A 143732-nucleotide genomic window follows, 5' to 3' on the forward strand; every position below is an offset into this window, starting at 1 on the left:
AAGTCTAAATCCGAGCTCAATCAGATTGTGCTAAGTCTGGACGAGCCCAAACTGCAAATTGGGTCAAATCCAAACCAAATTAGGCCCAAATTGATTTGGGTCCGAACCCAGTTGAGTGGAGTTAATCCCAGCAGGCCCAATTAATACTAAATTAGGCCCAGTAAATTGACAGAGGACCCAATTGGCTAGAAAAGGTTGGACCCAATTATAAACGAGGCCCAATCCTTCAATTAAAAACCCAATCAACCCATGTGGGCCCAATCTGGTTTTAAACTGAGCCCCAAAGGCTCTAAATTGGGTAAATTGGACTTGGTTAGATCCTTGGATGGGATCCAAGCAAGTAAGTTCATAGTATGATGAACTAAGAGATTTTATAATAAATAAATGGGGAATAATGTAAACCCTATGATGTTGTTTTAGGTGATTAAGGATTTGTCACCTGGACTTGAGCAATTTGGAAAGCGAATTGAGGTAAGTAATCTGTCTTAATCCTATCGTAGATCTTGTATTACGTTTTATAAGATGAACCAGTGTTTTTCATACAATTTGAATTGTATGCATGATTAGTGAAGAATGTAAGTAACCTGTCCTAATCCTGTTATGGATCATGTTATGTTATTAATGTTTCCTAAGCATTTATTTTAAGTATATATGTTTCATACATGATATGTTACAATGCATAAGTAACTTTAATGATCCCAGAAGCTATGGCTATGTATGCAACATGATGATACTGATATTATAATCATGCATGTAAGTTTATAAAGTCTTAGCTAGCCCAGAGGCACTATAATGGGCTCAAAGATGCTACTGAGAATGACTGAGCCGCCAGTGGCTGAATAGTAACTGAGCTGCCCCGCCAGTGGCTGAATAGTAACTGAGCTGCCCCGCCAGTGGCTGAATAGTAACTGAGCCTGCCCCGCCAGTGGCTGAATTGGAATTGGGCCTGCCCCGCCAGTGGCTGAATAGTAACTGAGCTTGCCCCGCCAGTGGCTGAATAGTAACTGAGCTGGCCCCGCCAGTGGCCGAGTCTGACTTCGCAGTAGCATCCGAGAGTAAAAGGACCACGGCATGCCGGGGGGGCACGGTTTCATATGCATATAATATGAAAATTTTGTGATTTGCACTACTGCTTTGTTTAAATTGCATACTTATTATGCCAGGATGATTATTAGATAAACATGCACGTCAGCTTCTCAAAACTCTGATTTACATGTTTAGTCTACTGGTTGATCCGGTAGGATTATGCAGGATTACTTACTGAGCCGTGTAGCTCACATCTGTTTATGTTTCGTTTTCTTTCAGATCCTCACCAGTGATCGCCATCAGATATGTTTTTATTTTGTTACAGAGCTTCGTATTTTTGGAGAAGCTTATATACTTCTGTACATTGAATAGCATAGAAGTTCTGTATTTTTGGTTTCAAACTTGAAGGTTGTACTGCAAACTTTTAATATATATATAAGGATGAATCCTTTTTGGCTACCTGTTACCCCTGTATGAGGCTGCGTGCTACTGTGGGCGATAGTCGGCAATAGCACGGCCGTGTCACGGATCCGGATCCGGGGCGTGACATCTACCAAGTTCGCTTGCGTAAGATGTGATAGTATATGCTCTAATGAATCTGATGCCTCTATCTCCTCTCTTCATTCATCTCCCAGTGCTCTACATATAATATATGGATATGAAGTTGTCTCGCTGGTTATAAAACTCTAAATCACATACCAAATGTTCACCCGAGATTGCATGCACTAGATGAAATTCATATCCTGGGTTCCTTCATTGATTCTGAGAAATGAATTTGAGACCAAGCTTCCATGCTTGCTAGTGGAAAATCCTGTGGAGAATATCCAAGGGGGATTCTCACTTAGGTTGTACTGTAGCCAAGCATTAAGGTTTTATCCGTGATCTGCTTTTTTCTCATTCCTTGATGAGTCACACTCATTCACAAGTTGGGGGTGGCAAAGATATGAGAGAGAGATCATCAGGTGATGATCCTGTCCACCTATGGCATGTTCGCAAAATAATATTTTCCATAAAAAAATGGCCACACATTAAATGTATCCTTTTCCATCCATTCTGGAAATTAAACAGAGAGATGAAAATTATTCCATTAAACAAACAGACCAAGATTATTCCAACCTGGAAAGCCAATTATCTACTCCTTGGAGCACGAATCCTTTAGAAACAGGTTAGCTCCGCTATGAAGTGGAAGCAAAGTTTCAATTACAGGTTTAGAATCACATGAATAGAGCTCACTATTAGTTCTACAAGATTGATACGAAGCTTGTAGGTTGAACAGATATCGGTTCAATTCCCTGTTGGTCTTTCTCGAAGACTTCTTTAATGACGAAAGCTTGAGGAACAGTTTAAGATCCTCTCTGACATAGCCTTCTTGACCCTGGAAGGCCCTCTTCTGGTGGTATTCTGGCTAACAAGCCAACTTTCAGGCCAAGTCCATTTGCTGCTCGCTTTTTCAGGTTTTTACTTCACATCTGTCTGCTAATTCAGTGACATATCTAGGTCGGAACAGCGTCAGACTTGTGCTAGACCATGCAAGATATGAATTGAAACTCCAGAGCTAAAGTTGGATAGGTTCAAATGAAGATTAAGACCATGACAAGCCTCCCAATGTCCTATATGCTAGTACAAGATCAACAAAATAGATGCTGTTTGACCACAACAAACTGAACCCGAGCAGATATAGTTTAATAATTGCAGAGTTAGGATTTGGCAGTGTATCTTGAATAGGATAAGGTGTGAGAGAAAGGTGGTAAACTTTTGGATATCTAAAAACAAAGTAAAATAAAATAAAAGATTATATGAGTAACAAGCTGGTAGGTACCAAAAGTAACTCAGAAGATTTCATTATGATGATGAATATTCAGAATGTTGTTGACTAATCATACAACCCAAAGAGAAAAATGTCTCTCATTTAGTCATGGTGACATTGATGAGAAAAAATGAGATTCCTCACAGCTATTCAAATAATTAAGTTGCTATGATTTAGAATGAGTGGGCTCGATCTCTTACAGTTCCCGACCTGCATTTAAGACACCACTTCTCCAAACCTAACCTGCTTAATATGCACTCCAGCTTTTCAGTACACAAGCATTTTTATGCAAGCTTTAGAAAAGATAGATTTTTGAAGATTTTTAAAGAAAAAAAGGTGGTCAAGTACACGAGGCTCCCGCCACTGCAGGGCCTCGCGAGAGTCGGGCAGCTCAAAGATTTTCAGCCAAAACAATATTGACCTCATTTATGATAAAAATGTATCTGGCTTCGGCAAACGTTTCGGTAATTTGTTCCAATTCATCAGACAGACAGAATTTTCTTATTTCAAAAACTATAGACATCTTTTGCCTTGCCAACATCATTGTTGCTGAACAGCTGCATACCTATTCTTTTTAGCTCATATTATGCAAACACATTTTAAGCCATTAAAATAAATTGACAATCTGCAGATGTTTGCATTGAGATGACTTAAATCCAACTGGAATCAAGCCAAAGCACCAGTTGAAAAGCGGGATCGGCATGCCCATGCATTGGGTCTTCATGGAACTGGTCCATGTGACAAAAGGAGTTAACATAAGGAAAAAGTTTGCAATCTCATGTTCACTTGTGACAGCAATGCATAAAAGCAATATTCTGCAATTTCTATAGGTTCACACATTTGGCGCAAGATGCATGAGAACTTTTAATGGGCTGGAAAAGGGTTGAGCAGAGAGTAGCACCTTCCATGTAACAGACTAGACCAGACGGTCTAGAGATCAAATCAAGTGGAACTTGCCAATAATAACAAACTGAACATGGACCCAACCCTAGCACAAGAGAAAGGATATCTATTGGAGCAACAATTAAGGACACTACAAAAACAAACAAATGAACACTCACTTTGAAGGACAATGCTACAGGATGCTGCTTGGTCACACAAATAGTTCCCTCTGGGGCATCAGGCGATTCAAATTCATGGTTGAAATTAACAAAGGCATGGTCACATCACAATGTGCCATGCCAGTGCCACTCGGCACAAACACATTTCATCTGATTAAGAAGCAACCCATCACTTTTCGAGTTTGAATTCGAAGTCATGAAATAAATAGTTCGTGCGCTTGGTGATATGACAGAACATTTGTGATGCAGGAGCAGGAGCCCGAGAAAAGAGAGAACAAAGATCAGCCCTTCCGTCCGAGTCCACCACATAAACCCCACCCCGGACTGCGTCAATTTGCCTAGAAAAGCTCTACATCTTCTTCCTTTTGGTGGGATGGCCAAATTAGATAAGGCTAGCACCAAGTCACTAATCAAGTAAAACTAGTTACGCACATCACCAACTTTAGTCTTCCTCAAGCCCTATCAATGGCTACCAAGCACTGGTTGCAAGGTTTCAACTCATCATGCTGATATCTCTCCATGAAATGATAAATTATATATTGCAGATTTATATTTCATAATTGTGTTATATATTAATGTTCCATTAGCTATCTTATCATATTGGGAAAAACTACAGAACCTTAACAAGGTGTCTTAGATGAAGTAAGTAGGGAAATAAAGAAAACTAACAAGGTATCCAAGATTAAAACAAAAAGTTCAAGATTTCACCACATCCACTCATTATCTTCTAACATAATGTACTCTAGACGGAAAGATGAGAACTTGGGGAAAATTACCTGAATCTGAGTCAATTACTCAAAAGGAATAAATCTAGAAGAACTTATACCATAAAATGTCATCTAAATGGAAAGATTACGACTTGGGAGAGGATTACCCGCTTCTGAGAATCCCCAAATCCAACTCCGGCAGGAACACCCAAATCCAATCCAGATTCCAGAGTCTCACAGCTACCCTAGCTTGATCGCCCTCCAAACACGCGCAGAGGAGCTTCGCCCCGGGCCAGAGGCCTCCATGGACACGGGGGTGATGAAGACGGAGAGGGAGATGGCGAGGTAGGATTAGGGCTTCCAGGATCGGCTCTACTCTTCCGAAAGAGTGGGAAGGAGAAATCATTCCCATTTGATTGAGAAAGAATTATTTTACGATCCAAAATTACTCTTTTGATTACTTACCGCTCCCTGATTTGTTGATTCCTATAAAGTATAAAGTACCACAGTGCGGCCACGTATAAAGTACGTTCACTATAAAATTATTAATTATTTGAGTTGAGTCCTTAACGGCCCCTCAGGTATTGCATTATGCGGAGACTGCCGTCGTTTTTTGCGATGTCAACAGGAAATTCATCTGTACAGGTGCAAATGGGCTCGACAGGTCACAAGCTAATTAAGCTCAGCTCTATTATTATTGAGCTTAAGTTAAGCTCAAATAATTTGAACAACTTTTTAAGTCAAACTCGAGTAATAAAATATTTAGCTTGTAGGCTCACAAATCTAATCAAATATATATATTCGATAATATTATTTTATTATTTAAAAATATATATTTTATTATTTTAATATTTTAAAATATAATATTTATATATTTTAAATTTTATTTAAATTTTAACTATATTTTTTGATTATGACCGAGGCTCAAACTCGAGCTCATGTCAAGCCAATTTCGAGTAATATTTTTTTTATTAAGTCGAGTTTGATGTTGGATATTTTTGATGTAAAGTTAGAGATTGGATATTAAGGCTCGATATGATCTCGAGTCGAGTTGAACTCGAGCTTCTAGCTAGCTACTCAACTTGACTTTAGCTACCGAACGAATAATCTGATAGAAAATATCTACAGCTCTCTAAATAGATTCCATACTATGTATGAATTCCTGAATTACTAAACTGCAGTTGTTATATAAAAATTGGTTTAGAAAAAAATATCTGTAAGTCACCGGGAAGATTACCTATTACTTATCAATGCTGATCCTGAGTCAATTTCCTTTAAAGACTGCCTAATAGCTGCAAACTTCATAAAGAAATTTATTCAAAGTAATTTATTTACAAGTCCTTAAGGAGTCTGTGAATTACTTTTTGGTCAGATTTATTAGTGTCATGTCATGTCATGCCGGAGACTGCATGTGTGTGCAGTCCTTAATACAAATATGGTCGGAAAAATTTAACTAGAGGTCCCTTAAAAGGTGTACCAAGTTCCTTGCAATACATGTGTCATGAAATTCCCATGGATGACAAAGATTGTCTGCAGCTTTGTGCCGCATTCAGTGTGCATTCAAAATACTTGCCGTTCAAAGAGTAGCTTACCCTATTATCTGCTGTTAGAAATACTTGTTAATCCAGATTAGTGATTAGGAGAGCGAGTTTATGAGTAAAGAAGTAGGGAGATTGAGTTGCAATGCCACAGAAGCAGACTGCAAAGAGTGCATTACCACCCCGGAGAGGAGCCGGGCACTGAACAGAAATCAATTTCACTGATATCTTTCTTCCAAACCTTGTGAGGTAATGGAGAAAAGGCATAAGTTGGGACCAGGAAACCTATGTGCTTGATTTATTGCCTCACCTGAAATTCGGGCCGCCAAAAAACAACAAACATCTGTATTAAAACTTCTAATTGACCTTTTGGTAACTTTACAAAAGGAGAATTTTGAAGCCCCTCTACAATTCCAACATAATAGCTTCATGAGGAAGGTAATGAAGGAGGAGAGGAAGGCCAGTCATAAGTTGTATCATAGAGTTTAATGTATTATAGAAATGTAATTGGAGGTCAGTGGGAAGGATTTTAAGGTGGCAGTGGTAGAGGAAGCATAATTTTAAGAACTTGAGATTTAATTGTAGGGGAAGGATTATGGATACCAATGAAAAAGCCCTCAATTTTGGTGCACTTAGATTGACATGGCTTTATAAGCCAGAAATTTGGGCTCCACTAATATGGTGCGATTAATGTTAGAAAACATCCCTTCAAGGGCTAGTTTGGTTAGGGTTAATCTTGGCATAGAAAAAAAAATCTCATATTAGATTATCATATTTGGTACAAAAAAAAGGATAGGAGAGAATGTAAAAAAAATTCTGGATCTCATACTTATTTGACCAAAAGAATGTAAAACAAATACCACAACAAGGGTGGCATTTTTTACCATGCCATATTTCCAAGTAGAGATAACATGAAATTATCATTATTTGATGAAAATACACCCCACTTATATTATTTTCATAATATATTATTTATATTATATAATTTATATAATTTATTATTTAAACATATATATGATATTTATATTTTATTTATATATTAAAATATATTATGTTAATATTAATATATAATTATTAATTATTAGACTAGTAAATGATTAAATATTATATTAATTTATTAATCTATTTATTATCTTTAATACATTTATTAATTAGTTATTATAATTAATCTAATACGTTTATTTATTACAATTATTATATTAAAATATTAATAATAATATTTATAGATTAAAATATGATTAATATATTAACATATTTGCTAATAAATATTAATCACTAATAAATAAATAATATTTATTAATTATTAAGAAAGCAACATGGAATGTATTGATAGTTAATATATTTATTTATAAATATATTTATAAATTTTATATTAATATATCTATTAATATTTCAAAAAAAAATAATTCAGTGAAATGTAACCTCTTCCATAATTTGCAAAAGGTTAGTTATAATAAAGAATGAAAGAAAGAAACAAATCAATGAATTGTAACTTCTTTCTTAATTTACAAAAGGCTACTCATAATAGAGAATGAAAAAAGTAGAAACAAATCAATGAATCGAAACATCTTCCCTAATTTGCAAAACGATTACTTATATCCTCTCTCTCTTTAGATGTGTTATCCAACTCATCTTGACAACCATGGGCAAGGTCACCCCTCACCTCATCTTCACTCTCACTCTTCTCTTAATTACCTTGCCGGTGAGAAGTGGTACTCCAAAAAAAATAAATCAATGAATTGAAATGTCTTCCTTAATTTTCAAAAGGATTATTTATAATAGAGAATGAAAAAATGAAACAAATAAATAAATTGTAACTTCTTCCTATATTTGCGAAAGGTTATATATAATAGCGAATGAAAAAAACAAACAAACAATGAATCTAAACTTCTTCCTTAATTTGCAAAATGATTACATATACCCTCTCTCCCTCTCTGGATGTGTTATCCACCACATCTTGACAACCATGGGCAAGGTCACCCCTCACCTCGTCTTCACTCTCGTTCTTCTCTTAATTATCTTGCCCGTGAGAGGTGATCCTCCTTTAAATCACAGTCAGTCCTTTCTATTTTTTTCTTACTCGCTAACTCACTAATCTTTTACAACCCACATGCAAAGCAGGAGATGTTGCTGCCTTCGAGCCGCAACCGAGAATCAAATATCTACCGCCCGGCATGGTCAAGGGCGATGCCAAATCTCAATGCGGAACGTGCAAGTGTTGCGCTACCAACAACCCCAATAACTGTTCAAATATGCAGTGCTGCTATCACGTCGAATGCAGCTATGTCGGCCAGCCTGACGTCGAATGCAACATGGTGATCGACGCCTGCAACTGTAACTCATGCGGTTGATCCTTCTAAATACATTAGGTTAGAATAAATTTAGTAATTGAATAAATTGAGTAACTGGCACGGGCGAACATGTTTGAGCGTGCTGATTGGATTCTCCTGCGGTACATGTTTTGGAATTGCAATTTAATAAAGCATAGCTACCTTAAGTTTTCGCTCTTCCTATTAGCCTTCTTTACACCAAGGTTCCTGTTATGTTCTTGATTGAATTCTAAGGAATATACACGCATGGGTGGCTCGCATTTTTGTCAAAGAAAGTAGAAAAATTTGTCTAGGGAGATCATATTTCATGTGCAATCTAGAGAGATTAGAAAGGGAGAAGGAGATGAAGAAATATTTACAACATTTGCAATGAAATTTCATAGATTGGCTCCCTATTTTTTAATCTACGCAGCAGATCTATATTTGATACACTATTCTACAAGCAGATATTCAACTTTTGGATTTCAAAAAATTATTTTGGAAGGTAATTCTGAAGTAGATCATGCATGATTGGTTGGCCAATCCTTGAATGTGATCCCCATATCAATACAGCTTCAAACATAAAGATCTAGAGGCTATGATAAAAGAATTAGGTGAAATGGAGTAAGGCAATCTTAAAGTACATGCAAGACACAACAATTTTATTAGTAAAATTTCTATAGAGACTGCAAATTTTGTTAGGATTGTCAAAATCTCTGAAACCACCGGTCGGGACTCAGGAGAGAATTCAGAGGCGTCCGAATATGTGAAGTTGAGCTTCTTTCTTTTATAATTTGTCTGATGATGACGATCAGGTCTATATGAATATTCTATCACTCATTCTGTGGCTCTTGTGACATCATGAGCATTTTGTAGTGAACTAGCTAGCTCTACTATGATGATGCAATTGTTGATGTCATTTCTCTTGCCACCAACTATCTTTCTAAGGTGAAATTTTTAGTCGGACTAGGTCCACAAATTCAACGTCGAGTTGGCAAGCCATTCCAACTGTGAGGCAGTATACACAAACGCGGTGTATATCGCGCTCTTTTTCTTTTTGTTTGTCTTTGTTCATGTTGCTTTGTGCATGTCCTTGTGAAATAATCATAGGAAGCGTATTATTTCAGTATATATTCAGTAAAATACCTGGCATAATCGGGTTATACGTGGCAGGTTCCAACAAAGAAATAAGGTGAACTCTTTCATTCCAATAAAAGCTAGCGACTAATGAGATAAACTCCGTTAGCTTCTATTGCATAAAGAGAGAGAGAGAGAGAGAGAGAGAGAGAGAGAGAGAGAGCTTCTATTCTTTTAATTCGATAAAGTGATTGATATGTAGCTATATATGAATCTTTTATCAAAAGATGTTTCATAGCGTGTTCTTAATGTTAGATGCATAATGTGAGAAAATCTTTCTTTCTCAAAAATATTTCTTAAATTAACTTTTCCATTAAGAGGAAAAGAAAAAGGAGGAATTATGATTTAATGTGCCTTCAACTAGACCATTATTTTGATTCTAACTGTTCATTGTGTTTCTTTTTTAGTTTTTTTCCCCTCAAACTGATAGTTGTAAGAGTATGAATCCATGGGGTGAACGGCAACCGACGAATGTGGTGGGCTCTCTCACCGTTTTTGAATCAGAGACACAGAGAGAGAGAGTGAGAGAGAGAGAGAAAGCAGCATGCGGATGAGTGGGGTAAGCTGGCCTTAAGCCAAAATATTATGTAGACTAATGCCGAGAGTGGAAATTGGTTCATGACTAATTGGGTTGGTAAGACTAAGGGAAGTCTGGATCATTTTTAACAAATCTCTTATCAATTTTCTGAAACTATATTATCTAGAAAAGTAAAATAGACTTTTATTTTTGATGAATACAATAAGTTCCTTAATACGTAATTAAAATATGATTAGTACACATTCATTAAATATATAGTTGAAGAATGTATGGGATCTTAAGGTGCGCTTAGCAACATTTTCACAATTCTTATGAGTCAACCAAATAATTTTGGTCCAAGTAATTTCATGCATGGAAGCAATCTCGGATGAGAATTATCAAAATCTCTTGATCTTCTTTTCTTTATATTATAATTTATATATGTATAATTAATTTAAACATATTTATTGACTCATATAAATATATTTCGATATTCGAAATAGCCCACGTTGATAGCCTTCATATAAATTGACCATAAATGACATAAATGGACCAATAAGAAGGCTATTACTAAAATTATTTATTTAAAGGTATTGTACGAAATTTAGCAATATTCCTATATAAGACAAAGTAATTTTTTAGTGCTATTTTCCACGGTAATTTTTCCACGATAAAGTTTGTTTGCCCCTATAATTATTGTTTCAAATAAATAATTTTTAAAAATTATTAGATTATCCCGTAATTTGACATACTCTAACCAAACGAACCATAAGAATAAGTTAGCCATTATTACCTCTGCAAGTGACTCTTAGTCATGCCTCCAGATAAGGTGGCAGATAGCTAAAAGGTTGCAATGTTGCACACTGTCATCCAGTTCAGCCATCATTACCTGTACTTGATGAACTAATGGTCTACCTAGTTAGTAACAGTCTTGAATTTACATGCACAAGCACAGGCCAAATATAGACCAATTCCAGAGTAAGGCAGTTCGATCTTCTTCTGAATTCAATTTGGCCAGTAGTTCAGGATCGGATCTCAAATCTCGACATGATCCTTCACTGAGGTCAGATCTGGTTCTTGCAGCACTTGGCCTAATACAAAACTGCAGAACCATCTGATTAGACCTTATCATGAATAATAGATCAAATTCAACTATATATCCATTCTCTCTCTCTCTCTCTATACACACACACACACACACACACACTATATATCAAAGGTTTTAGCTTAGATAATAGCTAAAACAGCTTTATTTAATTTCCTGTCAATCAGAGATGAGTTTCTAAGCAGGAATCCTATCAAATCAGAAGGATATCACAGTTATTCAGAGAGAAAACAACTCAATAATGCACTTCCCTCAATGCTTCATCGTCACCGAAGTAAGGATGTTGTCTTTCTTACTTGATAGAACATCAATGCACAGTTATGTACGTTCTGAATGCCTCAATTAGACATGCACTCCTCCCCCCAAAGAAAATTCAGTATATGCTTAGAGGTGGAATTCACATTTCCTCTCGGTAGGAAAAAAAAAGAAGAAGATGAAGAAGAAGAAGAAGAAAGCCTTCCCCAGTATGATCATAGATTTCCGTTCCTTCTAGCTGAAGTCAATGCAAAAGGAAACAATCTTGCAGAAGGAAAAGCATAAAGATATCATCAGTCATATTATGCATGAAGAGAAAATTAATAATAATAAAAGTGTAGCTTTCAAGCAAGCATACTTACCAAGTACATTGTTAGTAAAAAGTTCTGTACAGATTGACGGTGATAGTTTCTTCAGATTCACACGTACATTTCCTATAGCAGTCGTTCTTTCTTCTCAAAGGTCAGCACCTGAGTCATGGTGGACAACCAGATCAGCATCATCTAGAAAGAATTTCTCTTATGATGATTGTAACTTGTAAGAGTAGGAGGAGAGAAAAAAAAAAAGGGAGATAAATGAGGAATGCAATGGTTATGGCCTTTGATTGTCCCCAAGCATCAATAAGCAAAAGGATCGGCCAGGAGTACTATCTTCTCACTAACTTTTTCTATGTTTAAATCCATCCAACAAGCTATTTATGAGCTATTTTGTTGATCCTGTTATAATCCATAAAACCTTAAGAATATTCGATTGCCGGTTACCAAATATCAACCTTAAGTCAACATACTACAAATTAGTGTTATCTGCTTATGCAACATTGGGCTTGAGGGATCTAACTTAAACCTAAAAGGCCAATTAGCTATTACGAAAACTTACCTGATTGATGATCTTAAAAAGACTTTGACATGCTATTGCCTTTTATACATGATGCAGGATAAACAAGATTTAACAACCTGACATGGGGCCAAATTTAAACTTAGAAGCCGCATATGGTGTGGTAAAGATCATAATAGCACAATATTGTACTATATTCCAAGCATATATCTTTGTCATACATGTACATCAATGTGGAAGTGTTTTAAGTATGAAGCATAAATTTTCAGGTCTGAGTTAAATTTTTAAAAAAAAGGGACGCACTCACTTCATTAGGAAAAGAAGCTGTTACTTGGAGGTAAGAGCTCTTCCACACCAACTTTCATGTTGGGGACAGACAAACCCTTCTTCAAACTGCTATCAGGCATGCCTACCTCCACTCTGAAAACCGCACACACTGGGCGATGATCAGAAAATCTCGACTCACCGCGGATGTAAGACAACTGCACCAGCCCATCACCATGCCATAGTATGCGATCACACCTGAATTTATCCAGTGCGATACTTGTTAAGTGGTACTTGATACATTTCCCTGTTTACTTAGGAAAGCTTAGTACTAATTGAATTGCCTCAATACTTAAAAATATTATGTCAATGTTAACTGATACCAAATCATATAATGTATCCCGCGAAACAAGTGATCAACTATGAAGGCTATGTTTGATGAGATTATGTTTAATGAACAATTTTTAGCAGCATTATGATATTTAAGAATTAAAACAGATATTTCATTGGTTAAAAAAGTAAATTTGTTTATATGTGGCCAAAGGCTTGATCCTTTGCTAAGTATTATTACCAATGGAGCGACTCCATTTGCTTCTCAAAAAGACAAGCATCAGAACACAGTGTCTTGCATACCATGCTGGTGTTCTTCTTTTCTTCTTTGATGTTACAGTCTCCCCAGCATAAGCATCTGAATTATTGGAGTATTTGTATGTTGGAGCAAAATAGATTTTCCCTTCATTCCACCCCTTGAACACTCGTCCTGCTTCTCTTTCAATTTTCAGCTATCAAACAACAAAGCAGATAGAAGAAATTATAATATTTAGAGTTCTATAGATATTGGAGAGAAGTATCAAAACTCTACAAGATGTGTTTTAATTCACAGAAGAAAGAAAATCATCTTAGAAAGAACTCAACAATGAACAAGACTTCATTGGTCTAAGCATTCATTCATTTCTGACTTCGGCTACAACCCGGAAAATCCCCTTTCAAGAGTATTTACCTGATCCTTCTCAAGAAGAGCATCCCAATTGTTGTCTTCAAGAAGCTTCCTGGTCTCAGAGTAGCTCAAGGCAATTCTGTAATTCAAATCCCCTAACCATATGACCCGGCTGAGTCATAGGAAAGAGAAGAGGAAGGAAGGGAGGAAATCAGTTTCAGCTTCCAATCTAGCTTTTTTACATATGACTAGTACAACTATGGAGGGGAAATATTACTCATGTTCAAGAATTCTCTGAGGAATTCTTCGACTACTACTTCTGCATATCTTTCGGAAATGTGTGTTCTTTAATATCTCCATAACATCGGAGTTTCTCCTGAGCTCATCCCCTTCTTTCTCCCCAGAAGCCAAGTGACTGCAAACAAAACAGAAGCTTGTCTGATGCAAAGACATGCTCACTGATATACATCCCTGCAGCCAAAACAGTATATCGCTTGATCAGAAACTTGTCAAAGAGAAGGAAAAGAAAAGAAAGAAGAAGTGGAACAAGAAGAAGAAGAAGGGAAGGTGAGAGGCATATAACAAGGCATGGCTAACTCGAATCTCACCTTGTTACCAAGATAGCCCATGATTCCACGCCCAACACAAGAGAGTCTCATATGTCCTATATGTTCGACTAGTTCTCTTCTCACCCAAACAGTGACGAAGATCCCTACCATCTGCTTGCTAGCTATGAGGATATACTGCAGTTGCTTGTCTGCAGTGGAGACTGCAGCAGCTAAATCTGTGGCTGCAAAACTGCGTGATACCTCCTCTTCCTCATCCGAGGAGTCATCATCATCACTAATATAAGCTGTGGGGCATCTGAAACAGGAGTCTCGGCAGTACTTCCCTACCACCGCCTCCGGTGGGCAGTTGCAGGTCTTTAGCCGTCTTCCCTGCTCTGTCGTGCTAGTTTTGCTGAAAGATACTGATGAACCACTGGTATTCTTGAGATCTCTAGAAACAGAAGAATTTAAACTAGAAGCTTGAGAAGAGGAGTTAGTGAATGGAGATGGGGTATGCGGGTAACCATCAGCATCAGCCTCTGCCGGTCTGTTCAATGCTTGGTTGATTAGAGCTAACCATTTCTCTGCTGGCTGGTTATCTTCTATAACAAGCACATTTCCAGCATTCAGAGGGACTATTTCCTGAAAACTAATAACATCATGGAAGAAAAGAAGTGAAACAGAAGGGTTAGATAAAATGCAACGGAGACTAGGCTGCAATCTATAAACATGAAGAACAATAAAAACAAGGAAATCTATAATATGCAGATCATCGAGAAATATTCATAAACCTTTAGTAATGAAAAAAATTAGATCATAAAACAGAAAATAAAAAAAAAAATATTTATTTACAAAAAAATATTGATAGGGAAGTGGTTTAAAATTATAGCTGAGGATAGGAGACATGCTTCGAAATATGTATATCAAGAAATTAGTCATCAGAGATTCACAAGTTTGTACTAGGATACGTACCCTAGCACATACATATCTGAATGATCATCAGCAGGAATAAAATCATTAAGGTTTAGCCCACTATGAGGTGGTTTTCCTCCAACATTCCATGTGGCAACAGATACCCTACAGCGAGCAGGATGAAGGTGGAAGGACAGAATATAAGTAAGAAAACGGCTGCAGAACATAAAACCAGAAGAAACTGATAAAATAGAGTGTACCTGAAGGCCTGGGTATTTACAGTGTCTTGTAAGGAGGACGAGAATTCGTTGAAACTTAAGCCCCCAAGCCTTGAATTAGAGTCTGTTTCTTCAAATTGGAATATAAAGAAATGAAGTTAAAAGGCCATGACAAAGCTTATGAGATGTGGTATGTGAAGAGAAACTAGAAAATAAAGAACTAAGAAACTAAAAGAGATACCAGAAAAGCTTTTCCTGAGAGCAGGAGACGCACTTGTTGGGAAAGATGGGCACTCTCCACAATCAACTGCTATTTGTAAGGGCACAGTTAGCTATAACTAGAGAAGAAACAGTTAAGTAAGAATGTGAAAAATAATGATAATACCTCTTAGCATATTACCAAGAATAATATTAAATGTGAGATTTGCTAAACCAGGATGCTTGAGTCTGAAATTTAAGGACCAAAAGAGTAACCATGAACAAATATTAAGGATGAGCTAAAGATTTTATATTTCTCAGTTTCTCCTACTATCCCCTGCTTTATAGTTCTATCTTTTCCAAATTGGATTTTCTTCTTAACTTTCCTCAGCAGTTTTCCATGGTCAAATGTGCTAAAATATCTAAATTTTGGAAGCATTTACCTATTGAACATACATTTCCACCAAAAAGATAATTGCAGACTTAAGTAAATGCAATGATTTTCTCATTAGAATCGCCCAAAGAGATATCTATGTTTTCATTTCATGGACATTAGACCTGTCAATCTGAACAAAAGATAAATAGCGCATTTGAATTGAATAATAATGTTGGGTTTACAAGAACAAATAGGAGTTTCTCTAGTAAGTAAAAATTTATCAAAAGTCTAAATTAGCAAGATAAGTATTCTACGCGGCCCATGAATCCCTCCATGGTTAAGATAAAGATTCTCAATCTCTCTCTGGGTTTTGTTATCTTTCAGTTTACTCCTTGAATGTCCATCTCAAGTCTCAACAGCCTTTTGTATGTTATTATCTACTCTCTGATATAAAAGAGGGATCACCGCAGAAGTTACTTCTCTTTTCTTGTAAAGGAACAAGAGGAAAAAAGCCCACCTATAGGTGGCATTCAGATGGAGTTCCCTCAGAGCAGAAAGTGTCAATTATATTTTATTTTTCAATTCCATTCATCACTAACTATAGCTTTAAATTTTTAAAACTTCACTTTCTTCTTTTCTAGAATGACAGTGCTTCCTTGGGTTTTGCCAAAATTATGGAAGAAACTTGAATGCCCAACATGCCTCCTTCTAAAGAAGAAAATTGCTGTTGCCGAAATAAGAGAGAGATTTTGTCTCCTTACTTCTAATAACGATGAACTTATCAACATACAAAACATGAAAAAGTATAAAACTTTAAGTCTGTAAGAACATACCAGAGGCGTTGAATGAGAGCTCCCTTCTCTTTGATGCTTTCATCTCCCACATCCCACAGATTTTCGGGAAAAAAGACTGCAACGCCTACCAATTAGAATTTAATAAATTGATCTCTCGTACCTCGAAAGAGAAATAATACTTGATTAACCTATAAGTTACAATCAAAAGATTAACCTACATTCTTACTCCAAACCAATTCCTTGAAAGATAGCATTAAGTTTGTAAAGTTGACCACATGAGCCAGTAAACACATACCTTTTTTCCTTTGCCATTTCCAAGGTTCATTTGTGCAACACCTGTGTCTCCTTCCTCTTGCTGATACTGATTCAGAATCTACAGTCTCCCCCTCAATCGATTCTCCTAGACTGGTAACTGTACAGAACAAACTGCGAAATGTTATTTAAACACCCAATCAAATTGCTTAGAATTTAGATGAAGTATAGCAATAGATAGTTGCTGACAGAAACCTCAAGGTAGCTATTTCTCTTCCTGCGAATCCGAAAATGACCTATTCAGATAACCTCACCATGGAATCAATTCTAAACTACAATGACAGATAGCGGCAGACTCAAACACGGATGAAAGGTGGTTATCATCCCGAAAGCATCTTCAAACCGTCTGAAAAAAATAATAAAGTGCTCGATAACTTATTCCGAAAGCCAATGCAATGCAATCATGCAACCAAATAACAATAACAAAAAGAGAGCATGAAATTGCATGTCAAAATAAACCCCAAGTCCAGAGACATTCTGCAACAAATTCGTATAGTATAACAAAACAAAAAGATCCATTAGCCCAAGCCCCCACCACCCCTGTTTGCTCCAGAAACTTGAACCGAGATTTCATTTTTGGGAGGAATCAATTGCCACAGAAAGCCTGAAGTATTTTATTCAAGAGAAACAGATTACAGGACCAAGACTTCATTTTTAGAAGAATAAAACACTCGTTGCCTTCATCACATAGCCCAGAAACAAGTCAAAACAAATTTCCGTTGCATAATAAAACGAAAAAACGATGCACCCAAGCCCCCACTACCCCTGTAGATCTCATAACTTGAACCAAGATTTCATTTTCAGAGAGTATAACATTCCTTGCCTTCAAATTTTTAGCCCAGAGACAGACCAAAACAAACTTCCATTACATAACAGAGCAAAATCCAACAACCGAAATGCCCACCCGCTCATATTGCATCCTGGTCTCGTCTAAAAAGCTCGACCTTAGAAGAGATAAACTTACCCTGTCTTCCTTTATCCCAGAAACGACCTCCAAATCCACTCCGATGGGGCCAAACCAAAGCCCCACCAATCCAAAACGTCTTAGATCACTTGCTTCAGCCTCCAGCCACTCCGAATTGAACAGTAGATCAACAAAAAAATGGTCACTTGGACTCTTTGGAAACGACTACAGAATGATCCAAATAGCAGAGCGGAAGGCCCGAATGGTCTCGCCCCGGGGCATTGGAGACGGCGACCTCCGCCTCGGGACGGTCGCCGACTCTCTGGCGACGCGGGGGAGGAGACGTGGCCGGCTGTGGTTCGCCCGAGGACGCAGTCAAACCGGGGGTCTTCGAGGAATATAGCGTGGGGAACGCCGTACACGCTGTCGTCTCCCGTTTGTTCCTGTTCCGCTTCTCCTCCCCCAACTCCAATGGCTTCCTATATTCTATAATCCCTGATCTGGATATCGCTAGGTGAGCTTGTCATCGTCTGGATGCTGATAAATGAAACCGGTATTTTAATAGCTGCACTCCATGTTATTTTATTTGGAGATAACTGGCTGCCGGTCTCTTGGCACGACGATTTGATGTTTAATCCCTACTGACTGACAGTTTATTTCCTGCCAAACTAGGTCTGAAAATAGGCTCGAGCCGGTCCGAGGCTCATTAGGCCAGGCCGACTTCAAGCTAGGCGCAAAAAAATTTAGACGAAGTTTAGACTTAAGTATAAAACCTATTTATTTTTTCGGGCCAAGCTCGGGTATGTTATTAGCCTGGCTTGAATCCGGCCTAATCCCAAACAAGATCCAAAACCGAGCCCAAATTTAAATCCGAATCAATTTGTTCTTGTGTGTGGTTATTTAGAGAGAATAATGAAAAAGTAATGGACAAATTAAAATGAGTTTACTGAGAATAACGTATCATATATCATTATGTTATACGAGAGAACCCAATTTTTAGATAGCTCATTTACTTATAAAGCAATATTATGAGATATTAAACTTCAGTCAAGTTTGGGCCAAATCTTAATTTTGGCCTAAACGGATAATTCGGGCAGGCCCAATCGGATACAGGTCGGCCCAATTGGATTCAGGTCGTGCTTGTGTTTAAGCTCGGGCTGGGTTGGGTCTAAATTATCCAAAAAATTTCGAGCCTAAGCTTGGGCTAAAGCTTGGAAAAAAAAATTGGACGAGGTTTGAATAGAGGCATAGCCCGGCCCGTTCCACTTCTAGCCCTATGCCCTACACAATTACAACTAACCATGTACAAACAAATAATGTGTAGAAATAATATAACTATATAAAAAGACATTACAAGTGTGTGTAAGAACTAGTTTAAGTGTGTATATGATATAAGTTTAATTGTATGCGAAACCCATATAAGTATGGAATGCTAAAAATCAAATGCTAATGGTCAAAGGATTGGGTGTTAAATGGCGATAAGAAAAAGAACCAAGTGTTAAGTTTGCTTTTTATTTTTTGGAAACAAGAAAAGTGTATAATAAGAACAGTGAACTTCAAGCTTAAAGATGGTCGTTAAAAAAAAAGTTCAAGCTTAGTGTACTTTTATCCATAAAAATATTGAGATGAATACATGAGGATTGAATGCTAGAAATGAATTATGACAACTTTTTACTTAAAAGATTTATATTTAGCATAAGCATTTCTAATCCTACTAACCATTACTTATACCTGCTTTTTAACATCTTATATGGTTGCAAAATATGTTTATTTCAAAATAAAATTAAAGCGGGGTAAAAAGATTGGGTTGAAAAATAAAACAACAATGAGAAGTAAAGATACTATATCATTTTCTTTCTATTCTATTTTGAGAAAATAAGTTAGTAAAACAGCTGAGAAAGCTTTGCTCAATCATAAATACAAGAAAGTATGGTTGTTTTTTAAATCTCAAATTATCCTTGGACATGCCTTTCCTCTGCTTGCATAAAATACTAGTATTTTGTGGAATAGAATGGAGTAAACTTGCAAAATAAAATATTCCTCAACTAATTCAGCTTATCCTGGCCTAGGGGCACTTTGGCATAGCTAGAACTTATTCCCATTTTATTCCCAAACTGTCATTTTAGTTTGGGGATAGAAGGGGTGCATGCCATGAAAAATGTGAGGTGGGTTTAGGAGAGTTGGGCTGCGGTAATAAGGTAAGCGTGCTGGCGTGGAGAAGTGGTGAGCCCCCACGAGTTGTCTCGACGACGGAGCCCAGCAGAAGATATTTTACGGCTAGAAATTTAGTTACGAGGTTTCTTCCCTTTTGATGCGAACTTTCTAAATTCCCGATGACGTTGTACCCGAGGAACTCTACTTCCTGAATTTGTCCCTATGGTTCTCAGCCTCATTGGGGAAACGTTAGGGGTGAAATGGTCAATTCAAGCAGTCATGAGGAACCCAGGATAGGGAACAGCAGAATTTTGCCAATAGAAACATGACACGTTGCTTATCGACAACTGGGAGGAACAAGGACCGCACTAAATCGGGGCACGTGTCGGGTGGCTGCCCTGCAGGACGCGGTCCCCACGTTCTTGGAGGTCCCAAGAATGGTTTATCGGTTTTCCTTTTTTTTTTCTTTTTTCGAGAAAATACACGTCTTTATGATTAGACGGTGAAATGACTATTCTGTCCTTGTCTCTCCTGGATAGGTTGAGTTTTTTTGTTTAAACTAATTTATGAGGTAAATCTACTACAAAATAAAATTTGTCATCAAGTTCAAGTTCTCTCCAACTCATATCTAAATTAGGGGAGTTTAACTCGTCTATCAGTAGTGCAATTGTAATGACTAATCTAGAAGTGCGGAGCGCCATCTTGCCGATCATCATCTATGGTTGGAGAATTAATCTTTAAATTTATGTAAAAGATCTCAACTCATAAAATAATAGCAATAAAGAAGGCAATGCGGAATATTTCCGCACAATATATCCTTGCCATATCTGTTTTGAAAAGCATATAGTCTTACTGCAATTGTGCATCATGACACCATGAAATTTATGTCTTAGTGCATTACCCCTATAAAAAAGGGTGATATAGAATGGAGAAGTGCAATGAATATCAAACAGTTGTAATTTTCTTAACTAACTATAGGAATAACAAGATAAAAGCCAATAAAAGGGTGAAGGGCTCAAAGAGGATTCATTGTATAAAAAATGCTATTAATTAGGTGGCCATAAGCATGCGAGGAGTATCAAAAGGTTAGTTACTATGTGCATATCCGATTACTAGCGAGGGTAATTTTTGAAGTGACATGGCAGAAAAGTTTAATATCCCCACCTCCCTTTTTATCTTACACATAGCACATCCAGAAAAGAAAAAAAAAGGAGATCAAAAAAAAGAAAAGAAAGGGATAAACACAACTTGGAAGATAAAGTAAGATAAACTTCTCTGAAAAAGGAAAAAAAAAGGGAACAAAAATGGAATCCACTACTCCAGCAAAAGTCATTAGAATCAATGATATCTCTTACTTGGTATGGACTTATATTAAAAGCATCATAACATGCATTGAGCATGGGTCCCTTGTAGAGCATCTTGGCTAGAAAAGTTTAGATTTCATTTTCTAAAAGGTCATAAAACAATTCCTTTGGAGTCTAGGAAGGTTGATCGCATTAACTCTTGTGACACAAAAATAATCTACTTCGTTAGCACAAGCTCAATAACAAATTCCACCACAAGTACATTACGAAGGTCCCAATCATACACCATGATTGATGAAAATATTGTGTGTCTTGTGTGTGCTCTAAGTACATACATAGGGATAGAGGTTTGATTAATTTAGATTGAATAATATCTAAGGGAGAAAACATTAAATAAAAAAGCAGCAAAACTGATGGCCAATAAATAATCTCAAGTGAATCCAAATACATGAAGGTTATCGTGATAAACAAATTTTGATACCTCGCACAAAGTGACCCTTGAAAAGTGAATGGGAAAGGTATCATCATATCACGACCAGTCACTGAGCTTAGATTTCATTCAAAACCAAAACTCTAATGAACGTACAGTAATTGGTATTTTCTGAACTTAAAACTGGCCTAATATATCAAATTAACCATGTACTGATGGAAGCACTAAAGCACATATCCGTGCCAGATAATCATGTTCTCTTATTTCTTTCTTTGGTTGAATCACTGAAACATTGGGAAGTGTTTAATTACTCACATCCATGAAAGGTGAATGAAGAGTAGAGCCTGCATTTCTACAGGAATAGCGCATCAATTTCAACATATACCACCATTTAGAAAAATCTAATTTGTAACTATCAAATGATTAAGAGTGAGGCAAATTGGTGCTATATTCTAGTTGTTGCACTCATCTTCCACTATGAGGAGGTTCTGTATTTATTTCATTTAATTTACTCGGGATTAAGTACTAGACTTATCCAAAATAATCAGTCATTCTCAATGATTCAAATTAACCCGGAAATTGAAAAACCATCACTAGTTCCAATTCTTGACAACCAAACATGACCTAAGTGTATATGGTAATTCTTCCATTATTTTTAAGAAATGATTAACTGCTTTCCAAATATCATTCTCAAAGTATTAGCAACAACAAGTAGTGAGATGTATGTTTAGGTTCCAGTATCAAATTATCAATCCTATGGCCAAACAAAACGAGTACATTTTTCTTGAAAGCTAGGATGGGAGGAAGTTCGGCTGAAATCAAGGTGACGGCAAGACTCGAACTGAGGTCACTGGTCTCAGCTAACAATGATCATCAACTACACTAGTTCAAACCCTCCAAAGAAGATTTCATGTATTCCAAACATTGACTAAGTTCTTGATAATTTTTTTGAGATAAATCGATATTTAACTAGTCCATCAAGTTTCAAATATACGTTTCAATTGAACGCCTGTAAGCAACGGCTCGGCTTATGGTGTCATTTTGAAGAATGTTTCAGAAATGACATACATTTTGATTGGGTAAATAAAAACATTCCATCATTTATAGCACCTAACCAGAAAGCCTCTTTCTAAACAACAAAATGGGTGAATCATTTGAATCAAGTGACAAATTACATGCTGGAAATGCCTTGATATCTCTTACCTTTTATCCCCTCCTTTATTTTGCATGTCTCTTAAAGTTTGGACACTGGACAACTAGTCAGGCTGCATTTTCGCGCAAATTTTTCAAGTAGACTCCTAAACTGACCTTTGCACCTAAAACAAATCAAATGGTTCTCCAGAGAAGAGTATACCAGCCCATATATGCCCCTCAAATCTCATCAAAGTCTCCAACTCATTGTGATTTGCAAACTAAAGTCTTGAATGCTCATCAGCAATACACTTAGCGAGGTCACTTTTAGAAGCCATGGAGGAGACAAAAGTGTGCACCCATCAAGTTCTCACTGCTGACTTTCACATGATTATGGCTCTGTGGACAACATTATGTACTCTTTTATGAAAGCTACTACTCGCTACTATATTGATGAGAAATTCTTTGTTCCCATGAAGCTTCTCATAAGGTTTTGAACTTGCTACGTATTTGGGGATTCTCCTTCCTCCATTCTCGACCCTTCTGTGAGGAATTCATCCCAAAAGTCCTTTCTAGTAAACCCGGGGACCCCTTGGCCTTTTTTGACGTGTGAGGGACAAGATGAGCGTAAGAAAAGACAGCAGCTGGAGAACGATATAGATTTTAGCACAGTTGGATATGAGCTTTTGTGAGGCCACAAATGATGGTCCGGCGTTGCAGTCAAAACACTACTACATAATTTTAAAAAAATAAAACTAAAATAAGTTTTGAAAAAAAAAATTAAAATGTTTTTATTTTATTATTTCATTTCTTTCTTCTTCTAAGGTGGTGGATTTCCTTGACTTTGACTTGAATCCGAAAGCAGACTCCCCCAGTTCACATCTCCTGGGAGTCAAGATCGTACCATCCAACACCCCCACTCCCGCTCCTTTTTTTGTGGGACCCACAACGATATGTAAGGTTCTAATTTATCTCCTTTCCGGAACCCCGGTTAATAAAACAGCTCCGGCGTCGCACCGGAACGCAGAAATAAATCATTCTATCTCCTTTCAAGCGATAAAAAAAAATAACGGGGAACAAGACTGCTATTTCTTATACTATTTTGGGTTTTTCTCATAAATATTCTTCTAAAAATTTAAATTTTCGTAAATGTCATATTAAAATTATATTTATTTATGTATCATCATAAAACACTATTTTTTTTGTATAAATGCTCCTAATATGACAGTTCTTCTAACATCATTAATAAAAACAATATTTATTTTAATTAATAATAAAATAGAATTGTGAAATTACTTATTGGTCTCCATTGCGGTATTTTAATTTGAAACCGTTAATTTTTTAAGGGCATTAGATGGCGTGGATATATATGCAAAAAAAAAAGTAGAACATCAAAACAAGTATTTTACAGAGATATACATGTAAATATAAATTTTGGAAGGATATTTATGCAAAGTTCGATATTTAGGAGTATATTCATGCAAAGAAACCCTACTATTTAATATTATTATATTTTATTAAAAAATATTTTGAAATTTTAGGGAGAAAATTAAAGGGCTTTTGCTTGTCGTGGCCGTTAGTGGAAACTTAACGCTCTCAAAACGGAGGTCGGTCCCCAAAACCCATCCCCAGGAATTCAAGAAGAGAATTTATTTTTTAAAAAGGAAATTTTTATTCACAAAAAAAAGGAATTTTTTTGAAAAAACAAACCGTGAGAATGGGAAAGAAGTCATACTGCCGTGTAACGTCGACGAGATTGCGAATCTCCGCGGTCGATTCAGTATACTTGATCCTTGGAGACCACTCCACGGTCTTCGAACCGAGATCTCTCTCGCCTCCCGTTCTGAGTCTTCGGCGACGGAGGCTTCCCGGCTATCAGATGCGCGCAGGCGGCGGGCCGCCGGCGATCAGTCTCGGCGAGACGGTGTTCTTCTTGGAGGCTGGAGGTGGATTGGAGCCGAGAGCTTCGTGCCCGCAGGGATATTTTACCGGCGGAAATGAAGAGAGAGAGAGAGAGAGAGAGAGAGAGAGAGACGTGGATTTCGGTGCAGGCGCGGCGGATATGTATGGAGTTAACGGTGTATTCTCATTATTGACGCGAATACCCCTACATCTTGTAGATATTGACAAGTTTATAACGTTTTGGATGGAAGAGATGAAGGTTATTTTTGGGATCAGGTTAGTTGACCTTTTGGCCCAAAAGACGGAAGCGGCCCTCGGTTTATTCGGCCTACGATGCGGAGACGGGTATCTTTATAACGTAATTAAGATATGACGACGTGGCACGCTGTTACCATATCTCGTGCCGTGTGATTATGACTTATGAGTACAGCAGGACCCCGCACGTGCTGGATCTTTTTTGGAGCTCCGGTCGAGATGTACGCATAGAAGTGTATGTGTGAGAAATTTCGATTTGAGCGACAGATATGGTATCCGTATAGATAGTTTCCTGGGAGTCATCTGAATCTGGTGTCCGGCGGTTGGATCCGGGCACTGAAGCGGAGAGAGCTCTCCTCGATCCAGAGAAAGGGGAACGCTGTCCAAGGATCCGAATCTGGAATCCCTGAAAAACGGTATCCTTTTGGTGTTATCATCAAAAAGCTATCCCTTTGGCGTATTTTTGATGTTTTAGATTTTTTTTAAAAAAAATAGTACTAATTGTCCAACATAATAATTTTTTTTTATTAAGACGAATGATTCATACAATTTTAATACGAATACATCCAATAAAATTAGAAAATAATGAGTCTCGAAGCGCTCTATGCAACTATCTTTTTCCAACCCATAGGATACATCCATAGTGATTGGCCACATGCGTGTTTAGTCTGAAAAGTCACACCGCCACTGATTATAGTCCGAATATTCAAATATGATTTAATCATTCAATAAAAAAAATTCTGAAAAAAGATACTAGAAAGAAAATATCTAGACCCACTGAAGCGGTTTCACAGTTCGGAATAACATCTCTACTATGCATTGCATCAATCTTATGACCAATCCATGGGCATATGTCACTGCTCAAATTTCTGTTCCATTGTGTTAATTCCTCGAAACTTGTGCATATAATTGGTTTATTTGAAATTTTCAATACCTCAGGGCAATAAATTAGCAAGAATTTGTGACCCTATGATTAGTTCCTTCAGTGATCCCACGTCAGGCTAATAATTTAGTGGATGGACCCACAAAGCCTGGCGGCCCACAGTTTATATGAAGATACCTCTGCAACCGAACTAAATACTTGAATCTGACCAAATCTATTACAAGAAATCCCATATTTGTCCGTTGGATTGCTGTACCACCCTTGCCGGCATCGGTGGGCCTGCGCTACCACAACTCGCGGCTCCGTTCTTTCCGTGGTCCATCAATTGAGACCACCGTAAGTAATCCGGTGGTCCTGAGGCCCTATCACCGTCGGATGGACATCTGGCCACGTTCCCGACATTCGAGGCAGGAAGCTATACGTCCACGCAGCACGTGCGGAGCCACGGGTTTCACGTGAACGGGGGATCGAACGTGCGGTGGTGTGGGAGGGACACATCCGGCGGTGACGACCGTTGGCGTTTCGTTTTTGGCCGTTGGAGGAAAGATTTGGTGATCCAGACTTGCGCTCACGAGGGGAAATATTTTGAATTATTGGTTGGTCAGGGGTCTAAATTTGTCAACAGGGACAACTTTGGTGTCCTCGTCCACAAATGATAGGATAATCTTGATCTCTAAACAACCAATCAGGATTATCTTCATCTCTAAACAACCAATCATCAAAATGATGTGGTGCACATTTAGCTAGCTGGGCCAATTCTGTTTTGGCCTCAGTTGAATTGGCCTCAGCTTTGACACAACTAAACTCAAACAGAGCTCTAATCCAATAGAATCCTGACTTAGAACCCAATTCAAACAATCTGAATCCAGCCTGACTCCATGACACCTTAACCGGAGCGCAATTGAAATTAGGGTGGGTTGGATGGCATCAAGTAGGATAAGGGAACTTATTAGAATAGAGTGTGATCTCATGAAATCTTTATGGATAATGCGAATTTATTCTTTGATCAGAATCTTATCTGCAAATGTTACTAAGATTACTCAAATCATATCAGGATTTTACTTTTGAAGTATACTGACAAGGGATCAACCTTCAGCCCAAAACCTGACCCAACCATATGCAACTTGATGTCTGGTAACCAAAATCCAGCCCAACTAAAAGAAGTATTTGGAAGCATACGACCTGGTTTTGTGAGGCCATTTGGTTAACCCACCTCAAGTTTTGTCGCAGGCCACGTTGTAGAAAGGTTGAAGAAAGTTCAGACAAGGATGCCCATGGCCCAATATAATTTAGCTGAAGCCCAGTTAACATTAAATCAATTATGGTTTGGCTGTTTCTATAGGGTTGGATTGAAAATTGTGTAGGGTTTGTGAATTGGGCCATCTGTTTAAGTATGACCATGTATCAACAAAACTCCACTCGACCTAAATTCTCTGGGAAGAAAAAAATATCTTCATAGAATTTCTTTTTTCTTTCCCTTCCTACATCCTAGAGGCAAGGATGTTGGCTAGGTTTGAATAGTCTCTTAAAAAATAAGAGCTAGATGGGCCCACAAGCTTATTTCCTACAGAATTTTGAGCCCAATCTATAGGAATATCCAAATAGTACCTTAGGTGGATTGACCCAAACTTAGCCCGAGAGTAACCCAAGATGAGCTACGAGTAAAATAATTTTTGTTGTTTTCATCCGAAAGAACTAGTAGTTTCCTTCAATTCTTCTATGACAACATATGCAGGTAAGCTTGGATGGATAAAGCCTAAAGTTGATGGCTCTTTCCACCCTGAGTAAGTTAAGGCAGGAGTTGGTTATATCCTAAGATCTGATTCAGGTAATGTTGTTTCGCAAGCTTAAGGGCTAAATCAAAGGTGAATCCAAACACAAACCATTTTGCAATGTGTCATTTTTTCATAATCAATCAAACTTGCCAAAACTATTTTTTTAGGCATCATATTTTTTTAAATTATTTTTTTAAAAAAATATTCTGGTGAGAAAATATTTTTCTGTGAACCAAGTGTCTTGAAGGGTCTCTTAAAACTGAACGTAAGACTTAAAATAATTTGGTACAAACTGGAGCCACTTCCTTTCACCCTTCTTACTCCAATAAACTTTGAAAGAGCACAAAGGCCCAATCTCCTTTCATGCCACTTCTCACATTACTGAACCATCTCCAACTCTTCAGTTCCAAAATTTTATTCCATGCCATATCTTTACAAGAGCAACCATTGCAGGCTTTTCCACTCCCCAGTCACCAATAGGACTCCCCCATCAGTATCTCACCCCTGTGAACTCCTAGAAGAAGAATGTGTTGCCTCTTTGATCCAAAAATGCCCGGATATGAGAACCCTCCGCCAAATCCACGCTCACTTCGTCAAATCCCCCGCCAATTCCTCCTCCTTCTACGCCCTCTCCAAGATCCTCGCTTTCTGCGCCCTCTCCCCCTCCGGCGACCTCGCCTACGCCCGTCGCCTGTTCGCCCAAATTCCCCACCCAAACGTCTTCTCCTGGAACTCTATGATCCGGGGGTCCTCCCAGCTCCCCCATCCCTCCAAAGAACCCATCTTTCTCTACAAACAAATGCTCCAGAAAGGCTTTGCTCTCCCCAATAGCTTCACCCTCGCCTTCGTTCTGAAAGCTTGCTCGCTTATCTCGGCTTTCCTCGAAGGCCGCCAAATCCATTGCCATGCGTTTAAACACGGGCTTTATTCGAGCCCGTTTGTTCAGACTGGATTGTTGAATTTTTATGCGAAATGTGAAGAGCTTGTTGCCGCAAGATTGATTTTTGATGAAATCCCTGATAAGAATTTGATCGCTTGGAGCGCGATGATTGGTGGGTACGCGAGGTTGGGGTTGGTGAATGCGGCATTGGAGTTGTTCCGGGAGATGCAGGGGGCGGGGATCAGTCCGGATGAGGTGACAATGGTCAGTGTGATTCAAGCTTGTGCCAAGGCGGGGGCGCTGGATTTAGGGAAGTGGGTGCATGCTTTTATCGACAGGAATGGAATCAAAGCTGATCTTGAGCTGAAAACTGCGCTAATTGATATGTATGCCAAGTGCGGGGAAATAGACAGGGCAAGGAAGGTGTTTGATAGGATGGAGGTGAGGGATACGAAGGCTTGGAGCTCAATGATTGTTGGCCTGGCGATACATGGACTTGTAAAAGATGCTTTGGAGCTTTTCTCAAGAATGTTAGAGTCCAAGGTACTGGGATACGATCTATGCACAATGGACAGTTATGTGAAATGACTTTAGCATTAAATGGCACACAAATACATTCTTTGCAGCCATGGAGATGAATAAGTAGTGACTGGAAATAGCACTAAAGTCCATAGCTATGTCAAAAAATGGATGCGCCCACCTTTATGAGTGCCATCCAAGATAGAATGACATTGTACCTCTTTATTATTATTCCTCATGTTACTTTCTGCTGAATACCCCGTAATGCAACTCCATAACTTCCCACTATTTTATGTACTTTGCAGTAGTTTAACTAATGAAACAAGCGTATTGCTACTTCCATTCAGCAATAATAGATACATTGCTGCAATAATGGATTTGGGTATTTGAATGTATATTGGAAAGAATTTGCTTTCAGTTAGAACCAACTGCATGCTTGAAATGAGCATCCTATCTTATTACATCCGATATACTTGATAGATATTACTGATGGTAGTTTCCACCAGTGAAATGTGAATTAATTGTACACAGAATTGACATATGAAACATTTTTCATATATTATATTTTATGAGCATTCGTGTTTCTGCAAGCTTGCCAACATGTGGGTTTGCTGATATGCATGAACTAAAAGTTTTGCTGATGAAATGTACATTTTTTTTGGTGGAACTTTCTTTTGACAATTCTTCCATCAATTTTCAGGTGAGGCCTAACCATGTGACCTTTATTGGTGTTTTATCTGCATGCGCTCATAGTGGATTAGTAAGTGATGGTCGGCGATTTTGGTCTATCATGCATGAGTTGGGCATTGAACCCATGATGGAGCATTATGGATGCATGGTTGATCTACTGTGTAGATCTGGCCTTTTTGAAGAAGCTTATTCATTTGTAAATACCATGCCTATCATGCCGAATTCCGTAATCTGGAGGACACTTCTGGTAGGATGCAAGAGTAATGGAAGTCTTGATAAAGCAGAGCTTGTTGCAAAGCAACTTCTTGAGTTAGAGCCACTTAGTGCAGAGAATTATGTCCTAGTATCTAACCTTTATGCATCCAGCTCTCAGTGGGAAAAGGTGAGCTACATGAGGAAAAAGATGAAGGACAATGGTGTTAAGGTTGTCCCTGGCTGCAGTTCTATTGAAGTTGATGGTTTCTTACATGAGTTTGTGGTGGGTGATGAGTCGCATCCAGAGATCAAGGAGATAAGGAAGGTACTGAGAGAGATAACTGAGCGGGTTCGACTTGCTGGCCATGAGCCATGGACTTCAGCGGTCTTGCATGATGTTGGTGAAGAGGAGAAAGAAGTCGCTCTGTGCGAGCACAGTGAGAGGTTAGCCATTGCTTTTGGATTGTTGAAAACTAAGGCACCTGTTCCGATCCGGGTGGTGAAGAACTTGAGGGTTTGCAGTGATTGCCATGAGGTGACAAAGATAATAAGCAAGGCATATAACAGAGAGATTATTGTAAGGGATCGTGTTCGATTTCATCGTTTTGTCAATGGAGTTTGTTCTTGCAATGACTTCTGGTGATTGCTTGTTAGATAGATTTCTGCATTCTAAGTGCAAAAGAAAGATCATGCTTATTGTAAACTCTTGAAAGTTGACCAACCATCAGTGGACATTCAGCTAACCCCCTCTTCTTTGTATATGGGGAAAAGGCTCATGCTTGTTCATTTAATAAAGCATATTGAAGAAAAACTGGAGAAAGAAGCTCAGTTGTCCTGATCAACTAATATGATACGTACTAAATCTTGAGAAAGAAATGGAAAGAGAGTTACAATGGACCCTTGTCATAGATGTCAATTGGTTTTACAAGAGCTACATTTCTGCTAGAGGTCTAACCTGGATGGGACACCTGAAGGTAAGAATCATGCATGCATCAATATTTTTACTTGATGAAGGAAGCTTTCCTGCAAATATTATAGTTTTTCTATAACAAGCTGTCATTTTTGAGATATCCTAATCCAAGGGTTTTAGGAGCTGTATTTACAATTTTACATTTGAGAATATTGATAAACAAATTACACAATATATTCTTTATGCAGCCATTGCATGCTGTTGCTAGAATCAACTAATCAAGTATCAAACTATTGTATATAATGATTGTGCTAGTTAGTTCTTGGCATGGTAGGCATACTGTACTGTACCGAGTGACCATTTTTCACATTCCACATGAAAAGATTCAGGATTCTCTAGAAAGCGTGCACATGTTGTATGATAAATGCCATGCAAACCTATACCTCTTAACATTTAGCTAGTTGTTAATTGCTTTGTGGCTCGGGAAAAAACTCTAACTTGAACAGGACATAATTTATGACCCATCTAAGCTTGTAGCATCCTAAGGCATGAACGTTTGCTCTGTTCGTCTAAGAGTTTCTAAATAAAGCATAAAATGGCATGAGGAAGCATCAAACCACTCAAAATAGTGAGATAACGTATTAATTAGTCTGGTCAATAGAATTCTAGTTCTTACATGGATGACCTTATATGGTAGGTGCTAAGTACCAGTCTGTATCATAATCTATGGATCTCAGCATCATTTCGATTCTTCACCTGCATGGAACATACCGTAGAGTATCATATTGGTAGAACTTGATTCCTTAGTTATTTCCTCATAAAATAAAGGAAAGAATCTGATTCCTTAGCTTGTGGCCAATTTAAAACCTTAGTAAACCCTTTAATAGAATGCGAAAGGGACATGAACAGAAAAAAGAAAGCTGATGATTTGTTCCTATAAACATGTCTTCTTGGGATGTGGAATTTTTTTCAATTCTTAATTGTGGAAATATATTGTAGGTTCCAGCCAATAGTATACATTATCTCTTTGTTCTTTTTTTTTTCTTTTTTTTTTAAGATCTTATATAATATGAGAGGACCTACTGTAATGCCTTAATTTTACCCTCTTGTTTTTCTAGGTGCCCTTGGAGGAACAATCATTTAAGCAGTTGGCTTCTTTATGCATGTGAGGAGGTTTTATTTCAAGAGCATGAGCTTTTGGTGGAAATTTTATTGGGTCTATTTTCCCCCCTCTATCCATGATAAGGTGAGAGTACTCATGTAAAACCCAATCTATCCCTCGAAGTTAAACCCTCTCTCCTTCCCTGATTTTTTTCAATTTCATTTTAGGTATGGTATCTGCTGGCAGCTTTTTCAGATGTAACGGAGATTAGTCTCCTCTATTTAGTTAATTTTCCCTTTTGTTGGGGTTTTCATTGGCTTCTGTCCCCCGTGCTTGTGCATGGTTGAATACTTGCACCATCTTTGCTGATCTCTCTCTCTCTCTCTCTCTCTCTCTCTCTCTCTCTGCGTGTGTGGCTTTTTATGCTTTCAAGTCTCAAATTGCTGCATTTTGATCTAGGAAAACATAGGGATTTTTTAATAAACGGTTATTATGGCTACACCATGAGGGAAATATCTGAAATTAGTATTAGCAGGATATGAGCTCATCAGAAACATTTTCTGTGCCAAGTGAAAGCAGATGCAAGCTTTCAATTATAATTTAGATAGCAGCATGGCATCAGCTGTCTGAAACGATCACATCATAAATGGCATTAGAGCATCAGAATACGAGAGTCGCGTTCCATAGATAACTAATATTTCTTTAGTGATATAAAAAGATGGAGGTAGTAAGCTGGTCCTCTGCATATCTTGTGCATTCCGAAGATAACCAGAACCTTATAGAGAAGCAGAAAGATTCAAGGGCATTTGGGGCCTCCTCTCTTTGTCTTCCAGTTGTTGTAACATGGGCAAACCTCCTTGTGGGCATAGGTCCCAGGGGGAACACACCTGCACTTGAAACAACACTTCTGGCAGAAGAACATGCATGGCTTCTTATATGCAGTCTTGGAGCACCTAAATTGACAGGCATCAGGGCACTCTGCAAAATCCCATCCAAGAAATTATAAATGTATGCAGATCATCAGCTTCATATAGACATATGTTCATGCGCAGACATGCATGCGCGCGCGCAGTCACAGACACAGACAAGAGCTCACATATAAATGTATCTATATAAACAGACACACTAAACAGCAAATGTTAATGGCCACTTTCAAATGAGTGGAATACACTTTGATGACAGCATCTGGGTTGCTCAGTGGTCATTCGCCTAATGAAGACTGATATGTAGAAAGATTTGCAAGAAAACGAGTTTTGTTGTTTCTTCTTCAAAATTTTCATGTTAAAGTTTTGCTGCCGTCTCTGTCAAGTATTATCGAATTACAAGAAATTTAAGAAGTCCAAAAGCTTGGAAGTTGTCAGGCAAGGAGGTTAATCTCACTGCTGTAGAGATTACTTGTACTGACCTTAAAGGAAGGATGGTTCATTTATAATTCTTGTTATGCAGCGGTTGTCTATTATCATTAAGACTGTTTTGGAACTGGAATCTTATAATAAGATAGCTCTTACATGATAAAGGTTGCAACATGTCTCCAGCAACTTTTTAAAATATCTAATACTTGAACTGATAGTGGAATATTCAAGTCTAATGAAGGTTTTCAGAAGTAACTATTTGAATTTATTTGAAATATCTAACACTAAGTACAGATCCAGTACCTGTATAGATCTAAGGTTAGATCCAATAAGATTTGGTTCTAGATCTGGAAATATTATGCTGGTCTGAACCCAGCTCTCAAGATGTTCTCAACGCGCTCCACCGTTTACTGAGCCCAACTAGCCTAAGATTTGCGCAGATCCAAAACAACCATAGGAAACTACTAATTGCGCGATCTGAAACCCACCCGGACCACCACTCTCAAATCATAATCAGACAATGCAGCCTAATCTTAAACTAAAGCACAACAGTTCATAAGATGAAAGTGCCGCATTTACAACCCATATAATTCTAGTGAAGCAATTATTTGAAACAATAATAGAAAAGAAAAAGAAGCCAAGTGATTTATAACCATACCTCCCTCAGAAAACCCAGAATGCTTATGATGCTCCTGCCAAATAAATTCGGAAAAAAAAAAAAGCAAGAGTCAGCCTGGACCTTTCTATCCTGCTACATTGCTGTGAAAATGAAGGATGAGAACTTGTTTTGATTCTTTAATGTTCTCCAACCTTTCTTGCAACCAAACTCAGCCCAGTATCTTCACCAAATACGTCCTAAAATATGAAAATGCGTCAGAAAGGGGGAGAAAACATCTTACAATAGACAGCTTTGCGAGCTTTTTAAGTGATAACCCTTTTGAGGAAGTGAAAAATGAGGGGAAAGGGAAGAGAAGGACCTTGGTTGAGACTGCCATTGCAGCACAGCAAAGGAGGAGGAGCAAGAAGAGAAGAGCATGAGTAGATCTCCCCATTTGCAGGATGACGCCGAGACTGCAAGAATCCGATGCTGCTGTGCGGCTGCCACCCCAATTTATAGTTGCGAGTTGGGGACGGTTAATTAAAAGCTACCACCGCATTTACCGCGCACCGACACCCTCATAAATGCCTTTTAGCTTTTACTTTATACGGACGGGGGTGGCCTTGGATGAGATCCAAGCCGGGTCCCCTTGTCAGTCTGGATGTTTTAACTTTACGACGTCGAATTCAAAGCTTCAGAGGAGGTTTTCACACCTGCCACGCGGTTTTGTGGCCTGTACATTTGTACTCTGTGTGAGTTCCTGACTGTATTTTGTACAGGTTTAATCTCTGACTGCTATCCTTGCTCCATTTGCTACGTCATCTGATCAATTTACGAGCAAATTTTACTCAAGTTTGTCATCTTGGGGGATCCAGAAATGATGCTATCAAAATTTCGACTCCATGATTCGCAGACGCGGATCATGATCAATCAATGGTTTTACTCAAAAGACCATGACAGTCCAAGATTATTTTTTTTTGGTTATAATTGCAGTCCAATATCTTTGCGGGACATAACATTGCACCCTACTCTATGTTATCATGCTTGAGAACTTTATTATTTAATCCATCTCGGTCGGCGTTCCAAAACGTTCTCCAATATTGGGGTGATGATGGAACTTAATTGGTCTATATATCCTTTTTCATGCCTAGGAATCAGAGCTATAGAGTTTTTTCACAAGCACTACACCATCGGCATAAGGATCCAAAGGCAGATCTGAAGGACTGCATCAGTTTTTTCGTGTTGTAACATGCGAGTTCACACAATCAATCTGGGAAAAAATTTGGAGTCTGGTATCCATGCAGCCTATACCCAACACAATCGAGGGGATATGGAGCGACTGGAGACAAACCATTAAGGAAAAGAGTCAAAAATAGGATGGGACTTCCTGCTAACCACAACATGCTGGAGTACGTGGAAAAAAATGGAATAATAAGATATTCAAGCTAAAGCTACTAATGAGATGCAGAAGCAATGCGTTTTTTTCTCCTGAGAAGATTGAACATCCTACCATAAGGGAAAATACCAGATTGGTTCAGCAAATGTTCCAGTTTGAGAGAAACAGAAGGATTGGGTTAAACTTAACGAACAACTCATCTTTAGATAACAGGATAAAGTAAATTAGGAGCTAATCACAACTTACCCTCGATCACAGCACATTCTGTTTATCTGGTTTTTGTAATTACCGATCATGTGCGAGTCCATACAACGTGCAAAACACGACAAAATCTAACGTACAGACCCTCCCGTTCAGGTACAGGCAATGTCCCACCAATCACCATTACCAAAAAAAGTTGGCACGACACTAATTTATTTAAGAAAAAAAAGTTGATCAGAAGAACACCTATTTAATCATTTTGATAGTCTACTTAAAAATATTTTGATACAACTCGGTATGGTTCAAGGCGTTTCCAATTTAACCATGGGCCCGAGGACTCGACCGTGCTCGATGTGCCCACCTCCCGAGCGCCAACCATGTCAGCCACCCATCCGGTGAAGCATAAATCAACCTCGCATCAGAACAAAAAATCTACTCCTTCCAGCTCCTCTCCGGGTCACCAACGGGAGACGGCCAGCAAAGAATTGTTCCAATTGGCATGAATTATTAAAACAACAGACTGCTCTCAATAATTAAATCGATTGTCTTCAGTTCTATGAGGACAGACAAACAAGAGAATCACTGTCGATGGTGCATATTATCAACCAACAAACAGAGAATTCAGCTCTGGATGTCCAAGAAAGATGAATCAAACAACTATTCTGCATGCCGGCAGTCGTGATCTTTATTCATAAGCAAAGAAAAGCGTTGCTTCACGGTCTAAAAGTTTCCACTCACTCAGGATGCGTTGGCAACTGGAAAATGGTCTGCAGAAAGTGAATCCATGCAGAAGTTGCTTCCACACTTCAATTCTTGGGTCCTAACTGCAAAGTCCAGGACCTCCCCATCGGACCGACCACGATCATTTATTGTGGATCTATCATCAACCACTCGGAACCTGAAAAGAGGAGACAATTTATGAATAGGAGGACAGCAACAATATCCATGCATGGTTCTGATCCCATGGTAGCATAAAAAGAGATCTAACAAGCAGACTTCATGAGAAAGAGGACCTCAAGATTCGACGATTGATTGAATTGCTAGCACTTCTCCTGTAAGCATGTTTAAGGTCACCACCGCTCCCTCGAGAGGACTTGCTCCTGGTATGCTTGTGCTTGTAATAATCCCTTTTTATGGACTCGGAATGATGGCGATGACCCTTTACTGTGTGTGACTCAGATGTTGAGGGTGGGTCATAGACATCTGGCGCCCACTTCAGGCTCAACTTTATCTTCGGGAGCAGCCCCTCTTGTTTACGACTTCCTTTCATGGCAGACACCAACTTTGCAGTAGTCTGTTAGGAGACAGGACAGACAAATCATTGTTAACTTACAGTACATTGTCAGAGACAATCGTAAAGTTTTGCTGCTCTTCTATCCCTGAGCTGTGAGATACATGAGTATTGCGTATAGCCTTAGCGACATGGAGAAACAAATGATAGTATTCATGAAAACAGTTGCATGCTTTTATAACATATGCTTGGTAATGTTTCACTCTTTCACCAAACATGCATATTATTAGAGGCAATTAGATCTCATATAAAATTTGCCTTTTCGTTACTAAATCCCATGGGCATTGGACAAAGTGCTAGGTGCTACAAACTAATGCCAATGTTGCTTTGTCACATGTTTTATGATGATAGGTGAAATGTACCTATGTCGTAATCAGTTCTACAGAAGAGCTATTCACCTGATAGTATATCCCTTCTCAATTTTTCTCTCAATAAAAGAAAGGGTGGCTTTGCCTCTTTTCTCATCAAAAAAGAAAAAATGCTAAATTTGTGATATACTACTGGTCATTTAGATAATAAACAAAAAAGAGATTGTATAACATGTGAAAGAGACAAAGTTTTAGCAGGCAAATGACAAATAATACAGAAAATATTGGAAGAAACAAAGTAAAATTGTACAGTTAGATATACAATCTGTCAGCTCAAAATTTGCCAACTAATTTCTCCTATTGTTCTTTGAAATAATCTCTGACTATCAAAATAGCCCGAACCTAGAATATTTCATGGATCAGTGTCAAGTACATGGCACGCCATGTTGATCAACAGATCTCCTGTGAAGGTTCACTTCACGAAGCAACCATGACTGACTCTTTTATCCAATGCCTAAAAAACGAAGGGAAAATCATGCCATTTGAAACTTGCGAGTCATGCTTTTTTCATAGCTTGTGGTAGTGATTCTAGCTCATTCAGAACATAAACAAATAAGCATTTATATATGATACAAAATTCAAAATGGTGGAAGGACACCATCAAGGTCTTTCAAGAAAATGAGAAAAAGAACAGAGAGCACAAGAGTAAACAATAAATCATGGAAAGGTTTCTTGTTATCTTAGTCAATTCCTACTGTTGTTTGTTCTTAATGACCAATGACTGCTTTGCAATATCCTATTCTTTTTTAAATGAAAAGCATATTATACAGATCTTGCAAAGCTTGCAATGTGCATGATATTAACTTTCCTTAGTTCCTTAATTTTGGAATGCATAATTCATGGACAACATTGTCCACTAAAATATCGTATGGCTTAAAATTTCACATACTGAAGACTTCATAGACAAGAAAACTTATATAACATCGAGATACTAGTAAAACATGGTGCCACCAGAACAATTTATGAGCATCATAAAAATTCAGCTTCAGTTGTGCAAATACTTTTCAAAACAAGGTTACAGCGTCCAAAGTTCCAAAAATACAGCATGGAATTTCATCAATCAACATCTTAGGAAACATGTTGTAGACACAGACAAAAACACAGGACAATCAGGTAATTCTAGGAACAAAATGACAAAAGACATCTAAAATTGAGAAAAATGCACACGATTTATATAACATCCAAAATGATACATCAACATTAAAATGGATCTCCATACAATGAACTGTCATCTTTGTGTGTGTAAAGGCACCAGTTCAACCACATGAAGCTAGGCACTGCAGCTTAATTACCCAAGCAGGACCACATAAGCACCTATTAAGAAACATGTGACATCAATTCTTCCTAAGCAAATTAAACCTTCAAAATAAATGACAAAAAAATTATGGTTTATCATACTTTATGAGCATAGATATTATTGTATTATAACCTTCAATTTGATGCTTGTTGATGGCCTGGACACACGGAAACATGGTAATTGCAAGGCAGGTTCTAGATAGCTCAACCTGACAAACCTCATGTCATCAGATTGACAGAAGAGGCATAACTACATTCACAAAATGAACAATCCAAATTTTGACAGGGAACTATCATGGGTAATAATATAATACTCAAGCAACATAAGAAAGCATTGGCAAATTTGCATAGTGTAACAGGTACAATTCACATAAATCAAAAGTGGTTAGTCATGTCACATGAATATTCTGCTATCATAAATATCAAAACTACAATGATAGAAGTCCCAAAATTCAGATTATGCATGTTAAATCATTCAACATTATTTTTTATATTAAACATCAACAACTAAATTATGTTTATTAATTATATAAACAGGTCAACAATAAAATATATCCCCGGTGGTAAAGGTTGCAGCTTAAGATGCAAAAAAATGGAATGCATTACATTAAGTATGCTCCAAAAACATCATCTTAACTGGCAATAATATACTATTATAAAAAAAAAGTGATTTGCAGGCAGTAAATCGAAGGAATTAAAAATACACAATTTAAAATATTCACTGAAACTCAGACAACAAAAATAGAACAACAGTAAAGAGTGGTCATTACACATTTTGCATTTAACGTAAGTGTTACAATCTGATTGATGTAGACACAACTTATCAGACAATTTTCAGTATATTAATCTCAATGTAAATTAAGTGATCAGCAACTACACTGACACCCAATATACCCTAACATAATTATGCTAAGCATCTTCCCATAATTTAAATAACACCTACTTTCACAAGTTAAATGCATACAGAAATGCAGAACTTACAGGCTTAGAAGAACCCTCAATATGCACTACTGTTCTTGATGATCCCTCTCCTACATCTATGTCTAAAGGACGTGATTGCAACATCTCTAACTCTGAGAATAACATTGTTTCACATTTGCTTAAACCTTTTAACATATTTGTATCAACAGAGAGAGAGTGCATTTCAGTGTCAGTGCAGAACTCATCCTGATTTAACATGACATTACTGTTATCCAAACACTCATGGCTCTCACGAATATGCAGGACTTCATTAAAAGTGACTCCAAGTTCTTGAATGCTCAAATCACCATTCTCAGTTATAGAGGAAATATCAATGTCCTCCAAAGACATTCCCTTCACATTCTTTTCCATAATACCATAAGTACGCTGGTCTTGTTCCATGCATGATTGCTTATAGTTAGCACTGAAGAAAGATAATTTGCAGCCAGCATCATCAGAAGTTGGACTTGCACAAGGTGTGGATCTTCCCATCCAGGGATTGCTGTGATGAAATCTGACAGGAGTCCATGTTAGAAAAAGTAATTTTATTTCATACTACACTAAATAGACATGAACGAAAATAACGTTCTTATAACTCATTCTCATAATGGTAATGGCTGACTTATTGTGATAAAAAAAAAATAACAACAAGCTTATCAGAAGACCATCAAATCCTTATTAAACATTAAGGAAATAACTGGGTGGCATGTAAACGCCTGAACTGCCAATATTATAAAGCATGCCAAATTCCCTGTACTTTTCTTGGCAAATAACAGAAGAAGTCAGAAAAGTCACTATAGAAAAGGCTTGCATTAATAGAGCGGAGTACCTGCAAGCCTATAGATGAGCTTCATACATGATGTCTTCTTGATACGTAGAACATAATTGTATGGTAATGTACTTCAAAGAAGGAAAAGGTAAATTACTTGATAGATACTTTTCTCATTCTTAGGTCTTCCAATTCTTATTATGTATTATGTGCACAGCACCCAGTTATGGTCCCAGAAATTAGGGACCTTGGGAAGGACAAATTGGGGATAGACCTAATCTTTGGAATTTTTTTCGCACAAAGTAAATGCCCCAACGCTCAAGCCCGTGATGTATGCATAAGATATCACAAAGAGAAATGAGAAGCAGAACAAAAAATGGAAGCTGCCAATAGTAACTTATTATTCAACTAAGCTAAAACTAAAGCTTGATAGAACTCCTTCTGCATTATATTTTGCCTCACTAATACAAAAATATCTAATTTCAACGCATTATTTTATTAAACTACTGAACAGTACTAAGTTGTTTCATGCACTGATTTTGTTATCCATGATATCTTCATTAATCTAGATAGCATAATTCTTGAAATATTTGAGCCAAAAGATGGAAATATAACTCATTTTAAGTAATAGTTCATGATACATGTTTCAATTTTTGAAGATTGTAATTGCTAGAGCATTTAACCAATGTACAGAACTACAACTTCTAGAAGTATCTGAAATACATCAGTAACTTATAGAGCAAATGCATACCCTGAGATAATCAAGCACATTTCAGGAACCTTAGTTATGCATACTGCTGTTAGAGCGACTAGCAGATGCAAGTTCTCCTTTTCTAATTCTTGTTCTAAAGTTACATGCAGTTGCAGATTCAGAAAACTACTCAAATGCTGCGGCTTTACTTATACATACATACATACATATATATCTATATGTATCTATACATACATATGTATGTATGTACACATGCGCACACACAGATATATATATATATGTGTGTGTGTGTGTAGATATATGTGTATGTGTGTGTGTGTATACAGATATATACATATATAGATACATATATACACTCACACATACATAGATATATATACACTCACACATATACACGTATACATATACATATGTATGTATACATACATACATATATATATACACACACACACACACACGTATACATATACATATGTATGTATACATATATATACACATATACATATACATATACATATGTATGTATATATATATACACACATATGTATATGTATATGTGTGTGTGTGTGTATAGACATACATATGTATATGTATATGTGTGTGTGTGTGTATATACACACACACACATATACATATACATATGTATACACACACACACACACACATATGTATATGTATGTGTGTGTGTGTGTATATATATACATATGTATATGTATATGTGTATATGTGTGTGTGTGTGTGCATACATATGTATATGTATATGTGTATATATACATAGATATATGTACATACATACATACATTATACACACACACACACACATACATACATTATATATATATATGAACATATGTATATATATATGTACATACATACATAATATATACAGTATATATACATGGCAAATGGCAACCATTGTTATGTTGTTTGATCCCAACAATCAACCTCAAATTGCTAACCTCAGATTGCACAAAGACCTTGTCAGCTAATAAACCCTATGACAGATCAGAAAAACATTCAACTCAGATCTAGTTATCATTGATTTGAAGCAAACCTTTGGCGCTGGGCTTACTTAGAGCATGTCCTAAAACATTGTTTGACAAGAATACACATCGGTGCATTTTCATATCATCAGAAAATGCTATGAGACAGAAAATCATTCTCCAACGGAGAAAAAGGAATGATTTTTCTTCCTAGGATTCTATTTAGAATTGTAAGCTAGGCCAAATAAAGGCAAGCAACTGAGCTATTACCTCAACCGAGAACGCTGTAATCTCCGCGAACAACAGCAAATAACGCAAAAGCTCCTGACTCCTCTAATCCAAAGCCCAAACCCAAGGAAACAACCCCGGCGTTCCCCGAGGAGCACACTCAGATTCAGATGCAAATTCCAAGAATAAGGCGAATTGCTGACAAACCCAGAAACGGAGAAGAAGAAGAAGAAGAAGGACGAACAAGACGACGAAGAAAGCAAGGAGAAATCCCAAAGGAGTGAAGGACGAGGGTGAGATCTACCCTTGGGGACCTAATGTTAGAGATTACCACGACGATTCCACTTCTCCAACTGTTTCAGACGATGGGAACAACTACTAGAACCGCCATGGAACGAGGTCTGGGAGGAGATCGTGGCTGCCGCGCCCGCCGCTCGCCTGTGGAAGAATTCCCCGAGCACCGAAGGCATCGTCGATGCTCTTCAAATCCAACAACCACACCCTAATCCCCAGCACCGCGAAAACCGAATCAAGAACAACAAATCTTCGAATGAATCGATCGGCTTCAACGTCAGCCCATCAGAAGCGGGAGATATCAGAGGGGAATCGGATCGCGAGACCTCGAAATCGGGCGAACAGGAGAGAGAGGGTCGGTGTGGGTATAAATAAATAGGGGAGGTGGTAAGGAGAGCCGCAAGGGCGTGAAGTTTCCTGGAACGCGACGTGGCGTGATCTTGTTTTCCACCCTGATCTAGAATTGCGGCCGCACACAGAAAAGCGGAACCGGCCCACGGATTTCGCATCCGAAACGGGTAGCCCGGGCCACATCAGCGCATAATTCTCGTTGCTATCTAACTATGGGAATCCATCTGTTACCCTGGATTTGATATTTCGCTGGTTTTGACTCGCTTTTAAAGAAACTACAAACCAAGAAGGCATGAGGTTGATGTTTGCCGCCCCACCAAAAGTTACTGACTTGATTAAGGAACCATGGTCATAGAATTCCAAACATGCACTTCTAAGCCCCTCCCATGTATGTATGATGTGTATATGTATGTATTTACATATACATATATATACATATATATATATACACACACACACATGCACATACATAGAGAGAGACTAAGATGCTTTCTAGTAAAATTTAATAATACAACTTTAAAAATAAAAAAATGTCGAATATGATTTATAATACATAAAAAGGCTTAGAAAAGATATACATTTTCAAGATCTTTTACCCGTGTAATGAATGGATAAAAAATAAACAATTTAACGGTATGATATTATATCTTTGTTTGATCTATAATCTAAAAGCATCCAATTAATTGAAATTTGATCTATGTATGTTTTAAAGTATTTAGATTAAGATCAACGATTTAGATTTCCAAATTATATGGCGTATAACATATTATAGCTCTCTAGTGCTATTACTATCTTTCATTTTGTGTTTACTTGATGCATAGGCCGGAGATTGCTAAAATAAATGATTATTATTTTTAGATATTTTTATACACCATAGATCATGGTTAACAATATTGATTTTTATTTTAAGAGGTATGGCCTTCTTTTTCACTATGAAATATTTGAGGCTAAATGTAGTCGGGTCATCCTCTCTTTATGGACATGTATGTATAATTTTTAACTTGTCGTCATAGCAAATCATGGACTTATATTGTTTTAATTATCCATTTTTATGTCCGTATGTTGCATAGATTAGAAATTACCAAAATAAATATATTTTTTATTTCTAGGCTTTTTTATTATCATTTCTGATTATCAAAATACATGATATGATAGGGCAAATGTTGTGTTTTGATTTTGAAGATGGGAATTTGATGAGAAATCTGATCCTTGAATTTGCAATAGTTTATAACTTACAATTGTAAATACATATATATACATACATATGTACCATGAGTATGTATGTTTAACCATATATATATATATATAAGCGCTGAATTTTTTGACAACTGAACTTTTAAAAACATGTCAAATTACACCCACATATGAATGTATCTGAATTTCGGCCATACACATTTATATGATCGAAATTTAACCAGGCAATTTTATTTTTAAACTAATTATACCGGAGCATTTATTGTATTATATTTTCATTGAATTTGAATGACTATGGAGAGGTGAAGATGAGATGATAATAGTTGCTTAGACTAATATAAAATGGATGCCATTGCGAGGCTTTTTAAAATTACGAGCCTATGATGGGCAAAAAAGTGGTGCATGAGGCTGTTGGAAGACAAATAGGTACACATGAGTGAGAGGATAAGAGACAACCATGATAACTATTTTAATGGAGGAAGTGCAGCAAGAACTTATTTTAAATGAGAGGGGACAATAAGATGGTAAGTGCTCGTAACTAAGATGTTAAGTTTCCCGCAATTTATTATCATTGATTAAATAGCACCATTTTTAACACATCATGACATTTTGCGCGTTTAGAGGTAAAAAACCAGTCTATTAATAGGAGTTAGCTACATTCACAACTCACAAGTGGTGATAGAGAGGAAACCAGAGTAATTAACACATGATTGACAAAAAAAAAAAAGAAAAAAAAGAAAAGGCAAACATCTTGGAAGAGGTACTTAAGAGATCAAAAATTACCACAGATAATTTTTTTTTAAAGCGTCCAATAATAAGTTAACATATATCATTCACAAAATAAGTGTTTTTTTATTGTTGAATTAAGGTTTTTAATTATCAAAATCCCAGCCACCATGGGTTGCTTGATATCTCGATTTATCTCGGGCAACATTAGAAATTGGCTAACAGAGATCTTGGAAATCTCAGCTTATCTTATCAGAACTGAGATATTCAGCTAGGCTAGTATGTTTTGCCATGAATGGAGTCTAGAGGTAGAAAAAGAAAGGCTGAAATCCAGAAGGTATTCAACAAGGAATTCTCCACCAGCTTTCTTCAATGAGAAGAAAGTTAAAATTGTGGACGCAGCAAAGTTGAAACTCGATGCTAATACACATTTTTCTCCTTCTTTTCATTCCAACAACAAAAGCATCTAGAGTGTGTTTGGCTTGTAGTATCGGAATTGAAATCGAAATAAACTGGAATTAGAATCGGAATTGTCATATTCTCCGATGTGTTTGCTTCGTAATTGAAATTTAAATCGAAATCAGAATAAAATTTAAATACCAGATAAGAGTTCAGATTGGATTTTTTGGAACTGGGATATTCTCATTCCTCTTTAGAATTAAATGAAAATAGAAATTTCCTAGAATAAGAGTGACTCGTTCCTATTTCCATTCCCAAGCCTAACTTCCTTTAACCAAACATGCCTCTAACGAATAGGTTGATTACATCCAACTTCCATGAGTCCACAAATGCTTATGGTGCATCAGAAGTGGCTGCAATTCCTTGAGCTCTCCAAGGAAGGATTGCTTATCTAGTTATCTTTCTGCAGGGTCACAGGGAAAGACTCCTTGCAAAGGCTCATATTGAATCATCTGAAACGACTGGGAAAGGCTTTTTGCTGCAAAAAAGATGCAATGGTCCAACCATCATCCCTGCGACAACCTTGGTCGATGCTTAGTCATGGATGTAAGAACAGAAAACTGTGTTTCCAAGCATGCTCTCTCCCTCTAATCTAACTTGTATTGATAGAAACCCATGGTCCTGCTTCATACACTCCTCTCGTTATCATTCCTTAACGACGCAGAATTGAACTGAAGGGCGAACAATAATTTAAAAAGGGGGCATATTTAAAATGATATAACGGATGAATGGCTGAAACCTATGCAAATGATCAATTTATACCTTTATCTTTATCATGCGGAGATGGTTTCCTTTTTGTGGCAATAATGGAGATCAGTGAGGTGCTTCTGCGGAAGACTTGCATTATGCAACACAAACATGAAACATCACATTTAATATTATCACGAGCAACTTGTTGATCTACCCCCTGCAAATATGGCCGCCAAAAACTATAACACCAACACCAACAGGAATTTCTGATCCTTAAAAAAGACATAGCATGATGGAGTAATTCTCAACAAAAAAAAAAAAAAAAAAAAAACAAGAAGATTCTCAAGAGTTGAAAACAGGAAAAAATGCATGACTTCCAAAGTGAGGGAGATCGTAATGTTTTGTCCCACACATTATGGTCCAACTTGATCTTGTGAGGTGCTATGTCTGTATTTCCCTTTCTGAAGATGCAACAACTAATTTACTGGCAACTGAGAATATCATGAGTTTGCGAGGCTATCAGTAAAGAGATTCAAAGAAAGCCTAGACCATGATGACAAACTGAGGCAGGGATCTTAATACAAGATAAGATCAAAGACTAAACAACCCAATACTTCTACCATTTATTGTTGGATCGACAATTAATCCTATAAATCTGGGGTGGTGTCTGGTTTGATACCTCCAGAAACCTTCCCACCATGCGGAGTACAAGATGAAAGAAAATGTGTAAAACATCTCATTACCCACAGATAGATCCACATAACACATTTGGCACTGAATTGAAAAGTCAGCACAATGACATGAAGCCTTCAGATGCCCCCTAAAAGTAGAAGTCCAACACAAACGGCCTTCAGATACCCCCATAGCCTAATGCAAACAACTTTCTTAACTCCACTGAATATCTTCCAATTAATCATATGCTACAAGATAATATCTTCAGCCAAAAAAAAAACTGAGTGCTCCATGACTGCAGAACTCACATCCAACATGCTCAGCTTCATAAATCTTTTTGAGAGATTTCTGATGGTGAGCTGTTGCCCAAGCAGGCAGGGTAACTCAGCACCAATGAGAGAGAGAGAGCAATGTTAAATAGGTTCACTAAAGATAGATCTCCTGCCTAGCTAAGAAGATTTAAACCGGCATAGTTTCAAATAGCCAGCCTTTTGAGGTAAGTAAGATGTTAGGCAGAAGAAAATGCCTCAAGACTGATCAACTTGCCCATCTCTTTTGGCAATTTGAGTTCTGAACATCTTTACAAGTCCAAAGTCTGCAGACTATGAAGAGGTGAAACCTAGGGCAATCAAGAACTTAAGGCACAATAGCTGACGCAACTTGCCATGGCACATTGGAAGATTGGATGCAATGTCAATGCTTGTCCAGCTCATTTGGAACTCTAATTGACTGCAAAAGAAGATAACATGAAAATGTTTGCAAAACTTAATCAAGAAACACATAACAAGATAAAATAAGCTGTTATTTTTCAGCAGACACCATGCACAGCTTTCATTTAAATCATGGTGTTTTCAAAGGGGAAGATATTTATTTGCAATAGTTTGCATAAAAGGAAATAAAATTCAAGGGATAATATGACTATTGCGGCCGTAATTTGAACCACATTTTCGGGAAAAAGTCTCAGAAGCTTAAGGCATGATGATAAATAAATTTACATGAATGGAAAATATGACAATTTTGATAAATTTTGAATGTTACAGAAAATAAGATGACTTGTGGTTCATGTGGTGTGCTTAATACTTTGTTTTCCGTCTCCAGCTATTGAGCTTCCTAACGATCTTGCAGACGCTATTCAGAAAACCTATAATCTATCAATACCTTTACAGACATGGATATTATCTTTTACCAGGTCTGAACCATATATGTAGCATCTAAATTCTAAACCATAATAAGTATTTTCTTATGACCAGAAAAGAGGCCTTTGATCTAGAAAAGGAACAAAAAGTTTGAAACATCATCACCAGATTTAATAAGAAATAAAATTTGTTTACCCCGAAAAAAAAACATTAAGAAAATCTGATGGACATTTGAAGTAACCAATTTGCTTCCTTCTAGTTTCTTAAGAGCAAAGAAAAATAATCTAGTGAAGAACAAGGCCCTTCTTGAAACATCTCAGTATCCAATTCTTCTCAAGCCAAACATCTCACTATCCAATTCTTCTCACAGCCAAAAGTAACACAGGGTTCTTACAACCTTGTCATTATTTCGAGCTTGATTCAAGCTTAATTTTGAATCAAACTGAATACTAGCCTACTTGGTCTAAATCAAGCAGTAATCAAATCATGATTAAGTGAAACCTGGTTCAATCTTGAATGGAAGCTCAATTCTTGATTTCAAGCTTGGTGTAAGATTTGTTTCAGACCTAAATTAACATTTAATTGGTCCAAAGAATAAAAAGAATGCACCAATTAAAACCTTAATCCAATTGATCCTTTATGTATTGTTTAAATATAATCAAGCCTTATTGAGTTGAGCCTAATCAAGCAGGGTCGCTTGTTAGCTTGGCTTGAAATTACTTTCGAGCCTATTTTGCTGGTTCAAGCTTGGTTTGTTTATCTTCAAACCAAGCTTGATTAAGCTTTTCTGAAGCTGAGCTCAAGCTACTCAGTTCATTAACCCTACATATGGGTAACCCCCAATGCCTTCAGTACATCCTCCAGTCTTCAAGTCCTTACTGAATCAACCACTTACTTATGTCACTTCAAATCATCTTTAGAGTCCAATGACATTAGTAAATGCTCAAACCCAACTTCACCACTTGCTGTGGATTTCATGCAGCCTGGAGCAGCCATTGGGCAATGATAGTGAAATGGATCCTATACACTTACTAAACCAACATCTTACTACCATGACTGATGATCCATTCCATAGCCTCTTCACAGTAGTAAATGTTTAACCTCAACTTCACCACTTCCCGGTGATTTCATATAGTTTGGAGCAGCCTTTACCAAAGAAAGTCTCCCATTTATTGAAGCAAAAGCCTCGAAACAACAATGGTGTCTCCTCCAACTCTTCCACCAGTTCAAAGGAGAGGAACCAAAGGGTAATGGTTTGAGTTTGTATATGAGACTGTCTATGTCAAATATTTTCAAAAATAAGATACGCTTCTTTCAAAAATATATGAGAGTGTTTTATGATTCTTACTTTCAAGAATATATGGTTGATAGACACTTCCCCTTCCCCATATATCATGATTCCTTTGTTAAAACGAAAAGCTTGGATCTCAATTATTAACCTGTAAAATTGTCATTTGTACAGCATCTGAAAAAAAACATTAGGCTTACATAAATCCCAAAAACATAAAAACCACAAAATTACTTGTTCAAAATGAGCTGTTTAAAAATTCTGCTTCAGTAGCTCATTTATGACGATTGAGAACTATCATTTTGTTGCTGGGACCCCCACAGAAAGAATTTCTATTGGAATACAGCTATCATCAAGAAGCAAAAGCCAAAGGTGCACCAAATCCTTGTCTAAAACAAAATTTTGAGAAGTTCAACCATAACTTTCTGCCATTGTTCAACTTGTAAGTTGTTTCATGTGTATGAGGTGTAAATAACTATCTTATAAGACCATGAGACATTCTTTTACAGCTCCCCAGAGACCATCCTGCAAGACCTAAGTACTCCACCAAATAAGACTAACCACAATAAACATTCACAACATAGAACACAAACCAAAACTAGAGATTCGCCAGCACATATTTTTGCAACAATGTTGTGTTCACCATATTAGGTATTTTGATTAATTCCATAAGCTCAAAGAGACAGGGGTGGTGCTTATGAAATTCCTTTTATATCATCATAGGCTATAAAAATTCTCTGAATGGGCATAACATTATGGGTTATATAATGACTTAACAAGTGCTTGGTTACTCAAAAGTAGTCTGGCATGCAAAAGTCACTAAAGACCTAGAAGAATAAAAGGATGTGAAGAACGAAAATGATCTGACATATACATAAGCAGGAAGATTGATATAAATTGCAACTATGAGCTACATATACAGAAATGGGCTAATATACTACATCACATAGATTGGTGAAGTCACATCAATATATATATATATATATATATATATATATATATATATATATATATATATATATATATATATATTAAATCAATTTTTTCTAACTTCATAATCAGAAGGAACTAGCAACACATCCAGAAAAAAGACTATATATATATATATCAAGAGACTTGTTTTATTAGAAAAGTATATTCAAGATGTACCATGAGATGTGCAATCATTGCTTCGCTTCAACTTCTTCCGCTTTGCATTACTACTGCTACTGGTTGCACCACTTTGATTATTTTGTAGAGGGTTATATTTTAGTGATTTCAGTGCTTCCTTATACTCACTAAGCTTCTTCTTCTGCTCATTCTGTCACGGAGAAAAAGGAAACAGAACAAGGTCAAGCCAGTCCCATCTTTCTCCCTAAATAACTAACATGCAATCAAAAAAGCCATACATAGGCCTTCTCAAAAATCGCAATTTGTTGCTTACAAACTCTAGCTTCCATCTTCAAAGCACTAAGACGAGACTCAATGGGCACAGTACACTGCTCAACTATCTGTCTTTGGCTCCCACGAACAACTTCCGGCTGCCATACATTCAAAGCCACAGATGCCCTCCTGGAAGAGCTGAATTGATTATGAACTCTTCTTAAACAATGAAAAGGGACTAGATAGATGAAACGAAAAAGATGCAATTTTTAAGCACCTAACTCTCTCAAAATTCGCCAATTCCTCCACCGCTACCTTCATCCTCTCACTCTCTCGCAACATAAGAGACTCCAGGTCATCTAATTTCTTCCTGCAGACAAACACCTGGCTCTCGGCATTAAGCACCGCCCGCCTCCAGACAGCATGCCTCCGCGCCTTGTCCCTCTCGAATCTAACTCACGTCACAAAGTTGAATTAGCATTGAATCTTTTCAGCTCCTAAAAGGAGGAAAAAAAAACCCCACAAAAGTGAATCAAAATTGGATCCTTTCATATCTTTTTAGAAAAAACCCCCACGAAAATTGTATCAAAATTAAACCTTATCCCGATTTCTAAAAAGTTCCACAAAATTAAACCAATATCGAATCTTTGCCATAGCTTTTTTTTTCGAATAGAAAACCACAAAGCTAAATCAAAATTGAATCTTCTTCGAACCAAAAAAGTAAAAACGAAATGAACAGAGATGGGGGGAAGATGAGAGAGGGACCATACCTGGTTTTGTAGAGGGATTTGGAGGGGGTCTGGGGAAGAGAGGAAGGGCCTTCTTGGGGGAAATCAATAGCTAAAAGGGTGGACCAGAGGGCGTGGTCTTGGGAGAGGCGGCGGAGGCGGCGGCAGGATATGGAGAGGCAGCAGAGATCCCGGTAGCCCAATCGAGATGTCTCCGTCCCGATCTCCAGAATTCTACTCCAAATTTCGTCCGGAAGGATCGACATCACTCTCGCCCTTGGTGTCGACTGCCGATCGACAGGAAGGAGAGGAACCAGAGAAACCCTCGAAACGAAAAAATGCTAATCCAACCAAACAGCCGCTCATCGTGACGAACATATGGCGAGAACGTCCGGGTTCGAATTTCCATGCCGACTAATGTCCTCATAAACACTTTACGAGCGTGTCTGCATAGAAACTCCAATATAAACTTCTATGCGGATTTATATCCGCATAGAATTTCCATACACGTGTATGCATTGGGTACGCATCTCTGTCCGCATAAAAGTTTTGTAGAACTGAGGCCTGACAGGCCGGATGAATTTATGTTTTTTTTTTTTGGTCCAAATACGGATTTTCCTCAGTTTCTAATATAGAGCTGAGGACTGTATGGGCTGGTTTAAGCCATGCTCGGCAACTGTTGCAGGTTAGCTTTATCATACTTAAGGGCGACTCGGCCACTGTGATTGGTTGGATTCATGGTAGCTCCGGTAGCAATAGAGGGGACTACCTTTGCTTCGAAATATTTGAGCTATGATGAGTGATGGGAAGATCTTTTATTTAAATCAAGTATATTTTGAGAGAGGCAAACAGAGTAGCAAACTGGATGGCCTCGTATGTAGCCAGTCCCTCCGAAGATACTATGTAGGTTGGAAAATAGGAATTGTCTAGAGCGCTCTGTGATTTATTATTTTCTAGTTTTATTGGATATATTCGTACTATAAATGTATGAATCATCTGTAAAAAAAAAAAATATTAGCCATTGATTGATGTTGATAGAGTGATTTACGGATATTAAAAAGAATCATTTGATAGAAGATTAGGTGAGGAAATTAGAATTTACTGTACAAGCTTATATCCTCTTTCCCTTCTGGTTGTCTGCGTTTGGGTCAGACAATACCTAATTTGTTCATTACAACATCCTATTCCGTAATCAAAGCACTACCCTAACCTAATTTACTTTTAAGAATGACAATACTTTGATATTTATATAGAACCATTTCTAGTTTTTAACTCTGAAACTGCCAATGCTAGGAAGATGGATCAGAGCTCTATGTTCTAGGGATGGCCACACAACAAATTTTTTAGCAACATCAACTGAAATAGTAGTGTTATTTTGAATAGTTTTACTGCAAAGTGGAAAAAAAACAGCTATTTACAATTATTATCCGTAATTTTCTTAGTTACTAATATATATATATATATATATATATATATATATATATATATATATATATATATATATATATATATATATATATATATATATTAATGCATATATAAATAAAAATATATATGCCCATATGTAGATATGCACACACACACACAAAAAAAAAATCTAGAAATCAAATAAGTATCTAGAATTCTCCATATTGGAGCTATTTTGTAGTTTACACAGGATCTTATTAGTTAAATCAAAAGCTCCATTTTTAACCAAGAAAAAAAATGAACAGCTCCAAAATTCTACTTCAAGAAAAAAAAAATGGAAAGCTTCTTGCATGCACTTCGGAAGTAGTAATGCGTAATTATTTAACTCGTTTAATTTATTTCAACTTGTTGTTAATTAAATTAGATCACCTATGTAATAAAATAGTCAAATTTTAGTTTAGATTTTTGATATGTTTAACGATCAAGTTAGATTTACAAATTTTTGATCCAGTATCTAAACCAATCCCACCTTATTGCGGCTTCTGATCCACTTCCACATTCATGGTATATTTTCTCATGCTTTGCTCACCATCCCAACTGCTGCTATTTAGCATGACATCCCAGCCGTCTCAATTACTGAAAAGAAAAAATCCCAACCATTTACTTTAACAAAAACATCCCAGGAAATGGCAGACACAATCCAAGCAGGCAACCTCTACCTACTCTGGTTACATTTCACTCCAATCGCCACCATCAAATCTCATATTTTGTCGAAAAATTAAAGTTTAATCAGACTCTTAAGCTAAAATGTACTTGCAACACTACCACCACTCTCCAGAACAAGGACGCAATCGGAAGATGTCGCTGCTGCGATGAAGTTGGCCTAAAAATGATGCCTTGAATAATAAACAATTATAGCTTATAAAACAGTAACGTAGATGTAGAAAAAATTATCATAATCAAAATAGATCGAAATAACTTACTTGTTGTAAATCAGTTTGTATCACCAGCTTTCGGTCGAATCAACAAGCATTTATCAATCCTGTAATTACATTTACGACTTGTGATTCGACTGAAAGCTGGTGATACAACCGGATCTACAAGAAGTAAGTTTGTTTCGAACCGTTTTAATTATGATAATTTTTTTTACAATAAGAATGGTAACTACCTCCTCTTAAACCACCAAAAATAAATAGAAAAACTCAACAGATTTCAGTAATAAGATGCTAGTCTCACTCTCGCCATAGCTGGAAGAGATGCAAGCATCTCTGGAGGAGGAAGAGTTGGAGGAGACATCGCTTCTCTGGCTAAATCAATAAATTAATGTGAAACCCTCCTCGGTTTCATTGCTAAAAGGCTGCTCCAAAGTGCATCAAATGGTTGAGAAATAGTGAACCGCCAACCCTGCCCATTGTAGGAGGGCAGAAAGCTGGTTTGGTGGTTCACGAATTTAAGAAAAGCCAGAAAAAAAAGAGTTTAACATCTATTAAAACCAGTAAACTTCCATACAACTACAAGCAACTTAATCACAAGGATACAAACCCTCTATTTGTTTCTTGGTGGTGATTCAAAATATGTATGCCATATCCATATTACTAAATAACCAATTCTTTTACTCGGTTATTCCAAGTTATACTCTGATATGTTTTAGTAACCAATACTTCTCATGAAAAAAAATTAATTAGTTCTTTTTATCTTTCTTAGCAAATGAAAACAAACCAACATGCTTCATTTATTTATTGATATTTTCAAATTTGCTACTTAAAATAATAAAAAATGTCTATGCCCCGACATTTTGCTATATTATATATAGTAATCTATTTTTTCTAAAAATAAATGATTCATAAATATCTTCTATTTATGCTGCAACTGAAGACTTGGTGCGCATATAATGTAGATTCATGTGATTTAAGAAAGTGATATTTACAATAATTCTTAAAAATTTATACATTTTTATATCATAAAATATTTTTATATTTTAATTTTTAAATATATTTTGATTAGGTTGACATTTACATGAATCAACTTATTTAAATGGGTACACATGCATATACACCTATATGCATACATATATAGAGAGAGAGCTGGATTTGCTACATCTCCATTTAGATTTAGTCAAATCTGCACCAGATAATGGAGATTGCACATAGATGATCCAAGTTGTTGGATTTGATCTACTATCTCTAAACTTATAAGCCAAAATTTATATAATTTGGAGACTCCTAACTTGTGCATCAAGTAATCAACATATACATACATATATACATACATATATATATATAATTTTATTTTATTAACTCTATCCAATATTTTAACCAGTTGTTGCATCAGTTAGAAATCTCCAAACCACATGATTTTTGGTATATTAGCAATTTAAAATGTGATGAAAAAAAGGAGTTAGGGATGGTGTTTTACTGTTTTATAGAGTTTATCGGAAATCGGAATGGATTTTGAAGGAAACCTAAGATTCGCGGTTATTAGTTTGATCTGTGGATTGCATCTGGCAGTGGTGCCAGACGCCCATGAGCATGTATCTAGGGTCATCAGTAAGCTCTAATAATCTCATACGAACAATTGAGAATTAGATAATTCTGCCATTAAAAAATAAATGATAATAATTCTAATAGAGTTGCAAGTGGGCCATGTCCATTCTTCCTTTAGTTCGAGTCTTGATCAGATCCAAGCTCATAGTCTCATATAGTTCGATCTAGATATCTAAACTAATTTTTGCAATTCACATTTGCTTTGTAGCCCACTTAGATCTAATATCTGTAAGAGCCGTACTTGAACCCGATCTAGATAAGAGAAGCCCATTCCAACTCTTGGAATTGAACATAAAATGCTACAGAAGCTGAATTCTGGGTCTGAAGCTTGACCAGTATGTATGATATCTTATCTATAATACATTGAAAATAGTTATGGAAATGCCATACCTGAGAGTTTGCCCAACCACAACTCTCTAAATTCTTAATCTAGCGAACATGAGAGAAGATGATTGAGGCAAGTGGATTATACGAGAGATACTTTTTTCGCAACTTTTTTTTTTGCAATTTTTTAATTCATTGAGCATTAGAAAATTGTAATTTCTTTAATGTTAAATTAGTTATTCTTTCACTTTTTGCTAGCCAAAGAAATAAAAATGTCTTGATGCATGAGATGTACTTGGAAGAGGAAAAAACATAAATGAATCTTGTTGTAGGATTATTATTCTCGTTTGCATGATACCTGCCTAATACTAATGCGAACCAAAAAAATGGTGGTGCAGAGTCATGCCCCCACATGAAAATCTGTATGTATTAGAAGCAATCTAATTCATACACATTAGAAGCTAAAATTAACTGCGAATATCTTTTTAGGGATAAATTAGCTTGGTCAAAAAAAAAATTTTCTTTCTTTTCCCTACTTCTAATTATGGAGAGATGATCTACAAAATACATTCTCAGATAGTTGGGACACCCTAAAAATGCCTCCTTGGAGCAAAACTTATTGATTGCATTCATTTCTAAAATTTTGGTTGGCTGCCTATAGTCACACCTTGAGCTAGATGTGATCCTTAGATGATTGCCTAACCTCTTAGTAGGACAACCAAAATGAGTAGAAACAAGAAAGTAACTACAGCAAAGAACTTTAAAACAAGAAATGGTATGCATCAAAGAAAGCCTAAATTTGAACAAATCACAGAGTTATATCTATATCTTAATTAATATATCCTTTACATAATTCATTTATTGATTCGCAAAAAGACATGATGCCCTGTTTCAAAAAATGAGCAGATTATAGAGAATTGTACTTCTTAAAGATAGATGTATATTTATTAATTTATACAAATAACTAACTCAAGATCACAGTTATCTATATTATCTCTCGCTTGCATTGCAGGATAATAGTCATTCGTAGCTCTGAAGTGAGATGTATTTGCCAAACTCCGGTCGGTATATGCATATAGAAGTTGGAGGGAGGAGACGGGACAGGTTTATGTCCGGCCGTGCTAACGGTCACTAAAATTTCCGCGAAGCAATGTTACTTGTATCTAATATTCAAACCTTATAATGGCTTGTACGTAAAAGTTATTTGTAGTTTAAACAAGCCCCGGCGAACCGCTTGCATGAAGCAGTTAAAACTTAAAACTAATATATAAGCATGTTTACGTATAACCCCCCGATGTCAATTTATTCACTCGATAACTTTGATGTAGTCCCGGCAACGTGCCTGCCGAGACTAGTGCAAAAAAAAAGAAGCATTTGTGCATATAACTCCTTATAGACCATCAATATCACCAAACTACTGAAGGTTTTGCGTTATAACAGTGGAGATTAGAGAGCCGAAACTTTATGAGGGCGATTCCGTCCTCGTATAAAAGGAGAACCGCCAGTTGCTCTGCCGAGAGGCTGAGGGAATCCCTGGCCGGTGTGAGGCGGTGACCAAGCTGCTCTGCGGAGACCGGAAAAGAAAAAAAAAAGAAGCCAAAAAAATCCGATCTTGGAGCCCCCTCCTGACCTCTCCACCCCCAAACCCTAGCAATGACGCCGGGATCTCTACCGAATCCTCGACCAAATTTGCTCCAATCTCCTTCTTTATCTCGATCTTGATCCGTAAATTCTCCTTCTTGATGTCCTCTTCTTTGATTACATGGATTTCTCGAGCCTCCAATCTAGAGTTTCCTTCTCTTCTTCATCATCTTCCTCCCACTTCCCCCCCCACCGGACCCAGCTCCACCCTCGGATGCATTATGCCGCCCCTCCGGCCTCCCTCCGCCCGCCCTCCCCCTCCCGTGGCGAGCGGTGCTGGTTCCTGGCCATCGGCCTCCTCACACTCCCCTTCCTCTTCTACCTCATTGCCGTCGCCCGCCGCGTCCACACATCCGCCCGCTTCGACGCCACCCGCCCCAAGTGCTTCGGTCTCGTCATCGACGCCGGGGCCGCCGGCTCCCGGATCCATGTCTTCGAGTTCCTCAACGAGGGCCGGATCCCCTTCGTGGGCGTCGACGGTAAGGGATCGGTGTCGATGAAGGTGCGTCCGGGGCTGCGGGAGTTCGCTGCGGAGCCGGAGAGAGCTGGAGATTCGCTCCAGGAGATGCTGGAGTTCGCGAAAGGGAGGATCCCGAGAGCGGAGTGGAAGGCCACCAGGATATGGTTTATCGACACCGGAGGAGTAGGGAGCTTGAAGCTGGAGGTCAGTAGCGCCATCATGAAGTCTTGCCGGCGAGCGCTGACGGCTTCGGGGTTTATGTTTAGAGACGAGTGGGCTTCCTCCATAACTGGTTTGTTTCAATTTGGCTTTCCTTTTTGTAGTAGGTTCTTTATTACCACTCTGCAAGAGTAAAATGCACTAGTTTGATCCTGTTGGTCTTTAAGTGCGACATTAATTTGTAGCACAGTAACATTATTCTCCTATTGTTGAATACCTGCTTAATCCCTTTCATTTTGACGGATCTTATCACGAGAGTATGATAAGTAAAAAAGGGGTTTGGATATTGTCTAGGTTTTCTGGGGGAAATAATTCGGCCTTTTTTTTTCCTCCCTGAAGTTTCTCATGAGAAGGCTTTTGTAGACAGCAGGACTGTTTATTATTATTATTTTATTTTTTAATTTGCTCGTATCTGGGATTCTCTCAAATTTTTTTGAATATTATCCGATTGCTAAATTCTTCCTTCGCGGAATTGACCATGCATTGCAGTTATGCAGCTTGGTTAATATGCACACAGTAGCTAACAAACAATTTGGCTGTATTTGATTTAAGTTGGTTAAACCATGCCTACAAATAATTGGACAATTCTGGTCTTAGATTTGATCCCCTTAGGCTCCGGTTCAGCGGCTGTGATTGTATTTGGTGTTGTGGCTGGATGCATAATATTTAGACCATTTTTCACCTAGGACTGACTAGTGTGGTATGACAGTTTGGATGCAAGAGCAGCAAAAGAATATTCAAAAAAAAATAATATGGGGCATGATATACAACATATTAATGAGTTTGAGCCAAACAATTAATAGCTGAACTCAAATGAGGTAGAACTGGAAACTAAGCTCTGCAAAATCGGTACCAGAAATTGTACCAGTACAATTCTGGTTTGATATGGTATGGTTAGTATGACATATTACGCATCCCATACTAAAACCTAATATGCTATAGGTCGGTATGGGACATCTTTGCTTAATTCGGACCACAATGGGCTGGTTCGGCTCATATACTAAATCGAACATCAGTATTGTACCGGTGCTTGTATAGTATGATACAATTAGAGCGGTATGAGTCGGTATGGTAAACCTATATGGAAATCTTTTATCTAACTCAAGATATAACTGGCTTATATGGAGTCAATGTGGTAATTGCTTGTATGCTTATTTGTAAGAGGAACAAATAAACTAGCTTCTTTGAGCGGTCAAAAAGTCAAAGTAGGATGCTCGTGCAGCCAAATTATGTCTTATGAGTTTATTCCACTACAACATTTTTCTTCCTGTTGAGTATTTCCTTGTAATCTGCAAATATTTTAACTAAGGGCTTCGAGTTGGCCATGTCGCCTCAGCTTAAATGAGGCTTTTCTATCTTTTTTGTTGCTTAGTGTCATACCTTCGTGATTCTCGACTTATTCAGTTGTTTCAGTGGGCAAGTATAGTTAATTTTAGAAACTTAATTGCTTCAACATTGTTGCCAACCAGCAAGCCTTATCCTAGTTTTAGAATAATCTTCATTTGTCTTGTTTCACTATTTATTCTGCTACAGTTCTTTATTTAGCTTCATAAGTGGGCTTCCCAATTTATTTTATATAACTCAGAAATTCATACAATACATGTAAATCTAGAGTAATTCAACCTTCTGGTCTCTCACAACAGTTTATTCTCTAATTCAGTTATGCTGAGCCTGGACTGTAATACTCTGAAAACATTCTAAGTCATATTGCTTTGTAGTTTCTGTCACTGCTGGCGGGCTTGAAATATGTTTCTCTTCTCTCTCTCTCTTTCCCCCCCTCTCTCTCTCCCTTCTTCCCTCCATCCCCCCACTCTCTCACCCCCCCTCTTGGAGATGTATTCTAGAGATGAATAGCATTGTTGAAATTGCCCAATTTATATTTTGTTCATCTCATAAGCTTCAGGAAAGTTGATCTGTCTAAGAATTTATTGGCTTCCTTTATTGAAAAAATTTCTTGATGAAATATGCATGGAATTTTGAAGAACTTCTGCATGTTGTTTAGTAAATTTGAAGTATTTTGCATGGTGTGCAAGGTCCAAAAATCATTCACTTTAGTGTTCAACTTTGTTGATGAACTGTAATGCAGGTCAAGATAAAGGCATTTATGCCTGGGTAGCTGCTAACTATGTCCTGGGGACCTTAGGAGCTAATCCTCAGGAAACCATGGGGATAATACAGCTTGGTGGGGCTTCTGCTCAGGTTATCATATCTATTCTCTAATTTGTGCATCTATTTTGTCCTTTGATTCCAAATTTCCTTTTTATATTGTAATAGGTAATTCTCTATAATGTTTTTGGCATGCATTATTTACTCCTTTTGTCCTTGAATATATGCATGTCATCTTATATTAAGTTTTTTAATTGGTAAAAAGAAACTATAATTTGGTTTGTTGGCTTATCATTCTTGGCATACAAAAGAGATATTGCACATAGTGATTTTCTATAACTTTATATTAGTGTTCAAATTTGTTTCAATTTCTTACTTGCTATCAACCTGATTGTGTCTTATAAAGATAATGGAAAGATTCATGGTGGGTGGATTTGTTGCAAGAGTAGAATTGTTGGAAAAAAGTTATGTGAGAAAGTTTGAAGCTAGAGGCCTAAAAATGGTCCAGCTTCTAAGTGTTGGCAATGAAGGTATTTGGGTAGGAAGGTGGATACTTGATGGTCAATTGTGGTTATGGGCTTCCATTAGATGCGTATCTTTTTACCATGCAGATATGAAAAGAGGTGTGGGGGAGATTGTTGCATTTTTGTCTGATTTCTGGTGGGGAGAAGAAAGCACCTGGGGTCTTTTGATCGCCTTAAAACTTGAAGCAATCAAAGGACCTTTGCTACTGCATTGTTGTTGATGTGCTAACGCAGTCTTTCTTCAGCTGTTATAATGTGAGAAGGTGCGATTCTCTTAGAAAATGGAACTGTTGGGAGTATTTTCAAGTCTAACGTAAAAAAAAATGCCACTTCCTTTATTTAGCCAGTGAAACCTATAGTTTGAGTTAATTTCATCACTACCTAGATAATTTACATTAGTGGTTTCTTAATATGCTGAAGAATAAGATCACTTGGATGATGCAATGTACTTCAAGAAATTGATGTTATGGGTAGTCATTGCATCATCTTGCATGCCTTCATTTGTGTTCTGCGAAAATGTTTTAGCACTAGTCTTGCTAAAAATCTTCTGAACTTTCATATGCTATGACACAATTGGCCGGCGGATTATAAATTATGACAAGATATTTATATGCATGAACACAATTTTGTGATAATGCTAAATTTTCGATCTTTGCTAAGTTATAATCTTCTGCATGCCTTGACTCTTTAATTTTTTATTTTTTAAAATTTCTTACTAAGGGATGAGGGGCGTAATGGATGTCTTAAACCTGAAATAGGAAGCTACTTTTTCTTCCCTTTCCAAGTTTAGGGGCGATTTTGATTTCAACTAGGGATATGAGAGGTATCTCAATGAGTTCACCTTCTTTCCTTTTTCAGTTTATCAGATCATTAGAAGGGATGGCAATTTTTGACCTGACCCGACCCAGACTCGACCTGCTTAACCTGACTTGTCGCATTTGCGGTCAGGTACAGGTCAGCCAACACCAACACACCAGTGGGTTGGGTCGGGTTGGATTTTGGTCAGGACCCCTCCATTGGGCCGAAGGGGGGGTCATATAATATGTATTTTTTTAAATATTTATATTTATAGTAGTTTATATTTTAGAAAATTATGTAATATATAGGTCATTTGATCATATTGATCTAGTGGCTTAGAATTAAAAGGAGAGATGAGTTGTAGCAAAAATGGTCCAAAAGTTCAAAAAATTAGCCTACTAGTTTAATAAAAAGCCACAAAACTAAATGGGCTTGGGCCTTAAATGGGTCAGTGGGTTAGTTGCTGGTTGGCAGATTAGCTATGGGTCAGGTTTGGGTTAGGTCCTATGGGTCTTGATATATGAGGTCAACTCGACTTGAGCCCAACCTGACTTGCTGATTGCAACCCCTAATCATTAGCATATCAGTCCATTGGTTTGAAAAATCAACCATACCAGCCTTGCTTTTTTTTTTGGGGGGGGGGGGCGGGGAAAAGGGGGGGGGGAGGCGTAACATGCCCTAGTTTCATGTGAATCAGGGCCAACCTTCTTGAATTGATTAGGCGGTAGTCTTTGGAAACCTATTTTTGGTGGTTTTGACCCTTGTATCCCACCAATTTGAATGTGGAAACAGCCGAGGGAAGTTGAGAGCCTGATGCAAAGGCAAGAATCGTGGCTTTTTGTGAATTTTGTGGAGATAGCTAGAAAAGCATTCTAGCTTGGAATATCCCTCTCTCCCTCTTTTTTCGCCTTTCCATTTGAAAAATCCTAGACTTTTATTTGGTGTTTAATTTGAAAAAAAAAAGATAGGAAGATTGGGTTTTGGGTTGAACTCCAGAACCTACAGTAATCAATAATGTCAATCCAAACAGAAAACCAACACCTATGAGTCCCTCAAGCCCTCCATGTTGCATTGAAGTAAGGGAGCACATTTCTAACTTTCCATGTCAAAAATATGATGGTTGTCGTTTGATTACATTATAAATGCCCTCTTTCTTGCAGGCTTGTCATATCATTTGCTACCATTGTACCATTTAATCTTTTAGTAATCTTTGATATCATCTTTTAATTCAATGAACTCCAATACCTAATTGCATCTCCATTGTTAGTTTTAATACATATGCTTTCAATAATTTTTAATTGCAAGTTATACGGTGTTATGTGATAAACTAGCAATAGAAAAACTTCAAGACATATTGGAGAGCATGTCTAGGGCACTAGAAACAATATCTGCACTAAATTTCTTGGAAAACATATCATATAGACAATAACATAAAAGAAAACTGCAAACTAAAATTTTGGAGGCCAAAGTAGGCCATATAAGGGGCATATCGAGACTCTTTGTTGGCATGGTGTGCAGTATGATGCACAACATAGTCACCTTTGGTCGATACGGTTCACAGCTTTTGAATCTTGTTCAAATATTAGACTTTAGAGGGTTTTATGGTGGTAGAAAGGTTTCTTTGGTGGATATAATGGGTCCCTTATTCCTTTCTAGTTACCCTTCATATTTCTTGCTTTAACAATTAGTTTTGTTGCAAATTCACTAGTACATATGCTCCAATGTTGGACTAGGGGTTTTCAGAGCTATGATAAAATATTTTTGAGGAATATGCTTTGGTTGATGTTAGATTCTAGTTCATTCCACCATTGAAAATGTGAAGCTCGTATGAACCCATCAAAATTGAGCTCAAGGGGCAAAGCTCTAATTTACGAAGAAAGGCTGCTTAAACAAAATAACAGAAAAAAAGGCTATTAGTAGGCTGTTTGCTATTGCAGTAAGGGCTGGTCACCTTTTGATGCCTTGGCTCTGCTATTGTTTGGTATGCTATTACAACAGCCAGTCCAAGACCTAATCTAAAAAGTAGGATCTGGATTCTCAAGGAACCCTATATAGAAATTTATCAAAAATCACTTTGAAATACAATCCTAATTACTTCAAAAGCTTCCTAAATCGATCTATACCTACAATATGAATTGTATATGCATGAATTCCATATATACAAACCTTAAAATTCCATCCGAAGATCATGAGCAAATATAAAATATCTAACCTACTTTGAAAAGAATTAATGTTCTGTTTGGTTGCAAAGAAACATGGAGTAAAGAGGGAAAAACAAGTTTTCCAAGTATTTGATATACAGAGTAGAAGGAAAACATATAGTATTTTCCATTTCTGATGTTTGGATTTCAGGAAATGAGAGAGGAAACTAAAAAAGAGACCCTAATTTCACTTTTCCAAGATGGTTCCTTGTTTTAGTTTTTGTTTCCAAAAATTTTTGACTGTATATGAAAGTACAAATTTCTCTAAAATAGGAAAAAAGATTAGCTGGATTTCTACATTTCTGTTGAATCAAACTGTAACAATCCAGGACCTCACCCAAAATGGCTAGCCGAAAGGTATTATTTGGGTTCCTTGATTCTGTATAAGTATCCAAGATCTATCCAGCAAATAACCAATGTGGGACTAAAGACACATTTGCACGGGTTCTTACATACTCCCCCCGTTTAAGCCTTGACGTCCTCATCAGGCTAAGAGTTCAAATTCGTTTAAATCTAATCACAAACACCACGATTGACTCGTGGTCAGTCCTAATATATCCATGTTGTAGTGTCTCCTAGCTCACATAAGTTATGGGTCGGATCCACTTTAATACTATTCGTAACAATCCAGGATCTTACCCAAAATGGTTAGCCGGAAGGTATTATTTGGGTTTCTTAATCCTGTATAAGTACCCAAGATCTACCCAACGAATAACCAATATGGGACTAAAGACACGTCTGTATGGGTTCTCACACAAACAATGGAAAAGCAGGGTTTTCGAGGGAAATATACCTGTCCAGGTTCTCTTTTTAACAACAAGCTTAAATAGATGACCTCTAAATCAGATATAATAGAATCTTGAACCCAAGGTCTTAAATGTTGACTTCCTTGGACTTAATCAGCTAATATAACTGCAAATGAATTCTTGAAAAATTAAAACACCTATATCCAGACCTAATCTAAAACTGAATTGCATCATATGACTTTCAAATCAACTGGTCCAGTTCGTATATTAGCTTCATATATTTCCTTATGTGCCATTTATTTTTATTTATGACCTTACTATTAATTTAGCTTTCCTTGGAGCTGGCTCCAATCTGAATTCAAGTGATTATGAAAGTCAACCAATATAAGAATGATCTTAGGAGAATCATGAGTCCCAGGGTGCAAATACATGGCAGTTTATTATTCATTGTGATTATAGATTTAATTCATTTTTCGAGTAATTTTTCAATCTATACACGCACATATACATATATGCAAGCCCTCTTCCTCTAGATCACACACAAAAAACTAAAGATTTAATTTCATCCCCTTACATGCAGGTAGTATTTGTTCCAAAAGAGCCACCTCCCATGGAGTTATCTAGGATGCTTAAGCTTCATGGAGTCACTTATAACCTTTATAGCAAGAGCATTCATCATTTTGGCCAGGTAATCGTCATATTAATTAGCATTTCGTCATGTTCTTATTAGGCAATCACCTTTCATCTTACAATTAGTCTTGAATTATTCGGTGTGGTACTCACTCAACAGATCTCCCATGTAACACAATATGCTTTGCTTAATTGGAGTGAAATGGTATAATTTCTACAGTGTTGCTTTTAGTGAATCACTGAACTTACACAAGGTGCCAATCTGGAGTCAAAATTTGCTATTTTATCTATATAAATGGCACTGAAACATTGTCAAACTAAGGAAAATAAGGTAGTGAATTTTTCTTGAAATTTCAGAAGAATATCTGCTTACCTCTATCTCAGCTATACATGAAAATTGTGAAGTGCTTTTATAAGAATATCTGCTTTGTTTTGTTTGAACAGCTTACTCTTTTTTTATTTGTGTAGGTGTAATTGTGCAGTGCTTATTTTTCCCCATGACTGAAAGTTCAAGCAAAAGGATATTTGATATGAACTCTTCTTATTTTATCAGCATGTGTACACACGTGCATGCATACAAACACACAAAAAGAAAAAGAAAAAAAACATGAATTGCTGAACATGCTATCAAGTAAATCTGCATTTTTTATCTATAATTTGGTGAGTACCATGCTTCACCCGCCCCCCCCCCCCCACCGGGGCGCCTGCCCGCCCACCAACATAACTGAATGGTGTCGACTCTTCATATGGTGTCAACGCCAAAATGAAAAGAAAAGAAAAGAAAATCTCTTATCGAGTTTTTATCATTTTTCTTTCTGCTTCTACCATGACCCTAGAGAAGTTAGGGACTGTTATGTGAGAATGGTTTATGGAAACACCTAAGTGAACAAGTTCAAATAGTAGAGTTTCACTTGAATTTTGTTTGCACCATGCTCCACTTTAATCTATCAATATATATTATGATTAATTTAGATTTCAGTTAACCTTCATAGTTTGACAACGTTAAGTTTTGGGTCTATTAATCATCTCCAATGGGATAGTGTAATTTTCATGTGCTCCAATGTTGTCATTATCTGTGTAGGATGTGGCTTGGGAATCATTGACGAAGTTGAACAGTTCTGGAAGCTCAAGATCATGTAAGAACTTTTCTATATTTTTGTTTAGGGATTTTTGGATTGTTCATTTCCATCTCAAGTAGTGAATTCTTAGGACCACAACATGTGCTCTGCAAGAAATGCATGAAAACCAGCAGTGAGGACAATAGCTTGTAAGACAATTTCATATGCCTTAATTTTCTTATGTACTATTTAAGTATGACACATACATGCAAAAACATGCATATACACACATACATTTACTCATGTATGCAAGAGAATGAAGAAAACAGAAGTAATCCTTGACTTTCTGAGACATCAACATCGTATCATGAAAGGAATGCTCTGTTCTTCTGCTTAGGCAGAAAGTATCTCTTGATCCACCCACCTGGTTTGGAATAGGATAGAGTGGAAGCAGTGAGAGCCTCAACTTGAAGGTCTTTGGTGCAGGAACAATAATGACAGATGGGTATGCTCTGTTCTTCTGCTTAGGCAGAAAGTATCTCTTGATCCACCCACCTGGTTTGGAATAGGATAGAGTGGAAGCAGTGAGAGCCTCAACTTGAAGGTCTTTGGTGCAGGAACAATAATGACAGATGGGTTTCTTAGAATCAGTATCTTCTCAAACTGAGGGACCAGCTGGGTTTGCATTTATGGAACATGATTCCCCTGTGAGCAGTTTGGAAGATATCATGAGACGTAACAACTCTGAGACTTTGGAGGAAATCTTGAGAAGCCCAGTAAGTAACATGGTCAAAGCCCAGTGAGGAGCAAGAGGTGATGCAGCATGACCACTTCTACCAACATATATTGAACTTCTACAGAGTGAATGAACAAGCTAGTGAGCTGTGCATGATGTATAACTATAGTTTGGAGCCTACTGAAATAGTGACCATCGTTTCTTCTCTTATCAGCACTGAACAAATACTAAGCTAATGTAAACTTATCCAATCTCGAAGGAATGGCATATACTATGTGTACTTTAGCCATTAATACACCTAATGCGGATATGAAGTATTGATAGCTCATTCCATTGTACTATGGAGAGCAGAGGGAACAACCTTAACTCATGAAGTAATGGTCTTCTGGATACATAAATATGTCCAAATAGAATGGTTAATAAATTTTTCTTCTTTTTTTTTGGTCTTGGTTGCATCTTTCATCTCACTTGTATATATTGTAATCGTTAATATAATTCATGTAGCTCAACTAAATCTAATTCTTAGATTTATCTTGTTGACGATTTGAATTCTCCCTGCTGCAGATGTCACCAAATGTTAAATAATCCCATGACGTTAGTTAGACATACATGTTGAATTTGTAATAAGCAATGATGAGTTAATCAGCTGCAGAATATGTCATCCCTAGAGCTCCGATTGAGCTATCAAGTATTAGAACTATCCTTGCTATTCAAATCAGGTCATTGTATTGGAGGTAGAAAAATTCATTTGCAAGACTTGCATCAGGACCTTAGTTCTTGGAACTTTCTAGAGTGTCAGATCCACTCTTCCAGATCCTCAAACAGTTGTAGTGTTCTTGTAGAAGCTATTACCACCATTAATATGCACTAAACTACTTTCAACTTAACTATTATATGCTTCATTCAGTTTTTGTTGCATTTGAACTTCAGTAATATGAATCTTGTACAAAAAGTTAAGAGCATATGATTGGATATGCACAGAAAGCTCTCCAGCTTCCTATTATCTACTTAGGTTTGGTTGTACACTACTCCCAAATCAAATTATGCCAATTTGTGCTCGTCAAATATGTCTGTACCTACTTTGTAGGAAAGCTAGGAGCTTAGTTAATACTACTCTGAATGAGGGTATTCTTTTGATGAAATGTGTTCCTACCCCATTATTTAGGAATACCATCCATGAATTTGGAAATGAATGGATATCACTACTGTAAACGCTCTATGTTGTTGACATTACGATATCCCATATGATTTTTCTTCCCTTGTATTGTGTTAATGCATTATCCCTTTGAAAACAAATCTACATGTAGGTAATAATGTATTTATTTATAGATCCTTTTACTTCCAAGGTAAATGTGATGCACAGCCATTATCATGTAATCATCATTATTTTATGCTTGCATCTAGGATTCACAACACATGACAGGCCTTTGTGCTTCTTTATGCATATTACTGGAAGTATTGTAGGATGGACACGATACTGCAAAACCATCTGCTCATCCTCTGTCACAATGTGGACACATGTTCTTTGACCATAGGTTAGGATGTTGTCAATTCTCAATCGCTTAACTGATGTGTTTTTTTTTCCCTCACTCGAAATGATGCTTTTGAAGGTCTTCTTGTTATCCTCTTCTTACTATCTGTTGGGTCTACATTGAAAGATTAGTGCAAAATTTATGTCTACGACAAAAGATTATTATGATAGAAAATTAATGTTTGTGTAGTAAATATGCTTTTTGTTGTTAACACTTTTGGAGGAGTTGGATGGTAAGATTTTGTGGCTTTTTGAGGATGGAGAGGATGGAGAAAGTGCAAAATAATGGTGGCAGATTGGGTGGAAATGGCATCCAGAATACACTTGGTTTAGGGTTTAATTCAGAGCCGAGTGTTTATGTGAGCTTGAATTGCGTGAAAACTATGGTGAAGATATTCACATTCTGTGGCTTTCTGTTGCAATGGATCTCATTAAAAATTAACAGATGCTCCTTTATTACTAAAAAATACTTAGGATATTATTATGGGATGATGTAATGAATGCTACACTATGGGGAGCAATCTGGTTGGAAAATAGCTGTTGTCTATTGAACATGAAATGTTACAGTAGTCCTGAACCCACTGCAATTTTGTTGAAGAATTTGTTTAATTTCAGTTTTGTATGGTTTATGTTATTGTTTGCATGGTATAAGTTAGAATTAAGTTAAACCTGATGTCATTGTGCATTAAAACCGTAGGCAACCCATTATCCATCTATTTTTATTTTTCATGTGTTTCTCTGAATTATTTAGATCAACTTTATGCCTTGTATGCTGCTTTACTTTATTCAACCATTATCTAAATGATGCCAAGCAACCTCTCTGATAAGTCAGTGGCCTTTATGATATATTTGCAGCTTCAGACTCAATAGAAGCTGTTATGTCAGCATGCATTCCAAAAGGTTATAATGAAATCCTTAATCCAAAAATATCATCTGATTCACTTGAAAAGGTGATCTTCACAGTGGATGCAGCGGGCAATTTTTCTGCATGCAGGTCAAAGGCTTCAGTATTGTTACAAGGGCAAGGTAAAGGTAACTTCTTCTATTGTGACTTCACATTAATTGCTTGTGAATTTTTCTTTGGTTTTGTTAGCACATGCTAGTTCTTCCTCTGTGCTATATAAGCCATGTGACATTTCATTTGATTTCTAGATAAATTTTTAATTTTCCATAGTTTGATATGCCATAGATGATTAGTGACTCCTATTTCAGTTTGAGACTTTGGCATAAATAAATGCCTCAAAAATTTGCTGGAAATTTCAGTATTATGAAGCATGAGAAAGACGAAGAGAATTTCAAGCTAAAGCTGCTAAAGTGGAGGAACAACATCCTTTCACATTATTTAGGTAGATTTAAGTGTGTTTAAAGCATCCATATGGGATAAATATATATGCTGCTTCATTGTTTACATTAGAAATGGCAAATCTTTTGAAAATTGATAATGAACATGCACTACAGTTTTTATTCAGCTGGCAAAATATTATGATTGGGAGATTAACAAAGAAAATGAAACAGAAGAGAAGATGAGAAGATGAATTTACAAAAAAAGAAAAATTTGGTGGAATCTTTGTGGGAGGAAGCCCAGAGAGTAAACTAGATATGTGTGGTCTCTTTCCTCATTATATCTTGACCACAAATGACATTTGGGATATGTGTGATGCCCTCAGGACAATTTGATTAGGCATAGTAAAATGAAAATTATGAGCAATCACATGACATCTGTATGTGATCAAGGTTTCTGTAAGTTGATTAGCTGATAAGCTTGGTAGATCGATTTAAGTCCTTGGTCAACTTGAAAACAACCAAGGTAGATCATGGGGATCATCAATTTGTTTTGAAGCATTGCATGATATTATGAATTACATTGAAGTCAAAAAACAATAGGTATGTTACTAGCACAGAAAAGCTGCAGAACATATATTAGCTTTTCATTTGCTTCAAGTAGGACTCTACTTGTTACCACAGTGGCAAATCCCTGGTGCAGAGAGTACAAGTTATAGCCTATTAAGCCAAATTCAGCAATTAAGTAACATGATTTGTGCTTTTACTACTGGTGAAAGTCATCTAAGATTGATATGAAGTCTGCAGTTGGTGGACTTTGTTTGATATGAAGACCATTCTTGATTGAAATTTCTAGATGCCAACCTCTCTTTTTGTTAAGCATATTTGGGGTTTAGCAATTAAGAAATGGAACAATTGCTAGTAAGTTGACTAAAAGATCTTTTCCTTTTTGGGGTAAGATAGAGAGGAGTCCTTTATGATTTTAATGTAAGATAAGATTCATATTTTTTACCTACTAAATAAGGGTCCTTGTGCATATACTTTCTCAAATGGATGCTTATATCTGTTAGTTATCTTAGTAAAGATGTATATTATGCTCCTTCACTTTGTTAACGTTATGAATTTGGAATTACCACCAAGTAATAAGATCTTATCTGTTCTAGGTACATGTTCACATCCACCGTGTAATATTTTGCCCAGACTTCTCCCTGAGTTGCAAGGAACACCTCTTGCTATACATAAATTTTTCTATATTTCAGAGGTTTGTAGATGACATATGATTTTAAAAAAGTGAAATATTTTCGCCTTTTCATCCTTATTTTGTAACTGTTAATATTGTTGTGTCAACCTAACTACCGGTGACCCCTACCTCCCTTTAGTTGTTTGGAATGGCCCCAAGAGCTTCTTTATTAAAAGTGGAAGCTGCGGGGAGACACTATTGTGAGGATCACTGGGCTAGATTGAAAGAGGAACACTTCGGTGTTGATGAAATGGATTTGTTGAAATATTGCTTCTCATCTGCCTACATTGTAGCACTATTACATGATGGCCTTGGGATTCCCATGGATGGTAAGAGGTAATTCTTCCGTCTCTTGTAGAGATCAAAGTACATGATGGATTTTATTACAATTTCTGTACACTTGAAATGTTTCAAATTACTGGCTGCAGGATAGGTTTTGCGGATCCCACAGTAAGTAGCCCTTTCGATTGGACACTGGGTGCATTCATTCTGCAAACAGTGGTAGAGCCCAAACTGGAAACAGAAATTGTGACCCAGATAGTAGGGAATGATGCGATTACATACATTGAGTTGTTTGCAATTTTGTTTATGGCAATTCTTGCAGCATTCTTTCTATCAAATTGGCGAAAACCACGATTTAAGACAGTTTATGATCTGGAGAAAGGGCATTACATAGTCACACGTGTGCCCGGATGATCTCTTCCTGGCCTCACAAATCGTTCTGAGACTACTTGTACATGTAATTTATATGTTATAACAAAATTGTAACTATTTTTTTGAAGATCATATATATGGAGAAAGCAATTAATTGCCCTTGCGGGAGGATGAAATTCCAAGATAACAAAAGAACGTGAGGATCAGCCAAAACTATCTAGAATTTCCAAGATAACATTCTCTACTCAAAGCCATCAAAATTCATCAGTTTTCACCTCAGGTACTTATGTATGTTGATGTGGCACTTGCTAAACTATTGGTCTTGTGTGATATTTGGTTTCTTCACCATCTTTAGGCTTTGATTTGGTTTTGAGTCTGGCTGATTATTTGAGATCATTACAGGTCCTGTCTTCATGAATTCCCAACTTCTCATGCAGTGATTAGCATCTGGGACCTGGCTCCCAACTGCCAGGCCGACCCTCAACGACAGGTAAAATAAAGAACTGCTGCGCTGAAGGGCTCCAAGAAAGCCTCTCCTAGGAGGAGCACATCATTTAAAAAGCCTGGAAGATTTGATGGCATCAAATTGATAAGCGGCAACCTCCAACTGTAGGTAGGTGGCATGTTTCTTTCATACATATTAAGGCACCCGGAAGGTCTCATTCTGTTTTAATTGGGTGTCTCCTAAGTCCTAATGAACAAATGCCCTCTTCCGTAGAATGTTCCGGTTTCTTCTTTTCTCACTTCAGATGACCTAGGTCAGCAGGAAGCTTCTGTCACGCATCAGATCTGGAGTATGATATAGCCATACAGCCATACAACCCACGAAGCCAAACATTTCATTTAACTTTCAAATTTTTCTCAAACAAAATATAACAAATAAAAGTTCAATTTCATCATTCATTAAATAAAATCAATATTGGTTCAGAGCGTCTAAATCCAAATATAAATATCAAATGCATAATTTTTAATATTTAGAAAATTATTAACCATAAATTCATAGTTAATTAAAATACTAAAATTTTTTTACAAAATTATCAAGCTTGTTAGTGCGAACTCTAAGTTTTGATCATCTTTTGTTTCTATTGATCTTGGAGAGAAAAAAATAAAAATAGAGGTATATGAGCAACATAGCTCGGTAAGTAAATTTTTTACTATCTTACTGGATCAAGCATAAGTTTTTGCATGAATCAATGTATTATAATGTGAAAACAACAATTATTGCAAGATTGAACATCTCATAGTATCATATAATAAAGTAAGTCATAAAGTCAGTCATGCATGTAATATCATCAATATGTTATAAACAAGGTTTCAGGAATATAATATAAATAAAATTGTAAATTTTGTATCATTTAACTGTATTATTAATCAATTTTTTTCTCTCAAACTAAATACTAAGGTTACTATTATGCTCATGACAGGGCTGTAATCAACAAACACCAACTGTTATTATCCATTGGTAGAGTTATATGCCAACTACTATTATCCGCTGGTAGGGTCGTATGCCAACTACTATTATCCGCTGGTAGGGTCGTATGCCAACTATTATTATCCGCTGGTAGGGTTGTATATCCACTATTATTATTCGCGGGCAAGGTCGTATGGAATTGGATGTCGATTCACCCCATTCTCAAGATCTTTTTTTCATAATTCTTATAATAATTTTTTTTAAGTCATATTTTTTGAATCATACATGAATAAAACACTAAATGGCTTTATAAAGTTTATAGCCCATAAATAAGAATTTAGCAGTAGAATAATCATGAAATTATTCTTTTCATAATAAAAATATAATTTTCATAAATATGGAGTTCATGGTTCATAAATAATGCTTAGTAGCAAAACAAATATGAAATAATTATTTTGCAATAAATCATGAGTTACATAATATCGTATGTTTGATCCTTGATTTTTAAAAAAAATATGATATCATCAATATTTAATACTATTTTCATATTTTTATAATTTCAAAAAATAAGTAGAAATTTGAAAACTAATAAGAAGTGTTAGGGTTATAGGTTCGAAAATTAGTAAGAAGTATAAGGCTTACTTATCTCTTTTGTCTTATACTGTTAGACTTTGCTTGGCGATTCTGCTAAACTTATTTGAAATATTAATAGCAAAATTAATTTCTAAATAATAACTTTAAATAAATAATTTGAAAAGACTTGGCTAAACATACGGTGGTTTCGTGTAGGTTAGGTCTAGATGTTTTGCTCAATGAATTAGATTCAATCAGGCCAAGATCAATCAACATGGTTCGTCAATAGGAGTTTCAGGGATGTTCAACGAGGTCGAGATGATCGATCTAGTAGGCAGCTCGGGCACCAAGGTAGTTTGGGGCTTCTTTTTAGGGGTCAATTGGATCCATATGATAGGGAGATAGGACTCGTTCATGGATCCATGGGTCTTCTTAGAGAGAAATAGAAAGATGAGAGAGAAGAAAGAGAGAGAAAATAAGAGAAATAAGAGAAGGATGGCTCTCTCTCTTCTCTTCTTTCTTTCTTGGAAGCAAGTGGGTGGTTCGGTAGCTACCATGGTCGAGGTCCGACGGATGGCAGTAGGCGGTGGAGACATGAGGCGGAGGGTGGTCAGTGACGGCGGTCGATCGTCCAAAAATCAAACTAAAAAGAGGCCCGAGATGGATTTATTGGCTCGGTCGTTCTCGGATTCCGGCCCGCTTGCCGGTGGCTAGGGTTTTGGCTAAGGAAGGGGCTGAGGCCCTCAGCGATGAACGCCGATGGTGGTGGTGGTCCGAAAAAGGGTGAAGGAGGTGAAATAGAACAAAATAGGGGATCCTTTTCCTCAAGCAGTTTTCGGCCGATTTCTCAGCCAGCGGTCATGAATCCTAGTCATCGAAAGAAGAAGAAGAAAAGTAGAAGGCGACGTCCGACAGGCCCGATTTACGGTGAGCCTAGTGATGGAATGTTGTGAGTTTGAAGGGATAAAAGAGAGAGAAATGGTCATGGCGCTCGATGGTGGTGGTGCCAGGGTGGGGGGGGGGGGGCGCTCGCTCTTATAGATGAGCCCCTAAGGTCCCCGCGACCCTAGGACTCTTTATCTCGGCCGAGATCGCCAAATGGAAAGGAGAAAGACTTCTTCGGCTCATATGCAGGGTGAGCATAGTTCACCCCCCCTTTGTGCTGGTCAAAAGGATCGGGCCCAGGCAGGAGCATAGTTCACCCCCCTTTGTGCTGGTCAAAAGGATCGGGGCCAGGCAGGCCTTCACAGCTTCGCATTCCTTTATTGACTCGATCACCTTCTTTTCATGGTGTTAAGGGCACTTTCATAAACCATTTGTAGATCCTTCGACCCTTCCACTTCCTGCAGGATTCTGTTATAGCCACCACTTTTGTGTTTATAAGAAGGGATTACTAGGTCGGGGCCAGAGAATGTGAAGAAGGATAAGACGTGGGCTAAGGCCTTCCGAAAGCACTTTTATATGGAATAGTAATGTTTGGGAAAAAAAATTGAAAAGCTGTTTTAGGTTTGCCAAAAAGCTAAAACAACTTTTTGGCCCAATCGGAAAGCTATTTTGAGTTATAATTTTTTTTAGACCAAAATACCCATAGTAAAATATAATAATTACAAAAATTGATAATATTAATATATATTGATAATAATTGTAAGATTTTATACTTTTATTATTGTATTATACTATAAATATAATATAATAATATATTATATCATAATACATTGATAGATTATGTTATATAATATCAAATTATGTTATATTATTATGCTATAATATACAATATTATATTATGATAATATTTTATTATATTATAGTAATATTTTACTACATTATATATTTATGTATTAATATATATTATATTTTATTATGCTCTATTGTATAATATTATGCAATGTTCTTTATGATCATTTTATCATACCAAAAGCACTTTCTCAGTTTGTTTACCAAATATATATTAAAGTCTCACAGCACTTTAGAAATGTAGCTACCAAACAGCAAATAGCTTTTTATAAAAACTCTACTTCAAAAAGCTCTACTTTCGAAAGCTCTACTGCCAACAACTCTGCTAAACGGGGTCTAAACCTTTTACCAAGGTTGCAATATAACCCCTCATGGAAGAAAAGCTGGGGATCTCTTTTGGCGGCAGGCCTTTCACGTCTTTATCCTTGGGTGATTTCCTTTCCTTGAATCTAAATACATCATCCATGGATGGATGAAGAGATTGGATCATGGTTACCTAAATGATTAGGTGGCTTGGAATGGACTCGGACTCTTAATTCTCAGTTAACTGTTTCTTGATGAATTAGATTTGTTTGGTATAGGGCAAAGAATGTCAATTTCTATGAATCAAGATATTTGATTAAAAAATGTTAGTAGTTTTGGTTTCAGTTTGTGATATATCACAAATAAATAATATAGAACCATTTGTATGAGGCTGAACAGTTAGTTGCAGACCGGTTTGTCTTGAACCAATTTGCAATCTGTTTGAGTTTTTAGTGAATTAGGTTACTGTGAATGGGACACATGGTCTTAGAACACCTAACGCTCATTAAATCTAGCCAACCTACCTTGTAACGTTTTTCGCCGGTTTTTCTCACAAAAACTTGATATTTGTTTAAGCCCATTACAGGCATGATCAGCACAAAGGGGAAAATGAGGTATATGCTTTTTTTAATATAATATTTTAATTCAATACTCATAGCTCTGATAGATTCAATTTTCTTTAAATAATTTCATGCTTTTCGCAAGTTATTAAAACAAACAGTTTAAATACACATCTATAATAACCTTTTATATGTCCGTCAGCTGTTTCTGTACCATTATATGTATAAAATTAAACAAATCTTTCTATTACATTTACTTGAATTTTTTTTTGACTTTAAATTTATATTTTAGTAGTTTCAATATATTCATAATTTTATCATCCCATCATGATTTTGAAGTATTAAAATGTCATGGAAACTTAGAACCCCTTAATTATCCTTGCTAAAATTGTCGATGAGAAATCGGTGCACTACTTTAACATGCCTATTAAAAGTGGGTCAATTGACATAGATGGGCCTATTAGTTTACAGCACCAAGCACCAAGGTAGGTTGTACATTGAGCAAGTCCATTTCACATGAAGACTGTTCCATTATATTTAGAAGTATTTCAAGCTTATTTGTCGAGTAAAAGTACTTATGGTTGAGAGGAGATATGCATCCATCATGTCATCAAGAATTGTATTTCGTATGCATGGGCCTATGCACATGTAGTGTGTGCATATACTTGCATCCATATGTGCATGCGGGTATGTGCGGGCATGCATGCATGCAAATATGCACATCTGTTTGCAGGTATACTTCCGCGAGTGCATATGTATATGCATCTGCATTTGCAAGCTTGTGAATATATATATACATGTATGTATGTATATGTATATGCATGCATGCATGCCTGCTTGTGTTTTTTTCCAGATAAGCTGCAGAGTGTAATGGACAAAACCAAGTGGTCATTCTCTTTAAATAGGCATTGATGCTGGTGGTTAAGATGGAGAATTCAATGTGCCGTGGCGACATGAACTTAAAACAGTCTCTGATGTGCCCAAAAGTGGTCATTCCATTGCAGCCTAAATTTTGGAGGGGGGGGAAGTAAATTTATCATGATTTGTCTATAAAATTTTATTAGCTGCCAGTAATTCAGGGTTAGCCTTTTGTACCATCAAAACAAAACAAAGAGCGGCCATTCTTTTCTGTTGCCAAGCCAGAGCGTGCGGAATGCTTTTAACTTTTCAATCCATAAGAGTTGTGTAACTGTCCCTCCTCCGCTGTGGAGTATTTTATCCATTGACTCAGTAGGCAATGCTCACTCAAGATTAATGTGAGTGGCCAGTATACCAATATATATATATATATATATATATATATATATATATATATATATATATATATATATATATATATATATATATATATATATATATATATATATATATATATATATATATAAGAGCTAGCAAAATACGAGTTGGTGGCTGGCAATTGCTTCAAGGTTTGCTGACCTTTTATTTTTTTCTCTGCTTACAAAGATAGAACCCTTATTTCTTGCTTTCCCTTTTCTCAAATATTTTTTTTGTTAATTATTAATTAAATTCTTGCTTATTTTATATCTCAAAAAATAGTTAAGTGCTATTAAACATCTACAATCCTGGTTTGGTCTAATAAGGGAGAAGAATGATTTTTTTTTTTTTTTTTTTGGTAAGAGAAGAATGAATTCTTTCAATCTGCTCAACCCAACCCTTCTAAAGAGTAAGAAAATTTAGAAGTAGGGTACTAGGACTCCTTTTATTTTATTAAGCCCATGATAAAATTGATTACAATAACTCTACTAGTGAATACCGCTCTTAGAAAACTCGGATTGAATTTCTTTTTTAATAAGAATAGATTACATTTTTCCTAAAATAGTAGTAACTAATGAAAAAAATTAGTAAAAGGTAAAACTCTTCCAAAATTGATAGTTACATCAAAATTTTTCCAAAAAAAAACCCTCTTGGTTTAACCAAGCTATTGAACATTTTACGAGTTTTACACATCATCATAAATCTCAAAAAAAAAATAAATTATCAACAACAAAAAATCTCGATTGAACATTGTATGGCAAAATTGGGCCTCTGGATATTTAGGTGCTCCACTTGATTTCTAATATGGTAGATGACTTTGTTTAGATCTATACAAAAAATTCTCCTAGATTATAAGTTTTCTTTATTAACTTGCAAAAAACTTGGCATTTCTCATGCCAACTTATTTATATTCACACAAAATGTGATAGAAAATGTTTGCATACGTAAATATAAAGTCATCAGACATAATTTGGAGGATCTAAAAGTTCCTTCGACAAAATGTCATATGTTTTAAGATCCTTGGCCCGCATGGTATAATGACCTGATTTCGAGAGAATTTGATGTACATGAATGGGGTCTTCATAGTATAAATTTTGTCTATAAATATTTTAAATTTTGTAGGACATATTCAATAGTTTAAATTTTTATTTTACATTTCCTATTTTTGGATTCAATACTTTATAGAGACCTTATCTTAAGAGGAAAAAAAATCTTTACGCACAATTATTCGATCAGAGGGAGGGGTGGCAATCGGATCAGGTCAGGTCATAAACAGGTCGGGTCACATGCAGGTCGGGTTAGAAAATCATAAACCTGAACCCGACCTGTTTGTTAAACAGGTCAGAAATTACAATCTGAACCTGTCATATTTAATAAACAGGTAATCCGACTCGATCCGTTTAATCTGTTTAATAAACATGTAATCTGTTTGCCCAACCCGACCCGATCCATTTGACCTGTTTGCTCACCCTGACCTGTTTAACCTGTTTAACCTGCCCAACCCGACCTGTTTAGATCCGTTTAACCTGTTTAGACCTGTTTAACCTGCCCAACAGTTCAACGGGTTAAACGGTTTAAACGGATCAGATATCTAAAATCCGTATCCGACCTAATTAATAAACAGATTAAACGAGTTGACCTGTTTACGATCCGAACCTATTTAGGCCAAACTCAAACCTGTTTATGGTGGGTCGAACACGAATCGGGTCGGCGGGTCGGGTCATATTTTGCCATCCCTCATCAGAGATACTAAACTGATCACCCTGCTATGCTTTGCAATTTTGCCACCCTAGAATGACATGTACTTTAGAAGCAAACATAATATAATTTAACCTAATAGAAAAGTAGATATCTTGTATATAAATTCAAAATTTTCCTACCATCGTTGAGGGCACATCTCAGCGGTCATTTTCTTAGTTATGTTGTGTTTTAAAGAATGGTGGTTTGTTATATAACTATTAAAATCCCTATTTTTGTTTTTTCATGTCAACTTCCAAGAAACATGGACATTTCGAGTAACAAAATCTTAACTTTTCAATTCATTGACATAACACATATCTACTTTCCTATATAATAAGTATTTTTATTTTGCAAGGACTCTAAAGTTAGTAATCTAAAAAGAAGTGCGTCTATAAAGTCCCATTTTTGTATTCTTGAGACTGCATGAATTGCACAAGCCCAGATTTTAGTAAAATATAGCTCCTAACTACAATCATTGCAAATCTCAGCAGTCATTTTCTTAATTATTTTATGTTTTAAAGGATGATAGTTTTGCTCATAACTGCTGCAATCCTATCTTTGTTTTTAATTATTAAGAGAAGGAAAACAAGAGAGGAAGAAAATGATGAAATCTTTGTATATTGAATCGTATATGTATTGCTTGTATATTAGTATACAAAGGGTACATATATAAGCCTACTGTAGCAGATTTTGAATATGACACCTCCACTATAATAAATTTTGAGTAAGATAACAACTCTATAACAAAATTTGAGTATGATAACAACTCTATCAATATTATAAGTTATATTAACATCCTTCTCAAACTAAAGATGGTAGATGGAAGGTAGCTTAAGTTTGAAAACTAAGTCTCTAAAAACGTTCGGGTGGATGCCTTAATGAAGGTATCTGCAATTTGATCAATGGAAGAAATCGAGCGAAGTTGTACAGCACCACAACAAATTTTTTGGCGAACAAAGTGACAATCGGTTTCAAGATGTTTAATATGCTCATGAAAAATATCATTTTGAGCAATCTCAATGGCACTCTGATTATCGAGTAGCGGCACCATAATGAGCCCATGTTCGGCCTCAATGCTTGACTTAGAGATAATAGTCCCCTTCTTACTACACCAAGAGATAGGAGAGTTGCTCCTGAGAAAATAATAGCTTGTAGTAAAGCATCCTTCACTAGGATCACCAATCCAATCAGCATCACTGTAAACACTTAAGTGCAAGGAGTTGATCATGAAATGCAAGCCATGAAAAAGGGTATCCTTAACATAGCGCACGACATGCAAAACAACAACATAATGAGTGGATTGGGGAGATATCATAAACTGACTGATGATATAAATAGCATAAGCTATATCAAGATGAGTAACCATGAGATATCCAAAACTACCAACTAATTGTTTATAATAAAGAGCATTAGAAAGAGGGGTTCCGTCAGTAGGTATTAATTTGGCATGAGTCTCAAGTAGTGTAGAAATAATTTTGCTATTTGTCAATCCAACTCTAGAAATGGGATTGGATGCATACTTGGCCTTATTACTGTGGCTCTAGAAATTAGCCACCTTTTCATATGGATGTCAAAAATGTCTTTCTTAATGGTGATCTTTCAGAAGAAGTGGATGTCAAAAATACCTTCCTTAATGGTGATCTTTCAGAAGAAGTATATGTACAGCCACCGTCGAGTTATCTCATCCACCAAATAAGATATACCGGCTTCATCATACTTCATATGGTCTTAAGTAAGCTCCATATGCTTGTTCTGCAAAATTCAATGCTATGGTCTCTCGATTTTAGTTTTGCTCATGGTTCTTATTATTCCACTCTTTTCATCCGTAAAACTACTAAGGATATCACTTTATTATTACTCTATATGGATAAAAACCTATCTAAAAATCTGAACATTTCAATAAATGGGCCCAAGAGTATATAAGCACCACAAAAATTCTTAACCTATCCGATATGGGACTATTATTTTTCAACACCTTCTCTCACATGTAGAGTACGAGAGATGGAATCTAAAACGAGGGATGACATGTGGATTAGGTAGCGGAAGCATAAAAATTTTGGTGGGCAAGAAGAACAAGTGGGCTTTGATACTGAATTAAGAAAAAAAATTACAGTAGAGGAAGAAGAAGATGAAATCTCTGTATATTGAATTATATATGAATTGCTTGTATACAATAGTATATACAAGATGTATATATAAGTATAACTATAATAGATTTTAAGTATGCTAACTAACGCTATTAATAGTGGTTGCACTGATATTAATACAGGAAATTGACCACTATTGATTTCATTAACATAACAAACTTTTATTTTACTATATAATAAGAAGCCGCCCTTGTAGAGCTCCAGAGCCAGTAAAATATAATTCTTAATGGCAACTTTACAAGCTTTACAAATCGTTGTGTCACCACCTTGTCATGGCACGTTAGAATTTATTTTGTTTATGAATTAAATCTGCCCGTTGGGCAAAGCCAGCTGTCGTCCCTCGGATCACATGTTGGCCCAACCATATCCTTCGTCAAACGAAGAAAGGAACGTGACGCTCGCCGTCAATTACGACCGTCTGCCCGCCTGCGCACGTGTCAGATGTCACCGGTGACCTCACATCTTGAGCCACGTGTGCTCATGGCAGCGGCATATCACACGAGGGCTTCGCTCGTGAGTGTTCGGTGGGGCTGCTGTGCACTAAAATCCTTGGGACCAGTGTTTTATGACGAGAAAACGGAAAGCCTTGGGACCTGTAAGGACTTAGGCAGAATTTCATCCGGGGAGCTCATTTGAGCATCATCCATATCAACTCAATACTCTCAGCTCAATCTTATGAGGCAAAAAAAAAAAAAAAAAAATCTTTCCGCAAACCAACAAGCTCTCAAATTAGAATTTACACTGAAACTTTGAAAGATCTTTGGATGATATCAAATAGGGTGCGCTAACAAGCTAGATTCCTGAATATCCAAACAAGCCCTAAATGTCGAACAATTCATCTGGTTTTATTCGGGGATCAAGATAGTATGTATAGCAATCTCAGGTCCGAACAATACCCTGCATCATGATAGATTTTGATAGATTTTGTTTGATCAAGTGTACAAAGGATGCAGATCATAGACAATCTAAAATACAGTCAAGTATTTGATAGATGGTGTCTTAAGGATGAAGCCTAGTTTGCTACATGACTGTCGCAATCCCTATCTTTGTTTCTCCTATCAACTTTCAAGAAAGTCGAGCATCTGATAAAAGACATAACTATTTTACTGTATAAGAAGAATTCTGAGAGGGAGCGCGGCTGCGAAGTTCCTATCAAAGATGAATGTAGATGCTCTTTCAAATAAATTCCCCTACAACTTCAGTATGTGATAGATTGTCTTAAAGAATGCATGCTGGTTGCTACATGATTTCAGATGTCCCTATCTTTATTTTTCCTGTCGACTTTTAATAAACTTCATAAATTATTTTACTGTGTAAGAAGAATTCTGAGAGAGGGAACGTTGCGAAGCTCCTTTCATAAATTAATTTAGATACTTTTTTTTTTTTTTTGCTAAGACGGATTATTCATATAGTTTTAGTACGGATACATCCAATAAAATCAAAAAAACAACAAGTCTCTGAGCGCTATAGGTAACTTCTCTTCTCCAATCTACATCACATCCTAAAGTGATTGGACACATAAGAGGCCATCCAGTCTGCGGCCCTGTTCGCCTTTTTAAATGCGTGCTTGGCCTGAAAGGTCACACCGCCACTGATCATAGTCCGAATATCTCGAAGCAAGAGGCGGCATCTTCCACTGCCGCTGGATCTAGATATTTTTTTCAGTTAAATTTACCTATCTGATGATTTCAATGTCTTTTTTTCCCTTATAAATGTTTATACACGAACCTAAACTTGACATGATGATCAATTAATTTTCTTTTGGATGCGTGCATGTAATTGTTTCATGTGTGCTAAATTTATCATTGTTTGTGTAAATTTATTTTTTTTTTGAGCGAGGGAAAGAGAGAGGTGATGTTTTGCCCTCTTTCATTGAGGAAGTGCGACAAGAAAGGAGAGAAGGGACGCCCTGCTCGAGGATAGGACAGACAAAGAAAGAAACCTACCTCCCCTCTTTTTATATATGGCATTGTTCTGCATATGGCATGATGTGGATGGTCGTGGCCCTATGGGTTAGAGAAAAGGCGTTTATTTCTTGTTCTTAGAAATAGCCATTATAATTTTTATACTAATATAAAATTGAAACTTTGTGTGAGGACTCGTATGGACGTATATTTAGTCCCACATCGATTATTCGCTGGATAAATCTTGGATTCTTATATAGGATCAAGAAATCGAAATAATACCTTCCGACTAGATATTTTGGGTGAGACTTGGATTGTTACAAATGGTATTAAAGCGAATCCAGCCCATAACCTATGTGGACTAAGGAACACTGCAGCACGGATCCATTAGGGCTGCCACAGGCTGATCATGGTGTTTGTGATTAGATTTGAATGGATTTGAACCTTTAGCCTGATAAAAATGTCAGGACTTGAACGGAGGGAGTATGTGAGGATCCGTGCGGGCATATATTTAGTCCCACATCGGTTATTCGCTGGGTAGATCTTAGATACTTATATAGGATCAAGGAATCCAAATAATACCTTCTGGCTATTCATTTTGGATGAGATCTTGGGTTGTTACACTTTGGGTATCAATTAATTAGTCAGGCATTCGATATATATATTTAGTTGATGTGTTTGTTTTCACTAAGAAGAGTATTATTTATTACTAAGGCTCCATTTGGGGGAGCTGTTGGCAGTAGAGCTGTTGGAAGTAGAGCTGTTGGAAGTAGAGCTGTCTGAAGTAGAGCTGTTATAAAAAGCTGTTTGCTGTTTGGTAACTACATTCGTAAAGTGCTGTGGTACTTTGTTTTGTGTTTGGTAAACAAACTGAGAAAGTACTTTTATATGACAAAATTACCATAAAGGACATTACATAGTATTATACAACACAACATAATAAAACATAACATAAATTAATACATAAATATACGATAGAGTATAATATTATTGTAATATAAAATAATATTATGTTAATATAGCATAATAGTAATATAATTATTAGAGTAAATTAATATTTGGTAATATAACATAATATTAAATTATTTAACATAACATATTAATGTATTATGATATAATGTAATATATATTATATTTATAATATAATACAATAATAAAAGTATAAAATATTATAATTATTAGTATAAATTAATTTCTCATAATATAACATAATATTAAATTATTTAAAATAACATATTAATGTATTATAATGTAATGTAATATAATACAATATTTATAGTATAATACAATAATAAAGGTATAAAATATTATAATTAATATTATAAATTAATTTTTCATAATATAACATAATATTAAATTATTTAAAATAACATATTAATGTATTATAATGTAATGTAATATAATACAATATTTATAGTATAATACAATAATAAAGGTATAAAATATTATAATTATTAGTATAAATTAATTTTCCATAATATAACATAATATTAAATTATTTAACATAACATATTAATGTATTATGATATAATATAATATGATATTATATTTATAGTATAATACAAAAATAAAGGTATAAAATATTATAATTATTAGTATAAATTAATTTTCCATAATATAACATAATATTAAATTATTTAACATAACATATTAATGTATTATGATATAATATAATATGATATTATATTTATAGTATAATACAAAAATAAAGGTATAAAATATTATAATTATTAGTATAAAATAATTTTCCATAATTTTTCATAAAATAATTTTCCGCGGTCCAGGGGCTCTTCTTCATGGTTCACGCTCGAGGAGGACCTCAGCGTAGGCCGCGAGGTTGATGATAAAAAAAAAACAATAGATTGATTTTGGAAGGTATGGAAAAGGATTAAAATGTTTTTCTTCTAAAATGTGGTTCAAGAGATGCATACAAAAATTGAAAAGAAAAATACCTTTTCTTACGGAAGGGAGTCTGACGGCTTGGGTTCTTGGCTCTAGCAGATTTTTAGGTTTATACAGGGATAAACTATGTAATTATGTTATTTTAATATGGGCATTTTTGTCAAAAATATAGCTTTCCGAAAAAGCTGAAACGGCTTCCTCTCAAAAGCTCCAAATTGGAGCTTCCTCCCAAAAGCTGTTTTCAGCTTCCCGCAAAAGCTGAAACAGCTTTTTGAAAAATTTACCAAACACAGTTTTTCATCTAAAAGTACTTTTGGAGGGCCAGAAAGTGCTTTCTGGCCCTCCAAAAGCTTCCCCAAACAGAGCCTAAGGCTCCATTTGGGGGAGCTTTTGGAGGGCTAAAAAATACTTTTTGGCCGGCCAAAAGTGCTTTTAGATAAAATAAGGATATTTGGTAAAATTTTTAGAAAACTATTTTTAGCATTCTCAGAAAGATAAATAAGCTTTTTGAATGGAGCTTCTCCAAAAAAACACTTTTAGGAATTATCGGAAAGTTGTTTTGAGTTATAATTTTTTTTCTTTTTGGATCAAAATATCCATAATAAAATATAATAATTACACAAAGAGATAAATAGTCATCGGAAGGATAAAAAAGTTAATTTATGCTAATAATTATAATATTTTATACCTTTATTATTGTATTATACTATAAATATTATATTATATCATAAAGCATTAATATGTTATGTTAAATAATTTAATATTATGTTACATTATACCACAATCATTGAGAGAATGGAAAATTAATTTATGCTAATAATTATAATATGTTATACCTTTATTATTGTATTATTCTATAAATATAATATTATATTACATTATATCATAGTACATTGATATGTTATGTTAAATAATTTAATATTAAATTAAATTATTATGCTATAGTATACAATATTATATTACTAGATTATAATAATATTATATTATATTATATTAATATTATACTATATTATATATTTATGTATTAATATATATTATATTTTGTTATGCCCTGTTGTATAATACTATGTAATATCCTTTATGGTCATTTTGTCATATCAAAAATACTTTTTCAGTTCGTTTACCAAACGCACGTGCATTTTAGAAATGTAGTTACCAAATAACAAACAGTTTTTTATAAAGGCTCTACTTCTAAAAGTTCTACTGCCAACAGCTCGGCCTAAAACTTCTCACCGTGAAGCCGGGATATGTTTTTTTTTTTTTTTTTAATGTGCATAGCCATAAATATTCATTTGAGTATTGGTTAGGATTAGTTGGAAGCCATAAGTGTTACATTGCTACAACGTTGTTGTTACCGAAAGGCCTTATTCAAATGGATTTCAAAAGGGTGAATGAAAAAGAAAAATCATGTAATTGAATTGCATAAGTTAACATGTCATTTTCTTAACGATGTTGCGTGCATGACCGAACTGCATGGAGTAATAACGTCTAACTGGTCCATTTCTCTAACAAATTAAAAAGAGAGCTCGTCAATGAGAATAACTTTTCGTATGTAAGTAGAATAGCGTACACTTGTGCTCGACCTATCGATCAGGCTTGTTACCCCATGCCTATCCCTCGACGTAGGAAAGAGTACGATAACATAAGTTAATCTAGGTCGAGCAAGTCAAGCCTCTAAATCTGAATTCAACTTATTCAATAAATGAGTTCGTTGCATCTCAGATTGTTGGGTTAGCTCGAGGATTGCCACTATCAACCACAAAGGCTTTTCACATGCCATATGCCATATTGTATCCAATTATATTTGGGAGTGTATCTGGTTCCCCCAAATTTTGATTCAAGGCCGATAGTAGAACTCTCTTAACACATTTTTAGCTCCACCTAAGAGAGGCACTCACGGATCCATTCGATAAAAAGGAAGAGCATTTACGATCCCACCCGCATAGCAACTTTCACTGGGCTCCCCTTCCACCAGAAAATGTTTGATGCGGGTAAACAATACACTCATAGCCTCCCCAACCCGTCGTTACCAATGTATCAGCCCCCACTGGGTTCTCCTTTCATCAGAAAATGTTCGATGCGGATAGATAATACACTCATACCCTTCCCGATCCGTGGTTACCAACGTGTAAGTACGTCACCCCGGCACCACCTCAGTGCCAGCTGGATCAGACGCGCTTTCACCGAGCATTTCGAATCTGGGCCACTCCGGTAGAAACAAAGCCCCGTTCCAACTGTGCTACCACCTTGATGGCAACGCATGCATTCGAATGCCATATATTTGTATAAAATAAACTCATGTTTTCTAAAAATGAAATTTATTTACGAGTGATGGACCGCTAAGAATAATATGCGAATAGAATTCAGGTCTTTCTTGAGTGATGGATTAAATTTGAACTCCACCGGTAAACTCCCACTGTATTTCTAATATATATACATGGTAATATTAATGCATGTTGCAGTGACAATATAGAGGTATCCTCTTGTGTTTTTTCAAATGCAGTGTAGCCATAGGCAATTTAATCCATGATTATTTCTTATCTAAATATGAGAACTGTGAATTCTCTCCTCTCAAAAAGAAACAAGGGGTTTTCCTTTTTATGGTCGAGCACAGTGTTAATTAATAATTTTGAGGAGAAGGTACAATCATCTAGTTCATTCGTACGTGTCATCATACAGGCCTCTTTACACACGAGCAACATGTATCATGTGGATCTAAATGAAAAGTAAGGGATGCAATAAATACTCATTTATTAGCAACATATTTGAGCCAAGCTATCATTGCTCCAAGTCTTGTACAAATTAGTTTTCCATTTGCTTTACATCCCAGTAAGAATACACCCATTAACGTCTTGGAAAACCAATTTGGACAAAGAGCAAAATGATGTGCAGGAGTGACAACAAACAAGTTAGTAAATTGTTGAATAGGATTTTTTTCCCCCTTTGTTGTTTATCTCTATGGATGTCAAATTTTTATCTTGATGTAATTGCAACATAAGTGCGACATATTGCTAGAACCTACATATATATGCTCTCAACTTAAAACAACTTTGGACTGATTCATGCATTATTTTTCTGAGGAAAATTTACATGCAACTTTTTGCCTTCAGTATTTATCTTTACCATCCAGTATTTTCATGTTGTATGGCTCATAAAAACTTTGGCATGCTGACTATGTTCGCACTTATAATATGATTCAATGGTTGCTCAACAATGACTTTCCACTAATTAATCAGCGTCACATTTCTATGCATCATTGTCTCTTGATATCGATCCATTTTGGCTCTACCATGACCAAACCAAAAATGCTTGTTTTGGTTGATCTGCAGGATATTGTTATGACGTAACGTAACATTTTCAACAATAGCCACCAAGCTAATTTATCTTTACCAACCAGTGTTTCATGTTGTATGGCTCATAAAAACTTTGGCATGCTGACTATGTTCGCACTTATAATATGATTCAATGGTTACTCAACAATGACTTTCCACTAATTAATCAGTGTCACATATCTATGCATCATTGTCTCTTAATATCGATCCATTTTGGCTCTACCATGACCAAACCAAAAATGTTTGTTTTGGTAGATCTGCAGGATATTGTTATGACGTAACGTAACTTGAAGCATAAAAAGTCTTCCAAAAATGAGAACACCACTAACGTTGCTCAAGCCTGTGCACCAAGTAACAATAATAAGATGAAAAGAGCGTTCATTACATGCGAAGGTTATAGGAAATCATATGCATTGGTCTGTTCCGACTAACTATACCTTGGTCAAGTCTTGAGTATTTAGAGTTTGTCGATAAATAGCCTGTCGAGTTCCAATTAGACTCCTCGGAGATTAGCATCCTGGATACATGGTTTCATTATCTCCAAAGCCAAGCAATTCTGTGTTGTTTTTTGGCTTATCATTTACCCATGGCTGATTGCATTACCCTCCAAGAATGTCTCTTCAGGCAACTCTTCCTTCCATTGGTCAGATTGCTCATGCAGAGAAGGCATGTTTCAAAGTTGATCATGCACCAGCAGAGATGCATGCAAGAGTTTTACAGAGAGATTCATTCGAACAAAAACGATATATATGTGTATGTGCATGCACATGTAATTAATCATGTGCGGATATGTACTTAATGCTAAGTATTTGAGATATTACTATAATTCAAGCTGTATGCAAAAGAATAGAAGCACGCATCCTCGTATTAGTTGTATGTATGTTGTGTCCATGCATATGCATGCATGCTATAGAATAGTACAAACACATGGGCCATGCAACTTTTTGTACTGGAAACCTACATGGAAGGGTCTAATGAAATGGTTAAACGAAGACTAAATATTTATTCCTTTACTTAAGAACCAAGCCTTGGTTGGATGATCAGGGTCAATAAAAGCGATCCCCATGGTTAATTTTCTTGCAATATGAGACTTACGTACACCCTATAAATGCTATCAATTAGTCTGTTAGTTTCTCCTTTTGGGGAAGAGTTTGTTGATTCATGTGACCCACGGAAATAAAAGAGAAAGGAATACAGAACCCAGCTGGCTTGGTATAAGAAGAGGAAAGGAGAGGAAATGAGTCAGAGAGGTAGATGATAGGTGAAAAAAAAGATCACCCTGTTCTAGTCGTCCTATAAATGAGCACTCACATGCTCATGAGACACTTGGAGGGGGCAGAGAAAGAAAAGTAGAGAAGAGAAAGAGGAGAGAGGGTAGTTGTTGTGAGATAGCTAGCCATGGGAAGGCCTCCATGCTGCGATAAGGTTGACATTAAGAAAGGTCCCTGGACTCCAGAAGAAGACATCATCTTGATCTCCTACATTCAAGAACATGGACCTGGGAACTGGAAATCAGTACCTACAAACACTGGTAAAGTGCCGAGTTTCTCCATTTCCTCTCCTGGTATCTACTTGTCTTGGTTTTCTGTCTGATTTGGAACTGGGAGTGTTCCCTGGAGTTCCTCGCAGTTGGCTTTGTTCACTGCTGAAGAGCAATAAATAGTTCCTTCTATTGTCATGTTAAACTTTGTATTATTTGATTCTAGGTTTGATGAGATGTAGTAAGAGTTGCCGACTGAGATGGACTAACTACCTCCGGCCGGGAATTAAGCGTGGAAACTTCACCCCGCATGAAGAAGAAATGATCATCCATCTACAAGCTTTGCTAGGTAACAGGTAATTCTTATTCTTCTTTCTGAAATTTATCAATCAATTTATAGCTACATATAAAATCCTTCATTCAGCATATAAAGTGTTTTTCTTCAATATGGTGGCTTTCTTAGTCACTCATGAAATATTCATGAATTTTCACAAGGACAACATAGTTCTGCAAGACATTACATATATAGATATATTTTTGGAAAGCAATAATTAATTTAGGCTAGAAGCTTTGCTCAAAGAAAGGCAAGTTGCTAAACTAAGTATGTCTTCTCCTTGTGTTTCTTCCTAATTGTATCTCTCTGCAGGTGGGCAGCCATTGCTTCTTACCTTCCTCGGAGAACAGATAATGATATCAAGAACTACTGGAACACCCACCTGAAGAAGAAGATCAAGAAGGATCAAACAACAATTGGCAGCTACATGGCTCCATCTGATTCAACCATTACCTGCCATGAGCTTATAGCCAAAGGCTACAACAGTGAGACCAGGAATTCAGATATCTCCACCATCCACTTCCCTCTCCCCAGGTCCAGCCATAGCTCTTCCACCTATGCCTCGAGCGCCGAAAACATTTCAAGACTCCTAGAAGGGTGGATGAGATCCTGTCCAAAGGCTAATTTCAAGCCAGCTCAAGATAAACAACATCAAAGCATCAATGCCTTCAGCAGCAGCAGCAGCAATGCTTTTAACCAAGCACATCCTGAAGTGGGACATGCTAAGAGTGGTCGAGAATGTGGCGATCCTATTCCCCAAGCTTATATTGAAGGGGGACAAGTTATGGATGATCAAGGATATTGTGATCGTATTCCACATGAAGAGGTTGAGTTATTCCTCTCATTCGAAAACTCGAGCGGCAATCCCTGGGAGAAATCATGCGTTGACTCAACATTCTATGGGCCGCAGTCCCCAGTAGCTGATGCTGAAGCCAGGCAGACACTGGACAGCGGACAGCACGCTCCCCTGTCTTTGTTGGAGAAGTGGCTGCTCGAGGAGGCAACAGGACAAGTAGATCTCATGGAGCTATCTGCTGATTGCTGCTCAGGTGCTATGCTCCAATAGTTCTTATCTTGTCTCTACCAGCCATGCATAAGATGAAGACAAGATCGATGCATTAGCCGCCTGGTGGCTGATTACTGTTACTAGCACTTAAGAATATTTAGAGACAGAAGAAGAAGAAGAAGTTGATAGTAAAAATGTGAAGCTGTGTTCTATGAATTATTAGAAATAAAATCTATTATTCAAGTCTTAATCTTTCATAATTTTCTGCATCTTCGAATCATGATAACATTCTTTATGCAAGTGCTCGATGTCACTGAATGCCACATCTCTGTCTTTGGCTAAAGATTGCACACGATCTTCGCAAAGGGAATTGGAGGGGGATGGTAGAGTGGTGTCCATCCACTTCCTCCTCAGTTCTGGGACATATCCTGGGGTCTGACAAACGGATCTTGGGGCATGTAACAAAAATTAGCAGTAAAAGATCTATTAATGTCGGCGGCCATTCATAGGTCAAAACCAAATAAGAGAGAACCCAATCTCTCCAGCTTTCCCAATAACCGTAGGTGGCTCCATGGAAAAAGACTCCACCATAGATGTGGGTCTCTCTATGGTCATGTTGATGGTTACGTAATTGAAATCCGGTTAGACATGGCCAGAATTTAATTGAAGTTAAAAGTTTAGCCTTCCTTTGAAATAAAGAAGCATCTGCATGTGTGTGGTGTGTGTCGGGGTTGGGCTGCCTTCTTTTGAAAGGTTTTGCAGTGGAGATGGCTTGTGGATGGGGATGAAGAGAGTATTAATAGCCATGCAAGAAATAAGGATTGGTTAAATGATCCCCCCATCCAAATGAGCAAAGAGTGGCTGTGCCTCTATTTTGGAGACTTTTCTTTGTGGAGGGAGAAGATGGGGCTTGCAACTCTTTTTATTGCCCATAAGAGCTTTTTGGCATGGCTAGCATGCAAGAGAAAGGAGGCTGGGAAAAAGAAGGGAGAGGAGCCAAGTGAATTCAGGTACTGCTGAAGAGATAGGCTAGGATTGAAATTTCCATTATGCTATTTTCACAGATCTATCTTTTGAGCAAATCCATTTACCAACTTAATTGTGAGTGAAGCTTCCTCTTTTTTTGGGGAAAAATTTGTTTGCCAAGAGGGAGAGAACCTTATTTTAAGTGTGCTGGTTGTGTGCCCATCTTCCCTTTTTTTCCCATAATTAGTGCATAATCTTCATATTGAGTCAATGTAATCTTTCACAAACTAAGATGGATCATATCAAACTAAAAACAGATGATGCAATGGCATGGCAGGGCATGAAGACCATGGTAATTTCCTTCATGAATTTCTTGTTGTGCATGCAAACCTTTCCTTTAGGTACAAAGGCAGCCATCACACTGTTCCTATTTAGATTCCTTTTCTATAAATCTATACTAACCACTTTGCACAGCTAAAACAACTGGAGAAGAATGTGAATACTGAGAAACAAAGTGCAACATATCATATCCATGGTATTTAGTGCCAGCTTTATGGCTGTAACCTTGGGTTAAGCATGTGGGACGCCAATGGAAGAAAATATTACGACATCATATGTGGGATCACGATCAAGGATATATGGACTTGTGTAAGAAAGAAGATAAACCAATACTACAGATCATAATCAAGGATAAATTGAGTTGCGCGAGAACTAAGATAACCCAATAAACCCAATACTAATGCACAAGGGTGTTGACAAAAAAATAAGTATGGTCACTGATAGCAACTTGTTGCAAAGGAAAAGTCTCGGTACAAATAATTCCATTTTGTGCACACTAGGGGTGCTACTGAACAACTAAGATAAGGATAATTAGAGGAAGATATCCTTCATGCAACTTTGTTCTCCAGTAGTTCATGTCATTACAGTCTAATCAGGAAATTAATTTTTTTCGAGCTATGTTCTCTGCTACTAGATATGTGAAACAAGTATATACCATTCCAACATTAGTATATCCTAGTTAATGAAATTTACTATGAGCTTTGTGTTGAAGAGAATCTTACTGGAGTTATCTTTCACGCTCTCCTCTGGTCCACTATACATCCTTTTCACGGAATTTAATGAAAGGAAAGGAAGAAAATAAACTTTATAACTTACTATTTATATAAGAAAATTCTCACTAACTTCTCATTGGAGTGATAATATGTCACAACCACTTAGTTGTTGGTGCATACCCCCAGCTGCCAGGTTAATTGCCTTCATATAAACATAAGGCTGAAAACATGCCACATTTTCAGTTTTTCAAGTTCCAAGCACTTATTTTACTGCTGCTGCAAATCTGTATCGGCCGAAGGGTAGCACTTATTTTGTGCTGCATTTGAAAAGAAAAAGACTCCAGTGACTCCTGGATTGTAGCCTACACAATAGAACAGTTAAAAGCCAGTCCCTTTCTTTCTGATATATGTTTCACTTGAAAATGACTTTCTGATCATCTTCCACCCCCAATTCTACCTAAAACATACATATTTAATTGCCAACCTTTGCATTCAAACTTAAAGCTTACATTCTTATTTTGAGGTTCCCATCATTTTGCTCGTACGCAATTTTTCCATTCTCCCCTATATATCTTACCTCTATATCTTACTCTAAAATATGCATCACCATTGGGTCATGAGTACCACCTTTTATTAGTTTAATCAATCAAAATAGCTAGTTAGCTAGCTAGTAGTGTGGGCAGACATGTTGAAGAACACACATGGCTCTATGTGCAATTCACCTAGAAGCCTAAATATACAAGATAATTATATTTCAAGCTGCTTGCTTTTCAGTTTATGTACATACAATTTCACTTAGACAACTAACCTAATAGCTTTTAAATTTTTAGCCACATGAGAGGTTTTTCAGGTCATTTGTATTCCTCTGTCCTTGGACAGACCTTCTTCCTCTCCATTTAACGAACGAAGGACATCTTATCTTGCAGCCTTCCCAAACCAAAGGTAAAGATATGCTCAGTATGTGTAGAAGCAAGCAGCATTTAAAGCAGCAGCAAAGTAAGAAAAATCCGCAGCTGGTGCTTTTGCTGCTGCTGTCATTGGCCAGTGAGTGGGACCCAAGAATCAGACTTAGTCAAGCATTTAGCTACACATTGATAAAGCAAGCAATGCAGGTCAAAATGGTCACCCTCATCCATATTCACAAGAAAGTATTTGACTTTGGCTGCCCTATTCGAAGGGAAATGCATCAAACACCTAAGTTAGTTTCAAGGTTTCCATATCCTGCAAATACTACATGGTTACTTACTCAAAGATAGTAACCTCTCTCCCACCTTACTATCGACAACAACGGAGGCATTAGCATCTTCAAGCATACACCTGTCCAAATTCTCCACTCCTAGACATGTAATTGGGATATTCCATGATCTCTTACATATATATGTCAAAAATCTACTATATCTTGTGGGTTTTTATCAACTGAAGAAATTAAAAGAGAGCAACAAAGAAGATTCTCCATTTCCATGCATCAAATCACTTCAATAATAGCCAGCCTCCTTACATGTTTTTTCTTCAGATTTCTTGTCAATACTTAATCCATCAAACAATAATGGCTAGCCTCCTTACATGTTTTTTCTTCAGATTTCTTGTCAATACTTAGTCCATCAAACAATAATGGCTAACCTCCTAATATGTTTTTTCTTCAGATTTCTTGTCAATACTTTGTCCATCAAACAATAATGGCTAGCCTCCTTATATGTTTTCTTCAGATTTCTTTTGTAAATATATTTGTCTTCCTGCCAGAATAAAATTTAATCATCTTAATCTAAATTTTCAAGATTGAACAATTCTTTTTTTCCTTTTTGCATTTTAGGAAGTATTAGGAGATCACTTAATATATTTTAAAAAAATTGGTTGTGGCAGAGATTATCTTGCCCATGCAACTATGTTCAATAATTGGATTGTTGAAACAGGAAGAATGGAATCATCTATTGACAAGTCTTATGAAAAGATCGGGTTAAACCTGAAGCTTGGAACAATATCCGGGATAGGAGCTCCTAAAGAATAATTAGGACTTCAAGTGACAAACAACCACTTTCTAATTGACAAGTTCATCACAAAGAACCGTGAATGACTCAGAAGTAAAAACAATTCTAGAGTACAATCAAGAAAATCCAAAAACACCAATGTAGTAGATTGGGTAATATCTGAAAAGCTTCAAGCTTTTAGCTCATATAGGAAATACGTTACATGAAACCATAGTCAAATTACAGAGTTCTCTTGCTAAAATAAAGGTTCTTATACACAGAAATTTAAGCGTCATAATCGAGGCAACCATAAAATCTTATGAGTTGCTCTACCGCACCATTCTCCAAAAGAAGAAGAAACAAACATAGCCTCAACTGAGCTTAAGTTAGTAATTGGTTGAATTTTTCATTTCACTTTACAGAAAACTTTGAAGTGGTGACTAGTGAAAGGCCCTAGCAGAATGATTAATTCAATCCGCTAACATTGATGTCATAGCATCATCCCAAAGCAAGCACTGCAAGAAGCTTGAAGTAGGTTGATTATATAGCCATTCCTTAACTGTGTGATTTCTAAGCAGTTAACCATTCAGAATAGGACTAAAAACACTAACTCCTGCATAGGTAATATCTGATCCGTATCTTTTATGTAGTAAATTTCTTCATTCTTTCTCCTTGCTTGATATCATTATCTGCAGTAAATTGCCCTCTGTTATGAGGAACTTTTCCTTATTGTCCCTACTATTTCCTTGACATAGTAATATTGATTTATTACCTATATTATCTACAAATTGCCTCTTAGTTACACATATGATAACTTTTTATTAGTTGTGCACGAAGTGTTGGAAGTGAGTTCAGGATAATCTTCAGGATGAGTTTTAGTTCTAGATATTTTGTAAAGCAGATGTATATGGAACTGACATGGACCACATGGTCAATTGTGGGCAAACATGATAACGTTGTTTGGCTATGGCTAACTACAAGGCTCACCATACCAATGCGTACCATCATGTGCTGGACATGCTATACTATACTGGTATCAAACCAAGACTCAATATAAGGGGCGTGCAAGTCTCAATGCATAAAACCAACCTACATACCAAACTGTACCAGCATGGTACTGATACAACATTTGGTATTAAGATGGTGAACCTTGGTTAACTATATGCATTGCCAACAAATCATGATCAAGTATCAACAGGAAAAATTATAAAACACTAAATAGCTAGGTTGACTTCAAAAATTTTGTTGAAGTCGCTTCATGGAAGTGAGAGGCAAAACCTTTAGTTGATATTGGTTAGTTGACTTACTTCCAAATGCCTAAAAATAGGTCTTTTACATTAACTTACATGAGTTCCTAGTCCACTTATATGCAACCAAATACATCCAAATATCACTATTAGCCAATATTTATTTTATTGTTGTTATACAACTTAGTTTGTTCTGAAGGTTGTAAGAAAAAAAGGAAGAACTAAATTAACATGAATGGAGATTGTGAGAAAGGACATGGAGAAATACAGAATGATATCGAAGGTGGCCTTAGATAAGAATACTTGGTGAAGCCAACAACAAAAAGTTGAGAAAAGGCTAGATGATTATGATTAGGACTATGATTAAACAATTTAGTAGAATGGAATGTGCATATCAATCAGTTTGAATGAAATAGAATGGTTCAGCAAATGAAGAAGGTGCTTACCTTAAATCTCATGAAGGAACCAATATTGTAAAACAAAGCAATTCTACTCAATAGAAAAGGTATTTACAAGGTTCGTAACAATTAAGTTTGGCTAAGACATGTTTTAAGTTATGGAAATAAAGCTTTCACTATTCACTATATCCAAACCTTCAGCACAGGATAAATGTAATGTCCCAGTAAGTGAATTAAGACTTGAAGGATATGTTAAAATACCACTGCGCTATAAGTTACTGCTTTGAACTTGGCACAATAAGTGGCACAAAAGGGTGGCAAGTCTCAGACAAGAGGATTTAGAAAACAAGACAAGAATAGAAGTATAGAAAAAAAAATTATTGACCAATTGAACCAGAAGAAGCCCCGATCATTTGACAATTACATCCTTTTCCACTCATCAGACATTTCATAATGCAAATGACTCTCTTAGGCTAAATATTCCTACTGGTATGATGCACTCCAATGGAAAGATAAAAGACAAGCATACTATGCTTCATCAATTGATTATGCCTTGTATATCTATATAAGCAAATGACACGCTAAAAGAAATCTCATGCCTACCTAATCAAATGGACTCGATAATAAGCACCATTTCAATTTGCAACCAAATCATCCAGCAATTATAATTATAACCTCCAAAAATAGCAGTAGTAAGGGAAACTACAAGAATCTAAAGAACAGCCAGCTCAACAGTCATTAGATGATATTTTCTCCTATAACAACATTTAGTAAATAATTCAAGGCTTTTATTAAGAACAGGATACAAAAGGTCTGGCTGAACCAACCAAGCATATATATTTCAGAAAAAATGGAAGACATAGACATGGAAGACTAAACATATCATTTTATCGTTTCCGACCAGAAGATATAATTCAAGTCAATTGTGGAGCACAATTGCTTAGTCCAATAAGCATAGATCACTCCAAGATTTGCATTTGTTCAATTCCATAATTTGCCAAAAGGCCTAATCCTTTATTGAACATACATGAAAAACCGTTAAAAGATGACTTTATCAGCATGATCGAAACAATTAGAACTGTTCTAGGGAGTGAGGATGAGGGGAGACAAAAGACTTAAGGAACCACACTGGATGGCAAAACCTAAGCATCAAATGTGAGCAAAACTTTTACTGAAACAAGAAAAAAAGAAGAAATATAAAAATTGAGCAGATTCTCCACGTTAAGTCATTCCCAAGGTTCTCGAATGCAGACCTTCAACCATTAGTCTCTACTCTCTACGATAGCCAGTTCAGAAAGAATCCATTCATTATTGAAATCCATTCTATATGTGAGAATAGAATGATAAGGAGATGTAAAAGGAACACAAATGCTATGAATATTTTGAAGCCAACAAGCATCAAGAGTAAATACTTCATCATCCATCAAGCTTAATTTTGGAAATGGAGAAGGGAAGCATTAATTTTCAATAAAGCTGTCCATCCTAAGGCCTGTTATGAGCATATTAATATTTATACCCCAGTATTTAATTGCTAGGACCCATCTGTGAGAGACCTGCACATAAAATTATCAAACCAAACTGTTAACAAGAGGGAGATAAATTTAAACATAAAGCCAAACTTTCCAGCAGATAGATCACAGTATTAAACATATATCCCACACTTCTTGCTTCAAGGGTTTAACTCTAAATACCAACATATACTTGAGTACAAACCTTAACAACCAATTTGAACTTTTTGATACAGAATGAGAAGTTGTATCTTTCCAAGAACCTGAGGATAGGGGATCTAGTGATGTGATAGTTTAAACTTTAAAGCATATAGAATCAAGTGCTTATCTTTGTTGCCCTATGTTTTGAGACTGCACAATTTATATCTAAACTACCAGGACTAATAAATTTAAATCAGTTGTTAAACTTACTGATCATACATGAGCATAAGCATGAAAACTTTACATTCATGACCCCTTGATTCCTAAGTCCTAACAAATCAACATTAACCTTAAACCTCTCTCTCTGTCTCTCTCTCTCTCTGAACGTAAATATGATTGCTCATCACAATTTCATATCATAAACCCTGTTCTTTTTTAGCCATCAACATAATTATATAGTTGATTTGAACAACTAGAATAATACTAAAAAAGAAAGAAAAGGAAAACAAAAGCACAAAGTCTGCCATTGGTGTAAATTGGTGAGATAATATTACAGCTTCTGTCTCACAAAGACTAATTAACAAAAAAATCAAAGAGGATGCTGAAGCTGTTTCAAGAGACATTGCATATTCTTTTGTAATATGCATCATAGCCTTACCTAAACTATGAAAACTGAATAAGGTTCTACTTGTCCATGACAAATTGACAATTCTCTTGCTGCTTACTAGTTGTAGTCATGAATTCTCAAAAAAGCAAAAAAAAACAAAGAAATCAAAATCATTGCAAGGAATTCAATACAAAAGAGACATTTATGCACAAGGAAATCCATAAAATTCAATATCTAACAAAAAGAATATATATCTTAACCGTGAGTGGTCCAATGAGTAGCATGTCTAGACTAAAATGAAGAGGAAGTGAAGATCCAAAAAAGGCAGCCTAGTGCACAAGGCTCCCACCATTGCAGGATCTAGGGTTGTCGTACCAGTCAGTACCGATACATACCAACTGCACTATACCATACCAGTACCAAACCGGTGCATGATATGAGGGGTGTAACGATATGGTATGCCGAACTAGACACCATATCTAGGCATATGGACAGTATAATAGGATGGTATAGGTATCGAGATGGCGAACCTTGGTCTAGAAAATGACAGATTTATGCAACCTTACTCCCATGTGTAGAGAGGTTATTTTCATGTTCTAAACCCGTGACTTCCATGTCAAAAATGGAGCAACCTTACCATTACACCAAGACTCACAAGAGAGAGTGAAGACCAATTATATAGAAATTCAAATTTATTCTCCACTTCACAAATTTGTTCTATGAATGCTCGCTACGAGAGTTACCTGCATTTATTTAGTAATTTCAGTTCAAATTTTCTCAAAAAGAAGCAAGATTCATCAGGCCATCTAACCAATAGAGATGCAGAGTATCTTCAACTATTGTGGTTGTGTGGTCCCAAATAGATAACTGAAAGAAAAGCAGACAACTATGCAAGCATCACACTGAGAGCTGAAAGAAAATGAAAATAATTATGAAAGAAAACCCACTATCAATAGAAAAAAATGAAGGAAAAAAGTAACAATCTTGCAGTCGAAGTTTAATTTGTACTGAGGAAAAAGAGGAAGCACTAGGGGAAGCTAATAGCAGTGCCAAAATTAAATCAAATAACATCACATAAGTTTAGACAGGAACCTCCATACCTTCTCAACAGCATGACAAAGCAATACAAGAAGATAGAACTTTGCTTCAACCTCTCATCAATGAAATGCGAGCATATCCAATTAGTCTAGCATATGCCTGTCCTTCTTATCCTTCAACAGCACTGACATCCTTGCCAAACTCTCTGACCAAGCAAGCTCAAGCAAGTAAAAGGCTTGTCGGGACTATTTCATCCAGACAATATGAATTTCTAAAGCAGCTAAAATGAAACACCTTTTCTTTATTCCTATATTTCAAACATATGAGTGCTTGGGGAAATAATCAGGAAAACAAAAAATAAATAAATAAAACAAACTGGCTAAGGCATCTGATCATACAGTTTTCTTGCTACCCCCAACTGACACTAGAGGAAAAAATGAAGTATGGAAAAACAAGTTCTTCAGAATATGTTGGTTTATAAATTGAATTTCAACGCAACATAGAAAAGAATTGGATATTCAATTAGACCTCTAATATCAATAACATGCTACAAATTGGAGTAGTATTACATCAGAGCTTCTCAGTCAATCTAATCATAAAAGAACTTACAGCCACAGTATCCAAAACTATCCAAGAAGACTCAAACAACTCATGAAAATACTCCGCTCCAGTTTCCTCAGCTGCCATTCTAAAAGCCATTCCAAATGCATTACCCTGGATAGCACCAAGCCGTGGCTTGCCACATACACCAACAATCAGAACCTTGTCAGGCTCTTTAGACAAGCAAGCACATATCAGAGGCTTCATCTTTGCACCTCTTTCCTTCAAAGCATCCATCAGAAAATAGCAGAACTTGGTAAGAGCCTGAGGATGACCCAACTGCCTGGTGTCCACTGGATCTTCAAGCTTTACCCAGCGAAATTTTCTGCCACTTCTAATGAACCCAGTTTTAGTTATTGCAGAGCTCCCTTGCCTAAGAATGGCCCTCTGTATCTCAATTGCAGTCTGCATTCCCTTTCTAAGCTGATCAATATTGTTCAAGGACAAAGCAGAGTAAGCAACCCAAAATTGCTCAGCAGCTGAAGAATCCTTTTCTTTCACAAATGCTTCAAGCAATGCTGTGACCCCATACACTACATCAGCAGCTGACACTTTCGAGCAGTAACCATGTATTCTCAAGAAGCTACGGTAGTAGAACTCTGTTAGCCCATACTCAGGCAAGAACCGGTCAAACTCATCCTTCATTTTCTGCTTCACTTCCATGCTCATGTACTGAAATTTCTTCTGGCAGTCCACTAGAGGGAAGCCCATTCTGGCCAGAAGAAGCTTTAGCTTTTTCAAACCATTGTCACTCCAAGTCTTCAACTTGGTAGCTATATAAGAAGAGCAAAGCATCGAATCAAACAAGTTCCACTCCCTCAGTAACATAAGCCGTGGTTCATCTTCATAGGCAATTCGAGAATTTTCTGGTGCCTGGATCTTTGTACCATCCTTGAGTGTCACTGAGCTGATAGCATCCAGATTGCCCGAGCTGTTTATATGCTGTTCAAGTTCCATCACTCCTGCTTGATACCTCTCATTTGTTAGCCTCTCATGTACGAACTGATCAGTGAGGGAGACACAAGCTAACCAAAGTAATTCATTGGTGTTCTTTCTTATAGAATGAGCTAACTCAAACATCAGACAACCAGAAGGCCTTCCATGGAAAGTTCCTAACTTGTAGTACTCTGATTTCAGCTTCCCAAAGAGCCTAACTGGATCTTCTTCCAACCCTTGAGAGACCCTCCGTCGTTTCCTATTCCCTCCATCTTCCTCCTCCTCATTCTCACTATTACTGTCTTCTTCGCTATCAGAATTCTCATCGATCTCATCATCACTGTTCAGATCAGACGCATTAGCCAGAGCAGAGACATCGAAATCATAAGCTAGATCAGCCTGGTGCTCATCCTCCTGAGTGAAGAGAACAACCACCTGATGATTCTGCTCACTGAGGTTGTGAAGGTGGATAGGCCGGTGGCTATCAATGACAAAGGCACGAGCCTTGGTTCCAAGATTCAGGATCTGGCGGAGGTCGCGGTGGCAGCCCCAATTAATGAGGACCAGAGAGATGGGCTGATCGGAGGAGCGAAGATTGAGGCCACCAACCTTTTCAATGTCACTGAAGGAGGAGACGGGGTACACAGAGTAACGAATGGAATCAGACGAGAGGACATGGGTTACAATCTTGAGGGCGCAGAGGGAGTCGGCATCCGATGCTGATGGGAATATCAGCAGAGGGGAGGAAGACGAGGCCAAGGCAGCGTCACGGAGTCGCGAGTAAAAGGACTCGACCCGGAGTTCCCTCACCATAATTGATCGCTTGACTCTCCTAAAACTCGGAAAGATCGGTGCTTGCCGGAAAGCAAGAAAACCATCGGGGCAAAGCTCGTGACAGTTTCCAAGATCCAAACTTTTGAACCAAAAACTAACAAATTCCAGATGGGTAATACGAGGGGACCAAAAATGATGATGGGGAACTCATTAATTCACTGCAAAAGCACCATATTCGCATTAAAAAAAAAAGAATTTCATCAGAAGTAACAGCTTTGCAATTAGTCAATTAGTTGAGCTAAAATTCGAGAAAAATTAGAAAGGAACAGATATCGGAACCTTTTGATTACCAATGGAAGGACCAAAATAGAATCAGAACAAGAAGAAAACAAGCAATAGGGGATTTGTATCTGAAACTCACAACAAGGTTGTCCCCAAATCAACACAATATAGAACTCCTGAGCTTAAAAATCTATTTTTTTCAGAGATGGAGAGTTATAAGTACCTGGACTCGCCGATCTTTCAGAGGGACACGAGAGATACCGAGATCTCCTACCGTAAACCAAAGATCTGGAAGAAGATCTGAGAGCAAGGGAGGGGGGGGGGGGAGAGAGAGAGAGAGAGAGAGAGAGAGAAGCGGCGAGGGTTGAGAGGAGGTAAGGAGGAATTTTAGCTGGGTCTCGACTGGGGATTCGAATCGGGAGGGGAAATCTTTTTTTTTTTGATCTTTTGGATTCGAATTTTCGAATATTTTGAGAGCGCCCGCGAGAGGGATTTTGGCGGCTCATTTGCCTTCGGACAAAGCCCGCGTACCGAATGTGGAGCGGCACGTGGTTTTAGGGGTCCGCTGTAAATATTTTAAGCGCACAGCCGCACGCGGTTCTGGTCGGCTTGTTGTCTGCGGGCGACCTCATGTTGGTTTCTATGGTCCATTTTTTAAAGGGGAAAAGAAATTAAGCCGGCTGATTTTCTTGTCTTTGGAGTGGAGAATGCTGGGTTATTTTATATATTTACCTAAAATAAGCGAGGCTCAAAAAAGAAAAAAAAAAAAAAGGAGCATGCTGGGTTATTCACTTATTCTAGTATATTTATTTATAACAAGGTGGCTCCTATGGTATACCACAATATTCAACTTCATTCTTGAGAAAACCAAAGAAAACAAATCATATTTGGTTGAATTAAGAAAAAATCAAATTAAAAATTATAGGTACAAATATAGATTGAAGATATGGTAGGGTGACTTAAAAAATACTCAATTGAAATGGAGCTATTACACTGCTAAACAGAAAAGGCAACAAAAAAGATACAAATTGGCTGCGAATTTTTTCTAAAACAATAAAATTTGACGAGCCATTTTACTTTTTTCATGATAACTATACACGTCAAAAATTGAAACCACATCTATTTTCCTCATGTGCTATGCATAAAAATATGTCCTCTTAAGTGGGCCTATTAAAACTAAGTATGAACCATGATAACAAATAAAGGATGGCTAGTGTCACAAGTAGATTATTGCATTTAGTTGTATTATAGGCTCATAATCATTCGCCTCCATTTTTTGAGAGTTGCACAATCCTTGCACAGATTAAACTATATGTAAAAAAGCAAAATTAATAAATGTCATTATCAAAATGGAGATTGTATTATAATTTTTTAATCAGTTGATTGAAAAATAATATTATGAACTACTTAACTAATTTTGATCGCTCAAAATAAATTTTAACTACTTAAATTCAACCCTAAAAGGGATTAATTGACTCGACCTTATTGATCAATTATTAAAGAAATAAGCAAATATGTTACATAATTTTTCTTAACTTTCCATGGGGCTGGGATGAGATATTGGCCACCAATCAAAGTTAGAGCAGCCAACTTCCTATCATAAAACTATTAATTTGTTAGTATTATTTTACTTGATTATGCATACTACAATTTTGAGACAATTGTAAATACTATATTATTGTTATTTGAAAATAGCCTGCAAATGAAGTATCCCATCTTTTACTAATTTCACAATACATTATTCCATGAGATGAATGAAATTAAGTGCATTTAGGAAGAAAATTTTCATTGCTAATGCTTCATGTATGTATTGAAAACACATCACAAGGTTTGAACACTTCAAAAGATGGATGAGAACTAAGGTGCCTAATGGTTTGGTTGGTAAAGTCATCAAGATTTAGGCATTAGTGACCTAAGTTCTTGCCTTGCTTTCACCGCAATTCCTAATTCATGTTCTTAATGAATTTCAATAAGTTTTGCGTTTCTTCCCAGCGACAGAAAAAGATGGATGAGAACCATTTACCTAATGATGGACCATACAAATAAGTAGAACATGAACAATCTACACGAAACCTTTCGTTCGAGAGTCAATATATGAGTCATACATAATGGATCCCGCATGCCTGAAGTCTTAATGCATTAAAATTATGAGCAACTCCTTTTAATTTGGACTAAAATTAAAATCTCACATTTTTTGTTGCCACTGGTACCTTATTGCCGCTTATACCCTAAGACCAATGATCCTAAGAGCAAAAGCAAATGCAGCAGGTTAATTTTACCAAAAACATTCTCATTTGCAAGCTTCAGCTATTTGTATCAATCACTCCAAAGATTGCCCCATTCTAGAAAACCATTACAGAGAAGAAGAAATAAGCAAAGGTAATGAAGGGCTCCCTAAGAAAATGAGTTGAAAACAACACATATGTAGCACCATGCTGTGGACTTGAAACAATCAAGTATGATCAACCCCAAATTGACAAAATAACAATATCCACTCCTTTGTACTGCAATATGCAACCTCATGAGTCCAAAAAATGGCTGTGCAAAAAAAATAAAAAATCAATGTCTTACTTGAACCATTTTCTTTTACCACAAGTTTTGCTCAAGAACATCTTCGCATCTGTTGCCCATATACATGAAAAAAATTACACCCTCCATTGCAAGGGAAATCCAGCTTCCATGCAAAAATTGCTCGACTCCGATCTTATGCTCCAGGGGGACTTGCTCCAGCAGAATCAGGGGTTTAAAAGCATGAAGATGCATGCATACAGCGGGCAATGACTTCAGGAAATTATAAGAGCATTCTGACTGCATTTCTTGGAGTGCCCATGCGGTAGTGCATGATGAAGTGGCTTCCTTTCCATTCCTGGAGAAACATTATCTCCTCATTTTCTGGACTTCTTCATGTATAGAGTGGAAAAGCACCGTGGATATGTATCTTTCACCAAAGCTCGGGAAAACGACCTGCAACATAAATTGCTGCATAATATCAGGCGACTTATCCTGACAATAAGATAAAAGGCTCGTTTATAGGCTGTCAGATACACAAATGGGTCACGCATGCAAGTGCAAGCACACATCATCATACCATGGTAAGGCTTATGCAACTGCATGCAAAGTCTAACATCAGATGCAACACATTTTCTGACACTGCAGTACCTTGTGTAGTATTTTTATTCTTTGCAGCTCTCTCTCTCTCTCTCTCTCTCTCTCTCTCTCTCTCTCTCTCTCTCAGTGTTTGCACGGGAGACAATTAAAGTGTGCATCTAGTAAAATGAATTTATCAACTTTAATTATATATGAACAGAGTTGGGAGTAGAGACATTTAATTGGATGCCAATAGATGAAACCTGAGTGTGGCTCTACAATAGCAGAGCTACAGGTCGTGCATGGTAATTTAACAAACAACAGAGACTTCCACAACATCCTCTTATCCAGAGAAACTGCCCAAATTAGTGGATTAATTCATCTGTTCATTCTTCCAACTTTGTTCTTCAAGCACAGTGGTATTGGAGCATCTTTGCCTGCTGTGGGAGCTTCTGTGAGATTGTCTTTGCTCTTACCCCATTTCTTGATAGTCTTGTTGCAATGTTGCCAAAATATGGAAAAACAAGGCCATAAACAGGTTCCTGCATCCCTCTTCCATTGAGAGGACTTCTTGGAGGGTTTTCCCCCAAGTGTTTTCTTTTCCCAGCAAAAGTTTTTCTCAAGATTTTCACATGGATAATTATTATTCCATTCATTTCTATGAATTGACTGGTGGTGCTCCCTCAGTCAAAGTTTTCCCAAGTGTTTCTGAGTCAATAAACCAATCAGCTCCCTATTAAGCATGCACAGGTATCATAATCAATAAATATGTTAGGCCCCAATTTTACTGGAGCCGGAATACATGATGGTGTTGTGTCCTTCATGGCCTCTATTCATTTGGAGATCTGCATCAGAGAGGGCATATTCATAATTCCAAGGATTTTTATCCTCATAATTTATAGTGGTGAGATAAATCTTTCCCAAATAGCAGAACCACTGGTGCTCGTCTCTTTGACTTTTCTATTATGGTATTGCTTCAACAGGAATAAAGGGCATAATATTATCCTTGGGAGGAGCATCTGCTCTCACTTTTCCTGGATCTATATCTAGGGGTGCTTGTTCTAAGAGAGTAATATCCCCCCTCCCCTCCAGGAAAGCCATGTGCCTACTAACAAAGGCTTTTTGCTCATCTACTGTCGGAGTAGTATCCTTTTGTTTCTATGGGTATCCCGTGAATTAGGAGAGTTCACTTCATAATTCCAATTTATTACAGTAGATTTTCTTAAGATTGGTGGGGCAACCTGACACTTTATAGTGTAACAAGCTAGGCTTCTCTCCTTCCTGCATCTTATCCCACAAGTTCAAACAAAATCTAGCATGACTCATCATGGACCTAACCATATCCACCAAGGTCCTATTCCTCTTATCAGCAATCCTATTTGGCTATGGGCACTTGGGTGCAGTCCCTTGAGAGGCAATACTATTCTCTCCCAGGTAGTCTAGAAATTCATTGGAGAAAGATTCCCTCCTCCCTCTGAATGTACAGTCTTCATAGGTTTCCTTATACTCTTTCTCCTCTAATGACCTATACTTTCTGAACTACTTAAAATGAGTCAAACTTGCGGCATGTAGGTAGACAAAATCGCATGTTTAGAGTCATTGATAAAGGTAAAAATGATATACTCTTATCTATCCCTTGCTACTATGCTGAGTGGCCCACATACATCATCATGAACTAACTTCAATAGCTCACCAGGGTATGGTAACTTGGACTTCTTGCCTCGGAGGCATGACCAAGGTTGGACCTCCAAGAAAATCAAAGGTCCATTCCTTACCAAACTCTTGATCCTACTAAGATTGATGCGACCTCATCTTGTACGCCATAACTACATGGAATTAATGAACCCAGAATCTTGTTTCTAGTCACACTTGGTTTAGTTAGAAATGCATCGTTCTCATCACCATCAACCATAATATAAGTATTTCAAACATATAGTCCACCATTTAACCTAAGAATAGCTAAAATGTACTCATTAACTTTATAATCAAGTTTTTTCCAAAAACTAAATTATAACACTAGTTCACAAGTTTACTGCTAGAAATTAAATTCTTATGAACATGAGGTGAATAAAGAGTGTTTTTAAGAACTAATGAATATTTTCCTAGAAAATTCAAGAATGATGCCTCTGACAGCCATCACCAATATCCTTACCTTAAACCCCATGTGGAGCTGTATTTTCCCATCCCCCAAGAACCCAAACTAAAGTTTTAACTATAGAAAGAGATAGAGAACTAACTCTTCTTTGAATTTAACCAAGGTCAGATGATTAACCCTAGCTTGGTTTAACCAAAGTTAGAAGACTAACAGGCCACATGAGGAAGAGGGTCACCAAATAGGGCTCGAGGAGCCAAGTTAGCAACCATTCCATGTATATGAATTCAAAGGACTAAACTCACATCTTGCATGATGGACTTAGAGAGGACTAAGTCCAAATTTGGCCTTGAATTGGGTTAGAAGACTAACCCAAATTTGATTTAACCAAAGTCAGAAGATTAACTCTACTTTGTATTTACCAAAGTGAGAGAGAGAACTAGCCCTAACTTAATTTAACAAAGGCCAAACAAGTAACCTGGGACATTAGGAAAACAGTAACCAATGCTTAAGGGGTCAAGCAGCAACCTTTCCATGTATATGGGTTTAGAGGATAAACTCATACTTGAGAAAAAATGAACTCAAGAGGACTAAAGTCCAAATTTCTCCTTTTTTTCTCACTTAACTAAAGTTATAGGACTAACTCTAGCTGAATTTTACTAGAGCCATAGGGCTAACTCGGGCATAAATGTAGGAATGGTCTGATCCTTACTAGATTGATTTAATGAAGATTCCTTCCAATTGGGTTTGACCTAATCAAGTTATTCCAGGTCTCAGCCACTTTAGGTTGTGTTTGGTTTAGCTTAGGTCTAGACTTCCATGAATTAGGCGAACCCTTTTAGACTTGGTTTAACTGGTCTTAGTTGGGTTTGAACCCACTTGATTAGGATATGAGCCCATTCTCTTCTAATTAAGAACAAGCAGTTTGATCTGGATGTTGACCCTTTTAGTTCATTTGGATTCAAGAATTACTAGCTTGTACATGGCCTCCTTAGCCCATTTAAGTATAATCCTTTTGGTTTTGTCAAACATCATTGGATTGGTTGGCTCTCATTCCATCTGCATTGAACTCTAAGCCCAATTAGATCAAGTGAAGACCATGTTCATCTAGGCATGAACCCATGTTGGTCAAACTAGGTGGTCAGGTTAAAATTTGATGTCTAATCGAGCTTAATTCCATAGGTTTAAAGCCATCCAATTGAGCCCTGAACCCTAGACTTGTGTCAAATTTCAAGCTAGGTGGTTTTAGAATAGATGATTGGAAACCCATTTGAGACTCAGTCAAGCTTAACTGAATATAATTTCTTATTTGTTAAGGTTCAATTCTGCTGGCCTTAACCCAATTGAAAATCAGATTTAGAATCAAATTAGATTAAGCACAATGAAGTTGCATTTAATAACATTAAGAATTGAATCTGAGCTTCAATAAGTTCGACTAATTATGAATAAATTTCAGGTTCCTTTGGTAAGTTAAGCACCCATCTGAATCTAGCTGGGTTGAAACCTCTTGTAATCAGGTTTGAACCTACTCAATAGCTAAGATCAAAACTCAGCCAGCTTATCATGTTTTTATTTGTCTAGTTGAAGCCCTCTTAATTGGATTCACACCACAAATTAATGGATGTGAGCCCTTTTTAATTGGGTTAAGTTCATTGTGTTCAATCAAATTCCATCTGTACAAGCTGAGAAGGACACCATCATTGTTTACATTAAGCCAATCCATGCTGGTTGCAGTTCATTCTTTTAACATAACATGTTCAGCTGGGTCCATTCCTTTCTAATGGGGCTGAACCAATTTCCAACTGAAACATGAAACTCTAACGCACGTTAGAATTTATTCTAACTTTCTGATTTGTTCACAGAACTTTAACCTAACCCTTTCTGATTCATGGTATTTATTCTCATAAGAAAACAAACACTTTCTTCTCTAAATATTTAAGCCCACTGAGAAAAGGAGCCACCCATGCAAAACATTAGAAAATTCTCCAATATGGAGTTACAGATGGTTCCAGGCCAACATGGAAATATGAACTAAAAGGAATCAAGGGAAACAATTGCTTGACATTCACATGATTGCTTGCACAGGGGATCATGGATTGATGACCGTATGCGAAAGAAATATCATAGCAAACATCACAGAAAACTTAACATGCACTGTGCTGCCATTTGATTTCTTTGAGCCAAAATCATAATATGATTTAAGCAAGACGAGAATGACTTAGCAAGATTGCAGGATGGATGGAGTAAAAGAAAAACACTATGACTTGTGTTGGTGACCTGTTCCTCAGGCATGGTGTCCATCATTGATGAAGATAGCAGCTCGACAAACTCAACAACAGCTGACAAGCAGCATCTGGATGAGAGCCAGTGAGCAGCATTTGCATGAGAGCCGATGAGCAGCATCTTGACGAGAACTGACCAACAGCATCTCGACAAGAGCCAACATAAGTGACATCTTGGTGAGAGCATACAGACAGCATCTTGTCAAGAAACAACATGCCGTTGGGTGTTAGAGCCTTAACTTGTATCAGTTAAGAGCCCTAGCTCGAGATAGAGAACCATAGCTTTATAAAAGATGAACCTTAGCCCATGGAAAAACAAAGCCATAGCTCTCAAGAATGTGAGCCTTGTCTCAAATGGAGGCGGCGGCGGCGAGAGCTGTGGCCCTTGAGAGTCACCTTTGAACTCTGTCTTCTTGGTTTGCAGGTGGATGCCTTTTCTTCTCTTTTATTTCCTAAGTAGCCAGCAATCAATATTTATAGAGCTTGAAGAAGACTTGGTGATGATCGTGTATATCCTATATCCATAAAAGGGACATTCTTTGTTGGCCACACGTCAAAGTTATAGGTTTTTGATTGAGCTTGAACAAGTACCTAGGACTCCAGCTGTTACAGACAGTCTTCTCCATGTCAAGGAACAGAAAGAAAGAGCAGTCATTCTGAAACTATTCGTGCATATTTACAAATCTTGAGAACCAGCGCTTAGTTATTTTTTTTTTACATTTTAAAGATTGGCATTCTATGTCCAATGTCTTGATCTAAGTATGGAGGTCAGAATTAGTAGATAAGTTCACTCGAAACTCTCTAACCAACTACTAGCACATGGCTTCACCTTTGGTTATATATTCTTCCAACTAATAAGGTCTTGAAGCCCCTGACAAAAGCTAGGGAAGGGTCCCATCAATAGCATGTAACTCTTCTTCACATAGGATTGTAGGGACTTCTTGGATTAAAAGTGCATCATAACCCATGCTGGTAATGGAAGACTTGGTCAAGGACTTAATCTGTTAAGGAAGCCATTGCAGATTTAGTTCATGTTTACTTGAGCCTCTATCGAATCAATTTCAATCAAAGTTCTGGTGTTTGGGTTAACTCTGATCCCTGACTGAACATGGGACCCAAATAAATGATTTACTAAAGAGAGAAAAGATCCCATATGGTCCCAAAACAAGCCAGTAAATATGTATGTAATGCGCCAGCTGAAAGTATTTGTCTGCATCTGCCCAGCACATGAGGATAAGCATATATACATGTACACACATCCCTGCACCATAGTCCACTGGTATACAGCCACTGTATTTTCATTATATGAAAACTGTGCATAACCTGAATAATATGTTGAAAAATTTGGTTCCTTATCAACTTGATGCATGAGAATTGGGATGTCTTGGGCAATTTAAGACCGTCTACTTATAACCACGTATAATCACATGTATGATAATCATTTGACGTGCTGAACCAGATCTTGGTTGGACACTCTGATCATGTATTATATATCCAATTGGTACTTGGTATATGGAATCCAATCTAAAACTTGCATCAATCAATTGATTTTCAAATTTGACCCAAGCAGGGTCCTGTATCGATACGCAAAGCCTGGCACCCTGGCACCCTGGCACCTTGCACACCATTATATCTTTTGCTATTTGAAAGCACGATCATGCAAGCTCTCCTATTTGCCCTTGAGCCTATTCCAACATTAACTGGCTGCTAGTTTTATGAATCTACAATTTAATAGTAGTAATTGATAGAGCCTCCTTAAAGACTATGCTGAAATAGGGTTTTTTGGCTATTAAATTTCAGATTCAAATATGAAACTGAACAGATGGTCGAATTACAGCAATAATTAAAACAACTTATACGACATTAGAAGAAAGAGGAAGTTTGACGGAGGAAGAAAGCAAATAGAGAAGTAACAAGAAAAGGGAAAAGGAGAGCAATAAAACTTTGTAGAAGAAAAGAAAATTAACTAAGCAAAACCAATGTCTCCATACCTTAGTTGGCAAAAATGGGAGCTGCTGCCACAACGGATTCAGGTGTGGGGATGGCATGCAGATCACTTAAAAATAAAAAATAGAATAAGAGAACTTAGGTATGGGGTCTGGGAATAAGGTTCTCGAGTGGGGACACTGGCCTAAGAAGTTTAAGGCTACTTATAGAAAAAAATGAGTGTCCTAGTGCACGAAGCTTACCATTACACCAAGCTTACCATTGTAGGGTCTAGAAAAGGTCAAACATATGGAGAGGTTGTTTCCGTATTTTGAACCTATGGCATCTAGGTCATGATGAAGTAACCTTACCATTACACCAAGGTTGCCCTCTTTATGGCTACATATTTGATAAATATTAAACACTTAGGAAATGAAAATTTCCAAAATACCCTTCCTAAGGTGTTTGGTCCTACAGAATATGAGAGACAAATAAAAACAAGAGCAGGTGGGGCATATAGATATCCACAATCTTTAGCTCATCTATTTGTCCCTCCTCTACTTCTTTTCTTTTCAATTGTTTAATTTCCTATTAGTCATCCGTTTTAAGAGCCAAACAGCCTAACATGACAATAATATAGCACCCTTTACCTAAGTTGCCACATCATACAAGCAACTTAACCCCAAAATAGCAAATAAAAGGCCTAAAAAATGAAAATAACTCTAAATTCTGCAATCAAAATCTCTAAAATCCCAACACTTCCAGAAATCTTACCTTCCTCTGAGGTTCCCTTGTCTGTTGCTAACACTCGAAGCTCCTGAAAAGCATCACAGTTTCTATTGCTACACCAACCCCATGCCTTGAAATTATTATAGTGCTATTAAATGATCAGCATTTAGCCCTAAACCGAGTCGAATAGAGGAAAAGGATTCATGTAGCCGACCTCCACTAGTTTGGAACTAAAGCTTAGCTGAGTTGAGTTGACTATTAAATAATTAGCATTTTGGTGTCCAACGAATTAACTCGGTATATCAATCTATAGCAGCATTTCTTTTGGTAGTTATTATGAAACAAGAATGTTTTACTTACATCATGCTCATCCTATAACCTCCTTTCTTTGTGAAAAAAAAAAAGAGAAAAAGAGAGGGAGGGAGATCCATCCGTATTATTATTACCCAGCCACCAAAGACTCAAACCCTAAACCTCTGGTTGCTAAGTGGAGGTGTGTGATCACTAGGGCAAGCCCCAATTCCCCACCATATTATCTCTTTATTTGTGCATACCCTATCAAGAATAAGAGGACATGGTATTGTCAAGTGCAGCACACATGTAAACAATATATGGCATACGGGATGTAAATTTTATGTGCTTACATATTGTATAGTATTTGTTTGTATGTCTTTTAGGTATTTAAGTCGACCTTAAAATGGACCATTGCTCTGATTAGTTGATCGATGGTGTGTGTGTTTTGGGGGGGATTTCTTCATCACTTCTATTTCTAGGTACGAAATCTTGTTGCAAAACCTTCAAAAATGCCTACTTACAATTTGTGATATTAAATAATGGAAGGAAGAAAAATAAAAGAAATTTAATGATGACCATAAGTTCATATTTTTCAGATTACAAAAACTAAGAGCATTATGTGAAAGGCTAAAAGATATTTTCTCACTGCAATCAGCTTTCCAGCATTTTCAGGCCTTTTTGCCACATGGATGGCAGCAGCTGCAGCTGCTCCTGAAGATATACCAACCTGAAAAGTGATGATGCAATTAGTAACTGAACTATAAATGAGATCACATGGAGTAACCATATGACATTAATCCAGTACATTGAATTGTTTCGGTTCATCTAATTAAAAATACTTGTCAAATCACATAGAAATACTTTTAAAAAAAAATCATGCCACTTTTCCCAAAAAAAGAAATCATAATTACCAGCAAGCCTTCCTTTAATGCTAGAGTCCTTGCAACTTCGACAGCTTCAGAAGTAGTAATCTGCAAGTTCAAGAATTAAAAAATCAGCACCACATTTTCTTAGTGTTAAAAAAGAAACCAACTTTATTTTATTCTTTATGTACCATGTAGAACTGTAACGTAATCATGGACAACAATTTGAATAACAGTGAAACGATGCAAGAGTATTTGGCAACGCTAACATTCTATAAATGCAGCTCCTTTTAGTGGTGGATTAACATAGCATGCACCTAACTTACACCATGTCAAGCTGTGAGAAGAGACAGCCATCTATTGTTTCATATAACTTTTGATAACTACAGCCCCATGTAATAACAAAATGCAGATATTATGCTCTCGCTCCTAAATCTCCATATGCTTGTTGTTTAGTAAATTAAGTTCTATCAGTGCTCAATGGCAATTTATCCTTCTTCTTGTGATTTTTATGTTATCAAAATGAAAAGGATGATTCGTCACAAGCGTTAGGCACATCATTTGCATTTCTAGACCACTGATTCATGTTTCCAGTGTCTCCAATGAAAATGTTAACATGAGATAGTACATTGTGGAATTATATAAAGATATGGTGAAACTTATACATTGTTCAATTTGACAGAGTTCAAGTATTATTTTTCCATATTCCAAGTCAATCTAACCTTTTCTGAGCTTTATGTCATTGTTCTTCCAATTTAATTCTATTTTTGTGGGTCAACTTTTCCTAAAAGTATAGTACACGCATATATGTGCTGTCTACACACATGAACGCACATATACGCTTAGGCCTGTCTATCAACAACAATATCGCCTCTTTAGTGACCTGAGATTTAATAAAGGGGTCAAAATTATTTTCAGGTCATTAAAAACATGTCTAAATATCACCTCGGCTTGAAGTACTAAAAGTAACATAAAATAAAAATAATGGGTTATTCCGGTGTATCATAGCATTCCTTTATCATAACTTTCAATAGTGTCATGTATCTCTGTGCTAATTTGGGTTCTTATTAGAATGGTATGGCATGATATGCTACATAGAGCTGACTCGTAGCTAGCAAAAGAATGCAATGTGCTACTCCAACTTTGATCTTACGATGCCTCGCCATGGCCTCTTTTTTTCTACATATGTCCTCCTGAACTAACATCAAGGGGGTCTGGATTTTCTAACAAGCACTAACTAGTCCAGTAAAATATTCAAGCAGAGTTCTAGAAATGAACGTCAAACAGAATAGACTATTACACCTGCTACTAAATTCATCTTGGCCATGACATACTTAAATGATACTAGGATGGGTCAGAAAGATTTAGAACACATTACTAATCCCTAATAAGTAGTAAGCTCATTATCTATTACAGCATACACTTCTTAAAGAAATAAACAAGGAGAGAGACAGGAAAGGATAAGAAAATTTGTTAGTTACTGAATCTTTATATTACTGGGGACATGCCTATTTTGTACTATTCAGTTGAACAACTAAGCACTAAAGTTTCAGCCTTGTAAAAGATCCAACAATTAGTGAATTATCTCAATATATAATATGAATGTATAAATATAACATTTTATATAAACATTCAGCCTTAATCCCAAACTAGTTGAGGTTGGATGTATAAATTCTTTTCCTCCATTCGCTCGGTTTACGATTATGCTTTCTAAGAGATATTAAGAAATTAAATCCTTCCTTACTACTTCATCCTATATAATTTTCGGTCTATCTCTATCCTTCTTTCCTTCTCCATGTATCCATACAGGTGCATCTCTTGGTCGACTTTGTACATGTCCAAACTCTCTAAGCCATCCTTCTCTCAATTTGTTCTCAATTGGTGCTACCTCCACTTTTTTATAAATGACTTCATTTCTTATTCTGTCTTTTCTTGTATTATCTTACATCCATCTCAACATTCTCATTTCATCCACACTTATCTTATGCACATGTTATTTTCTAGTTGCCCAACATTTTGTATTATAAAGTTTAGCTAGCCGTATGGGTGTCCTATAAATTTTTTTCTTCAACTTAGTAGGTATACTGTGATCATATAATATTTCAATTACACTTCTCTATTTCATCCAACTTGCTTTAATCTTATGGATAATATTCTCTTCAATCTACCCTTCCTTATGAATAATTGATTTTAATACCAAAAATGATCACTTTTAGGAACTTCGTGATCCTCAATTTTCACTTCGTCTCTCTTTCTAATTTTACAAAAATTGCATTCTACGTATTCCATCTTGGTCTTACTTAACCTACAATCCTTGGATTCTAATGCACCCCTCCATAGGTCCAACTTATATGATTAACTTGAACTTTAGTTTCATTCACTAAAACTATGCCATTTAAAAAAAGCATGCACCAAAGAATATTGCCCCGAATATGCCTAGTAAGCTCGTCCATAAATAGCACAAAAAGGTAAGGGCTTAGAGTGGATCCTTGGTGTAAACATTTTGTGATTCAATGCTCACTGGTATTACTATCAATAGTTCTCAAACTAGTAATCACTCCATCATACATGTCATTAATTACATTAATATATATCTAATGAGAACTCATTTCTTTTCTAACACCTACCATAAGACTTCTATAGGAATTCTATCATATGCTTTCTCTAAATCAATAAAAAAATCATATGAAGATCTTGCCTCTTTTCTCTATACTTCTTCATTAACCTCCAAAGGAGAAAAATAGCTTCCATCATCGACCTTCCTAGAATAAAACCAAATTGGTTCTCTGATATTTTTCTATCATACCTCAATCTATGCTTCATCATCCTCGCCCGAAGTTTCATAGTATGGCTCATAAGTTTAATGTCATGATAGTTAGAATAATTTTAAATATGACTTTTATTTTTATAAATTGCTATTATAGTACTTTTCCTCAATTCACCAAGCACCTTTTTGGTCTTTAAAATTTTATTAAATAAATTAATCAACCAAGTTACTCTTACATCATCTAAACACTTCCAAACCTCAACAAGGATTCCATCAAGTCCAACTGTTTTTTCCTATTTTCATCTTTTTCAATAGCCTCCTGTACCTCAAATACTCTAATTTTACTTATAAACATTTCTATCCACAGTAGAACTAGTAAGGCATCCTAATCATCTATATGACTTTCATTGAAGAGCTTATCAAAATAACTTGGTTGACAAAGTTGTTGATAGTTAAATCTTACAACTGATGCTGTAGCAAAAATGAATTCTACTTTAATGTAATTTGAGAAGATTGTCAATGCATACTTAACAAAACTCATTACTATTTTTTGAAAATAACAAAGCAATGCAAATCAAAATTTTGCATTCCAACCTTTAGGACCTCATCAAGCAATTTTACATCCAAAATGCTTGGCACATAACCTGCTCAGAGCATTGTAGAGAACCAAATAGTAAGTACTGTACTATAAGAAAAATCAAGTAAAAAAAAAGATCTGAACTTTGTTGCATGATGGTATCTGTCATTCACCTGGGTTTTCTCCAGAAATGACACTAGTTTCAGCAGGTTCAACTCCAATTACCTAAGCATAAAAAGGCAAGATCATGAGAGATATAATGATAAATAGACCAATCTAAATTTCAACTCTGAAGGGTCCAGAAGAAAATATCATGATAAGCATTAAGTAAGTCAAACATTGAAATCTTCTGAATTGAAAGATCAAGATAAACATGGGCAGTGAGATACTGAATGCTCAATCAATGGAAGCATAAGGAATATTTCACAATTTTATTTTAGTAAGATGCTAATGATAAAAGAGATTTAGCTATATGCATATACATAGAAACTACAAGCAATCAAGGTAACTTCCTAGAAGAGACTACACAATGGCAGTGGCTGCATATGTGTGTGTGTGTGTGTGTATGTGTATATATATATATACACACACACACATACGCGCACACACACATATGCAGCCACTGCCACATATATATATATATATTCTGCCAGCACATGCTATTAAGCAGGATAGCATTAGAAAACCGAGCTTGGTTTCATACAGGTATAATAAGCAGTATTCTAGAACACAAAATTCAGTGATGATCACTTCATGCCACTTTGTTTCTCATTCCCCTTTTACCATGATTAAATTAATAATATGGCTTAAAATATTTTTTACACTGCATCAAACCTTGCAACAGGTTGATCCCCCTCAGAGGCCATTTTTTGGAAATTTACTTTTCCACATATGCCAATTTTATGTAGCTTTTTAGGTTCCTCCACTAGGTGGTCTAATAGGATCATTAATAGATGCAACGGTTGCATCTACAACCTAACCAACAGCCCCAGGAAACATGAAAATTCAGATTGTACAATTATTATTATCATTACCAGAAATAATTTAATAGCAGATTAAAAGTCCTATGAACAAAATGTAATGTTCTCATTTGGTATAGTTCACATTGAGTTTCTACACCCTCACTGATAAATCAAAAAGATGAGAGATAGAGATTGTAGTTTGAGGGTAGTCAGAGATATCATCTGGAAAAACATTTATTGTCAGTCAAATAGGCAAATTACTAAAAAAATCATCATGAGAAATCACAATATTACATAAGTTACAACCAAGGAAAAGCTACAAACCTTAATGTCTTTATTCATCATTTTCAAATAACGTCCTGCACCAGTGATAGTACCACCTGTCCCAATGCTTGAAACGAATATATCAACACTACCCATTGTATCCTCCCATATTTCTGGGCCTGTGGTTTCAAAGTGGATCTGTAATTTATCCAAATGTGTCTTAATAAAACTTTCACCCAAGGCTATTGAAGTACTTAGGCTTATATTTAATGTTTGATGTAAAGTAGCTATAAAATAAAAAGAAATTATCTGGACCAATAACCTTTGTATTAGCTGGATTGTCAAACTGCTGAAACATATATGCATTTGGTGTCCGGCGAACAATTTCTTCAGCTTTGTCAACTGCTCCCTTTATTCCTTTCGCAGGATCTGTTAAAACAATTTCTGCTCCGAGTGCACGAAGGAGAATACGTCTCTCCAAATTTATAGATGCAGGCATAGTTACAACAAGCTTGTAACCTCTAGCTGCAGCAACAAATGCAATACCCACTCCTGTATTTCCACTAGTTGGTTCTACTAAAGTGCTCTGCATGATAACAGAATTTTGAGCACGATGCATGATAATTTAGAGGCACAAACAACTGCTAGATATAGCTAGTCAAGAAGATCACCTTCCTGGGAGAAATAACCCCATTTTCTTCGGCATCAGTTATCATGCTATATCCAATCCTGGATGGTGAATGAGAAATTACTTAGTGTACAGAAGCATCAAACAAATCAACACAAATGTTTTGACGGTAGAAATTTACCTATCTTTAACACTCCGACAAGGTTCCATTGACTCGAGTTTTGCAGCAATATTAGCTACACAACCTTCTACTACTTTGTTGAGATATATCATAGGCGTCTTGCCAATTAACTGATTAAAATTACAAAATCAAAATTAAATTAGAAAATGTGTGGCACAATGTAAAAGTAGATCCTGCATCACAAAATCAGCACAAGTTGGATTTTCTGGCAGGCTGATTCAAAATTTAGAAACAGCAATCTGTTTCAGCCATTCATTTAGTACCATAAACTGGTAAATAGCTACTTTCTCAAAGAGTTCACTGTGACAAATTTCATCTAAAGTATTTTAAGCACCCACTTTTCATGCCTTTCATGCACAAAGAGTTTCAAAGAAGTACAACATAGATATGATATATAAGAATAAATGACGACATTGCTAGCCTTCTTTCTATAAGTTACTTGATCCAAGGTAGGATTTATTGATTATTGCAGAAGTTTACAGTAGCGCATGCCAAAGCATAGAAGGTGAAGAAAACACACCAACAAAGTGAAATTGCCTTTCCAGAACAAAAGTTAAAAAATACAAAGCCCTCAGTCAAGCATCATAAGAACGTAGAAAAAGTTTCAAGAAAAAGCATGCAAACACAATGACCTCATTTCTCCAGTTTCTTCTTCAATTTTTGAGATCATATTGTTCTAGCGCTCTCTTTGAAGATCACTCACCACAAGCCTACCTGCTAGAGCATTGATCTCTTCCTTCTTATATTGATGTCGCATTCACATTTCTTGGGACATCAAAACAATCTTCAAACATGGTTTCAATGTCTTATAAGTGCCTTTCTGGCTTATTGTTCCGTTATATAGTATTCTTAGAATCCCCTACCACTTTATAGCGAACATATTTTTTCAAGTATTCCACATGTGTTAGCCCAGGAAACAGCTTGACCTTGTTTTTCTTGTTCCACAATTAACAAAAGCTGCATTGTGGGACCAAGAAATATTATCTTGATAGATTTCTTGAATTTAGCTGATAAAAGGCAATATGGTACAGATATCACCGAACCCACTGGTTGAATCCTGTAAAAGTTACCCCTTTTCTCAACCCCCTTTCATTTATGCCATAAGCCTCAGACCCTTTGCTACTGCTAAACTCCTAATCAACCTAAAAAAAATTAGGGTAAAGGAAAAAGAAAAAAGAAAAAAAAAAGATAATGTTGAGCCATCCAATAACAACTATATCAAGAATTTTGTTTTTCTTTCCCAATTCAGCTTCCAGATTTATATACCCCAAGATTTGCGAAAAAGAAAATCAAACCAAAACAAGCACTGTTGCAATCTAAGTTGCCTCGTGCAATAGATAACCAAGAAACAAAGGAAAAGGCAACAAATAACAGTCCAGATGGAAGCAATAAACCAAAAGACTTAAACCCAGTATACTTCCAGCGATCAATAACAGGAGCAATACATAAGAAAAGAAAGAAAGAAAGAAATCAACCGGGAAATGTTATAGATGGAGGGTTCGAACTGGACCTGGGTGACGTCGTCTGCGATGTTGACGGCGTCGACCTCCTCCTCGGCATGGAGAGAGACGGCTTTGGCCGAGAGAACGAGGCGTTTTCTTGCGGGAACGGCATTGAAGGAGGAACGGACGGTGAGGAGGGGGGCTCGGGAGAAAATAAACGAGCGCGCTGGCCGAGGAGGGCAGAGGGGGGCAATGGGTAGAGCGGAGGCGGACGCCATCGCCGGGGTTTTAGAGGGGTTTTAGGAGACGGGGATTGGACACCGCTGCAGCAACGGATAGGGAACATAAGGGGTTTCAGGACTATCGTGTGGGTCTTATACAGGGAAAAGTTTGGTACTAGCCGTTGGAGGACTTACCGTAATATGTTTCGCGGTATTAACAATGACTGGTAAATAAAGTCAAATTGATGATTCACTGGTTGTTTATTTTTATATCCTCATATTACAAGGTTATGTTTGTAATTTTTCAATTCTCATAATAATTTATGCCAAGTAGGATTATTCTCAAATTCTGCATTGTTGCACCTGGTTGAATTAGTTTTAGAACACCAAATCTGCCATTGGTGAAAACCGAGGGGGTCATCACAAAGTTACAAAGCTCATCGTGGTCCAAACAGACCTCAAATCCTACTCATGTAGAAAGTTGTTGAACCTATATGAGATCAAACAGCTTATTCTTAGCTAAGGGTGCAAAAAAGCCCAATAACTTGCGAGCTGCCTGGGCTTGATTTGATTCGACTATTACCGAGCTCGAGTAGCAAGATACTTGGCTCGAAGGCTCGCTAGTCTAATCGAAGATATATTTTATATTCGGTTAATAATATAATATTTTTATGATAATAATATTAATAATATTTTATATTTTTATTTATAATATATATAATTTAATAATTTAAAAATATACTATTTTATTTTATTTTAATTATACTTTTTAATTATAATCAAAGGCCCAAATCCGAGCTCGAACTCAAGTTCAAGTATAGCTCGGTTGATATTCCAGTCGAGTCGAGTTGATCTCCGGTATTACTTTTTTTTTTTTTATCGAGTTAAGTTCGAGATTGCATATTAAGACTCGATCGATTTCGAGTCGAGTTTTGAGCCAAAGTATTTTGAATTGAGCCGAGTTCGAGTCTCTAGCTACTCGACTTGGCTTGGCTTTGATTGTGCCCCGTTCTTAGTATGTATTTTTGATCATTCGTAAAAGGATCAATCAAATTATATGAAAAGATCATAACTGAACTGCTAAACAAAGATCATCCATTGACTCGGACATATTACAAATCTCACACAATAAATTTACATGGCCATTAAAAATAATCACCTTGGCGAAATAAATTACTAGCTCCAAGATAAGAACCGGTCTGTTTTGCAACCGGGATTAGGGTGCGATTCATAAAGACCAACATGTTCAGCCAAATGTCCTATAGGATGCGCATCAGCATCCTGACTGCATTGATTATAGCCCCAACTATTGACACATATAGCTTTCTACTTATTCAAGTGTTGAAAAATAAAACTCAAATAAAATCTCCTGCATATCTAACATAAGTTCTCCAAATGATTAAAATGCACTATTTACAACCACAATCACAATTACAAATCATCCACCAAAACAAACTGGTAACTATGTTTTTTGATGCTTTAATCTCTTGGCTGTAACACCAACTTGTGGACCTTCAAATGTCTTAAAAGATAACCTCCTGTCCTGACTGACCAACCTCTCCATATGTATAGTTCATGCCACGCATGGGGAAGGTGTCAAGTCTGATTTACACCGTGATCCATTCAAGGTTATTTCATTCTTTTAAGGTCAAGTGGTTCACTGATGAAACACTGAAAAAACAGTATCATCAAAGTACTGGTGCTTGATAGGAAGGAGAAGTTTAAATAAATAAATAAATTTGAGGCATCAGCTCAGATGTAGAATGAGATCTCACAATGGCACTTGGACGTTTATTAATCACGTACAGTGCAAAATTTTGGTGAGAGCTCTGAATGTAAAACAAGCTGAAGTCACAACCTCTGCAGCCAATGCATCATTACCTCTTTAGAACTAATGAACTTTCCATGAGATCATGCATTCAAAACATTTAACCTTGACCCCCTGAACATTAATATCATGTACTTTAAACAGGAGGAGAGAGAAGGGGAAAAAAACTTTAGGCAAAAAAGTCAACTTTGAAGGATTCCTTATTTTAAAATTTAACTCAAAATCAGCTCAGCTTGTTAGATTGAGGAAAGCCAGAATTTTCAATATCTCACAAAGTAGGTGGAAGACTCTTCCTTTGATCCATGATCCATCTTTGTTGCTTGACTTTGAATGCTGAAGAGACAATTAAAGCTACATTTGTGGTCATCCCCAAAGAGTAAGAAGCAAGATATTGTATCAGGAGTTAGCTCCAATTTGGTGACTCCAATCATTCGATAAAAAGCAATTCTTCCGGTCTTAAACACGTAGCGTCCATGGGAATCATATGGCAGTCCATGAATCAAAGAGCTCATTCCAAGCTGTCTCTGTCCACCTGTGGTCCATCTTAATGCTGAGCAATGTGTGGAAGGGAATGTGGATTGAAGAACTGTTGGTTGGGACCAGCCACGTTGGTTCTGCCCCAGGTTCAGGCCTGCCTAATGGACATGAGGGCCTTGCTCCAATTCAAAAGCCACCATGGTAGCTCATCTGTTTTATAGCTTCCAAGTCTGATTTGAGTCCCTTTCCTGCGCCCACTTCTCACTGCTTTTGTGCACGTTTGAAGCAAAAAGGGGAAGATTTTGGCCCCCCTGCAATGTCCATGTCTTCGAAACTCAATGGGACTTGGAATGCCACCATTGATATTACCTCAATTCCCTTTTTTGATGACCTGACCTTGTAAATCTAATGGAAGCAAGATATCCCAAGCATTTATCCTCTGCTTGGATATCTTTGATTGGATTGTAGTTTTGGTTGTTTTGGATTGTAACATTCCTCAGTTAAGGACATATACGAGTCCGAGTCTTTTAGTGCTGAGGTACTGATGACCTCTATAGACAAGCAAGGTAGGTGAGGTAGATTCAATTACATGACCACTCGCAACCTCTGGCCTCCTATTGAAATGATTCATCAAGTGATGATGACAGTTTAAAGCATTATATCCTGAGATGTTGTGATAATAAGATATATTTCAGGAATATTTGACAATGAAACCTAGTTGCTGCCCCAAGTGACCCCTTTTGTTCCAAGTAATCTTCTCCAACCAAATGCTTGTTTATGTTATAGTTAAAAGATTTTGCATCAATAACAATCACTATATCTGTCTTTTTACATTTCAGCATGAGCTTGGATATGTGATGGCATGCCAGAGTCAGCAGTGATAATTCCACCAAACATATCTGGGGCTGTAAACATATCTGAGGTTGTGGCAGCTAAATTACATCACCCATCTTTGTTTTGAGAACAAGCTGCAGTGCTTCTTGTTGAATTGTCCTCCTTTCAGAAGAACCATGAGACTAGGCTGCTGCCAAAAACATAAGTCTTAATTGCTTGTGCCTCCTCACAATATCATCATTTAAGCCGATAAACATTTCAGAATTCATGCTCCTCCACCTCATTCGGAGCTAGCGAACGGCACATGGGCCGGTCGATTTTCCAATTTCTACCATCACTGGCTGCATGATAAGACCGATGAATCGAGCGCGATTGGATGCGTTGTCTCATTAATTGCATGCCTCATCAAGAGGGTAGACATTGCTTGGCATCTTGCTCATTCGTGCTAGTAAAATGAACGAATATATTGACCGACGATGGAGATCACTCCCTTTCTTAGGTAGAATGTGCTTCATCTTTGATAATTTGATTTAGTACATTGAGTGCACTTTTTGAAATTGCAGCGAGATATCGTATTTTATACATGATCTGAGATCATTCTTTTTGTTTGTGCATTTTAATATTTGAAAACACCTTTTGCTTGATAGGATGCACGGTTCACCAAAGAAGTGGCCATAAGTTGTTTCACCTGTTTATGAAATCTGAAAAATGAATACAGGTAAGTTTCAGGGGATGCGTCTCGGGTGATTTAAAGAAAACCTTCCTATCCTTTAATTTTTCGCCCTTTTTTTTGATAAAGTAAAGGAAAATTTGACACAACAATGTCAATAGTTGTAGATTTGTGAGGTAGTTCTGTCCGATCAAAAAAGGAATGAAGGAAAAGTTCTTAAAAAGTCATCACAACATTGACTTACAGATAATATAGTCGTGAAATGAGGATAATACCTCGGCAGTATTTCTTTTTAAATTTTTTTTTTCTGATGCAAATGGAGGAAGAACGTCTTCCCCCTAGTTTAATTCATAATGACTAAAGAATACAAGCAGTTTGATTGAAGAACTAGAAAAGAAACCAGTTTTATATATTCATAATACTGCAGCAGTATCAAAGAAGGAGAAGGAGAAGCTTATAACATCAAACTAGTTGGATGAAAGATGAGCTTGATGAGTGATTGGAAGACAAAAAGTTTCTTTACAAATTGCAACCATTACAAGCAACAAAATTTCTCTTAATCCAAACTATGACATAAGTTTCATATGGCCAACATGAGTATTGCCTTTTCAGTTTCTTCAAAGCTCTCCTTCAAGTTGAAGGGTATGACTCGTCTCAACTGAGTCTCCTCTCCATGCCCCTACTTGTATGATCTCCGGTAAGATCTTAGCACCTCAAAAGGATGATCTTCCATGTTTTTGAGGGCATAAAGGAGTCAAAAAAGAAATCAATCATACAACAGGACTGAGAACAAGATAAGATAATTTAATAACTCCACTGAATTTAAAAACAATTCCAGTGCCATCTTCTCCCATATAAATGTCGCAATTTTTTATTTGTTTTTTGAAGTGATAAATATCGCCACTTTCATGCTGATCTATGCAATTTCATTTTTCGAACACAGATCCATAAAAAGCATTGCAATTTTTAATCAATAGTCCAAATTATGCGCATCTGAAGTGCTTCCTAACAATAAAATTAAGAAGAGCCAAGTTCTACCCACTTGAGCTCCATCTCTTCTTCTTCTTCTTCTTCTTCTTCTTCTTCTTTAAGAGAATGCTCCAATCTCTTCAGACCAAGATCATATCCAACAACACCTCGAATAGATCTAAATTGTCCAAGATCCAAACAAGCCAGAATTGTCACAAATATATCTTTGCTAACCAATTAATATTTATCATTTCTGAGCTGACAATCAACAATACACTCACAAAGCAAGCACCTCTACAGCTTAAACAAACCTTAAAAAAGTTCATGTGACACTGCCCACATCTTCTTAACTCCTTTTTATCAAGCTCCTAAACCAGAAAGCAAGGAAAGGCGTACATACTAAACCCCCTTTACAACCTTAAATCCCTTACAAAATCTATTTTCATCAACAATAGTACAATTAAGAAATAAAGAAAGGCATCCACATCCCAACTTCAAGCCAAGACCAACAACTTGACCGAGCGAGACTTGTTCACCGCCGGGGACCGGAGATGGAGGAGCAGTCACACGTGGTGTCGCTCTCGACCTCTCGCTTGTGGAAACTCCGGTGGCAGTTGCAGGCGGCGCAGCGGAGGGCAGCGCTCGTCCCTTCCTCCCCCGACGCCATGAACTCGCGGCAGCCGTCCACCGCATACCCACCGATGCTGGCAGCGTGGTTCTTCCTGCACTCTCTGTACCTCACCACCTTCTCTTTCTTCAACGAAGAGCCATTGGAGGAGGCCTTCTTGGGATCCTGTAGGGGCCCCATGCTGCTCTCTCTTCAGCTGCCGCTGCTGCTGGTGGCGGCTTTTTGCTGCTCACCACCAGTGAGGTGGATGGAAGCTAGAGAAAGGAGTTGGTTGCGAAGGAGAGGAAGAGGTGGGGGAGAGGATGGAAGGAGCTCGATATCAACACGTCTTGTGGTGAATTTATATGGAAATGGTGAGGCCAAGATGTGGGTTGGCGTGGTGGGTTTGCTTTTTGTTGAATAATGCAAACAGTCTCCTTTTCCTCTCTTTTAACTTCTCGGCGTTGTTTGGATAACTCGGATTCGTACCTTCATTTCTCGCGCTATGTTAAAAATCACTGGCACCTAACATGCTCTGCGTAACGTTGCTTTCATGTTTGTTTATGTTCAGTCAATGACATAGAGCATGTAGATGCAGTTTGGATTGTGCGGTGCGAAGTATTAATTGATCAAGATAATAAGACCTCTAGTTTGTTGTATAGATTTATTTTCCAATAAAACTTCAAAATCTTGCTTAGAATTAATTGATGAAAATTTTTGTTTTTACTGCTACCCTCCCAATTCTTGTCTCAGTCCTTACAATGTCTAGATTATCGGAAGATGAATTGCGACACTGCATGTATTTCATACACGTAGATAAGCATGCAACTCACAAATTTCTTTTGATTACAAGGAAGCTCATATACATAGCAGAATATTAAAGCAGAGCATATTAATTAGGATTTTTCTATGGCATTCTTTATATTATTTTATAAAAAATGATGGGAAACATCTTGGCCGTCCAATAAGTGAGGGTATTTAATAAATTTTGCTATTAACAGGCAAAGTAGCAGGTTAAATACAAGTTACCAACTTCCCTTTTTTTTTCTGAAAAGAAATATTATTTTAATAAATTATTTTCTGACTCGGCTGAACCAAGTCAGATCTAAAGCTGGCTCATCCTAGTTTTTCTTTTTTTTAATATTTTCAAATAAAATATTTTAATAATTATTTTTTATTTTTTTATTTTTTTACTAAAATGAATACATTCAAAAAAAAATAAAAAATAACAAATTTCAAAAAGCATCGTCGTCCTCTCTTGCCTGATCTCCATCCACCTCCACACTCTGATATTCTTTTCTTGTCCGATCTCGATCCGCCGCCCTCTTCATCCGTCTTCATGCCGTCGTCTTCTTCTCCCTCCATTCGTCCGCCTGTCCTTGGGAAGATTCTGGCAGCCGACAGTGGAATCAAAGGAGTTCTCGTGGGACGACAAGCCTTCTCTTCTCCAGTCGACGTCGCAGTAGATAGAGAGTGGACTGGAGGAGGGTAGGGGGAAAGCCTCGGGTTGAGCGCCAATTAGAAGAGGCCACGGATGCTGCCAGCGAGCACCAATCAGGAGAGGCCACGCACTCCTGCTCGTCAGTCGCCGGAGGCCTTCATGATGATTGAGGTGTCGGAATATTGAGATTTGAGAGGGGAGAACCAGCTTCCAAAAAGCCCATAAATTTTAAATTATTTACCGCACCAGCGATCCTTCTTCTTACTCCAAATCACCCATGCAATTCGAGTTATTTACAGCACTAGGCCACATACATCACTGACGGGTAGTTCTAAATACACCCCCCCTATTGCTCAGGACACCCCCCAAAAATTAAAAAAAAATTAAATACTCTCTACACCCCCCCATTTGCTAAGGACACCCCTAAAAAATTAAAAATTCCTAAATTACCCCCACCCTCCCCACCCCCCACCTCCCCACCCCCCGCCTCTGCCTCCTCCTCCTCCCCCCTCCTCATCCTCCTCCTCCCCCTCCCCCTCTTCCCGCCCACCTCTGCCTCCCCCTCATCCCTCTCCCCTCCTCCTCCGCCTCGCCTCTGCCTCCTCCTCCTCCCCCCTCCTCATCCTCCTCCTCCCCCTCCCCCTCTTCCCGCCCACCTCTGCCTCCCCCTCATCCCTCTCCCCTCCTCCTCCGCCCCGCCTCTGCCTCCTCCTCCTCCCCCCTCCTCATCCTCCTCCTCCCCCTCCTCCTCTTCCCGCCCACCTCTGCCTCCCCCTCATCCCTCTCCCCTCCTCCTCCGCCTATTCACCCTCCTCCTCCTCCTCCTCCCTCCTCCCTCCTCCTACTCCTCCACCCCTCTACCTCCGCCCCCCATCCCCATCCCCTCTTACTCTGCATCCCCCTCCGCCTTCTCCCCCTTCTTTGCCTCCTCCTCCACCCCCTATTCCTCCCTGCTCCCATTCCTCCTCCTCCACCTCCCCCTCCTCCTCCTCCTCCTCCACCTCCCCCTCCTCCAACTACCCCTCCTACCCCTCCCCCCTCCGCCGCCTCCTCCCCACCCTCCTACCCCTCCTCCCCTCCCCTCCGCCGAACAGAAGGATTCTGTTCGGTTGAGGGTTGCCGAACAGAAGCCTTCTGTTCGGCACTGGATCGCCGAACAGAAGCCTTCTGTTCGGCACCGTTCAGCCGAACAGAAGCATTTTGTTCGGCGATCCAGTGCCGAACGGAGCACGAAACGGAGGAGGAGGAAGGGGGGTGTACTGAGAAAATTTCAAGGGCAATATGGTAATTACACTAAAGGTTAGTTTGGGTATTTTTTTTTAAATTTTTGGGGGGTATCCTGAGCAATAGGGGGGGTGTATTTAGAACTACCCTGACTAAAAAGCCAACGATCAAAAAGACTAAAAAGGCCTTTGGAGTACTATAGTAAATCCCTATTATTTATCATGGACAGATGATTATCTCAAACAATATATCTGCACCACATTTTAATGATTACAGTAATAAACATGGTCAGTTTCTCATAATGACATAGGCACATACTTGCAAGCTTATTTATGTTCTGATGTTAGAAAAAAAAAGAGAGCTTACTATCTTGAAGTTGTTTCATAGCATTTTGCTGGAGAATGACGGAAAGATAGAATCTTGATGCTGCAGCTGGACATATAGAAAGTATCGAAATGCTCCAAAAAAATATATCATCTCCATAATGGTGAGTTGCTAGCGTTTATGCCTCTTTTTTAGAGCCTTACCAATTTATTTGAGCATCGGGTTGGGGGAGCTAGGGGGAAGCAAAATATGATGTTAATATTACTAGGCTAAAGATACATAAAATAAACAAGTAAACAAGCAGGATACAAAAATGGAAAGGAGCAAGTAAGGAAGAAAGTAAAGAAAGAGTAGTAAATTTACAAGCTTAGTGAGTTAGCATGCCTAGTTAGCAAAGTTAAAAGGAGACAAAAAGAGTAAAAAGTAAACAAGTTTGTTGAGTTAATAGGATAGTAATGTTCATAAGCAAGCAAAATAAGAAAAAAAAGAAAGATAAGAAAAGAGAGGGGGGGGGGGGGGGGGGAGGGAGAGAGAGAAGGCAGGGATAAGATATAAAAGCCTTTCCAGAGAAGATCTCCCATAAGGTTTGCAAGAAGTCCAAGCCTTAAGGCTAGAGGTCTCCCTCCTAATCTCTAACTAAATAGACCTTGTCTTCGGATTGATTAGTATTTTCTTCTTGTTGGGTGAGCTGGGATCTTTACGTTTATATGAGGGAGTGGAGAAATCGGGTGTATTAAAGCTCCAAGATTTGGAATGGTTTAAAGCTAGGATTTTTAGAGAAAAGATGCTTATGGACTGATGAATGTGAGAAGGACCAGGAGATACGTACATAGCTACAATCTTGAGCTGACATCCAATATATTTATTTTACAATATACATAGTAGGGAGTTATCAACAATCAAGCTCAATAAATCAAATTTAGAAACCAAGTTTACTATTCAGTGGATCCATTTTCAGCTTTTATGCATGAGAATTCATGCAGGTAGGGATGGCAAACATGGGTCGGATAGCTCATTGCCTATATTGGCTCTGCACTTGCTTCTTCGAAGCAGGTTTGGAAGGAAAAATTAATTAGACGGATCAAATTAGCCAAAGCTACAAAAATTAATTTTTTGTATACAAATCATATTTTAATCTCAAGGAAAAGATTTGTGAAAAATAATATATATCTAGAACAGATTTAGGATGGATTTCATCATTATCTGTGCCCGTTCTGGATCCATTACAGGTCGAGTCAACTCTGCTTTATTAGAATCGGATCGAATTGGATATCCATTTGGATGAGTAAAGTGTCACCCCTATCTGTCTGTCGGCTTTAAATCCTTATTTCAAGATTTATATAATCACAAGCCATCAATCTCGTTAGTAGGCAAATAAAAAAACGGCAGCAAACCACGCGTCGGGGCATCGTACGACTAGAGCCGTTGGAAAGTCATGTCTCATGTGGGCGCATGTGAACGTATTTATTTAATCATTGCAACTGGCATGAATAACCAATCATTGGTCAAGCTATATTACCTTATAACACCAAGCGATGCCATTTCTCTAATTGCTTTAATTTTCTCGCATAAACTGATCTTGATGTTAATATTTATTGATGGATGAAGTCTGAATGCAACATCTAACGGCCTCGCTCTACAATAGAAAACTAAAGCCCATCCTGATTGGGTTTTGATCAGTTGCCAAATTTAATTATGTACCAAACATCTTTTTTCTCTGTGCCCTTATTTTGTTATGTGGAAAGTAATTTGAATAGCACCTACAATGATTTGCCGAAAAAATAAATTAAGTTTGCTCTGTGCAATTATTTTAAACCACACCTTTTAAACTTTTTTTTTTTTACCCTCCACAAGCACGAGGGTTTAGTGAATTTTCTTTAAAATGCTCTCTTATTTTCCAAAAACACTTTCTTTAAAATGCTCCCTTCTAATAATAGTTCATCGCCTGCATGAAGAACCCTCAAAATAATCTAACCAAGTTCTTGATATCTAATTATAAATAAAAAGAGAATATCTTAAAATAACTCTGATATTAAAGAAAATACTTTTATATATGTATCCAAAACCTTAATGCTATTATGAGATACATCACCCCTATAACATGCAATATGAACATGTTTTTGAGAGATGTCTGACCAGCAACAACACATTTTGACACGGTAATCCGTTCTCTAGAGGGAGATAAATCCAAACTCCTTCCTCCAAATTTTGGGACACTTTCATCACGATTAGCTTCTACTCAAGAAAGAAAAGCTCGCCCATGGTCTAGGTCCTATTCGATTCTATCGGATTCTTTTCGACCATTCTCAATAAGAGGCTCACGTAACTAATGAAAATGGTACTTGTTGCTGGAAATTGGATCTGGGGGTGACCACTGGCCGAGAAGGAGGAGCTTTGATGCTTATGGTGCGTCGGCGGGCTACGTCCTCCGGAAGATCTGCAAAAAGCCGGTGGCTGGGGCTTCCGGCGCCGGCCCTCTGATGCTTAAGTCAGAGGGGGGCTTTAGTGGAGAAAGAGAGATGAGTTGTATATCGGAGTCTAAAAATCAGAATCCAGAAAAAGAATCTCCCTTTAAAGAGGAAGAAGTTCCCTTTTATAAGAGGGATACAGGGTTACATGTGATGTGACCGGACGAATTAAATGAGTTACCGTCATGATTGAGTATGGTCATCTGAATTAATGCGTTGCCATAGAGGACAGGACTAGAGCCAATGAGTTGTTGTGGATGACCGGACGTAGTTGAGTGAGTCGATGAGTTGCCGTAGATGGCCTGAGATTTTCAATAAGCCGAAGATCCGTGGAGACCATGCACATTAATTGTTGACAGTCGTAGCAGGGTATGGTCCCTGGTTGATATGTCGTGGCGTGGCCGGCAAGCAAAACATGATACGGTGAGACTGCTACAGGGCGTGGCCGCAGCATGTAGACGACGAGCTCGGTCTTCTGAGCTCGGCCTGCATGAGCTCGGCCTGCATGAGCTCGGTCTTCTGAGCTCGGCCTGCATGGGCTCGGCCTGCGTGAGCTCGGTCTTCTGAGCTCGGCCTGCATGAGCTCGACCTTCATGAGCTTGGCCTGCATGAGCTCAGTCTGCTGAGCTCGGTCTGCATGAGCTCGGCCTTCATGAGCTCGGCCTGCATGAGCTCGACCTGCACGAGCTCGGCATGTACGAGCTCGGCATGCATGAGCTCGGCCGGCATGAGCTCAGTCTTGCTTTGTGAGGTGGTCCATTTTTTTCCCAACATTACCCCCCGACTTCCGAGTTCGAGCTGCTTTTTGGCTTGAGCGAAGGGAGCAGTCCAGTCGTCGATTGTCCTGTAATATAGCCAAATGTCTATGGAGATGTATGTGCTAAGTAGGGTATACCTCAGTTGGAGCTAAGTGTCTCAGGTCGAGCTGTCCAAGCCGAGCTAAGCGGCTCTGCTTCGAGGTCGACTTCAGCGGCCTTCTTTGGCTTGTGGTCAACTCAGCAGGGTATCCCGAGAAGGAGGAGCTCCAATGCTTATGGTGTGTCGGCTGGCTGCGTCCTCCGGGGGACCTGCAAAAAGCCGGTGGCCGGGGCTTCCGGCGCCGGCCCTTCGATGCTTAAGTCAGAGGGTGGCTTTAGTGGAGAAAGAGAGATGAGTTGTATCTTGGAGTTTAAAAATTAGAATCCAGAAGAATAATCCCCTTTTAAAGAGGAAGAAGTTCCCCTTTTATAGGAGGGATACAGGGTTACCTGTGATGTGAGCGGACGAATTAAATAAGTTACCGTCATGATTGAGTGTGGTCATCTGAATTAATGCGTTGTCGTGGAGGACGGGATTGGAGCCAATGAGTTGTTGTGGGTAACCGGACGTAGTTGAGTGAGTCGATGAGTTGCCGTGGATGGCCTGAGATTTTGAATAAGCCGGAGATCCGTGGAGACCATATGCATTAATTGTTGACAGTCGTAGCAGGGTATGATCCCTGATTGATGTGTCGTGGCGTGGCCGGCAAGCAAAGCATTGTACGGTGAGATTGCTGCAGGGCGTGACCGCAGCATGTGGACGACGAGCTCGGTCTTCTGAGCTCGGCTTGCATGAGCTCGATCTTCTGAGCTCGGCCTGCATGAGCTCGGCTTGCATTAGCTCAGCCTGCATGAGCTCGACCTGCATGAACTCGGTCTCGGTTTTCTGAGCTCGGTCTTGAGCTTGGCCTGCATGAGCTTAGTCTTTGGAGCCCGGTCTGCATGAGCTCGACTTACATGAGCTCGGCTTGCATGAGCTCGGCCTTCATGAGCTCGGCCTTGCTTTATGGGATGGTTCATTTTTCTCCCAACGGTACCATCGCATAGATGTGATTCTGATACTATTTGTTATGGGTTCACAGTCCAAAAATTTAAATAATCAGAAGAGAAACCAGTTCATGCAGCATTTTTTGATCAGTCAGCGGGAGACTACGCGATCAAACACCTGGACGAAAAGGAAAACCAATTAAGATGCCAGCTGGATTACCGTAAGTCCATGTTGCCGTCTCTTTCTGCATGTCTTGTCGCATTCCCCTCACTGCAAAGGTGCATGGTAACGACTCTCCTTGTCCTTATTAATCCATCAAGCTAAGTTGCACGTAAGCTTCGATACATGTCGATCATCTCGTGCAACTTTATTCAGACACTTCACCCTTTGGACTTCCCATGCCACCTAACTAATGGACCTTCCATGTATATTTAAGTGAATCCAACAAGATTTTTTGAGAAAGAATCCAAGAAGATTAGGGAAGCAAAATCATGTTTGATATGATTCACGGGAGTAATGGACTGTACTCCTGTTTTGGTGCATGTATATGAACAGTTGATGGGTGTAACTTGTAGGATTTTGATCATGAAATATATTGGAACTGATTGATTGTTGAGTTGCTAAGTCTAACATTGGTGAATCCGACGATTTTTTTTTTTTTGGTGCGCGCACATGCACACCCTAATGCATTCTTTGACTCATGCATGTTGCCAACAAAGTTACTGGTAAAGTCCTTTGTAAGCTTTATCAGAGATCTACAATTACTTGTGGCCTTCATCATGAGATTATGAAATAGGATATAAGCTATGGTATTTCAATGTGCTACGCTAGCTCTTGCTAGTAACTAATACTATTGTACTAATTATTGCTGATTGTTAAGAAGAGGAACCAAGAGAATCATAGAAATGTGTTTGGCTAAATAAATTTGTCCGAGGATTGCCTATCATATTTATCATAAAGATAAGGATTAAACTAGGACATATCACATGTTTTTAATTTCTAACATTGGTTCTATGTCGAAAATGGCCATGCATGTGTTATTGTGTTTGGCAAAAATATGGTTCAAAACATCCACACCAGTCTACATGTTCTTCCTCTTACTGATGAAAATTTGAGAGCATGACCGAACATTATGGGAAAGAAGAACTGTGATTAGCTGCTCAATGTCAGCTCACAACACAGGCTTTTAGAGTCGGATGAGGATTGTAGGTTTTTGCTCTTCAATGTCTGCCATCCCTACCCTAGACTTCCAATAATAGATGACCAAAACTAGAAAGTTTCTCCACTTTGATATGGATCAAGTTGGATATAAGATAAAATAGAAAATCTATCAACCTGAACAAATTGGTCAAAAATTCAGAACTACATCCAATCATTTTATTAAATAGATAATCTAATCCGACCTACAATGGGTTGAATCAGGTTAAAATGGGTTAAACAGTTAAAAAATATCGCCACACCTAACATGATGCCCTAGTAATTAATCATGCTTTAAGAAACTTGAAAACCCATTAATCCATGATAAGCTGTCAAAACACCTGCAGCCATCTAGCTGCCATTCAATGGATGCTGAGACTTGCGTAAACAAGCTGTGGTTCCACATGCCAACCATGCAAAAATAAACCTTTCCAAACGGCATTTGATTGTTATATAAAACAGGATATACATGAGGGAGTTTCAGTTTATACCGCCAAGAAAGCTTTAATTACTAAGAATCGTTTTATTTAAACAATGGTCAACAAACTCGCTTGAACCGGCAAATTTGATTTCATGAAAAACTACTTCTTCCTTAAAACAATTTGCTATTTAATCACCTCTTATTTATCCCTTTATTCCAACCAAAAAGAATATTTGTGTTTTAAAGATCAGAGGACATGAAAATTATCTATTCCATATTCCATGGTTTTGTATTTTATCCCATCTTGTATAAAATAATACCCATATATCACATCTAATTAATATCTTGAAATCCTTGTTCTTCTCTGAGTTATAGTGAAGCAAAACCAAGACACATCCAAGAAGCCAAACATTCCAAAACACACAATTAATAACAAGCCCGTTAATGACAAATGGATGATCGTATTGTGACAACAGAAAAGTCACCAGCCGTACAAATAATGAACCCATCCATGCCTAGACCTCTCACCTCAAAGAGAACAAAAGAGGGAGAAGAGTAATAATAAATAACTGGCTAAAAGATATGAATAAAAATTAGGGGCATTTGGGCCCGCCAGGCTTGATCTTCCAGCTGTTGTAGCATGGCTTGTGGTGGTGCTGCGTCCGAAAATATTACACCTCCTGCTACACTCACTCGGAGACTCTGCATCCATGAAAAAATATTACAAATCCCTCTATTAATTAATTGGTCACACTATCTAAGAGAAGAAAGTAAAAGAAATTATAACAACACAGTGAAAAACTTGTAGCACAAATAAACTTTGTGGAGCTAGCTAGCTAGCTAGCAACTTACGGTAGCTTCTTAGTTCAGGCTTCCCAGGCCATACCTCCCTGGATTATAATCCAAAGATTAACAAAGTTAGAGAGACCTAGAACTAATGTGGCTACTCTACAGCATGCATTAAAATGTTATCAGCAAGCCTCACCCTTTGGCTCTTCTTAGCTAGCTCCACCTCCACCTCATAAGCAACCTGCAACCATTAACATAAAAAGTGGGTGAGAAATGAGTATAACTGTGTGCACCTAGTAGGAAACATAAAGCATTTTGTGACATGCTAAAATATGTGGATCCATGAGATCAAGAGATACAAAGGTATAGAAGTCCACCTCACATGAGACCATGGAGAGTGTGGTGAGTAATATGAGGAACAGTGCAAGCACCTTGGCCATTGGAGAGGAAAAGAGAGGAGAAGAGTTCAAAGCCTAGACTACAAGAAAAGGGGAAAGGTGGTAGAAATATATGGGGAAGGCCGTGGATGCATGTCTTTTGGTTGGAGAAGGGGACCGGCAGAGGTTCATGCGGACTCTGAGGAGCTGCGCACTGCGCGAGGGACTACGTGGCCATTATGGGAAAGCTTTGAAAGGGGCACCACGACTCCACGTGGTCTTTTTCCATTGGATGGAATGGCGGGAGAGGAGTTATTGTTTCTTTGACTCTGCTAAGATGGGGTCAACGGGAGAAGACGGTTGATGTCGCATAAGTAAAACTAGCAAGACCTACAGTTTAACCATAGAAGAGAGACCAAAAGTGAGGAACCACTGATTGGCCAAGATGATTAGAGGAGTTTCAAGTGTAGTTTGTTCCGTGGGTAGATACTGCAACTGAATTAACGAGCAAAGGGGCAAGAGATTTCGACTCCTTCCAAACTGTCCAAATGTTTCGAAAGATAAACCAAGCCATCAACTGGATCGCCTCATTTATTACTCGATATTTCAGAGCGGTTCTATGAACATGTGATGTAGTGACTCCTTCTCGTTTATGCCTTTTATTTTTTGGACTCGATGGGATGTACTCTAAACGAGCGCTATCCAAAAAAAGAAAGAAAGAAAGAAAGAAAGAAACTCTTTTTGACGGTGATTAGATACCTATCACGACAAACTTTCTTCTCGAGTGGTTAAGTGGCATTTGGTGCGATTTGAAGTTTGGACTAAGTGATACTTGTAGGTATAAACGTTGTATTGGTTGGTGGAGGAAATATGAAGTGGGGTTCTTGCTTAGCTCTTAAACAACCCAACCCTTTTTTTTATGAAAAAGAACAAAAATAATAAAAGTAAATTATAAAAATTATTTTGAAGTTTACATTTATTATACTTACATTAAATAGTTTGTAAAACCTATATTTATACCCAATTGAAATCGTTTACCTCATATGAAGAATCAAAATTCATATTAGATAAAAATATTTTGTTAAGTTATCAGGTAAAATATTAGATAAAAATAAATCTCAAGAGGATAATCGTAGATTTTTTAAACTACAAGATATAAGTATAATTTACTTTTAATCTTATTTTTTTATAATTTACTCAAATAATAAATATGGCCCGCCGGCTATGGATAGCCATGGATGCTAGTTGATAGCATTAGCTTAGAAGCAACCCAAAGTATGCACCAACCATGTTGATAGAACTAGGTTACCAAGGCTCATCGTCCTACGTCTCACAGAGTCCAAGAAATCTTTATGCTTTAAAATAGCATCACGGACACAAGCCAAGCCGAGTGTTTGTGGATTCAGAGTCTTTGTCCAAAATTTTGGTATTTGCCAAATCATAAGCATCATTCCCACTGCAGACACCAAATTTATTAACATATAAGTTCTCTTTGGTGGTCAACCATGATGCAAATTCTAAGTAAGAACAAAGCTATATGCACCGTTTTAGGAGATGATCACTTTGTTGTGTTTGGTGCTAAGCAAAGCTAATAAGCACTCTTCCCATCTTGCTAGCAGTGCGAAATAACATTGGACAAAGGAAAAGTAAATATCCGTCCTTGCTAGAAACCATCTAATCATGGAGTTAGTTTATAATGCGAACCACTTCAGCTAGTACCCACTTGTTCTTGAAAGCTAAGGCAATGGCCACTTATTCCCCTCCCTGGATGAGCACTTGGCTTTTTATAAATAATCACATTAAATCATTATATTAATAACCTTGGAGACAATGACTTTCATGTAAAAAATTCACACACTATGGATGTGTTGAGCTGCAATATTTGTTAACCACTTGTTCTTCAAAACTAAGGAAATGACCACTAATTCCCTTCCCTGGTTGGGTACTTCGCTTTTTATAAATAATCACATTAAATCATCATATTAATAACCTTGGAGACAATGACTCTCATGTGAAAAATTCACACACTATGGATGAGTTAAGCTGCAATATTTGTTAATTGCCAACCCGACGGCATTTGTGCCCAGTTAATTTCATGGCATAATGGTGTAGAATGGAAAGATCATGGCCAATGTTAACAGTACCAAGACCTAATTTGCAATTGCTAATTTAAGTCATATATTGTACTACGACAAAAGTTCGGTTGCCTCCGTGCCTTGCTTCTGAAGAGATTATGACTTTAGGAGCATAATTATATGACAAGAATGCATAGAGAACTATTATAAATATATTCTAAGCGACTAGAATAGTGACGCACATGATCTAGAGGTAGGATAATTTGATAGCTTCTTGTGATCTCAACAACCATGAATTGTTTTGATTTGTTGTTTTCTTTGCCATGAGATTTATATAAAGACAATGACGACATGGGCTCCATCATCCAAATAATTTAAGTTCGAGGTGATGGCATAATTCGTGGGAGGGCTAGGAGACTATTTCTTTTTGCCTTTATCCATTATTTGACATCCAATTGGGAATTTCAGATTATTGTTATGATTCGATGTTCATCGTGATATGATATCTAATGCAATGTGCTTAGTCCAGGGTGTTGCAAGTTATGTTGTCTTGTATGCACGTGACTTTATGAAGACCCATTTAATTTATTAATATGCTTCAATTCTATAGCCTGATTAAAACTTTACATATAAAGAGGATCTTATTATGTTATGCAAACAGTAAAAATGTTGCATACATATGTTTGTCAATTACACATAAAAATAACTTCAAGGTTCATTACTTTGAAATTTTGATGGAAAAATTCAAATATCTACCAGTGGTATTGACCTAATTTGGTTGACTTTGGAGCCAAAATCTCTAGGTGGTAAGACCTATTAATTTTTATTCCAAATATTTGTAGAACTCGATATAACTAAATCAAGGCCAACATGTTTCCTCACTCAGAAAAAGGCTACCAAGAAATCCAAATTCAACAAAATGAGTCCCCAGCAATTACCTGATCAGGCCACAACCTTCACCTATCCATTTCCTTTCAAAAAAATAGGTCCACAATTATTCAATAGCTGCAAGTCTTGGACCTGTACCACCCCTAACAAAAGGCCTATCATTAGGTTGCCCATGAAAATGATTCCCTTTAATACAAAACTGGTCCCCCAAAACCCCCTTGCTCTCTTTTCCACATCAAGTGTAAACCCTCCTCTTTTACCAATGCTGCCAATTGAATACATGTTTCTCATAATTTAGAAGACCAATTAGGGCGAAGATTAGATGATACCTAATTAGTACCGTCATCATACTACTCAACCTGCATGACACTCACCTTGAATTGAGATGAGTCGGATGGGTGACATGTATCCCCTAAATTATAATCTAATCACTATCGATTGGTTTTCTAAATTTTTCGACGTGCATGTTAGCAATCAAAGCAATATTATATCTAGTTAAGAGTAGTACTCGTATCAAGGTAGTAGCATCATCAAACCATGCGCATGTAGCCTATCCTTTCTTGTTGTAAATTAGCAAAGTGTTCGCCAGTTAAATTAGAGAATGCTATTATACAAAAAAAATAAATAAGGTACACTACAACCTCCACCACAAATCCGCCTGTCCAACTTCAAATTAAACTCTAAATTCTTTAGTCCAACTATATATTTCAAGTCTCCATGCTTAAATAGATCCCACTTCCGTGCTGTAACCATTTTACACCTCTCAATAGATACTCTCATCTTAGTTCAACTGAAGTTTTTATATAAAAAAAAATTCTACACCAACTGAAGATAAGAGGTTGGAGGTGCTATCCTCTCTTGGTAAAGGCTCTAGGACCGGTTTGGCTCGTGGAAAAAGAATTGAAAAAAATATGGTCAACATGTTGGAGTTTTCAGAGGAGAGATAAAAAGGTAGCATTCTGCTATAAATATGATTTCATATTTCATGGAGAAAAAAAATCATGAGAGACATGCAAAAACTACTTTCGCACCAGTTGATTAGGATTCTTTTACTTTCTAAAACTACCTTTAAGTTATCGAAATCATGAATAAGATTTTTTCTTTATTAAGAATATAATAGATATTTCACACAGATGTTCAAACAAATTTAAGCAATTCTGAAATGCACCATTTTTTGATGCTCAACCAAATACGCCAAAACTATTCTCAGAAATCGGTTTCCCTAAAAAAAGTTATTCTGGTAGGAAAACAATTTTCTAAGAAGCCAAACAGGTCCTAAATATCTAGACTCAACTTTTATTTGTATCATGGTTTGAAAGAAAAGAATATTTGATTAAATTTCTAAAGTCTGTTACTTGTTATATTAGACATCTAGATTCACCTCGAATGCCTCTATTATGGTTTGAAATATAAGAATATTTAAGTAAGTTGCTAGTCATATTAGACGTCTAGATTCAAATCCTACCTCTACCATGTTTGGAAGATTACAGTACTTAAACAGATTGCTAAAATAAAAAAATATATATTTGTCAAGTTACCAAAGTAATAGGAGTCGTAATCCTAAAGAAAATATGTTTACCAAATTACAGAAATAATACGAGTAGTAATCCTAAACCTAATCTACTTCTAAGGCATAACTATTTATATCCAGCCCCGCTTCCCCAGAGAAGAGATCACCTCGCTTGCGCCTTCCGTTCTTCCCATACGCCCTTCTCCATTATAATATTCCTTCTTCTAAAAAAGCTATGGAGGAGAGCAGCGCGGCGTCAAGGCCTTTGTTTTCCTCCTTCTCTTCTCCTGTTTCTCGTCACTTCCTCGCGTTCTCATCATTGCCGATGGCGGCGTCGGCGGCGGACGTGGCGGCGGTGGGTTGGCGGCGGCCGAAGACTAAGATCGTGTGCACTCTGGGGCCGGCTTCGAGGTCGGTGCCGATGTTGGAGAGGCTTCTGAGGGCGGGCATGAACGTTGCACGGTTCAACTTCTCGCATGGATCCCACGAGTACCACCAGGAGACGCTGGATAACCTCAGGGTCGCCATGGAAAACACTGGGATCCTCTGTGCCGTCATGCTCGACACAAAGGTCGGATTTTGATTCGATTTCTTTCGTCTTTCCGGATGGCAATGTGTTTGGTTTCTTTGTAGTTTATTGTTTCTTCTTTTTCCTAATGGTTTTGTTGTGTTTTGATTTTTTTTTTTTAATCCTTTGCCTGGGATTGGTGTTCTTCTTGGGGAGTTTATATTGTTCTTGTTGACGCGATCAATGTTTGATGGTTTTTTTTTTTTTCTTTCGTCTTATTGTTCTCCTTTTTTTTTCTTGGATTCATATGTTCTGATTCTTGATTATGTTCTTGTTGTTTTATTTGTTGTTAGCTTTTTTTATATGTATGAGGAATTTTGATTCTTCATATTCTCTGCCTCTCTTTGTTCTTCTGTTTATCTCTGTTCTTTAATGCTTTCCTTTTTCCTTTGGTATTCTCTGTTTATCTCTATGATTATTTTGCATGAATTAAGTCGTTTGTATGTGATTCCAAGCAAGATAGAACATGCTTTTAATGATTTTATTGTCTTGGCTTTGATGTGGAAAGATTTTACTCTAATCACAACTTATTATCTCAGTTAGGGTTTTACATTGTCTTGGCTCCGCCAGTTGTTGCCATTCTTAATTTCCTACGTATGTATTTTATTCCTACCATTATGCATGTACATGGCATGTTGTCCTCTGCTACCAATCAGTTCGATACTGGATATTGATGCCTTCTATCATTGGCTGTCAGTGCATGCATAATGCCTTAATGATGGAGGCTTTTGTCACAAGTGATACAATACATGCACTGCGATAATCTCAGGTTGGCAGCTCATATTATTATTGCCACAAGAATTATGCAGCTGCTAACCGTTCTCATTTATTATGAACCACCTTTGGTTAGAATTTTCTACTAAAACCCACACCTTATAACTACCGTTAGTTTTCCCATTGTTACTGGTAGATAATATATAAAGGAACTGTTTCTGACATGAAAGGTGCTAAAATTTCGATGAAATACTTTATAATATGTTGTTTATACCATAAATAAGAGAAATCTTTCTAGATTATCGAATCTAGCAGTCTCTTGGCTGTGATGGACAAGTGTTAGCTATTGATTTTTGAAGTGAATGCATATTTGGTTTTTTTTCTTAATGCAGTAACTATAGACACTAAAAAGTCAGCTGAAGCATTTGGGGAAACGTTTTGATGGTTGAGAATATATCTCTAAATAAGATGCTATAAATAGCACAATTTGTGAAGCTGTAAAGATGCTGTTTGAACTGCAATGCTTTCATGTTTCCAAAAAGAAATGCGTAATTTTAGGAGCATGGAGCTCTTTTACATGCTATAGGGGATTTGAATCAAATTCATTTTGATGCTTTGAAGTGAGAAGAGCTCCATGACAGTTTAAAGAACCTGTTAGGCTGTTAATTCGATAAATGTAGGCTGCTTTTTTTTTTATGATTTGGATGATATCTTGAGCTTCTTTGCAAATTTGCAGGGCCCGGAAATTCGAACTGGTTTTCTGAAAGATGGCAAGCCCATCCATCTCAAAAAGGGACAAGAGATCACCGTCACAACTGATTATAGCATAAAGGGTGATGAGAACATGATATCTATGAGCTACAGAAAGCTAGCCGAGGACTTGAAGCCAGGAAGTGTCATACTGTGCGCTGATGGGACGATCACTCTCACAGTTCTGTCGTGCGATAGGGAGTTAGGTTTGATCCGCTGCCGGTGCGAGAACTCTGCTGCTCTTGGCGAGAGGAAGAACGTAAATCTTCCAGGGGTCGTCGTAGACCTTCCTACAATCACAGAGAAAGACGAGGAGGATATCCTTCGGTGGGGTGTTCCAAACAAGATCGACGTGATAGCTCTATCTTTCGTGCGCAAAGGCTCTGATCTTGTGGAAGTTAGAAAGCTACTTGGAGAGCATGCAAAGACCATTATGCTGATGTCCAAGGTCTCTAATTATTCTGTCCAGATTTTACTGTAGGATGTTAGTACTTGTTCGAGTTTCTGATTCACAGTCACCTTTTGCAGGTTGAGAATCAAGAGGGGGTGGCTAATTTTGACGACATACTTGCAAATTCGGATGCTTTTATGGTGGCCCGAGGCGATCTAGGGATGGAAATTCCGATCGAGAAGATCTTCTATGCGCAGAAGGTGATGATCTTCAAGTGCAACATGCAAGGAAAGCCTGTTGTTACTGCGACCCAGATGCTGGAATCCATGATCAAGTCCCCTCGCCCCACCCGAGCAGAGGCCACAGACGTCGCCAATGCAGTTCTCGATGGCACCGACTGCGTGATGCTCAGTGGAGAAACGGCTGCCGGCGCTTACCCAGAGTTGGCAGTCCAGACGATGGCACGGATTTGCTCGGCGGCAGAATCCTGCATTGACTATGGAGCAGTCTACACGCAAACTGTGGCTGCTGCACCAGTTCCTATGAGCCCATTGGAGAGCCTTGCTTCGTCTGCAGTTGGAACGGCAATCTCTGCCAAGGCAGCCCTGATCTTGGTCCTGACTCGGGGAGGAAGCACGGCGAAGTTGGTGGCCAAGTACCGGCCGTCGATGCCAATCCTGTCGGTGGTGGTTCCTGAGATAAGGACGGATTCATTTGATTGGTACTGCAGTGATGAGTCTCCTGCAAGACACAGCCTGATATTCAGAGGACTGATTCCACTCTTGAGCGCTGGAACAGTCGAAGCCTCTCATTCAGAATCCACAGAGCAAGCACTTGAATTCGCCATGCAGCAT

At 37.3% G+C, this 143732-nt stretch overlaps 10 protein-coding genes and 1 long non-coding RNA gene across 38 annotated transcripts in view; 4 read left to right on the forward strand and 7 right to left on the reverse strand.

Moving 5' to 3' along the window:
- Positions 1 to 2050: 2050 nt before the first annotated feature.
- LOC103709074 lies at positions 2051 to 5082 on the reverse strand. Its single transcript, XR_604388.4, has 2 exons — positions 4769 to 5082; positions 2051 to 3076 (listed from the first exon to the last, which is right to left on the reverse strand). It is a non-coding gene; the product is annotated as an uncharacterized LOC103709074 (long non-coding RNA).
- Positions 5083 to 11309: 6227 nt separating this feature from the next.
- On the reverse strand, positions 11310 to 24802 carry LOC103709075 (type I inositol polyphosphate 5-phosphatase 10-like). Of its 12 annotated transcripts, none has more exons than XM_026805390.2 (14): positions 24514 to 24802; positions 17051 to 17201; positions 16839 to 16955; positions 16583 to 16667; positions 15417 to 15485; positions 15218 to 15305; positions 15018 to 15122; positions 14106 to 14694; positions 13775 to 13968; positions 13561 to 13669; positions 13194 to 13342; positions 12604 to 12818; positions 11825 to 11932; positions 11310 to 11726 (listed from the first exon to the last, which is right to left on the reverse strand). In XM_026805390.2, the coding sequence occupies exons 3-12, from the start codon at positions 16866 to 16868 to the stop codon at positions 12608 to 12610; spliced, it is 1629 nt and encodes a 542-aa protein (XP_026661191.2). In that variant the 5' UTR covers positions 16869 to 16955; positions 17051 to 17201; positions 24514 to 24802; the 3' UTR covers positions 11310 to 11726; positions 11825 to 11932; positions 12604 to 12607. The 12 variants fall into 12 exon arrangements, with proteins under 12 accessions (XP_026661191.2, XP_026661195.2, XP_008792483.2 ...); XM_026805394.2 differs by lacking the exon at positions 24514 to 24802 and adding an exon at positions 17820 to 18264 and having other exon boundaries at positions 13132 to 13342; XM_008794261.4 differs by lacking the exon at positions 24514 to 24802 and adding an exon at positions 17820 to 18261 and having other exon boundaries at positions 15417 to 15482; positions 16583 to 16658.
- Positions 24803 to 27607: 2805 nt separating this feature from the next.
- LOC103709076 (pentatricopeptide repeat-containing protein At2g02980, chloroplastic-like) lies at positions 27608 to 33948 on the forward strand. Of its 2 annotated transcripts, XM_008794262.4 has the most exons (4): positions 27608 to 29016; positions 29693 to 30851; positions 31906 to 32033; positions 32117 to 33948. In XM_008794262.4, exons 1-2 carry the CDS (start codon positions 28015 to 28017, stop codon positions 30518 to 30520), a joined length of 1830 nt encoding a protein of 609 aa, XP_008792484.2. In that variant the 5' UTR covers positions 27608 to 28014; the 3' UTR covers positions 30521 to 30851; positions 31906 to 32033; positions 32117 to 33948. The 2 variants fall into 2 exon arrangements, with proteins under 2 accessions (XP_008792484.2, XP_026661198.2); XM_026805397.2 differs by having other exon boundaries at positions 31906 to 33948.
- LOC103709077 (gibberellin-regulated protein 5-like) lies at positions 32457 to 34378 on the reverse strand. Its single transcript, XM_008794263.3, has 4 exons — positions 34219 to 34378; positions 34052 to 34096; positions 33900 to 33933; positions 32457 to 32867 (listed from the first exon to the last, which is right to left on the reverse strand). The coding sequence occupies exons 1-4, from the start codon at positions 34291 to 34293 to the stop codon at positions 32686 to 32688; spliced, it is 336 nt and encodes a 111-aa protein (XP_008792485.1). The 5' UTR covers positions 34294 to 34378; the 3' UTR covers positions 32457 to 32685.
- A 1119-nt stretch (positions 34379 to 35497) lies between these two features.
- Positions 35498 to 42697, reverse strand: LOC103709078. Of its 2 annotated transcripts, XR_005511123.1 has the most exons (5): positions 42086 to 42697; positions 39373 to 39865; positions 38525 to 38600; positions 36450 to 36730; positions 35498 to 36334 (listed from the first exon to the last, which is right to left on the reverse strand). XR_005511123.1 is itself a non-coding variant. In XM_017843320.3 (4 exons), the coding sequence occupies exons 2-4, from the start codon at positions 39841 to 39843 to the stop codon at positions 36175 to 36177; spliced, it is 912 nt and encodes a 303-aa protein (XP_017698809.2). In that variant the 5' UTR covers positions 39844 to 39865; positions 42086 to 42692; the 3' UTR covers positions 35498 to 36174. The 2 variants fall into 2 exon arrangements, 1 of the variants encoding a protein (XP_017698809.2); XM_017843320.3 differs by lacking the exon at positions 38525 to 38600 and having other exon boundaries at positions 42086 to 42692.
- A 3653-nt stretch (positions 42698 to 46350) lies between these two features.
- On the reverse strand, positions 46351 to 51335 carry LOC103709079 (F-box protein SKIP24). 4 transcript variants are annotated; one of them, XR_005511124.1, is made up of 6 exons: positions 50986 to 51335; positions 50493 to 50666; positions 50242 to 50413; positions 50003 to 50153; positions 48914 to 49030; positions 46351 to 47158 (listed from the first exon to the last, which is right to left on the reverse strand). XR_005511124.1 is itself a non-coding variant. In XM_039124839.1 (5 exons), exons 1-5 carry the CDS (start codon positions 51207 to 51209, stop codon positions 47151 to 47153), a joined length of 720 nt encoding a protein of 239 aa, XP_038980767.1. In that variant the 5' UTR covers positions 51210 to 51332; the 3' UTR covers positions 46351 to 47150. The 4 variants fall into 4 exon arrangements, 2 of the variants coding, with proteins under 2 accessions (XP_038980767.1, XP_038980766.1); XR_005511125.1 differs by having other exon boundaries at positions 50242 to 50404; positions 50986 to 51332; XM_039124839.1 differs by lacking the exon at positions 48914 to 49030 and having other exon boundaries at positions 50242 to 50404; positions 50986 to 51332.
- Positions 51336 to 56711: 5376 nt separating this feature from the next.
- LOC103709080 (probable apyrase 6) lies at positions 56712 to 71938 on the forward strand. Of its 12 annotated transcripts, none has more exons than XM_026805404.2 (9): positions 56713 to 57610; positions 59624 to 59739; positions 64493 to 64600; positions 65624 to 65678; positions 68723 to 68767; positions 68862 to 68899; positions 70312 to 70409; positions 70528 to 70724; positions 70817 to 71200. In XM_026805404.2, the coding sequence occupies exons 1-8, from the start codon at positions 56980 to 56982 to the stop codon at positions 70559 to 70561; spliced, it is 1125 nt and encodes a 374-aa protein (XP_026661205.2). In that variant the 5' UTR covers positions 56713 to 56979; the 3' UTR covers positions 70562 to 70724; positions 70817 to 71200. The 12 variants fall into 12 exon arrangements, with proteins under 12 accessions (XP_026661207.2, XP_038980769.1, XP_026661205.2 ...); XM_026805405.2 differs by having other exon boundaries at positions 68862 to 68893; XM_026805403.2 differs by having other exon boundaries at positions 68723 to 68899; positions 70528 to 70717; positions 70817 to 70889; positions 70993 to 71014.
- Positions 71939 to 89211: 17273 nt separating this feature from the next.
- LOC103709082 (transcription factor MYB60) lies at positions 89212 to 90998 on the forward strand. Its single transcript, XM_008794273.4, has 3 exons — positions 89212 to 89454; positions 89630 to 89759; positions 90050 to 90998. The coding sequence occupies exons 1-3, from the start codon at positions 89322 to 89324 to the stop codon at positions 90801 to 90803; spliced, it is 1017 nt and encodes a 338-aa protein (XP_008792495.2). The 5' UTR covers positions 89212 to 89321; the 3' UTR covers positions 90804 to 90998.
- A 9153-nt stretch (positions 90999 to 100151) lies between these two features.
- LOC103709084 (cell division control protein 45 homolog) lies at positions 100152 to 102574 on the reverse strand. Its single transcript, XM_039124842.1, has 2 exons — positions 102480 to 102574; positions 100152 to 102192 (listed from the first exon to the last, which is right to left on the reverse strand). Exon 2 carries the CDS (start codon positions 102011 to 102013, stop codon positions 100235 to 100237), a length of 1779 nt encoding a protein of 592 aa, XP_038980770.1. The 5' UTR covers positions 102014 to 102192; positions 102480 to 102574; the 3' UTR covers positions 100152 to 100234.
- Positions 102575 to 104729: 2155 nt separating this feature from the next.
- LOC103709083 (cysteine synthase-like) lies at positions 104730 to 120682 on the reverse strand. The gene is made up of 10 exons (XM_039124843.1): positions 120419 to 120682; positions 118909 to 119018; positions 118771 to 118828; positions 118422 to 118685; positions 118160 to 118297; positions 117047 to 117098; positions 116891 to 116940; positions 113578 to 113637; positions 113313 to 113393; positions 104730 to 105220 (listed from the first exon to the last, which is right to left on the reverse strand). Exons 1-10 carry the CDS (start codon positions 120626 to 120628, stop codon positions 105134 to 105136), a joined length of 1110 nt encoding a protein of 369 aa, XP_038980771.1. The 5' UTR covers positions 120629 to 120682; the 3' UTR covers positions 104730 to 105133.
- Positions 120683 to 140744: 20062 nt separating this feature from the next.
- The window catches only part of LOC103709122 (pyruvate kinase, cytosolic isozyme-like), a 3102-nt gene continuing 114 nt past the window's right edge, over positions 140745 to 143732 (forward strand). The window contains exons 1-3 of the mRNA XM_008794326.3: positions 140745 to 141026; positions 142474 to 142935; positions 143016 to 143732. The exon at positions 143016 to 143732 is cut by the window's right edge and continues 114 nt beyond it. Of these exons, the coding sequence (XP_008792548.2) occupies positions 140781 to 141026; positions 142474 to 142935; positions 143016 to 143732 (1425 nt within the window). The 5' untranslated portion in view covers positions 140745 to 140780. The remainder of the gene's footprint in view (positions 141027 to 142473; positions 142936 to 143015) is intronic.

The sequence above is a fragment of the Phoenix dactylifera genome, chromosome 3 (assembly GCF_009389715.1).
Source record: "Phoenix dactylifera cultivar Barhee BC4 chromosome 3, palm_55x_up_171113_PBpolish2nd_filt_p, whole genome shotgun sequence".
NCBI classification, from domain to species: Eukaryota; Viridiplantae; Streptophyta; class Magnoliopsida; order Arecales; family Arecaceae; genus Phoenix; species Phoenix dactylifera.

Excerpts from the sequence above, each read along its gene's own strand:
- LOC103709079 (XM_039124838.1), bottom strand. The coding sequence starts at position 51,209 with ATGTCGATCCTTCCGGACGAAATTTGGAGTAGAATTCTGGAGATCGGG. Across the intron at positions 50,414-50,492 it reads GCGAATTTTGAGAGAGTTAG|CTCTTCCAGGAGGGCATCTG; the intron begins GTGCTTAAAAAT and ends TAATCAATTCAG. Across the intron at positions 50,154-50,241 it reads CGATTTTTGAGAAGGCCTAT|AATGAGCAGAAGAAGAAGCT; the intron begins GTATGGCTTTTT and ends TCTCCGTGACAG.
- LOC103709083 (XM_039124843.1), bottom strand. The coding sequence starts at position 120,628 with ATGGCGTCCGCCTCCGCTCTACCCATTGCCCCCCTCTGCCCTCCTCGG. Across the intron at positions 119,019-120,418 it reads TCGCAGACGACGTCACCCAG|TTAATTGGCAAGACGCCTAT; the intron begins GTCCAGTTCGAA and ends AATTTTAATCAG. Across the intron at positions 117,099-118,159 it reads TGATGAATAAAGACATTAAG|GTAATTGGAGTTGAACCTGC; the intron begins GTTTGTAGCTTT and ends TTTTATGCTTAG.
- LOC103709080 (XM_026805399.2), top strand. The coding sequence starts at position 56,980 with ATGGATTTCTCGAGCCTCCAATCTAGAGTTTCCTTCTCTTCTTCATCA. Across the intron at positions 59,740-64,492 it reads GTGGGGCTTCTGCTCAGGTT|GTAGTATTTGTTCCAAAAGA; the intron begins ATCATATCTATT and ends CCTTACATGCAG. Across the intron at positions 70,410-70,527 it reads AATTTTTCTATATTTCAGAG|TTGTTTGGAATGGCCCCAAG; the intron begins GTTTGTAGATGA and ends ACCTCCCTTTAG.
- LOC103709084 (XM_039124842.1), bottom strand. The coding sequence starts at position 102,013 with ATGGTGAGGGAACTCCGGGTCGAGTCCTTTTACTCGCGACTCCGTGAC.
- LOC103709077 (XM_008794263.3), bottom strand. The coding sequence starts at position 34,293 with ATGGGGAGATCTACTCATGCTCTTCTCTTCTTGCTCCTCCTCCTTTGC. Across the intron at positions 34,097-34,218 it reads CAATGGCAGTCTCAACCAAG|GACGTATTTGGTGAAGATAC; the intron begins GTCCTTCTCTTC and ends TTCATATTTTAG. Across the intron at positions 33,934-34,051 it reads TGAGTTTGGTTGCAAGAAAG|GAGCATCATAAGCATTCTGG; the intron begins GTTGGAGAACAT and ends TTTATTTGGCAG.
- LOC103709076 (XM_026805397.2), top strand. The coding sequence starts at position 28,015 with ATGCCATATCTTTACAAGAGCAACCATTGCAGGCTTTTCCACTCCCCA. Across the intron at positions 29,017-29,692 it reads CAAGAATGTTAGAGTCCAAG|GTGAGGCCTAACCATGTGAC; the intron begins GTACTGGGATAC and ends ATCAATTTTCAG.
- LOC103709082 (XM_008794273.4), top strand. The coding sequence starts at position 89,322 with ATGGGAAGGCCTCCATGCTGCGATAAGGTTGACATTAAGAAAGGTCCC. Across the intron at positions 89,455-89,629 it reads ATCAGTACCTACAAACACTG|GTTTGATGAGATGTAGTAAG; the intron begins GTAAAGTGCCGA and ends ATTTGATTCTAG. Across the intron at positions 89,760-90,049 it reads CAAGCTTTGCTAGGTAACAG|GTGGGCAGCCATTGCTTCTT; the intron begins GTAATTCTTATT and ends ATCTCTCTGCAG.
- LOC103709078 (XM_017843320.3), bottom strand. The coding sequence starts at position 39,843 with ATGGGAAGATCCACACCTTGTGCAAGTCCAACTTCTGATGATGCTGGC. Across the intron at positions 36,731-39,372 it reads TTGAGGGTTCTTCTAAGCCT|ACTACTGCAAAGTTGGTGTC; the intron begins GTAAGTTCTGCA and ends GTCTCCTAACAG. Across the intron at positions 36,335-36,449 it reads ATCAATCGTCGAATCTTGAG|GTTCCGAGTGGTTGATGATA; the intron begins GTCCTCTTTCTC and ends TCCTCTTTTCAG.
- LOC103709075 (XM_039124835.1), bottom strand. The coding sequence starts at position 16,868 with ATGAACCTTGGAAATGGCAAAGGAAAAAAG. Across the intron at positions 15,486-16,582 it reads GCTCTCATTCAACGCCTCTG|CAGTTGATTGTGGAGAGTGC; the intron begins GTATGTTCTTAC and ends CCTTACAAATAG. Across the intron at positions 15,123-15,217 it reads GTAAATACCCAGGCCTTCAG|GGTATCTGTTGCCACATGGA; the intron begins GTACACTCTATT and ends TGCTCGCTGTAG.